This window comes from Geotrypetes seraphini, chromosome 8, assembly GCF_902459505.1.
Source record: "Geotrypetes seraphini chromosome 8, aGeoSer1.1, whole genome shotgun sequence".
Classification (NCBI taxonomy): Eukaryota; Metazoa; Chordata; class Amphibia; order Gymnophiona; family Dermophiidae; genus Geotrypetes; species Geotrypetes seraphini.
Window position 1 is genome coordinate 96,680,121 of NC_047091.1, and position 144,179 is coordinate 96,824,299.

The 144,179-nt window shown below is 42.7% G+C and overlaps 2 protein-coding genes across 2 annotated transcripts; both read left to right on the forward strand.

Moving 5' to 3' along the window:
• Positions 1-6,033: 6,033 nt before the first annotated feature.
• SIN3B (SIN3 transcription regulator family member B) lies at positions 6,034-97,397 on the forward strand. Its single transcript, XM_033956327.1, has 20 exons — positions 6,034-6,160; positions 19,707-20,115; positions 20,204-20,310; positions 35,703-35,856; positions 45,038-45,292; positions 51,600-51,743; positions 54,364-54,486; positions 58,639-58,728; positions 59,213-59,331; positions 60,656-60,866; positions 62,633-62,749; positions 66,297-66,535; positions 67,304-67,487; positions 73,237-73,855; positions 75,219-75,388; positions 77,590-77,763; positions 80,823-80,915; positions 84,896-84,990; positions 91,767-91,971; positions 93,215-97,397. The coding sequence occupies exons 2-20, from the start codon at positions 20,026-20,028 to the stop codon at positions 93,443-93,445; spliced, it is 3,420 nt and encodes a 1,139-aa protein (XP_033812218.1). The 5' UTR covers positions 6,034-6,160; positions 19,707-20,025; the 3' UTR covers positions 93,446-97,397.
• Positions 97,398-131,282: 33,885 nt separating this feature from the next.
• On the forward strand, positions 131,283-140,554 carry F2RL3 (F2R like thrombin or trypsin receptor 3). Its single transcript, XM_033955246.1, has 2 exons — positions 131,283-131,384; positions 139,310-140,554. The coding sequence occupies exons 1-2, from the start codon at positions 131,294-131,296 to the stop codon at positions 140,386-140,388; spliced, it is 1,170 nt and encodes a 389-aa protein (XP_033811137.1). The 5' UTR covers positions 131,283-131,293; the 3' UTR covers positions 140,389-140,554.
• Positions 140,555-144,179: the final 3,625 nt, after the last annotated feature.

A 144,179-nucleotide genomic window follows, 5' to 3' on the forward strand; every position in this document is an offset into this window, starting at 1 on the left:
GTAAGGAAGGAGAATGGAGAATCTCTCTAAATAGGATGAGAGTTGGATAGATATGATGGACTCTAGCATCTTGGTCAGGAGAGGAATATTTGCTATTGGGCGGTAGTTGGAAGGTGTGAAAGGGTCTAGGTCAGCTTTTTTCAGTAGTAATGATCTGATCCTTGTGTCATTACGATGTCCTTCTCTTTTATTATTATACTTTATTTGGTATATTTAAGTGAGCAATTTTTTGCAGTTTATATTTCATTTGACATTTGATATTACTTGGTTGAGTATTACCCCCACTTTTTTTTCTCATTTGTTAAGCTATTGTGGGTAACATTTTGTTTGAGACCTTTTTGCTTTAATTCTATTAGTTAGATAGCTTTGTAAAAGGAGCCAAAACCAATTATAGGAGTTACAAACCAAATGGCTACTAGTAAAATAACCCCTATGAGCATATAGCAAATATGAGCCTAAGTTGGAAGAAAAGACCTCAGAGACATTGTTTGTCAAAAACCAGTGGTTTGAAATGATTGACTTACTCAGGTGACATCTCCATCATTGGTCAAAAACTCCCTACAGTATATATTATCGGTGAAAAATTTTTAAGAATGCTTTGGAAGTATTTTTGAAGTGCTTATAGAAAATTAAATTGATGAGTTGTTAATGAGAACTGCCATCATGGGAAAATGTCACATTTAATTGTCAGCACTGAAGTTCAGATAAGTGCCTTAAAGTTCTAAGATGGCACTTCTCATTAACAACTTGTCAATTTTAATTTTCTATAAGCACTTCAAAAATACTTCCAAAGCATTCTTAAAAATTTTTCACTGATAATATATACTGTGGAGAGTTTCTGACCAATGATGGAGACGTCGCCTGAGTAAGTCAATCATTTCAAACCATTGGTTTTTGACAAACAAGATTTCTGAGGTCTTTTCTTCCAACTTAGGCTCATGCTTGCTATATGTTCATAGGGGTTCTTTTACTAGTAGCTTTGTAAAAGAAGCCCCCAGTAAAGGACAGTAAGGACCAGAGTCGTCCATCCAGTGTGTACCCACAAGGAGGCCAGAACCATACCAACCACTCCAGGGATTAAATACTGTTAATCAGACAGAGCAATTGGCAATTCACTGTTATTCCAGTAAGTGTGGGACTGTGTGGTGCAGTGGTTAGAGCTACAGCCTTGGCACCCTGAGGTTGTGGGTTTGAATCCCGCAATGCTTCTTGTGACCCTGGGCAAGTCACTTAATCCCCATTGCCCCAGGTACATTAGAAAGAGTGGGAGCCCACTGGGACAGTTAGGGAAAAATGCTTAAGTACCTGAATAATTTGTAATCCGCACAGAATTGTAGGATATGTAGAATATAAATTAATAAAATAAAATAAAAATAATAATACATGATGGAATCATTTTTATTTATTAGGCTTTGTTTACCACCTGTTTGAAGGAATTCACTCAGTGCAGTGTGCAGCAAGAATAAGTCACACATAAGCAACAGATAATTACAGCAGTAGAAATATTTAAATAACATATGCTACATTACAATGTCACCACAATACACACTAAAACATTTTAATAGACCTTGTAATCATGGAATACAATAAAAGCCAATAGTCTGATGTGTGGTTTTACTAAACTTTACTAATCCTTAAGTTTGTATACCGCATCATCTACATAAAGATAGAGCTCTGCATAGTTTACAGGTAATTCAATAAACGAGGGAAGGATATAATAAGAAATTAGAAGTTATGAAGAGGATAGTTAGCTTTACATTTTAAATAGATAGCTTTACCTTTTGGAGAAAAGGCAGGTTTTCAGATGCTTTTGGAATAATTGGAATGAGCCTAGGTTCCGCAGCGGGGCAGGGAGGTTATTCCAAAGCTCAGTGAATTTGAAGAAAAGGGATTTCTCTAATTTACTTGCATACATGACGCCTTTTAATGAGGGGAAAGATAGTTTGAGTATGTGGGCGAAACTGGTAGTGTCAGGTCTCGAAAAATTCCAGGATAGTGGCATTAGGGGAGGAAGAATGCCATGTAGGATCTTGAAAATTAGGCAGGTACATTTAAAGTGAATCCTGTTATGGCTACAGCATCTTGGTAAGGGTTGTTTGGAAATTCATAATTATGCCACAGGTTTCATGCTGAATGTGTAGCCCCCCAGGTCTTGGGGTACATGATTTAAGGATCTGGGTGCGGTTCTTAGGATAAAGACTAGCAAGGTTGCAAAGCCATTGGGCTTGGGCTCACTCACAGCACTAGTATTCCACTCTAAAGAAAAATAAGTATAGCACACTCCAGAGTTTGTTCTGAACCACTCAAAGTTTACTTAAAAAGAAAAACCAAACAGTGGAAAAATCAATACTGAACATTAAAAATACACTTTTCCCTTGGTATTAGCGGGGGATAGAGGCAGAGCCAGACTGCGAATTGAGAAAAACCTCGAATAATTTCTCGTCCAGCTCTGACCCACCCCCACCTCCCTCCCACCTTCCCCCCGGCATCCCGGCCTTACCTGGTGGTCTAGCGGGCTTTCGGGGCAGGAGCGATCTTCCTACGCTCCTGACACGTGCAGATTGCCAATAGGAAATGACTGCCATGAGTTCCCGTAGTCTCTCGAGACTACAACTGGAGCTCACGGCAGCCATTTCCTATTGGCGATCTACACGGGGCAGAAGCGTAGGAAGATCACTCCTGCCCGAAAGCCCGCTAGACCACCAGGTAAGGCCGGGATGCCAGGAGGAAGGCTGGAGGGAGGCGGGAATGTCCTAAACTATGGGGGGGGGGGGGGGGGATTGCCCCCACAAAAAAATTGTGAATATGTGAAACTGTGAATAGGGAGGGGGAAGTGTAGTCAGTTCTCCTCAAGCTCCACAATGGGGGATTTCTTCCTAAGTCAGGGTAATTCATGCTCCTTGTAACACTAGTCACATATCTCAGATTTATTGGCATCTGCATGTAGAATTTGGGTCACAGGCCTATCTTTTCAAGAACTCTGGCCCTCCTTGTCTCAGTTCCTGCTGCTGTCTTCCAATTCCCCATACTTTTTCCTCCAGGTCCAGAGTGATCCCTGCTCCTCCTCTGTTCAGAGGCCTCCTTCTGCCCCTTGCTCCAAGATAAAGATTACATTTATTTTCATACTTTGCCTTTATGATTTTATTGTTTTGATCTGATGCATGATAATATTAAACTTTTTTGTTATGATGATTGCAAATTTTACTTGTACTAACTAAAAACAAACAATTTTTAAGATTTGTTGTTACCTATGCTGGGTGGTTTGCTAGGATGGGGGCTGGACAAACAGCATGGAGGAAGGAAGGGAGAAGCATTATGGAAAGGAGAGAGTGCTGGAGAAAAAAGCATGGATTAAAGTAGTACTAGATGGGAGGGGAGATACAAGCAGCAGGAGAGGAGGTTGGAAAGAGAGAGAGGTGCACCCATGGGGGAGTTGGAAGGAGGGAGAAAGAAAGAAGCACCCACAGGAGAGGGGTGTTGGAAGAAAGAAAGGGCCACAAGGAAAGGGTGGTGGAAGGAGAGAGAGAAGCACCCATGGGGGAGGAGAGTTGGAGGAAAGGAGAGAAACATTAATAATAATAATTTATTTTGTATACCGCCATATCCAGAGAGTTCAAGGCGGTTCACAGCAGTTAAAAATTGAAATACAAACATTGTGATCATTGAAGTTAACAGGTTATAAGCATATGATATAAGAAAAGGGAAAGGAGGTAATTACAGGCCATAAGTGGATGATTAAAACAATTTTAATGGAAGTAGTAATGAGGAAAAGATAGTAAAGATAAAATGCATTAAGAATTCAATCTGTGGAATAATTGCGTTTTGAGCTGCTTTCTGAACTCAAGATAGGAAGAGGCCCCAAGCAGTGTTTGGGCGAGCCAAGAATTTAGTTGGCTAATAGGGTACAGAGGACGGAAAGCAGGACCAAGGAAATGGGTAGAGTGTAGGCATGGCTGTAGGAGGAGTCATATGTCCTTTTTTTTATCTTCACAAATATGGTAACTTTAGGCTATATTCACCCAAAGGGAAAAACCCTTCTTTTTCCAAAAGAAAAGTGGCAGGTTTCTTTAAAAAAATTCATCTCTTGTTCAGTTATTTAAGGCTCAGAGTCATTTTGCCTAGATTTATTAGGTAATAAAATGCACAACTATTCCATTTCAGGGACTTTGTCTACTACACATCACCCACTACTAAGAACATAAGAATAGCCTTACTGGATCAGACCAATGGTCCATCTAGCCCAGTATCCCATCTTCATGGAGGCCAATTCAGGCCACAAGTACCAGGCAAAAATCTAAATAGCAGCAGCATTCCATGCCACCAATCCAGGGCAAGCAGTGGCTTGTCCCATGTCTGTCTCAACAGCAGTTTATGGACTTGGAGCAGCTGTTAATAGGTCTCTAAAGGAGGGAAGAACAACCTTTACAGATTCAGGTAACTTTGGTAACAGATAGGACAACAGAGTAATAAAACGTGTCGGAATTAAATTGTACAACAGAGTGCTAATAAAAAAAAAATCATTCCACATTTCTATTTTATAAAGGCGAGTTAGGCATTTAACTACCTTTATACAATAGGCTCCTATAATAATCCCCAGCAGTGCACAAATGCACTCCTACAAAATTATATCCGATTAAAAGAAGGTGAAACTATAGGTCCTTTTTAGCGCATGCTAAACCCGTGCTATACGGCTAGAACTAACGCCAGCTCAATGTTGGCATTAGCATCTAGCGCGGCCAGCAGTTTAACACGTGCTATTATGTGCATTAAACCGCTAACATGGCTTCGTAAAAAGAGCCCTATGTGTATTTATTCTATTACAGGTTACATGTCTATTTCTTAAAATAAAATGCACACGTATGAAACGGCTCCACTCAAATACAAACCTCTTAAATGTATATATGTTCTTACAGGCGCATATACTTATACATGCCCCATACAATTTTTTTAATAAATCAATTTTCACATCATGCTTCCTAGTGGTTAAAAGGAAAAACTTCTTTTAAAAAGCACAACAGTAAATAAATGTACAAGCACAGAAAGGTCTTGGATCCACATGCGTGTAAACTTGAGAGCAATTGCTGGAATCTAGAAAGTGCTTTTTAGGCTCATATACAGTATCTTTTACTGGACACATGCAAGGCCTTTCACACACTGTGGCTCTGAACGAGACGGGAGCGCTCTCTTTAACCCTTTAATTGGCAAATGGTGAAACAGCTGCTTTACGGTGGCTTGATGTTGAAAAAGAGCAACAGTCAGTGGCTTAGCGAGGGTGAGTGGCGGCCGAGGCAGCAGCAGCAGCGCCCCTCCATCGTCCCCCAACCATGCGTGCGCACCCCTTCACTTCCCTTGTACCTTTTTAATTTTCCCAGCGCCGTGTTGGCTCTCTCTCTGACGTCATTTCCTAGGCACGGGATCTAGAAGTGACATCAGAGACAGCCGACACCGATGCGAGCACTCCTGCCGGGAAAATTAAAGACGTATGAAGGAAGGGGTGCACGTGTGTGGCGTGGGGAAGAGAGGAAGATGGGTGCCAGCTGGGGCAGACTGCCCACCCCCTTTGCTACACCACTAGCAACAGTGCCAAGTAAAAGGCATTTGGAGATGCAGATCTCCCATAAGAGCCATAGAAGACATATGCTGTTTCTGAGCAAAAATGCCAAATATAGGGCTCCGGATTTTTAAAGACGGGCCCTAGAAGTAGAGAAAGGCCAAATGGCCCATCCAGTCTGCCCTGCACCCTTCCTCCAGCCAGCTCCGAGAGAGCCCCAACGTAGGCACGTGACGTACGTCAACAAAGTCAAAGTCAAAGCCAACGCCGATGTATCAGCGTCGCCAAAAATGAAAGTACACGCTCCGTCCCACAGCATTTCTACTTCATTATCCATCCGAACCCGTTCCTACCTTCCAAACTACAGTATTGCAATTAAAACAGAATGCCAGCAGCAAACATCCCACAGCCTTCGTCCCCGCCCCCTCTGACGCGACTTCCTCCCCCACCCCCAGAGTTGCGTTCTCCCAGGCCAGCTGATTACACAGTTGACGCAACTTCCTGTTTCCGGTGGGGCGGGATGCTGTGTAGAGAGAAAGGTACTGGGGTCGCTGCAGCCTGTGCGAATTACTGCCGTCACTGCCGGGGATCTCAAAGAGAAGTTTGAAGGTAGGACCAGGAGATTTGAGAATGATGGAGAAATGGAAGAACGTGGGCGGGGGAGAAGAGGGGGGAGGGGGTATGCTGGAACGGGGGGAGTGGGTGTGATGCCAGACTGCAGGGTCCTCGGATGCATGTGAAGAGGGGTGATTTGGTGTTTGAGTGTGCGAGGGTAGCCAAATGAGTGCTTCTCGGAGTCTTTGTAGTGTAGGGGATGAAAAGAGGCACTGTTATGAAAGGGGGGAAGCGAGGTGCAGGAGAGGGATTTGTTAGGGGGAGGGGAGGATGAGAGGGTCTATTAGGAAGTTCTGGAAAGAAGATGAGATGACGGGCCTAGGAAGAGGAAGAAAGAGACTGTAAGGTAGAGGAGATAAAAGATGATAATCTCTCTTTTGCTCTTCTTGGGTTCATCTAGAGACCCAAGTCACAAGAACTGTCAGGAAGCCCTGGGAAAGGGGGGTGGGGGAGGTCGATAGACTCTCAGGTGAAGGAAAGGGATTGTTAGAGTGCCCTGGAGAAGGGGAAGCGAGGAGATGATATGAAGGGCTGGGAAGAGGAGGAGAAGTAGACTGTAAGGAGGCCCTGGGGAGGGAGAAGAGAGAAGATAGGGAGCCTGGAAATGAGGTGAGAGAACTTCAAGTAGAAAAAAAGGAAAGGAGATGTGGGTACCTGGAGAAGAAAAGAGGTAGAGTTAAGAGGCTCTGGAGGGGGAGGAGGAAGACTAAATAGTAACAGATGGCAAATAAAGGTTAGCATGGTTTATCTTACTAAGAAAATAGGAACTGATGAGAGGCCTAGGAAGAGAAGACCTGTCTAGTGTACAAAAGTAAAGGAGGAGAGGGACTGCCAGATGAAGGAGAGGAGAGGGGGATCAAGAGAGGGGAAGAAGAAAAGAGGGTTTGTAAAGTGGAAGAAGAGATGGGGAGCTTTCACAGGACTCTAGAAGAGGTCTAAAACTTTCAGAAGATGGGGGAGGGGGGTGGGGAAGAAAGAGGAGAGAGTCTGGTAGGAGGAGATGGGGGAAAGGCAGTCTTGGATTACCAGGGGATAGCAAGGGAAGGAGATGAATGGTCCACGGGAGGAAGAGAAGGAAGAATAAGTGTGGCTTTCAGTTGGGTGAGAGGGAATGGGGCTTTGGGGGGGAGGGGAAGAGGAGATGATGAAAGACTATTATAATGCTCTGAAGAGGAGAAGATAGGAGGAGTATGGCGAAGGGTTGTCTTTGTGGAGGAAGCAGAGCTTTGAGAGGAGTGGGAACAGATGGGGGAGGGGGGTTAATGATGTCATGGAAGGTGGGGGCATGACCAGAGTTGAGGTAGGGTTATTTTAGTAGATGGGTTAGAAAGGTGAAAGATGCTGCTTAACCTGTGCTTCTCATTGGTTTCATATCTGGGGCTCCCTAGATGTACAGAGAGGAACAATGTAGAAAGCTTCAGCAGTGTATGGTTAATGAGAGGTATGCATGCATGTTAGTGGGCAAATGATGCAGAAACAGGCCTAAAAAAGCATAAACTTGTGCTATAGATGTTAGCACACAGCATATTAAACTTAATGGTAAATAGGATATTAGCTATTCCACCCCAATGCAGAAAATTTTTAAAGAGAGCACACCATGAGAAAATTGTCACCTGGTCTGAGGCAGCAAAGAAGAGTTAGCTTGCCTTCTACATTCCAAACCGTGATTCTTTATCGTCCCTCCAGATGGCACAGAATCTGATAGGTAATAGCTCACCACGACCAACAGGTGGAGACTGAGACACAAAATTTTGGCTATAGTATAAGTGGGCTGTGCAGTTCCAAGTACAGTCTGCTCTCAGTCTCCAGTAGGTGGAGGTAGTAAGCCTGTGCAGTCTTTCTCTGGTTTAGTGTAGGGCTGTTAGATTTTGTTTAAATTAACCTTCTTGTTCCCGTTTGTGGTGCTGGATTGAGCTTGGGGGACCCTTTCGGGAGTCTTTCTGACCTCAGGGGTGCTGCACTCGACGGGTCGAGTCCCTTCCCCCACCTCCCCATCCAAATTTTTTTTTCTATAGAAGGTGCCTCAGCTGTAAGCCTTGCCACCGGCAAGGCATATAGCTTTGAGAGCTAGTGGGGTCTGTTCAATTATTCTTTAAAGTTGTATTAAAAAAAAAAAAAAGGCCTGAGACAGTACTGGTCTGAAGGGAAGCCTTCAATTAAGGCAGGAGTGTCCAACCTGCGGCCCAGTGAAGTATTTTGTGTGGCCCCGGTCGAGGGCGATGCAGTGTTTTCCTCTGCTGCCCCTGAGTGTTTACCGTCTTGCCGGCTCCCTCCTCTGTCTTGCTGCAGCAGGCCCCAGAAACATTTTTTGGGCCAATGCGGCCCAGGGAAGCCAAAAGGTTGGACACCCCTGAATTAAGGTAAATTGATTTTTATTGCTAATTGGCACTTGTATTTTTTTTCTTGTAGCGATTTTCGCAATGAGCACTTTTAAAGGGAAAAGTGCTTATTGCGATCCAGGCACAAGGTTGGCGTGTGCATGAAGTGCACCGGCCATCACAAAGGGGAATCCTTGCTGGCTTCGGGTATCAGTGAGCAGGGCTCCCCTTCGCGTGTGCACCGCAAGTCAGCAGCAGACTGTGGGGAAGCCTGGGCTTCCCTTACTGCCCACACAGGGATTTCCTTAGCTGCCGACAGTCAGAGAAATAGGGTTTCTCTTACGGCCGATAGTGCTGGGGACTCCCTTTTCACTGCTGCAGGCTTGCCTGCTTTGCCACTGCAGGCCTCAGGGGAGTCTTTTTCAGTGGGTTTTTCACCAGTTTTGGTGGGAACCTCCGCCAACTTGTCTGCAGCGTCAGGTGACCTTTCCCCCTATCTTAGATAGACAGGAGCAGGTTTCTGCTCGGTCTCCTGCCTTGGCAGTGAGTCCTGCTTTGCCGCCAAGGGGTTTTTCCCCGGATTTTATTTTAGCCTTGTGCAAGGCTTATTTGCATGCGGCTGGGGATTCCTATTTCTTCCCTGGGGGGAGGGGGGCTTTTACCTTCTGCTTGTACCCCCATTCGGCCCCCTTCCACATCGGCACTGGACCCATCCCCCACTCATCTTCATCCAAGTGGCCGTGGGTCTCGTGGGACGAGAATTTTTTATTTGGGGAGGCGTTTTCTCCTGATGAGGACTTGGACCCTTTGTTGAACCCCCAAAATCCTCTTGGGAGGATGGATGCTGCGGCATGTGTTTTTAGGAGCCACTGGCTGACGAGGATGCATCAGTGGTGCACATTTTCCAGCGGGAAGAGCTCCAGGAACTTATTCTTCAGGTTTCGTTGGTTTTGTGTTTTGAGGAAGATGCAAAGGAGCCTCCTCGTGTGGTGGACCCTTTCTTCGGGGGATCCGTTTAGCCTTCCATTCTTTTCCTGTGCATCAGGATATTCGGGACATAATGCTTGCGCAATGGAAGGTGCTGGAGATGCCTTTTCGTTTTGCACGGTCCATGATGCGGATGTGTTCCATCCCTGATGGGGATAGGCCCTGATGGGGATAGGGATACCTTGAAGTCTCCTGTGGTTGATGCGGTAATCTCGGTCATAAAGCATCAGCATACGGTGCCGGTTGAGGGTGGCTTGGCCTGGTGGGACTCTGAGGATCATCGGCTAGAGTCCCATCTTAAGCAAAGTTTGATGTGGTTGCCCTGGCAGTCTAGGCAGCAGTGTGTGGTGGTTTAGTGACCTGGGCTTGTTTTTGGTGTCCTTGACTGGGAGTCTGATGACTGGTCCTTGGTGGATCAGGAAGTGGCTTAGATTGAGCTGGGCGCTTATCTCTCGGATGCCATATATGATCTGCAGGCTTCGCCAAATCCATGGCTCTCAGCATGATGGCTCGCCGTATTCTGTGGTTCCGGGATTGGTTGGATGTGGCAGATGCGACGTCTAAGGCTAGGCTTACTAAATTTCCTTTTCAGGGTTCTTTCTTGTTTGGCGAAGATTTGGACAAGTTGGTTCAGGCCTTGACTGACTCTAAGGTGCCCCGTCTTCCTGAAGATTGTTCTTGCCCATCTGTGCGGGGTGGTTGCATGATTTTTGTCGATACCACCATGGTCAGGGGGCGACTTTTCCTTCCAGTTTTCCTTTGAGGGCCGTTTCTTTCAGCATGCAGTCCTATTGGGGTGCCCATCAGGGGGGGGGGGGCATTTATTTATTTGGATTTCTATCCCGTCCTCCCAGTAGCTCAGAACGGTCTACAAATGAACATACACAGTGGAGAGTAACTAGACATATAAGTAGTACAACAGGTTTAAGTGATTGGACTTATAGATTGTGGAGAGAAATAAATACAGGGAGAATACAGCAGAATGAGAGAAGAGGGGAAATACAGTAGTTTAGTTTGAGGAAAGTTATATGTGTTTAGGTACAATTTGTCAGTGGAGAGAGTAAGAGAGGATTATACTGGAGTTTGGGGAGGTGATAGGAGAGAGGAGGGGTGGGGCGTAAGGGGGGGAGAAGACAGAGGAGATCTTTAGTTGAAGAGGAGGGTCTTTACCGATTTACGGAATGTTAATAATGAGTTCTGTTGTCTGAGTTGGGGGGGGAGTTGGTTCCAGAGGTGTAGAATGAAGTGGCTGTAGGATCGTTTGTGGGCAGTTTCTGTGAGCAGGGATCTTCCGGGGGGGGGGGGGGGGTGCATAGGCGTATCTGATTTTGAGCGAAGGGTGCGAGTGGGGTTGTAGATGGGAAGCTTGGATTTTATGTAGGAGGGGGTGGTGGAATAGATTCTCTTGTGGGCAATTGCCAGGGCTTTGAAAGTACAGCGTTGGCTAATTGGGAGCCAGTGTTCAGCATGGAGTGCCGGGGAGATGGGATCGTGGTAGTTGAGGTTGTGTAGGAGGCGGATGGCTGCATTTTGGACCCGTTGGAGGCGTTTGATATTATTTTTGGTTAGTCCATTAAATAGGGAGTTACAATAATCCATTCTGGAGAGGACATATGCGTATAGGAGTTGGGCGAGGTCTGGTGTGGAGATGTAGGGTTTGATCCTTTTCAGTTGGCGAAGGTAGTAGAAGGAGGTGGAGACTACTTGGGATATGTGGGCAGATAGGGATAGGTGTCCGTCTAGGGTTACTCCCAGGCTGCGAACTTGATCTGCTGCCGTTAGTAGAGTGGAATCCCATGTTAGTGTAGGTCACAGGTATTTGGTGTTTTTGTTTCTGATCCATAGGAGTTCGGTTTTGGAGGTGTTAAGTTGAAGTTTGTTGTTTGACATCCAAGTTTTCATGTCAGTGAGGCAGAGTTCGAGGTTAGCAATTTGGGATGGCCGGTGTTCGCCTAAGGGGAGGAGCAGCTGGATGTCATCTGCATAAGAGTGGATTTTGATGTTATATTTTTGCGCTATATCGATGACGGGTTTGATGTAGAGGTTGAATAGGAGGGGGGATAGAAGGGCGCCTTGAGGAACACCATATTTGATAGGCTTAGGGTTAGATTTATGTGTCCCTAGTAGGACAGTTTGGGTCCTTTGGTGGAGGAAGGAGGTGATCCATTGGAGGGCTGTGTCTTTGATTCCGAGGTCGTGGAGTCTAGATGTGAGGAGGTGGTGGTCAACTGTGTCGAAGGCAGCGCTAAGGTCAAGTAGGACTAGTAGGGCGTCACTGCCTTTGTCGAGTATTGACCAGCTGTCGTCGATGATATCAAGGAGTACTGATTCTGTGCTGTGGCCTTTATGGAAGCCGGATTGGGCTGGGGATAGGGCAGCTTGTTCTTCAATGAAAGGGTGTAGACGGTGGAGCACAATTCGTTCAAGGAGTTTGGAGACAATTGGGAGGTTGGAGACTGGGCGATAGTTGCCAGGTTCGTTAGGATCAAGGGAGGGTTTTTTGAGAGTGGGCTTGATAATAGCTGATTTCCAGCTGAGGGGGACAGTTCCAGTAGTTAGAGAGGTGTTAATGATGGGGAGGATGGATTCTGCCATGGCGTCTCCGGCGGACAGCAGGAGGCTGGATGGGCAGGGGTCGAGGATGGTGTTGGAGGGTTTGAGTTCTCTCAGGGTTTCGAGGACCTCCGCATGAGTAGTTAGATGAAATTGGGAGAGAGTGGCGGAAGGGGGGGTATATGGAATTGGCTGGAGCTGAGTAGGAGTGGGTTTGGTGTTGGCGTCGAGGTTAGCTCGGATGTTTTGTACTTTGGACTGGAAGAAGTCCGAGAGAGTCTCGCTATCGAGTTCTGTTTGGTTGGTTTGGTTATTCCTTTGGGCGTTGGTGAAGAGATGGTTGGTGAGGGTGAACGGTTGTTTAGATCTAGAAGGGGCTTGTTGTAGGAGACGAGAGTAGTAGGTCTTTTTTGCTTCTAGAATGGCGGCTTTGTATGTGGTGGATATGCTTTTCCAGTGGGTTTTGGTTTCATTGCCCGGGTGTTTGGCCCAGATCCTTTCTGCTTTTCTCAGGGATCGTTTTATGGATCGGAGGTCATTAGTGTACCAGGGAGCAGGTGCTTTGTTGGTGATTATTTGGGTTGTTTTTGTCTGGACCAGGTTATTGTAGAGGGATTGGATGTTAGAGTGCCATGTGGTGGCTGCCAGGTCAATTGATAGGGGATGTTGGGTACAAGATTCATTTAGGGTGCGAATACCTGCGGCCATAGCTTGAGGGTTGACCGAATTGGGGAGTTGACGTAAGGTGGGGGTGGGTGGGATCTTTACGTGGGGTTAGGGTAGTATCGAGTGGGAGTTCGAATTCAATGAGGTGGTGGTCTGACCATGGGACAGGTGTGGTGGTGTAAGTTTGCTGGGGCTCTGCCGTTGGGTCTCTGAGGGTGAAGAGCAAGTCTAAGATGTTGCCTGCTGAGTGCGTGGGGGTGGTTATAGCTTGGTGGAATCCTAGGTCGGAGAGGGAGGAGAGGAAGTTGTCAATTTGTCCTGAGGTGTTGGGGTAGTCTGGGAAATTGAAATCTCCTAGGATTGTCATGTGTTTGTGTGAGATGGCTAGTTCAGTGATGAATTCGAGGAGGGTTTCTAGGGTATCTGCTGGGGAGTTGGGGGTTCTGTAGAGGAGTATGAGGGCGGTTTTTTGTTTGTGGCCTATGGTGAATGCAATAGCTTCTAGGGAGGGAATATTGATGGAGTTTATTAGTTTTGGTGTGGCGGAGGTTTTGATAATGGAAGTCACTCCACCTCCTTTCCCAGAGGTATGCGAGCAGGCTAGAGCCTGGTAGCCTGGAGGACATAGTCCGCCTAGCGTCATCCCATCGTTGTCTTGGAGCCAGGTTTCGGTGATCATGAGGGCGTCCCAAGTCTTGTCGCAGATGAGGTCATGTAGGAGGAAGGATTTATTGTTGACTGATCTTGCATTGATGAATGCCAATTTGAGTGTGTTGCGTGAGGGGGTTTGTGGAGAGGGAAGAATGGGGATGAGGTTGGCAGGGTTTCTGGAACGGCTTTTTTTAGGTTGGGGGGAGATATCACCGTATCTGCCTTGGCCTGTAATAATGGGGATGATGAAGTATAGTGTTGTAAGGAGTGTAGTGGGAGTGGGAATGGGCGGGAGGGTGGTTTGTAAAGTGATGGGAGGAGGGGCGGGGAGGGTGGTAGCCTGGAGAGTTGGAGGCATGGTAGGAAGGGGTTTGGGGCGTTAGGTCGGAGGGATTCAGGGGAGACTCACTAACAAGTCTCGGTTTAGTCCTATTGTTGAGTTAAAGTTTGGTGGGGTCAATTTTGATAAAAATTAGATCAGGAGCTTGGAGCTGAAGTGTTATTATTGGGGCAGCTGGAGGAGCAAGTAGAGAAAGAGAAAGCTAGGAGACAGAAAAGGAGGGAGCCAGAGAGCAACCAGTTAAGTTAAAGAGGATTGAGTAAATTACTGTTGGTAGTTATAGTAAGTTGTGTATGCTGTTATGTTAGTTAGAGAGCATGCAGCTTGTGTGAGGGATAACAAGTGGTCTTTAAACAAACAATAAATGTCGGCTTTCTTGTGTCGTGGGGGGGCGGAGCAGGGCTCCCACGCTCCTCTCTCGATGCAGGAGTCTGAAAAAGAGGACAGGCACCTCCGATGAAGTTTTTTCCAAAAGGTCTGCTTTCCTGTGTCGGGAGGGGGCGGAGCAGGGCTCCCACACTCCTCTCTTGATGCAGGGGGCTGAAAAAGAGGACAGGCACCTCCGATGAAGTTTTTTCTAAAAGGACACCTCTAGAGGCCCCTCCGCCGCCAACCCGGCCCAGTGACACCTTATGTGCCCTTCCCCTGGTTCCAGTGGGTGCCTGGTTGCGGGAGTTTTACCAGGGGTGTGCCAAGATCACGACGGACCAGTGGGTCCTGGAAGTGATTCTGGACAGATATGCTCTGGAGTTTGCCTGGCCATTGCCAGATTGTTTTCTCGCTTCTCCTTGTCAGGCGGCTTGGAAACAGCGGGCTTTTCGGCAGACGCTGCACAGGTTGCTCGACCTCAAAGCAATGGTCCCAGTGTCTCCTTGGGAGTTTCGCACCGGCAGGTATTCCATTTATTTCGTGGTTCCCAAGAAAGAGGGGCCTTTTTGGCCCATTTTGGATCTGAAAGGTGTTAACAGGACACTCCTGGTTCTGTCTTTTCGCATGGAGACCCTGAGATCTGTCATTATCCCAGGACAAGCAGGCAGCATATTCTCAACATGTGGGTGACATCATCCATGGAGCCCCGTAGCGGACATCTTTGCAAGCAGATTTGCTTGAAGAACTTTCAAAAAATTTGCAAGTGCTGCACCGCACCTGCGCGAGTGCCTTCCCGCAGAACGTAGGTTGTGCATCTTATCTGAGGTACCTTAGTTCTTGTTTTTCTGCGGAACCAAGAAGCACCTGTTTCTCAGCTCTGCCGTCTTCGAGTTCTGCCTTCTCGCACCGTGGCTTTCTTTTTCCTTCAAGTTGATCTTCAATCTGAGTCTAAGTATACTCCTGAATATTTGACTGAGATGGAATTGCCACATCCGCCAAAGGACACCATGAGACTTCCCATGAATCCAGTTATGAAGCAAATCTTTCTGAGGAATCTTGAGACTCCTTATTCAATTCCGGCTATTCCCTCAAAAATGGAATCTCGTTACCGTACGGTTCCTTGTAAAGAGTTTGAGAAATCGCAATTGTCTTACCAATCCTTGGTGGTAGAATCATCTCTCAACAAATCTAATCCCACCAAGGTTTATGCTGCAGTCCCTCCAGGCAGAGAAGGACGGACGATGGATAAATTTGGACGTCGTCTGAATCAAAATTCCATGAGGGCAAACAGGATTTTGAATTACAACTTCATGTTCATATCTAATCTGAAGTACTGCATAAAGACCATGCCCTACTTCTTTTCTGATTTACCTGAGCACCGGTTGCTGAGTTTCAACTTATGATGCATTTGAAATGTCATCTCGAGTCACTGCTTTTTCTGTGGCAATGCAACATCTGGCTTGGCTACGCATTGTGGACATGGATCCTAACTTGCAAGATCGTCTACCCAATATACCATGCCAAAGTAATGAGCTGTTTGACGACTCCTTAGAGGCTGCCACCAAGCGCCTGTCAGAGCATAAGCCTCTTTGATTCGATCTAAAGCTAAGCCTCCAGCTTCTAAGCCTTATAGGCCACCTCCACGTCTTTATCCACAGAAATCTACTCTGGCTTTCTCCAGGCCTCCACCTAGGAAACAACCACAGCAGCAGCGTCAGCAAAAACTCCAGACTCCTGCTGTAGCTAAGCCTGCACAGTCTTTTTGACAATCTAAATCTGAGCATAACGTCCATCTTCATCCATCAGTCTTCTCTCCTCCCCATAGGAGGTCGCCTCCATCACTTTTACCAACAGTGGGAGCAGATTGCATCAGACCTTTGGGTTCTCACCATCATCAGTGAGGGTTACTCGCTTCAATTTCTTCAAATTCCACCAGATCTCCCTCCAAAAGAGTTTCCTTTCAACATGTCGCAACTTCCCCTTCTTCAGGAGGCTCAGGCTCTTCTTCGCCTCCGTGCTGTCGAGGAGGTTCCTTTGACCCAACAGGACACAGGGTTTTATTCCCGTTATTTTCTGGTCCCAAAGAAGACAGGGGATTTGCAACCTATCCTGGACTTCAGAGCTCTCAACAAATTTCTTGTCAAAGAGAAGTTTCGGATGCTATCTTTTCCAACTCTGTATCCCCTGATGGATCAAGGAGATTGGTTATGCTCCCTAGATCTCAAAGAGGCTTTTACTCATAAGTCCCAGTTACGTCCCTCCCAAACTCTACAGTTTATTGGAGCCATCCTGGACATTGTTCAACTCAGAGCATTCCTGCCTCAATCACGTCAATCAATCTCATTCACCTTTGTCAACAAGTGTCTTCCCTCACGTAAGTCTCGGCAAGACACATGATGGTTCTTCTCAGTCACATGGCCTCTACAGCTCACAGGACTCTTTTTACCAGACTTCACCTCAGAATTCCTCAGTGGATCCTGGCATCTCAGTGGCAGCAAGCTTGCGACCCACTCTCTCAACACATTACAGTGACTCCTTCGTTGAGACAGTCTCTCCACTGGTGGATGCTCTCTTCCAATCTTTCCAGAGGTTTGCTATTTCACACGCCCCCTCATCAGAAGATTCTCATGACAGATTCCTCGACCTACGCTTGGGAGGCACACCTAGATAGTCTCCGTACTCAAGGTCACTGGTCCAACGTAGATCGTCGATATCATATCAATGTGTTGGAACTCAGAGCGATCTTCAATGCTCTCAAAGCTTTTCAGCATCTTCTCCACGACACAGTAGTCCTCATTTGAACGGACAATCAGGTCGCTATGTATTATGTGAACAAACAGGGAGGAACAGGATCTCTCCCTCTTTGCTAGGAAGCTCAGAAGGTTTGGAATTGAGCAATCCTTCACAACACCTTTCTGAAAGCAGTCTACATTCAAGGTGAGAAAAACTGTCTGGCGGACAAATTGAGTCGTCTTCTGCAACCTCACGAATGGACACTCAATTCCTTGCCTCTCCATCACGTTTTTTTCTCAGTGGGGGACTCTGCAGATAGACCTCTCTGCGTCTCCCCACAACAACAAACTGCCTCAATTCTGCTCCAGATTATATACTCTCCTCACCGCCTCGAGGCAAATGCTTTTCTTCTGGAATAAGCGAATCAGTTTCTCTATGCGTTCCCTCCATTCCCTCTGATTCTCGAGACTCTTGTCAAACTCAAGAAGGAGCTTGCCACCATGATTCTGATAGCTCCTCGGTGGCCCAGACAACCATGGTACTCCCTTCTACTTCACCTCAGCAGCAGGGAGCCTCCACTTTTACAAGTATTTCCCTCTCTGCTTACACAGAGTCAAAGGTCTCTGCTTCATCCCAACCTGCAGTCTTTACACCTAACAGCTTGGTACCTCTCAACCTAACTGCCACTATACAGTTCTCTCAATCTGTACAGGACATTCTAGAAGCTTCCAGGAAGCCGTCCACTAGGCAGTGTTACACCCAGAAATGGGGACTAGATTTTCTGCTTGGTGCACTATTTCTCACAAGGAGCCACAGTCTACCTCCTTGTCTTTGGTTTTGGATTACCTGCTGCACTCAATCTGGCCTCAAATCCACATCCATTAGAGTCCATTTCAGTGCAATTGCTGCTTTTCATCAGCCTATCGAAGGGGAACCCCTGTCTGCTCATCCTGTTGTTTCCAGATTTATGAAAGGACTTTTCAATGTCAAACCACCTCTCAAGCTGCCTCCAGTGGTTTGGGATTTCAGTGTTGTTCTTGCTCAATTGATGAAGCCTCTTTTCGAACCAATAGATTCGACTCATCTTAAATTTCTCACTAGGAAAGTGGTTTTTCTCACCTCTGCTAGACAAATCAATGAGCTACAAGCTCTAGTGGCAGATCCACCTTTCACAGTATTCCATCATGGCAAGGTGGTCCTCCGTACTCATCTTAAATTCTTACCTAAAGTGGTTTCAGAATTTCATCTCAACCAATCTATTGTTCTTCCAAAGCCTCATTCTCATCCTGGAGAAACAGCTCTTCATACTCTGGACTGTAAACATGCTTTGGCTTTCTACTTGCAACGCACTCAACCTCACAGAACTGCTTCTCAACTTTTCATCTCCTTCGATCCAAATAAGTTGGGGTATCCCGTTTCCAAACGAACCATCTCCAACTGGATGGCTGCTTGCATCTCTTTCTGCTATGCTCAGGCTGGTCTCCCTCTGCAGGGTCAAGTCATGGGCCATAAAGTAAGAGCTATGGCGGCATCTGTAGCTTTCCTCAGATCAACTTCTATTGAGGAAATCTGCAAGGTTGCCACTTGGTCCTCAGTTCATACATTCACCTCATTATTATCTGGATACTTTCTCCAGACAGGATGGCTATTTTGGCCAGGCAGTTTTACAACATTTATTCTCCTAATTTGCCAACATTCCCACCATCCCATTCTGGTTAGCTTGGAGGTCACCCACATGTTGAGAATATGCTGCCTGCTTGTCCTGGGATAAAGAACAGTTACTTACTGTAACAGTTGTTATCCAAGGACAGCAGGCAGATATTCTCACAACCCACCCACCTCTCCTGGTTGGCTTCTTAGCTAGCTATCTGAACTGAGGTACCTCAGAGGAGATGCACGACCTACGTTCGATAGGAAGGCACTCGCGCATGCATGGTGCAGCACTCGCAAACTTTTTGAAAGTTCTTCAAGCAAGTCTGCTTGCGAGGCTGTCCGCAACAGGGCTCCGTGGATGAGGTCACTCACATGTTGAGAATATCTGCCTGCTGTTCCTGGATAACAACTGTTACAGTAAGTAACTGTGCTTTCTGGTGGTCTAGCCTGGAGAGTTCCTGACTTCCCTCGATCTGCATGTTCTGATTCAGGCCTCCCATCAGCCTTTGCTTTGCGATTTTGGGAAAACACTATCAGTTTTGTACGTTTCATTTTGGTCTGGCCACAGCTCCGTGAACTTTCACCAAGATTATGGTGGTGATGGCAGTGGCCTTACGAAGGAGGGCATCCTGGTTCAGCCCTATCTCGACGACTGGTTGATTTGAGCAAAATCCTTTCAGGAGAGCTCCCGGGTTACAACTCGTGTGGTTGTGATACTGTAGAAGTCTGCTCAGAAACTTTGAGGCTAGATCCTGAGGTGAAATCTGATGGTGACCATTTCATTGTTCGATCAGTAGCTCTAGAGCAGTGGTCTCAAGCTCAAACCCTTTGCAGGGTCACATTTTGAATTTGTAGGTACTTGGAGGGCCTCAGAAAAAAATAGTTAATGTCTTATTAAAGAAATGACAATTTTGCATGAGGTAAAACTCTTTATAGTTTATAAATATTTCCTTTTGGATAAATAAGTCTTAATAATAATATTGTCATTTATAGCTAAAGAGACATATGACCAAGAAACTGTTTGATTTTACTTTTGTGGTTATGATAAACATATCAAGGGCCTCAAAATAGTACCTGGTAGTCCCCGGGCCACATATTTGAGACCACTGCTCTAAAGTGAATGCAAAACTAGTCTTCACTCTTGATGATGATGCCTGTAGGCTTTTCTTATTAATGTTTCTGCTGATTTTTAAAATGGACACAGTTTTGAAGAAAAATGTCATTGGATGAATGCTAACATGGTACTTGTTTTTCTGTGTCTCTTTTTCAGGTTCTCATCACCAATTAAACAGGAAGGAAATCTTTTAATGAATATACTGGCAGTACATCTATTTGGAGATCTCATTATATTGGTGGTTTCTTCTTGACTTTTTAGTTGCAGAATACTTCTTTCAGAATATTAACTATTGCACTGGTCAGATTAATACATTTCCAAATGACGTCTTATTTGATCTGGATCGGTCCCTGCTGAAACATGGAGCCCCATGGTTTTCACATGGTTGGACATTGGTGCCTTTAAGTTGGTGCGACTAGACTTGTTCTGTGGTAGACTACTTCAGATTTGGTGACAACCAGTGCCTGACAACAATATGGCAAGTAGTGGCGGAGGTGGTCCTGGTGGCAGCTGTAAATTCGGTACAAACAGCTGGAACAAGGCACAGGAAAAGCTGCCAGTACATGTATGTACTGAATTGCACAAAGTCTCTCTATTCTTTGGTGTCCAGGTGATGTTATGACATAGGGATTTGTTTTTTCCCTCCTTTCTAGGTTGAAGATGCTCTATCATATCTGGACCAGGTCAAGATTCGTTTTGGAAGTGACCCTGCAACTTACAATGGATTTCTGGAAATCATGAAAGAATTTAAATCACAAAGGTGAAGATCAGTGTCCAATAGTTCATGTATCTATAGTTCTGCTTTCTTCATCCAGTTTTTCTAGGACCACTGCCTTGGCTGAATATCTTCATAAAGGCGGTTAATTAAAATCCCAATAAATAAAATTATATATATGTATACTTTTTTTTTTTTTTTTACTTTCCATATTGGCCACATGTATTCCAGGAGGGGTTTAGTGTTCCTTCCCCATGCTATAGTTAAATTATTTTTATCTGACAAGTTTGTGTGCTTTTTGAAATTGGCTTTCAAAGTCACACATGCAGATGCCTCTGGCATCAATTCACTGATGAAGTAAAGAGGCAGGATAGAAATATATGAAATAAAAGCATATCCAAATTGACATTTAAAAAAAAAATTTTGTTTTCTGACCCAGTATTTTCTCTCATTCTGTTCTTTCAGGATGGTTTTTTTTTTCCAACTTAAGGTTTATTAGTATTGGAGAAAGAAAGGACTTTAAAAAAATCAGTTGTATCCCCAGCCCTCTTCCCCCTTCTAAAAGTACAGCAACACTTGGCCAAAGACATTAAGATTATCAAAGTATAGAAGTATTGTACAGTTTAGCATCAACAATAGTACAAGAAAATAACCCAGTATAATTAACAAAGTCTGATAAGGAAGCAAAGTTATAACACTTGTAAAGGAAAAGCGCACCATCAGTCGGTTCTAGATTGCTTGTACCACAATAGAAAAGGAGCCTAGATTTTGTCAAAGATCTCCAATGTGTCATATTTCTTAGCTGCCACCTTACTCGAATAGTACTCGTCCTTAAAAGGTTTATGCAGTAAGGAAAGGAAATAATAGGTAGCATAGGATTTTGTTTTCTTTAAGACTATGTAAATCTTTGCCAACCGAAAAGAATCCTTAGATCAATCTAAGATGTTAGATTTATATCAATTGAAGAAAATGTTTGATGCAAGTACAGTTGAAAAGGGCTCTGAACTTTGGACCCCTCTGCTCCTTTCACAACCATCTCACAATTCTGGTCAGATCATTTCCTGGACACCTCTTCTATTTCCTTTGAAACACTCTTTGCTATATCGGCACAACCTGCCTCTGCTCTAACAACCTCCCAATTTATTAGAAATCTTTCCAGACTTGACATTTTATTTATTTATTTATTTACATACCACTTATATCCTAAGTGGTTTTACATTCATACCACTTATATCCTAAGTGGTTTTATCATATTTCCCTATCTGTCCCGGCGGGCGCAAACTCTATCTAGTGTACCTGGGGCAATGGAGGGATTCAAAACACAGCGCTAAGACTTATCTATTCACTGAGGAAGCATGACCATATCACGGCGGCAGAAACTTGACCACTGTTCCAGTAGATGGAATAGCACCTGCAGTTGTTGTCAGCAGCTCAAATTGCAGGGGTCTCAAATGATAGGACAGACTTCCTCAGTAGGACAGACTTAGACCCAGTGGAGTAGGAGCTGTCTCAGCAGGCATTCCAGTATATCACATGGAACGCAATTCAAAAATGCCACGCTTCATCAGTCAGATAAGGCAGTCCAGCTCGGAAGTTCTGGATGCGCTCCTCTCCATGGCCGATGATTGGTCAGGACATTCACAGATTGTGCAACATCACAGGACAGTGGTGTTAGTAGTGCTGGACTGGCTGGACCATCCGTGATTTGCAGACTTCGTCCACATGCTGGTGGATGCTTCGTTTATTGTTTCCAGAATTGCTGGACATTCTGCATCAAGGTCCACTGCTGATGGACAATCCATCCCATTTTGGTCTTAAGGCTTGGCTCTTGAATGGTTACAGCTCAGGAAGAAGAGCTATTCGGATTTTGTGATTATGACCCTTTTGCAAGCCCAAGGTCTGTCAGTGGCTCATCCTAGAGTTGGGAGAATCTTTGAGGCTCAGCAAAGGTCAGAAGAAGAGGAAATGAGAGCCGGCATGGTTAAAAGATGATGTGAAAGGTTATTAGAGCCAAAAACATCCTTTAAAGACTAGAAAAAGGATCTGAATGACTAAATAAGAAGACACACAAGCACTGGCAAGTTAGATGCAAAGCATTGATAAAGAAAGCTAAGAGAGAATATGAAGAGAAACTTGCAAAAGAGGCAAAAACTCATAACAATTTTTTTTAGGTACATCAAAAGCAGAAAATCTGTGAAGGAATCTGTGGGACTGTTGGATGATCAAGGAGCAAACGGAGTGCTCGGGGAGGATAAGGCTGTAGCGGAGAGACTGAATGAATTCTTTGCTTCGATCTTTAAGGAAGAAGATGTAAGAGATCTACCTAAACTGGAAATGGTTTTCAAGGGTGGTGATTCGGAGGAACTGAAAGAAGTCTCAGTGACTTTGGAATACTCGGGCTTGCAGCAGGTAGCTGGGAGGGCTGAGCCGAGCACGTGGGAACCAGAGAGAGACCAGAGCAGAGAGGAGAAATATCAGGGAGTGCAGGGAGAGACCGGAGCAGAGAGGAGGAGTACAGGGGAGTGCTGAGAGAGACCGGAGAGGAGAGGAGGAGTACCGGGGAGTGCTGAGAGAGACCGGAGAGGAGAGGAGGAGTACCGGGGAGTGCAGAGAGAGATCGGAGGAGTGCAGAGACTGCTAGGACAAGGAGAAGAGAGGGGCTAAGGCGAAACGAGCAGAGCAGAGCCCAGGGGAAGAGGCGAGAGATAGCTCCGCCTACCCCCGACGTCATCAGCCGATCCCTCCCATAAAAGGGGAGGAGCCAATGGCGGGGATCTCACTGGAGCCGACACTCGGGCTTGTAGCAGGTAGCTGGGAGGGCTGAGCCGAGCACGTGGGAACCAGAGAGAGACCAGAGCAGAGAGGAGAAATATCGGGGAGTGCAGGGAGAGACCGGAGCAGAGAGGAGGAGTACAGGGGAGTGCTGAGAGAGACCGGAGAGGAGAGGAGGAGTACCGGGGAGTGCAGAGAGAGATCAGAGGAGTGCAGAGAAAGATCGGAGGAGTGCAGAGACTGCTAGGACAAGGAGAAGAGAGGGGCTAAGGCGAAACGGGCAGAGCAGAGCCCAAGGGAAGAGGCGAGAGATAGCTCCGCCTACCCCCGATGTCATCAGCCGATCCCTCCCATAAAAGGGGAGGAGCCAACGGCGTGCAGCCGTTCGGCGCGCGGCAAAGACGAGCGGCAAAGGCGCTCGCCTTAGCGAGAGCGCCTTTGCGAAGGAGCCTTGAGAAGGAGCCCAGGCAGCCCAGCAACAGCAAAAATCTAACTAAGCAGGAGCACACCAGCACTTCACGAGAGCGATGGAGGACCCAGGACCCCAGAGGTACTTTCCGGTATACTGCACAGAGTGCAATATGTACGACTACCTCCCCTTGGGAAGGCGGGAGTACATATGCAATCGGTGTCAGGAACTGGAAAGCCTAAGGACGGAGGTCGACAGATTGAGGGTCAGGGTCCAGGAACTGGAGGGACTGGAGGGACTGCGCACCACAGAGGAGACGAGCTGGTCAACCAAGGACACAGACGGAGCAGGCCCCATTGTGGATCAGGTGAGGGACTTCGAGAGATTCATCGAGGAGGCCTATAGGAAGGTGGAGGAACGGGACCAGCAGCTGCACAGACGGATGTTGGCAGACGAAACCCAGGATCCACAAGGCGACACCGGGGAAGGACCTAGCGGAGGAACCACGCAAGAGGAAGGGACCGTGACTCACCGGGACCCCGAGGGAGAGACACCGCATTACACCAAGGACACGGACCTGAGACAGAGGAGGTTGCTGAGGAAAGGGAAGTCTGCTATTGTGGTGGGAGACTCGATCTTGAGAGAGGTAGATAGTCACGTAGCTGGAGGAAGGGAGGACCGGCTAGTGACTTGTCTCCCAGGGGCCAAGACACGAGATATCATTGATAGGATCGAGAGGATCCTGGACGGAGCAGAGACAGAGGAGACTGCGGTGATAATCCACGTCGGAACGAATGATGTGAGCCGGAGGAACTTCAGCATGGCCACACTGATTGATCAGTTCAGGGTCCTGGGACGAAAGCTGAAGCGGAGTACCCGGAGGATAGCATTCTCAGAGATCCTGCCTGTACCGAGAGCAGATGCAAAGAGGCAGGCAGACCTCCAGGCTGTGAATGCATGGTTGAGGAGATGGTGCCAGGAGGAGGGCTTCCACTTTGTGAGGAACTGGACGTCCTTCTGGGGAAAGAGCAAGCTCTACCGGCGGGACGGCCTGCACCTAAGCACAGCGGGAACTAGACTACTGGCAGCCAATGTGAGGAAGGAGATCGAGAGGACTTTAAACTGAGGAGAGGGGGAAAGCCGACAGCTGATCTGATGTTGACGCTTCGGACAACAGTATCCAGAACAGATGCTGAACGGGCTGACTGCAAGGAGGAAGTAGATGGACCGGTGGATCTTATGATCAGACAGCGTGGGAAACATCAGGTAAAGGGAGCTTGCTGGGAGGAGACTAAGGGGCATGGAGACACAGAGGGACTGGGTGGCACGAGGGCGAAAGCTGAGGGCAATATAGGGGTGCCACAAGGCGAGGGGGATCAAACAGAGGCTCAAGGGATGATAGCCCAGGAGGGGGCCGGTAGGGCTAGAAAACCCAGAGGAAAAGCGGGGAGGTGGGGTGGCGGGAATGTGGGGAAGCCGAAAGCTACGAGGGTAAAGGCTGAGGGCAAAGCGGAAGCACAGGGAACAGGAGAACTGCCCGAAATTCAAGGGGAGGCGGCCCAGGTAAATGCAGAGGTGGAGGAAAAACGACGGGACCTGCGGTGCTTATACGCAAATGCAAGAAGCCTCATGGCCAAGATGGGTGAACTAGAAGTCGTGGCCAAGGGGGAGGACCTGGATATCATTGGAATTACAGAAACCTGGTGGACAGAGGAAAATCAATGGGATGTGGCACTGCCGGGGTACAAGCTCTACAGGAGGGACAGGACCCACAAGAAGGGGGGAGGCATAGCACTATATATAAAGGACTCTATCTACTCGGTCGGGATGGATATGGCAATGAAGGCAGAGGGGCTGGAATCGCTATGGGTCAAATTGCCGGGAAACAAGGGTGCAGACATAAAACTGGGGCTGTACTATCGCCCACCTGGTACGCCAGAAGGAGTCGGACACGACTTGGAAGCTGAACTGAGACAGGAATGCAGGACTGGAAGTGTAACAGTGATGGGGGACTTCAACTACCCGGGGATAGACTGGAGTACAGGTCACTCCAACTGCACTAGGGAAACAGGATTTGTAGAAACCGTGAGGGACTGCTTCATGGAGCAACTAGTCAGGGAACCGACGCGAGGGGGTGCTACTCTTGACCTCATCCTAAACGGATTAGGGGGGCCTGCAAGAGGGGTAGAAGTGGGAGGACCACTAGGCAACAGTGACCACAACGCGATCAGATTCACATTAGAAAGGGGGACACCCATAGTAAGGAGGACCGCAACAACTGCGCTCAACTTCAGGAAAGGGAACTATGTTGCTATGAGGGAAATGGTGGGGAGGAAGCTCAGAAACATCTTTAGGATGGAGACTGTAGGAAGCGCCTGGACCCTATTCAGGGACACTCTGCAGGAAGCACAAAGAATGTACGTCCCCAGTTTCAGGAAAGGCTGCAAGAACAAGCTGTCAAAGGACCCGGTTTGGATGTCAACTGAAGTAAAAAGGGCAATAAATGACTAAAAAGTATCCTTCCGGAGATGGAAAAAGGACCCAACGGAAGAAAATCACCAGGCGCACAGGAAATGCCAAAAGGAATGCCACCGAGAGGTTAGAAAAGCAAAAGGGGAATACGAAGAGGGGCTGGCCAGGGAGGTGAAAAACTTCAAGGCATTCTTCAGTTACGTAAAGGGGAAGCGACCAGCGAGAGAGGAGGTGGGGCCGTTGGACGATGGGGATAGGAAGGGAGTGATTAAAGAGGATAAAGAGGTAGCTGAGAGGTTGAACACGTTCTTCTCGTCGGTTTTCACGAGAGAAGACACATCTAATATACCGGACTCAGAGGAGCTCATGAGTGGGGAACAGGCCGAAAAATTGGAGCACATAGAGGTAAGTAAGGAGGATGTCCTCAAACAGATAGACAGGTTAAAATGCGGCAAATCATCGGGCCCGGACGGGATCCACCCAAGGGTTCTGAAGGAACTAAGACAAGAAATAGTGGGCACAATCCAGCATGTTTGCAACCTATCCTTGAAAACTGGAGAGGTACCAGAGGACTGGAAATTGGCGAATGTCACACCTATCTTCAAGAAGGGATCGAGGGGTGACCCCGGGAACTACAGGCCGGTGAGCCTGACTTCAATTATAGGGAAGATGGTGGAAGCTATGATCAAGGACGGCATTTGCGAGCACATCGAGAGAAATGGCCTACTGAGAACAAGCCAGCACGGATTCTGTAAGGGAAGGTCGTGCCTAACGAACCTTCTGTACTTCTTTGAGGGAATAAGCAGTCGGGTGGACAATGGGGAACCCATAGACATCATTTACCTCGATTTTCAAAAGGCTTTCGACAAGGTGCCACATGAAAGGCTGCTTAGGAAGCTGTGGAACCACGGGGTGGGAGGGGATGTGCACAGATGGATCAAGCACTGGTTGTCGGGTAGACTGCAGAGGGTTGGAGTAAAGGGCCAATATTCTGACTGGCGGGGAGTCACGAGCGGTGTGCCAAGGGATCGATGCTGGGGCCGTTACTCTTCAACATATTTATCAATGACCTGGAAAAGGAGGCAAAGTGCGAGGTTATAAAATTTGCAGACGATACCAAACTGTGCGGCAGAGTTAGGTCCAGGGAGGAGTGTGAGGACCTGCAAAGGGACCTGGACAAGCTGGAAGACTGGGCAAACAAATGGCAAATGCGCTTTAACGTGGAAAAATGCAAGGTCATGCATATAGGGAAAAAGAACCTGTTGTTCAACTACAAATTGGGGGGGGGGGCATTGTTGGGAGACAGCAGACTTGAAAGAGACTTGGGTGTGCTGGTGGATGCATCACTGAAGCCATCTGCTCAGTGCGCAGCAGCCTCGAAAAAAGCCAACAGGATGCTGGGCATCATAAAGAGGGGCATAACAACCAGGACGCGGGAAGTCATCATGCCATTGTATCGAGCGATGGTGCGTCCGCATCTGGAATACTGCGTTCAATATTGGTCGCCGTACCTCAGGAAGGACATGGCGGTACTTGAGAGAGTCCAAAGGAGAGCAACGAAACTGGTAAGAGGGCTGGAACACTGCCCATAAGCCGAGAGGTTGGATAGGCTGGGGCTCTTCTCTCTAGAAAAAAGGAGGCTCAGGGGAGATATGATAGAGACCTTCAAGATCATGAGGGGCATAGAGAGGGTGGATAGGGACAGATTCTTCAGATTGAAGGGGACAACAGGTACGAGGGGGCATTCGGAGAAACTGAAGGGAGATAGGTTCAAAACAAATGCAAGGAAGTTTTTTTTCACCCAAAGGGTCGTGGACACTTGGAATGCGCTACCGGAGGAAGTGATCAGGCAGAGTACGGTACAGGGATTGGACGGATTCCTGAGGGATAAAGGGATCGTGGGATACTGAGAGAGGTGCTGGGATGTAATACAAGTATAGAAACCCAACCAGGTAATAAGTATAGAAACCCAACCAGGTCGTGCATGTGCAAGACCGGAGGGTTAGGACTTCGATGGGAAGATAGGACTTCAATGGGAAACCAAGGTGGCAAGGGGGCCCCTTCTGGTGAGTCAGACAGGTCGTGACCTGTTTGGGCCGCTGCGAGAGCGGACTGCTGGGCAGGATGGACCTATGGTCTGACCCGGCGGAGGCACTGCTTATGTTCTTATGTACTAAGCCAAATTGATATGTTAAAAAGTGATAAATCACCTTGACCAGATGGTATACATTGCTGACCTGCTGTTAGTGATCTGTAACCTAATCTGATCTAATCCTTAGGTTTGTATACCGCATCATCTCCACGTTCGTAGAGCTCGACGTGGTTTACAGTAGGAGAAATAGGAAAGAACTACAACCTATCACTAAAATCATCTGTAGTACCTGAAACTTGGAGGGTGGCCAATGTTATGCCAATTTTTAAAAAGGGTTCCAGAAGAGATCTGGGAAATTACAGACCGGTAAGCCTGACTTCAGTGCCAGGTGGAAACAATTGTAAAAAAATAATTGTGGAACACATAGATAAACATGATTTAATGAAACCGCATCAGCATGGGTTCATCCAATTTGCTTGACTTCTTTGAAGGTGTGAATAAACATGCGGATAAAGGTGAGCCGGTTGATGTAGTATATCTAGATTTTCATAAAGTTTTGATAGTTCCTCATGAGAGGCTCCTGAGAAAATTAAAGAGTCATAGAATAATAATAATGACAACAGTTTATATACCGCAGGACCGTGAAGTTCTATGCGGTTTACAAAGATTAAAAGAAGGTACAAATAGATTGAATTTAACAGGGTGGAAGCTAGTGATTAACAGCTCAAGGGATCAGTTATTGAGGAGAAAGAGTTGTATGGGTCAGCTAACTAGATGTTTCAGGAACAGATATGTTTTTAGGCATTTCCTGAATTCCCCATAAGTGGTAGGTGTAAGCAATTGTTCTAGATCTTTACCCCATAGTGTTGCCTGATGTGAGAGAAAGTGTTGATGGTGTCTTTTGAGTTTACATCCTCTAACTGGAGGGGAAACGAAGATCAAATGTGAACTTCTCTTATGTTTGTTGGCTGAGAAGGAGAAAAGGTCAGTTATGTATTTAGGGGCTAGTCCATATAGTACTTTAAAGCAGAAGCAAGCGAACTTAAACTTTACGCGTGCCTCCATCAGAAGCCAATGCAGCTGTCAGTAGTAAGGTGTCACATGATCAAACTTCTTCAGCCCGAAAATCAGTCTGATCGCTGCATTTTGCATTAATTGTAATCGTCGCATATTCTTTTGGGAGATTGCTAGATAGGCTATGTTACAGTAATCGAGTTGACTCAGTATGAGGGATTGTACCAGGATTCTAAATGCTGGCCTATCAAAATATGCTCTAATGGATCGAAGTTTCCAGAAAGTGAAAAAACTCTTTTTGATTAAGGAGTCTACCTGGTCCTTCATGGTTAAGCATTGGTCTAGTGTTACACCCAGTACTTTCATAGTAGACTGAATAGGATAACTAAGGTTATTGATGCATAGCGGTGTTTTGGTGTTGAGCGGGTGTGGCGAAGCTACGAAAAATTTTGTTTTTTCTGAATTAAGTTTCAGTTTGAATTCTGATGCCTTGGGAGTAATTTCCGAGAGAGAGTTAGTAAATGGGATGATGATCGTAAAGTCATCTGCTTAGCTAAATAGTTTTATCCCCAGCTGGTCAATTGCACACCTAGTGAGGACATGTAGACATTGAAAAGCAATGGGGACAGTGGTGATCCTTGCGGTACGCCAGATGGATTGCTCCAGGTGTCGGAGAGATCGTGATTGAAATGTACTTAATAGGTAAGGGACATAAGGAAGCCTCGGAACCAGTCCAACACCTCTTCCCTAATGCCAATTGCATCTAGGCATTGTAGCATTTTCCCATGGTCAACTAGGTCAAAGGCAGAGCTCATATCAAATTGCATGATCAGGGCATTAAGGCCCTTACTGAACAAGAGACGCAGATTATCTAAGATAGCCGCAATTACTGTCTCAGTACAGAACAGAGGTCTAAAGCCAGATTGAATTTCATGCAAGAGAGAGAACTGATCTAGATATTCCATCAGTTGGGAGTGTACCAATCCTTCCATGATTTTTACGATGAATGGAATGGATGCTATTGGTCTATAGTTGGTTACCAGCGCTGATGATTCTTTATTATTTTTTGGAATTGGGATTAATATTATGTGACCATTATTAGTGAGGAATTTTCCATTTTTTAGGTTATGGGCTAAGTAGTTCAGCATAGATAGTTTTAATTCTAAAAGAGCCGCTTTCATAATTTCTGGGGAACATGTGTCCAGACTGCAGTATTATTTAGAGTATTTGTTATATAGTTTGATATAATTGTTCCATTCTAAATCTTAAAAGGAACTCCAGATCATGTCTGCTGGTATTTCATTTCCTTGTATGTTGGCTCTTTGATTACAGTTAGTGTCATTTGTCGAACAGTTGATTCTTAGGTTTTTAATTTTTGAATTGAAATGCCATGCTAAATCATTTGCTGAAGGTAGTTTAATATGGTGCACGAGTTGAGTGTGGTGTGTGGTGTCAAATAAATTAGTAACCAAGTTGAACAACTCTTTTGTATCGATTCCTTTTGAACTAGTGCTAGATAAATTGATTTTAGAAGAGTAGTATGCTTTACGTTTGTCTTTTATCAGTTTTTGTAGATTTTTATGTTAGATCTCCAGTTGTTACGGTGGCAAAGTTCAGTTGTGGATTAGGAATTGGTTATCGGATAGAAAACAGAGGGTAGAGTTAAATGGTAATTTTTCTCAGTGGAGGAGAGTAAAGAGTAGAGTGCTGCAGGGATCTGTACTGGGACTGGTGCTATTTAACTTATTTATAAATTATATGGAAATTGGAAACGAGTGAGGTGATTAAATTTGTAGTTGACGCTAAACTGTTCAAAGTTGTCAAAACACATGCAGATTATGAAAAATTGCAGGCGGACCTTAGGAAATTGGAAGACTGGACATCCAAGTGGCAGATGAAATTTAATGTGGACATATGCAAAGTGATGCACATTGGGAAGACTAGCCCGAATCACAGTTACCGGATGTTAGAGTCCACCTTGGGGGTTAGTGCTCAAGACAAGGATCTGAGTTTCATTGTAGACCAGAGGTCTCAAAGTCCCTCCTTGAGGGCCGCAATCCAGTCGGGTTTTCAGGATTTCCCCAATGAATATGCATGAGATCTATGTGCATGCACTGCTTTTAATGCATTTTCATTGGGGAATCCTGAAAACCCAACTGGATTGTGGCCCTCAAGGAGGGACTTTGAGATCCCTGTTGTAGACAATACGATGAAATCTTCCACCCAATGTATGGCGGCAACCAAAAAAGCAAACAGGATGCTAGGAATTATTTTTAAAAGGGATGGTTAACAAGATTAAGAATGTTATAATTCCTCTGTATTGCTCCATGGTGCGACCTCACCTGGACTATTGTGTTCAATTCTGGTCTTATCTCAAGAAAGATATTACGGCACTAGAAAAGGTTCAAAGAAGAGTTACCAAGGTGATAAAGGGGATGGAATTCATCTTTTATGAGGAAAGACTAAAAAGGTTATGGCTCTTCAGGTTGGAAAAGAGATGGCCGAGGGGAGAGATGATTGAAGTCTACAAAATCCTGAGTGGAGTAGAACGGGTACAATGGATTTTTCACTGTCAAAAATTACAAAGACTATGTTGCCTGGAGATCGGACTTCTCTCCATTATAACTGTAAACCTATGTGCTATTGTCTTGTTGAAGTGGGTGGGAAGGGGGGCAGGGAGCTTGGTGGGGAGGGGGGTGCCAGAAGCTCTTCAGATTATTGCCGCTTCCACCCTGTTGATGGCTGCTCCTCGACTGCCTGGCTTTGGGCTGTGTCCTTCGTGATGGGGCGAGGTCTATTTTTGGCCTCCAGTCTACTTTGAGCCGTCATGGCCCCTGTCTGTTTGGGCCTGATTGATGTACTGCAGCCCTGCGTGGTGGGAGGCGTGGCGACGGTGGCGAGAGATCGGTATGAGGATGGGAGATTGCTGTTGTTACCAGGTGCTGAGAATGAAACCTCTCCACTTTTTGTTTTTAAAGGCAGCGTCATTCCTGAATGAAACAAATAAAACTGAGAGTTGGAAGGCTACTCTACATAAACATTCTCTTAAAAGGGGGTATTCAGTCCTTTCACATTTAAAGATACAAATTTTAAGATCATTCTTCAGTTCCTAGGAACATTATACTTTGTACTTTGGATAGCTAGTTCCCAAGGTTGAAATTCATGCTGAATTGTGTTAGCACCCTATGAGAAGTGTGAAAAGAGAACTTTTATAATATACCTACCTTCCAATCCGTTTCTGATCCGTGTCCGAGTCATCCCAGCCGACCATTTCAGGAAACCTCAACATGCAAATTATCTCGATCGGTGGCACGCCCCCACAGTGACTGCACGGATCGCTGTAGAGCGATCCTGACACATGCGCAGACCATCTTCTTTGCCTGTAGATGGTCTGTGCATGTACTTGCTCTCCTGACTTCCCTCTGACAGCATGGAACAGAAGAAAAAAAAAAAAAATCAGCTGCAGAAAACACGGCCACATAGCAATCCAGTGCTGTTTGAATAAACCAGCCCCCCTCCAGCCTTGTAGCAGGAAGAAAGAAAACAACGGGGAAAAGTTACAAAAGCCCCCGAGAAGTCCTGCTTATAGCCCCATGGTATTAATATGTTTAATGAAGGTGCTTGGGCAAAGCTGAATGGAGAGAGTTTCAGTACAAGAAAGGTGGAGGGTGCTGCTGTATGAGAGTAATGCTGGCAAAAACTGAACATTTCTAAGTACTGGAACAGCAAGAGGCTGTAGAGCAAGGCAGGCCCAGGTGAGGCACCGGCTCAGTGCGCCAAAAGTCTGTCTCACTGACCCAGCATTCTAATTGGCGAAAGCATGTTTTGCTATAACCACTGTACTCTCTTCTCTACATGGCCACCGGCACAGGTTTAAACATGAAAACAGGTACTTTCTTTTCTTGTATTTAAACCAGCAGCAGTGCTGGATGTTGCTCAGGGAGGAGAGCACAGCAGCAAGAGCAAAACAACACGCTCCTGCCGCTGTTTAAAGGGCAGGGGGGAGGGCGACACAACTCCTTGAGCATGTACTGTGTGAATTTCGGTGGTCAGAAGTGCTGCAAGAAAGGCTTTGCACTGGGCTAACGGAGCAGGGCGGCAGAGAACTGGGGAAGCAGAGAGCAGGGTGCATTTGATTATTTTTTTTCAGGGTGGTAGAGAGCAGGGCAGTTGGAATCGTATCGGGTGGGGACAAGATCGGCCAGAAGGTTAGTGAATCGAACTGATCAGGACACGATTGGTCAGTTTAGTGAATCTGGCCCATAGTGTTTATACTAATATTTTTTCTAGCACGTTTTGTGTAATCTGGTGTTAATTATTGCAAATTTCAAATTTATTGAGATTTTGATTTAAACGCAATATCAAGTATTTTCAATGCGTATAACAATAATAATTTGGGGGGGACAAATAAAACGGTTTAAAACCATATACATACAATTTTATCCATAGTTACATTAAAGATACGTAAAGAATTAGAGGTTAAATTTCATTTGATTTAAAATAAACAATTAAAATAGAATAACAATTAGGGAAGAACAATTTGCAAGCTGCAAATACATACAGAAACAGTAGGGGGAGAGAGAGGAGAAAGAATTGACAAACTGCTTGAAAAGTGAAAAGGAGGAGAGATAAGACATTCTTTGCAACTATCTGGGAACTCATTATTTCAAGCCAGTATGAGAACATACTACTTCAGCACTACAGAATGCAGGCTTTGTTAAAATAACTGCTTGAAGGACATAAGCATGTAACTAAAGGACTGGGCACGTGAAGGAAGGAATGTGCATGTAGATAAATCATATATGGATGGAAGTAAATAGGGTTAGGGGCACTTAGAGGAGGGGCAGAGCAAGAGTAATGAGAGAAGTAAACAGAGGTGTGGAAAACGGAAGTACAGCAAGTCGCAGTTGATAGGTTGTCTGAAAATGTGAGCTACCCTCTACCCAGAACCAATGGGCACTTAGACAAGAATTAACTCTAAAATGCATAACCACAGTCAGCTTTGTTTGCCTACTCTGTATGTAAGACACCCTTTCTTGCAAAAGAATAAAATAAAATTAGTTTCTGCAAGTCCATCCTGAGGTTTTCCAGTGGAAGCTTTGTTTCTCACAACTCGTTACTCCTGCATTGGTTCCCATCCATCCATGTTAAGCAACAGAATTCTTCAACATAACCAAACCCACCCCTCCCCCCCACTTAGCGCCTTTAAGCACCGAAAACCCCTCTCCTCTCTTCCTTCCACTCTACCACCCACCCTCTACCCTCATTACCCATCTCTACTCTCCATGCTTGCCTCAATATCTTGAAAAAGAAACCCAAAGTGACATCCCTGTCCCCATCTCATCCACAAACTGTACTCTAAATATATGAAAAATAGATAAAAAGACATAACACTCACTTAACAAAGAAGAAAAAAAGTCAGTTTGGAGATAAAAAGCCTGTCATGCAGTCATCGGGTAACAGGAAATCATCTATGACCTCAAGCACATTGCAGGTCATAATGTTGTATTCTCAGCCATACCACAGGTCTTTTCAGTGATATCCCCAGAGGCACTTTTGGCTGAGTTTCAATGGTATAGCTGACCCCTGCCACTTGTTAACACACTACTATTTTGGTTGGTTCTTTATAGTTGAGATTGATGATTTTGATGGTCCTGAGAGGATTCTAGATCATTCTTCATTGGAAAGAACTGTAAAGCCTCCTCCTCCTCCTTCTGTGGTAAACAAAAGAGCAAAGGAAAATTGCCACCTAAATTGAATACTTTCTTCTCTTAGCTTTAAGGTTCAGTATAGTAGTTCACTTCTACATTTCAAAGTTGTTGCTGCTATGTCCTCCTATATAGAGATTTCATATGTATCCCAGATAACATTTGTGTGGCCTCTTGCTTTCTGAATGACTTCTTTTTTTAATTTTATAGCTTTGGAAACAGGCTATGATAACTTTAGGGATATTTGCATGTGCTTTATCTCTGCATATAATGAGCTCTCATAATTGCAGTAGATTTGGGGGCCCACTGTATCACTGTCTACCGATAACAATTTTTGAACCACAAGCTTAGTTTTGATATTCCAGTGTCCCTCAAAGCCACAGATTTCAGTGAATTATGGACTATAAAACAAAACCATAGCCACCCAGGCTGTAAGAGCAGGGCCCATTCTGTTTCCAGTATCTGAATTTACTTAAAATTGACCAGAGAACTTGTACACAGGGTACATTCAACTCTGGGGTTCTGCCAGCTAATTGGTACTGTTTGAGATATGCCAATGTTTGTTTGTTTTTCTGAATCATTTTATAAATGCTGTTTTCTATTCCTGTTTAATTCACTCATGTCTTCTTCAGTTTATTTTCCCGATAAAGTATTAATCCTCAATGAAAGTCATAACCAGTATAGTGTTCAAGTGTGTCTTTCCTCTATGTAGCATTGCTCATTAGCTCACACTCTCCTATGCTGTTGTGGATTATTATGCATAAAAATATAGTGGATATTGGGGAATGGGGTTGTATTACCTGTTTCTATTTCTGTGTTACAATCCATCTAATGCCATGAATTTTGTGTGATAAAGATAAATGGAAGTTAAGATATCTCTGGGTTGTGTCTGAGGAGAGGATTTGATATTCTCCCTCACAGCTGCTCTTTATGAGACTTGAAGCTTAATGAATCCATTGTTCCGTTTTAGCATCGATACCCCTGGAGTCATCCGACGTGTCTCGCAGCTCTTTCATGAACATCCAGACCTCATTCTAGGATTCAATGCTTTCCTTCCTGTGGGCTACAAAATTGAACTTCCAAAGAATGGCAGGGTAATTGTGCAAACAGCAGTACCTAATCAGGTGTGTTTTGAAATATCATTTTCAAGTTTCATTAAAATTTGATATAATCACCTATCAATTAATTTCTAGGCAAAGTACAGGTATATAAAAAATACAGATTAAAACAATAAGTACATAATACATAAACCTCAAATATGGGAAAACAAACAGGAACATGAAGGGAAAGTCGGGAAGAAATGCAATCGTTATAGGACAGTGAGACATGTTAACACAGCTAGGAACAGGTTGAGAAAGAGGAATGATCTCAAAAAAAGGGATAAAAATGTTTAAAAATTATATTGTTAAGATAGAAAAGCATCCTTAAATAAGTAACATTTTAGTTTGCCTTTAAATTGATTGAATATTTTTTCCTCTCTTAGACGTAAAGGTAATGCGTTCCACAGCTGAGGAACTATGACAGAAAAGATTTCTAGGCGTTTTGTACCAATTATCCTCAAAGAGGGAACAGATAATAGCTGTTGATCCGTGGATCTAAAAGCTCACTTGTACTTTAATGAAAATTCTGTCTTGCTGAGAATGGATAGCTTTCCAAATGTTAATAGGGCATACAGAAAACCTTCCTTGTGTTGCTAAACATTTTTTGCTGCTAGGTGTATGTGAAGTATTTCCACTGCACAGGGGCATTCTTTGTCTTCCCTCTTTTTGTAATATCTGTAGAAATGAATGACCATGTGCATTGAAGGATATGCATTATGGATAAATCTGAGCCAGTTGATATTATATATCTAAATGTTCAAAAAGACATTTGACAAAGTACCTCAGGAGAAACTTCTGAGGAAATTTAGAAAGTCACGGAATAGGCGATAATGTCCTGTTGTGGATTAAGAACTGGTTAAAAAGTAGAAAACGTAGCTTGTTTCTACATATATTGGACTAGTTGCACCTCAATTCACCAAGGGTGAGATGGGGGAAGGGAAGGAAGATGGTGGTGGTGGTTTGGTATGGCTCATTGTGCTTGATCTTGGGATTTGGGACAAGGTAGTGAGGGATGGGGGTGGGGAATTTAGATCCTAACGGGGGATGGAGATATATGTCACTGGGTGCTTGGGGTAGTGTTAATTGCATGATAGAGGAGAGGATCCGTGCAGACTCTTTGGCCTAGATTCACTAACTTCATTTTTTGGGGGTGATCTGAGTGCAATCTGTGGCCGAGTCTTGCTGGGCGACTGATTCACAACACTTCCTGCATTCAAATTATCTAGTCGGAAGCATGCCCACAAACATGCCCATGGATCGCTGTTGAGCGATCGGGACGCATGCGCCTTCCCTCTCTAGCCTTTTCCCATCACCCTGCACGCTGCAGGAGAGAGCCCAATGACTTGAAAGAGGATGGCGCTTTTTAAGCTCCTCTTACCGAGGCTACTGCCTCCATCCTAAATATACAGAAACTCGGGTTAGTTCTGACCTCGATGCTGCCTGCTTCTTTTTCTTTTTAGACTCTGGGCAAGACAAGTCTGCGCTTGCTAGTGGGGAAGATCAGGTGAAACGGCCAACGATGGCCGGGCTGGGAGCATGTACTGCCTCAGCCTACACCACAGCTTTTTCTTTTTCTTCCCCTCATAAAGGCATATGGCAGACAAATAAAAAATGACAAATAATAGCAAGTAAAGCAAACAGCAAATGAAACCATAAAACGTGCAATGGCAAGTCAAGAAAAAACTCAGAAGAGGTAAGCAAAAGGGAAGAGCTATGTGGCACATATTATAAAGGAAACATTGTAAAAACGAACCGTGCCACTGAACTGCATTGGCTTATTATGGTGGGGAATATCAGAGGAGTGTAACTCCGTGTGCAGGAGGAGGAAGGGAGAAGCCGCAGCACTGGGTGGAGAGGCAGACTTGCCGCTTGAACACACAGGCAGGATGGCAGAGAGCAGTTTTTTCAGGGCTGCAGGGCTGGGATTTCAGTGAGTGACTGGTCCTCAGCAGTCGCTTGGTTTTCGATCGGTCAGCCCAGTCGGTGTGCCTTAAATTGTTTAGTGAATCAAGGCCCTTCCTACTTTGCATGCCGTTTACCCTAATTTGCATGCAAAAATCAGATTGGGTGCGGAGTGGATGGGGAGTGAGATTAGTGAATCGGGTCGGAGGGAAATCGGGTGGCAAAGGGCTTGCAAACCGATCGGTTTGCTTAGTGAATCTAGCCCTTTATTCAATAAAGAGTCTTCATGGATAAAGTTTATTGGGTCAACGTATACCTCTGACTCTATCAGGTTGTTTTCACTTCCAACCATTAGATCTCAATTCAAAGGGGAGGAGGAACGTTTATTATTTTATTCTGAAACCATTGATGGCGTTTTGGAATATTTATTATTTCTTCTGGAAATATTCTGTTTGTCCATGTTGAAAGTTTTGTATTTATGTGTGAACTGAACTGTTGTCATCAATAAAAACTATTTCTTGCTAAAGAACTGGTTAAAAGATAGAAAACAGAGAGTAGGGTCAAAATGGCCAGTATTCTGAATGGAGAAGGGTAGGTAGTAGGGTTCCTCAGGGGTCTGTGCTGAGACTGTGGCTTTTTAACATTTATAAATGATCTAGAGATGGAAATAACTATTTATTTATTTAATTCGTTTTCCCCAAAGAGCTCAGAACGGGTTACAGGTTAACATACATAATATACAATTAACAGGTTACAATTTACCACAGTTACAGTACAAGTTTTTATCCTAACTCGATACATACCAGGGATCTAATACCAGTAAATGTAATATACAGTGAGGTAATTAAATTCGTTGATGACGCAAAGTTGTTAAATCGTAAGAGGACTGTAAAAAAATTGTGAGAGGACTTGGAAGACTGGGCATCAAAATAGTAGATGACGTTTAATGTGAGCATGAGAAAGAGGAACTCGCACTATAGCTACATGAGACAAGGTTCCACATGAGGAGTCGCTTTCCTGGAAAAGGATTTAGGCATCATCGTCGATATGTTGAAAACTTCTGCTTGGTGTGCAACAGTGGCTAAGAAAGCTAATAGAATGTTAGGAATGATCAGGAAAGGCATGGAAAACAGAAATGAGAATGTTATAATGCCTTCATATTGCTCTATGGTGTGACCACATCTCGTGTACAATTCTGGTCCCTACATCTCAAAAAAAGATATATCAATTTAAAAAAAGGTACAGAGAAGGGTGATGAAAGGGATGAAATGACTTCCCTAGGAGGAAAGACTAGGCTCTTCAGCTTGGAGATATGATAGAGATCTTCATTCAACGTGTAATTAAGCTCTGGAATTTGTTGCCAAAGAATGTGGTGAAAGCTGTTAGCAGGGTAAAAAAAAAAAAGGCTTAGATAATTTCCTAAATAAAAGTCAATAAGTCATTATTAAGATGGATTTGGGAAAATCTTCTTATTTCTAGGATAGGCACCATAAAATCTGTTGTACTCTTTTGGGATCTTGCCAGGTACTTGTGACCTAGATTGGCCACTGTTGGAAACAGGATACTGGGCTTTGATGGATCTTCAGTCTGTCCCAGTTAGGCAATACTTATGTTCTGACTGTACGCAACACTTATATTCTTATGTAAACAAATGCCCACTTCTAGTGCTTGTACAAGGGTATTAGGCGCCTAAGCAAGCTTTTGGTCTTGTGCCTCCCTCCTCAAATTAATTTTCAGGACCTTATCAAAATTTCAAGGGCCCACTAATTAAACTCAACAATCATGAACCCCTTCCAGTATAATCTAGATAAATGGACTATTTGAAAACAGTCCACTCTTCCTGCTATTGAATGTACTCCCTCCCAATCGATCATTTGAGTTTGTGTGGTATCGACACAACTGCTCTTCGGTGGTCTGGGAAGTTGGCACCCTGGGCAATTAGACCTGCCTAATAGCTAAGCTGTCCTTGCCTATAGCTACCTCCTATACAGAGAGGCAGGAGTAGCTGAAGAGAGACTAAAATCTTTTTACATGTTTCCTATTTCTTGATTGTGTGCAAAGCTATTTCCTAGGGCGGATAAATGGCACAGAGCAAAAGAGTGAGTTTATTTATTTATCGCCTGCCCTTATCCAGGGCGAGTTACATGTTGACATACAAAATAAGAACTAATAAAGTAAATTTCACTTAATATATAAACTTTCAACCTGAGAGGTGCTCAGAACCTTGAAAAACAAGGTGGAATAAATGCTAATTGCTAATTGCTATCAGGAAGTGATGTAATCACTGGTGACGAGGAAGGAAGAAGTTTTCACTCAGTTCCAGCTTGTTTGGCGGCTCTCTGAAGAAGCCTTGCGGCGAAACGCGTTAGAGCCCGCTGGAGTGAGACAGCTTCCTAAAGCACCCATGCAAGCTAAGTTCACATTTTTGAAAAAACGCTGAAGTTATTATTTTGTTCACATGATTGTTTTGGGACATTAACTCAATTTTTGGAAAAATTGGTTCACTATATTCTTTCTAACACGGGAGAGGATGCAATGATAGAACACTGAAATGTCTATAGGGGCTTGTCCCCATTAGCATTTATTCCACCTTGTTTTTCAAGGTTCTGAGCACCTCTCAGGTTGAAAGTTTATATATTAAGTGAAATTTACTTTATTAGTTCTTCCTTTCCAGTTTTGTTGTATGATTCTGCTCTTTTGGGAGACATAGTTTTAAGTTTGACCCAGTAGTTTTCATTGGACATACAAAATAAAACATCACATTTATCATACAAGTCACATCAAGAAAATACTATAACAACCTACATACATAGATATAAAAATCAAATTGCATATGACATACACATTGATACTAGGCTGTATTTTATTCTCTCCTTTGCTGAGTTGGCCATCCCTGTAGAAATGAAGGTTACTAGATGATGGCAGTGGGGTTCACCCTTGTGATTGATGAACCAGCTAGGAATCTATGCACAGGCTCAACCTCTGTATTTAAAAAAAATTTCTGTTTAGTTGATGAGCCTTTCTTAGTAAGATTTCATGCAGTAAATCAGTTTTTATTCTCAGTCATCTCATGTGCCTGGTCTGTTGACTTTTTTTTTAATTAATTAAATTATTTGTGTAATGTCTTTTGGTTGTGTGGCAATTGAAGATACACATAGAGGGGAAAAATACAACCTTTTAATTCCTTAAAGGAAGAGACTTGCTTTTGGTAGTGTCAAATTTTCTCTGGTTGTGCAAGCTGTCTGACTTGAGAGAGAAAAATTCTTGAAACAAAATTACAAAAGCTCATTTACCAGTTTAAAGACTCAGTTTATTAAGATGTGGTACTGCGATGAGGCAAACTGGTGGATATTGACACACATTTACTGCAGCACTCATATACAAAGGCCTGTTTACTAACACCATGCATGCATCCATGTGGTAGCACACGTTAATACAGTAAACCTTGCCCTAAATCTGCTTCAAATTAGTAGTGACCAAAAATTGTTAGCATATGAAAGTGTTTAGTGATGTGCGAGACGAGTTGATGGTCCCAGTAAGATAGACAAGCTTATATTCAGACCTTGGGAGATTGACGGTGATACCAGAAATTCAGTGCCAGTGCCTTATCCAGCCACCGGCATTGAATTTCCGGTCTATTTTTGGCCAGTTGAGACATAGCCGGCTATTCCAATTTTAGCGGCTAGCCAGCTAAGTCTCGATGGCCAGAGATATACAAGGTCGGACAATTAAGTTTGCAAACTTATGTTAGCAGCACTGTACAAACAACTTGATAAGGTTTCATAATCTTGGTATATCAGTGTCTCACAGTTGTGTTTGTGTCAACGTGTGGTGGTGTCTTTCTGAGTGGCATTCGTTCATTGTGTGCTTTTATGTGCCATCGCAAGAATGTTGGAGCTTGAATTAGAGCAATGAACAAACATTTACATTTCTTGTTAAACTTGGCAAGAGTGGAAGTGAAATCAGGGACATGTTAGACCAAATTTATGGGATAATGCCATGAAGAAAACAGCAGTGTACAAATGGATTAAACATTTTTTTGAGGGGAGAGAAAGTGTCACTGATGATGATAGATCAGGGCAGCCAGTAACGAGCAGAACTGATGAAAACATTGTAAAAAATTGTCAAATTGTGCATCAAAATCGTCAGCTGACTGTAAGAAGCATAGCAGACCAAGTAAACAGGAAAATCTTAACTGAAAATCTTGGCATGAGAAAGGTGTGTTCAAAAATGGTCCTGAAGGAGTTCACCAATGAACAAAAGCAAAGGAGATCGAAGTTTGCCATGACCTCTTGGAGAGGCAAGACAATTTTTTGGGGTGTACCATTACGACCTTGAAACAAAGCGTCAAAGTGCACAATGGAAGTTGGCCAATTCTCCACAACCCAAAACGTTCCGCCAGTCCAAATCAAGAGTCAAAACAATGTTGCTAATCTTTTTTCATATCGTAGGGATTGTTCATTATGAATTTGTACCAACTGGACAAACAGTTAACTAAGTTTACTATTTGGAAGTTCTGAAAAGGCTGTGTGAAAAAGTTAAGACGAAAACGACCTGAACCTTTTGCCAACAACTCATGGCTCTTGCATCACAACAATGCACTAGCTCACATGGCACTATCTGTGAGGGAGGTTTTATCCAGAAAGCAAATAACTGTATTGGAACACCCTCCCTATTCACCTGACCTGGCCTCCAATTGCTTTTTTTCTTTACCTGAAGATAAAAGAAATATTGAAAGGAAGACATTTTTGTGACATTCAGGACATCAACGGTAGTATGACGTCAGCTCTGATGGCCATTTCAGAAAAAGTTCCAAAATTGCTTTGAAGTGTGGACTAGGCACTGGCGTCGGTGCATAGCTTCCCAAGGGGAGTACTTCAAAGGTGACTGTAGTGATATTCAATATCACTTTTTCTAGGATGAGTTTGCAAAATTAATTGCCAGACCTCGTATACTACTACCCTTTTAAGCAGTTGTCTTTGGCTGCTGAACTTAGCTAGTGAGCTGCGGAATATTGATGGTGACCAGCTAGGAGACTGGGATATGCTCCGGAGACTGGAATATTCAGCGTGAGATAGCTGGCTATCCGCCGATATTCAACATGAGAGAGCATTCTATGTGCTATTTAGATAGTCGATAGCCGTTCCTGACTGTCTAAATAGCGCTGAATATTGGCCCAATATGTTTGAATCTTAAAGAATATTAAGTTGGGTTGCTTGATTTAGATATTCAGATTACTTGTTCAAGATATAAACATGTAAGGTACAGTAAGAATCAGAATGGCTGGATGACTTTTTTTTCTGAGCACATTTATGTATCCACATAAAAGTTTTAATTGGGGTACATAGGACTAGAGAATGATGTGGAGAAAAGATTTGTCCTCGACCCCGAGAGCTCCGTTCCTAGCATCCATACAAGCCTCAAACAGGTATGATTTTGTATATTTGTCTTTTTATTAAAATATAAAACGGAACAATATTCTGTACAGCTTTACAATCATGAAGCACCCAGCCTATACCAGCGCAACCTGTACTTTAACGGTTAAATTTTAACTGTTCTGATTTTTTAAATCCACGGATTAACAACAAATCATCCACAATCTCTGGATTTAGTCAAGCTCTCTTTCTTCCACAGTCCTTCCTGAAGATGTGCTGGTAGCTGGAATGCAGAGGATCCCCCCCATTCAACTTTTGCTAGTTTTAGCTAACTGTTGCTTATTTTTCTAAAATGTCAAAACATCATCATTGGCATCGAACATAAATAACCATCCACCTCATTAACAGCTGCCTTCCAAGGAGACTTTGTTCCATAAAAGACACTCGGAAAACTAACAGCTGCATCCATTTTCATTCTTTTGGAGAAGCCTGGCCCTGGGAGCTCTTCCACAGTGATGCTGTCTAGGAATGTGGAAGACTCTGATAACATTGAACTCGAGCCTTCCATTTTGAACTGTTGGTATAGCCTCCTCAAAGATTCGGTTGCCTGTGTTTGAATGTCTTCCAGAAAAATAATTGGATTATTTTTCAGACGTGAGTGTAAAAGTGAAGTAATGCTGTGTAATGACTAAACCGTTAACTTTTATACCATACATAGATTTGAGATACTCTACAAAAGGTAGAGATTTATTTATTTTCTCACCCTTGCCCCCCACCCCTCAACACATTTCAGTTCTACAGAATGTGTGAGGAAGGTTTTTTTAACCGCAGGAGCAAAGCTTTTTACCACTTCTGTGGGGTGGTGAAAAATTTTGCAAACAGCCTGAATTTTTCTTGTCCCTGTGGTTTTACCATGGAAACGAGTCCCCATGTCATTCTCTACTTAGGTCACCATGGAAGCGGGGCTAAATAAAATGCATCAAATGTTCAAATTGGTTTCACCTGGCAATATTAAAAGCCCTGCAGAGTACCACTTGCAAAATACATTTGGTATTATGTTTCAAGTATAGCCATTGCACTCCCCTTCCCTCGACACATTTTCACTGCATCTCCTTATTTCCTTCTTCCACTGCTCTGCCCAGCTCGCTACATAGCACAGGGCCCAGATCAATTGAGCAGCTACCACTGTCGAACATAGTACTCGGAGATAAAACGCGTTCTGTTCCTGCAGTGCTTCTCTGACTCTGTTTTACCGCAAACAAAAGTCTCCAAGAGACCATAGCTATGGTAAAGACAAGTGAGCGCTGATTTGCAATTTCATGCTCAGTGACAGGCTTCAGATGCTGCCCCTGATGGTGGCTACACCCCAGTAGGTCCAGTGCAGTCTGTCAAAACACAGATCAACTGAGTAGATTATGAGTAGGATTACCATTAAAACGTAAGAAAAACTATCCGGAGTTGGAGACAAGATGCTGAGCTTGATGGACCTTGGTCTGACAGTGGCCAGTCTGGGCTACAGATAACCAGCAGATCCCAAACAGTAGTAGATCAGTTTCTTATAACTCATTTCAAGGGATAAGTCATTTCCCAAGTCTACCTGGCTAATAATTCTTCTTGATCATATTCTTTGGTAACAGATACCACAGCTTAATTCTGCAATTGCATTTAAAGAGAAAATATTCTCTGATATATATATATATATTTTTTTCTTTTTCAAAATGGTATTTTGAAGTGTCCTCTTGATGATTTATGAAAGGTTAAACAACCACTCACTATTTACCTAATGACTCTATTTTCCTGCCCTAGAGAATGGTCTTGTAAAAGTATTATGTGGCTGTTTTGGGATATATTCACACGATTGATTACAATTACAGATGCTTTATCAATTTAACTTGCAACTCACTAGCTTCTGCCATTGTTGCAAACAGGTGTCTTCGAACTCTAGTCCAAGTGCCACGACGGGAAGCGGATCGACACTGCAGTACTCTCAGGAGAATTCCCACCAGAGCCCAGAGGACCTCAGACAGCAGCTGACTCACAAAGAGGAGAAACCGCAAGCATCGCCCGAGTCCGATTCCATCGAGTTCAACAATGCAATAAGTTATGTGAACAAAATTAAAACACGCTTCCTGGATAGGCCAGAGATCTACAGATCCTTTCTGGAAGTCTTGCACACATATCAGGTAAACTTGATGGAGCCAGGGTATAGGGTTCATAGAGGAGTCTAGAATGGTTTGTGATAAATTCTGGAAAATTTGGTTATGGTTCATGAACATAAGAATAGCCATACTAGGTCAGACCAATGGTCCATCTAGCCCGGTATCTTGTTTTCACAAGTGCCCAATCCAGGTCACAAGCATCTGGCAGAAATCCAAAGAGTAGCAACATTCTTTGCTACTGATCCCAGGGCAAGCAGTAGCTTCCCCATGTATGTCTCAATAGCAGACGATGGATCTTTCCTCCGGGAACTTGTCCCAAACCTTTTTTTAAACTCATCAACATTAACCACTGTTACCACTGTTCCAGAGCTTAACTATTCTTTGAGTGAAAAAATATTTTCTCCTATTTGTTTTACAAAGTATTTCCCTCTAAGTTCATTGAGTGACCCCCAAGTCTTTGTAATTTTTGATGGAGTAAAAAGTTGATCCACTTGTACCCGTTCTACACCACTCAGGATTTTGTAGACTTCAATCATATCTTCCCTCACCTTCCTCTAGACCCACTTCATGTCGTCTTAATATGAAAAAAACTAATAAGCATATATATGAATTTTTGTTTTTTATTATATGCAATATAGTTAAAGGTGCACAACAACCCCACAGAAATATAACGCATAATCTTAAGCTACCAGAGCTTAAAAAAAGGGGAGGAAAAAGCCTCGGAACCCTACTCCAGATTTGCTCACAGATCTCTGGATGCTTCCATGTGTATCTAAATTTTGTGATATAATCAAATTGAACCCCAGAAGAAGGTTACTCATAATCAAAACGTGGACCGTGTCGGGCCACACCACAATCCTTTACTGTGTGTTATATGGATTTGCTAATTTGTCTGCATCGCTTTTATTTGTGAAGACTTTTATTAAAAACTTTTACTTCAAGACCATCGTTTCCACAGTTTTGTTTGTACTTGGTTTTCCCTTTTCCCTGTCAAACATTTTGGTGTTTTTTTTTTTTGTTGTTGTTGTTTTTCCTCCAAAATGTGTAGAGTGCTATACTTTTATGGATAGTGATTCAGCTGACACGGCAGAACTGGAATGTAGTGTTATAGCAAGGCATTCTGACCAATTAGCTGCGAGTGATTTCATAGTGATTGACATCATAGATGGAAACTGTCAATTGTGTGCAGACCAAAATCACTTGAAACAGCATTACTAGCTATTTATAATCATGTGAAGATCTGTTTTTGTTCCCAGTTTAAGATACTTAATAAGTACTATGTAAATAGTAGTATTTATTCTCACTGTTTGTTTCTGAGAGGAAAGATGACTGTGTCATTCGTAAGCACTCATGGACAGCAAACATACAATCGGAGAAAATAAACCTTCCCTAACATCATCAGCAGATGAATCCAGATGTATGGCTTAAATCCATCCATCAGCAGGTAGAGATAGAGAGCACTGATTTGTTACTGATGATATAGGATGGCATGTCTCTTGGTCTCTCATTCTCCAACAGGTGGATGAATGGCTTCCATGCTTCTGGTTGAGTTTCTTGCTTAGCTCCTGTTTGTTTTTCTATCTCAGTTGAGCATGGGGATTAGGCTTCTGGGTGCATATTGTGGGTTACACCTGGTGGTGCCAGGTCCCTACCTTCCCCTGTTGCCCCCGGTTAGACTCTGATCCTTCTGCACTCCCTTTTTACCAGGCAACACCCCCCCAAACCCCCCCTCCCCACAAAACACCCCAAATCAAAAACCCAGGTTTGCTTATTCAGCCAAAAATAATCTCCCTTGAAACCAAGGTCTGCATTGAGGTAATGGGCACAGTCTTGAAGCCTGCCATGTGAAGTGAGTACCTGGCTCTCCTATCAGTGTGCAGCAACAGGGGGGTACCAGTCTGCCAGGGATGGAATTTGTCCTGCACAGATCAAGATTCTTAGGTGAGAATCATGACTCCTGTGGTAATTCAGTCCTTTGCCGTGGTTTGTGATGTGTCAGCATCATGACGACAGATTTAGTCAAGCGCTGCTCCCGCTATGGGAAGCAGAGAACAGTGTCTGGACAATACACTTTCTGCTCCAATTTATCTAGCGGGTTGGCGGATACAGGGATTTCCCCACATGGGAGATTTTCCCATGCACAGGTCTCCTGATGCAATTGCTGAGGCCATTGGTGGGCTTAGTGTTCAGGACCTGGTAAGATCCTCATATTAGGATTCCCTGTAAGAAGTGGCTGGGCAGCATGTTTCTGCCCTGGGATCATCTGCTACAGCTGCAGTAGACACGGGTCTCCAGGTGGGGCTGGCTAGTCAGCTTTTCACTCCCAGGTTTATATTGCTGTTGCATCAGGCCTGCCTTCTCGGGCAGGCCCACCCCTTCTCTAGGGACTCCAGCTGCTTCTGTTCTGTGGGATCTTCTGTCTCCCTCTCCTCCTTTGGGGGGGTCAGTCTGCTCCTGGACTCTCCCTTGGGGAGTCCACTTCGAAGCATAGATGACTGGAGAACCTGCACTGGGGGCTTTGGGCCCCCTCCTTCCCCAGGACCTTCATGGGCTGAGGGCTTGTTGATTTTGGCTGCTTTACCACCCCTCGAGGAGCTGGAGGAGGTAGAACTTGCTTCAGATTTGACTGATGACCCTACAGCAATCAGAGTATTCCGCAAGGATGAATTACCACTATCTATAATTCAAAGTTTAACGATCCTGGAATATTTCCTTTCTTGAGGTATCCATTTCGGTGACAGCTAACTCCAAAGATGGCTAGCACAAAAGCCCGCCGAAGACCTTCCTGCCTGGTTCACAATGCCATTCAAGAGTTGATTTCAGCTCAGTGGTCCACTCCTGATTCGGGGTTGAAAGTATATCACATGTTTATCTTCTTTCTGCTGAGGAGTTGGAGAAATTGAAATTGCTCAAGGTGGACTTTTGGTGGCTGTGGTCACTAAGATGATGGAGGGTGGTATTGCGCTTAGGAATGCCCAGAATCGCAAGCTGGAGTCTTCCTTGAAGCTGTCCTTTGATGCGACAGCCTTGTTCTTTTCAAGTGTCGCTCCGCAGTTCGTAATCTTTTGCAGTTTCTGAATCCTTGAGGCTCATGCAGCTACCTGATATGGAGACGGTGCTCACTTATCTGACACTTATCAGTCTTGGCCAGGGGATGTTATTGGCCTCCCCAGCATGGGTTGTTGTGGATATGGAAGCTGGTCTGTTGGGCTGGGGAGCCCATTGTCTTCACTGCAGTGCTCAAAACATGTAGAGCAAGATGGAGTCGAGGTGGTAGATAAACTGCCTGGAGCTGTGAGCTGTGTGCTTGGCTCTGGTGGCCTTTTGGGTCCTGCTAGAGGACATGTTGGTTTGCAAGCTCTTGGACAGTGTCAATGTGGTGGCTTATATAAACATACAGGGTAGCTTGTCTTCTGTGGGCAGATTACCATGTTCTGCTTCTGTCTGTGAATCACGTTGTGGGAGCAGCAGATGTACAAGCAGATTTCCTCAGCTGGACGACTTTGGATCTGGGAAAATGGGAAGTTGCAAACCACCAAACCAATTTCCTTACAGCAAACAAAATTATTCATAAACCTGGCAACCAATTGCTCTATGTTTTTAATAGTGGAGGAAAAGCCTCAGAACCCGTTGACGAGGAAACCCTCACCCAACTTGAGAGGGTAAATAGCTTCATGGGCTAAAAAACCTCCAGAACTGGCTGTTTGCTCTACCTTCACCGGGATAAAAATAAGTGTATCAGCTTAAAACAATTAAGAGACTGCACATTAGAATTGTTTATTTAAATAGCGTTTAACTGACTGGAGGCTTTTAAGCCGATGAAGTTATTTACCCTCTTAGGTTGGGTGAGGGTTTCCTTTCCAACAGGGTTCTTAGGCTTTTCCTCCATTGTAAGCCCTCTGTTTGCCATAAAAAGACATACAGCAATTGGTTGCCAGGTTTATGAAATGGGAAGTTGCACCTGTCAGTCTTTGGTTGGTGACCCCAGAGATGGGGTCTTTTGGCTCTGGACCTGATAGGGTCATGCACCAATGCCAAGATCAACAGGTTTTTCAACAGGAGGAAGGAGTTAGGTTCAGAGGGTATAGACACCCTTCTTCAATCCTGGCCGAGGACAGACCGACAGACCTCCTTTATGTTTTCCCTCCTTGGCTGCTGATAGGCAAGGTGCTTCACAGGATTGGTTGTTATCTGGGACATGTGATTTTCATTGCTCTGGAGTGGCTCTGGGAGGCCGTGGTATGTGGATTTGGTTCACTTGCTCATTGACAATCCCCTGTAGGTGCCTCTGGTGCGGGACCTTTTTTGCCAGAGCCCAGTTCACTTAGACAACCTGTCCCGCCTTGGCCTTATGGCTTTGTTCTTCAGCAGGCATGTTAAAAGAAGAGAGGATAGTCAGATTCGGTGATTACTATCTTGTTATAAGCCCCTGTGAAAGGCTATGTTGAAAGATCTCACTTTAAAGGCAGCATTTCTAGTTGCCATCACTTCTGTACACCATATTTCCAAGCTCCAGGCTCTTTCATATTGTGATCCTTTCCTTTATTTTTCAGAGGCAGGTTTTATAGTTCGTACAGTTTTGTCCTTTCTGCCTAAGGTGGTCTCCACCTTCCATTTGACCCAGCCCGTGTTTCTCCCATCCTTTTTGGAAGAGGATCATCCGGAGCAGTTCCGGCAGCTTCATTTATTGGATGACTACAGGGTGTTGTTGCATTATTTGCAAGGTCATGAATGAGTTTCATTGCTTGAATCACCTCTTTGTTCTGTAGAGGGGCCTTTCTCGGGGTGTGGCAGCCTTTAAGGCAGTGATTGCTCTGTGGATTAGGGAGGCCATATCTTCGACATATGTCTTGGTGGGGAAGGTCTTGCCATTGTCCTTTCAGGCCCACACGACTTGAGCATTGTCTACATCTTGGGCTGAGCCGCGGACGTTTTCTTTATAATACATTTGTAGGTTGGCCACATAGTCCTCTTTGCTTATATTTTCCAGATATTTGCCGAGTGGATGTGGTGGTGCAGATGGATGCCTCCTTTGTGGCATTGTTTCTTTCCACAGTGCTGTCAGATTCTCACCTGAGTTGAGGACTGCTTTGCTACAACCCATATGTCTGGATTTGTTTGCTGACGATGACAGGGAAGGTAAAATTATGTCTTACCTGATAATTTTTTTCCTTTTGTCTCGGCTGATAAATCCAGAGCCCCGCCCTTATAGTGGAGTGCTGTCTATTCTGTCTTTCTCTGTTTCCTTTTGTAGTTGGAGCTGTACTGGTTTATATGCAAAGATTTTCTGGTTCATACAGTTTTGTTGGTGTGGAGGGTTCTGTTGTTTTGCTGGGTTCTCTTTGCTATGGCTCACTCCTTTTGCTTTGTTAATGAATATGAGAGGCCAAGGGGCATGCCATCCTGTATCATTGGTCACAATTCAGTGCTCTCTATATCCGTTTGCTGTAAGATGGACTTAACCCATATGTTTAGATTCATCTGCTGAGACTAAGGGAAAGAAAATTATCAGGTAAGATGTAATGCAGTAGAACAGTCTAGTGGGGAGTGTGTGGCGCAGTGGTTAAAGCTACAGCCTCAGCACCCTGGGGTTGTGGGTTCAAACCCACGCTGCTCTTTGCGACCCTGGGCAAGTCACTTAATCCCCCCATTGCCCCAGGTACATTAGGTAGATTGTGAGCCTGCCGGGACAGACAGGGGAAAAAATGCTTGAGTACCTGAATAAATTCATGTAAACCGTTTTGAACTCCCCTGGGAGAACGGTATAGAAAAATTGAAAATTGAATATATATATCATATAGATGCTAAAATTATATTATTTTACATCTTCCAACCCTTTAATTGATTTGAAAGTTATCCTTTTTTGAAAGAATGTTACTGACTATATTGGTCTTAAAAATAAGCCCCTCCCTCACCACCCCACAATTTCAAAACCTACTTACAAAGTGTGTGTGTGTGTGTGTGGGGGGGTGTTTGTTTTTCAATTGAAGTTTCTTTTTATACTTGGGTTACTTGTGTGATTAGGAGTTAAATAGTGGCTCCTGGGATGTGTGGTCGTTTTATTCAAGTTTGACTTTTCCTAGAAATTTCAGGAATTTGTTGAAGAACTGTCTGAGAACTTAGGGAAATACCATGCAAGAGGCTGCATAGCTTCACTGTTTAACCTAATACATCGGGACAAAGACATTTGAAGTTACCACATTTAAAATGCTATTATGAAAAATTTTCATTTAACTTCTAGAAATGCAAGCAGATGCTGTCAGCCTTCCTTTACTATTAAATTTGTAAGAGATTTTTTTTTATCCTCTCTTTCTACTCCGTCCACTGACAGAAAGAACAATTGAATCCAAAGGGCCGACCATTCCGGGGCATGTCAGAAGAAGAAGTTTTCACTGAAGTAGCAAATCTCTTTCGAGGCCAAGAGGATCTACTCTCTGAATTTGGGCAGTTCCTTCCTGAAGCCAAAAGATCTCTGGTAATGTCTTGGTGACTAAGAAGGAAAAATACTGTTGGTGTTTGGTTGATAATTTCTTCTCATTCAGGGAAAGAGTTTATCATTCATTTTCTCAAATACAGTGTAGATAAGACTTCCATTGCATGCATACTACATTTTGAAAGCAACAATTTCTGTAGCATAGTCAATCATCTCCAACTTTCTGATTTCCCTAGAACTATAAGTGAAATGCACATTAGGTATGTGTGGTCAATTGGACTGTTTCTTGAGTAGAGAAATAAAGTTGACTTGTTTTATATGCTTCCATGGCTCTGTGGTAGACCTCCTAATGTTGTTGTTTTTGTAGATTGATATAGTTCCTTCTCTTGTTAATTTATATTTTAATAGGTCTGTTTCTTTAATTGCATTCGTACTTGACACTTTTGAGGGACCAGCTTCCTTTTTTGATTTTGAATCCCCCCCCCCCTTACAACATAGATGACATTTTACAATCCAGTTTTTTTCTGTGCATCAATTTTAATTAGAAAACTGAACATCTAGGATTCTCTTGAATTATTGAGGATGGAGTCAGAATCAGGTTATGACAGTGGCCTCACACTCACGGCCCAAGGGCTGCATATGGCCCACCAGGTACTATTTTGAGGCCTTCAGTATTATAAAGAATAATTCTTTATGGAAAACCTGTGCCTTAAGTGATTGGCAGTCGCATTCTGGAACTTTGCCTTCCACACTGCTGTAACCTCACGCAAGCGCTTTCCTGCATCTGTAAGTGATTTTTCCTCTCCACTCCACCTCACAATCACGTACAGACACAGGAGGAAAGTGAGGTTACAACAGTGAGGCAGGCAATGTTTCAGAACGTGGCCGCCGGACACGACCGCCAGACATTTAAGGCACAAGTTTTCCATCATTCTTTATAATACTGAGGGCCTCAAAATAGTACTTGCTACCCTCCAAGTACCTACAAATCCAAAATGTGGCCCTGCAAAGGGTTTGAGTTTGAGACCACTGGGTTATGAGGATGCAGAATGAATAAGTGCAGGAGGTGTGATCTTGGCAAGGCAGTTCATGTGCGACAATAAAGCACAAAGATGTAACCTGGAATTCAAACAACCTCCATCACAAATATATAAGAACATAAGAAGTGCTCTGCTGGGTCAGACCAGAGGTCCATCATGCCCAGCAGTCCGCTCACACGGCGGCCCATCAGGTCCAGGACCTGTATAGTAATCCTCTATCTATACCCTTCTATCCCCTTTTCCTTCAGAAAATCATCCAATCCCTTCTTGAACCCCGATACCGTACTCTGTCCTATCACACCCTTTGGAAGCACATTCCAGGTGTCCACCACCCTTTGTGTGAAGAACTTCTTAGCATTGGTTCTGAATCTGTCCCCTCTTAATTTTTCCGAATGCCCTCTTGTTCTTGTAGTCTTCAAAAGTTTGAAGAATCTGTCCCTCTCCACTTTCTCTATGCCCTTCATGATAAGAACATAAGAAGTTGCCTCCGCTGGGTCAGACCAGAGGTCCATCGTGCCCAGCAGTCCGCACCCGCGGCGGCCCATCAGGTCCATGGCTTGTTAGGTGGTCCCTGACTTTTCCTATAACCTATCTCTACTTCTATCTGATGATCTTTTAAGTCTCTATCATATCCCCTCTAAGTCTCCGCCTTTCTTGGTGAAAAGAGCCCCAGTTTCTCTAATCTTTCAGCATATGAAAAGTTTCCATACCTTTTATTAGTCGCGTCGCTCTTTTCTGAACCCTCTCGAGTAACGCCATATCCTTCTTAAGGTATGGTGACCAATATTGGACGCAGTACTCCAGATGCGGGTGCAACATTGCCTGATACAACGGCAGGATAACTTCTTTCGTTCTGGCTGTAATACCTTTCTTGATAATACCTAGCATTCTATTCGCCTTCTTAGAGGCCGCTGCGCACTGTGCCGATGGCTTCATTGTCTTGTCCACCATTACCCCCAAGTCCTTTTCTAGGGTACTTTTACTCATTACCAGCCCTCCCATCATATAGCTGTACTTCGGGTTTCTGTTTCCTACATGCAAGACTTTACATTTCTCTACATTAAACTTCATCTGCCATCTCACTGCCCATTCTTCTAGTTTGTTCAAGTCCTTTTGTAAGTCCTCACAGTCCTCTTTTGTCCCTACTCTAAATAGTTTGATGTCGTCTGAGAATTTTATTACTTCGCACTTTGTCCCTGTTTCTAGATCGTTTATAAATACATTGAACAGCAGTGGTCCGAGTACCGACCCCTGCGGAACACCACTCGTGACCCTCCTCCAGTCTGAGTAATGGCCTTTCACTCCTACCCTTTGTTTTCTACCCGCCAACCAATTTTTGATCCATCTATGTACGTCTCCTTCCACCCCATGGTTCTTCAATTTCCATAGTAGGCATTCATGGGGTACTTTAATCTCCTGGTTTGTATTTCAACTTGGAACGGTTAGTTTTATCAAGGCAGTGACATTACACTTTCTGAATATTTTAGTTCATTCTTCTTGTTGATAATCTGATCTTGGTAACTTATGTCACAGGTGTAGTGTTGGAATGGTTGTCTAAAACAAATTGACTTGATGAATTGAAAAGTTAACGGCTTTCTGTATTTTTTTTTTCTTTTCTTCAGTTTACAGGCAATGGGCCCTGTGAAATTAGTGCTGTACAGAAAACTGAAATTGAGAAGAGAATGGAACACAATAAAAAGCAATCCAGATCCTTGCTGCTACGGCCAGTAACTTGCCCGGCAAAGGTACTTGGGAGGGAAAACTGGTTAAGAGGAAAATAATCCTAACTGAAAAGTTGAGCATGTGGGATAGGCTGTGGTATGTCTGGGTCATCACTATTTGCCATGGTTACTTCAATCTGTATCAGTGCTAGACTTTGGGTCTTGTCCAATATGGTGCTGGCCAGGCTGGCTGTGGAGACACCACAGTAACTTAGTTGTTTTTGTCATAAAGCACATGACTTATAGACCTCAATATGTATACTCTGGAAGAAAGGTGGGGGAGAGGGGATATGATAGAGACATTTAAATATCTTTGTGGCATTAATGTACAGGAGGTGAGCTTTTTTCAAATAAAGGAAAACTGTGGAATGAGAGGGTGTAGGATGAAGTTAAGAGGTAATGGACTCAGGTGTAATCTAAGGAAATTCTTTTTTACAGAATGGGTGGTAGATGCATGGAATAGTCTCCCGATAAAGGTGTTGGAGACAAAGAAGGTGTCTGAATTCAAGAAAGCGTGGGGCAGGCATGTGGGATCTCTTAGGAGAAGAGGAAATAGTGAATACTGCGGATGGGTAGACTGGGTGGGCCATTTGGCCTTTTATCTGCCGTCATGTTCTAGTAACTGACTGTGTGTACATCCATACTAGGTTCTAGTCGGAATGGAGGATTGTTACTGTGGAGGCTGGGTTATGTTAAAGCAGGAGTTTTAAAACCCAGTCCTCGGGTCACACCTAGACAGTCAGGTTTTCAGGATACCCACAATGAATATGCATGAGTGAGATGTGCATGGAAAGGAGGTAGCATATGCAAATGTGTCCCGAGGACTGGGTTGAGAACCTATGCATGGTTGAATATTTGGAGGGAGGGAGTTCAGATTGAGCAGGGAACCTGAAGCAACTCGAGGAAACTGCCAGATAAAAAGTGAATGTCTGCTCATTTCAAAAAGACTTTAAGGTCCCCTTCCAATTTTCCCTGGGAGCAGCCAAATTATGCAACACACTAGAATTTGTGTGTATGGGAAACTGATGGCTTTGTTACCATTGTATTTGTGTGTAATGTGAGATAACAAAAATCTTCAGTTATCAGTGAAAAGAGAGCATAAAATAGCCTTACTGGTCAGACCAATGATCCATGTAGCCCATTAACCCGTCTTCACAATGGCCAATCCAGCTCACTAGTACCTAGGGAGAACCAAAATAATAGCATCATTCCAGTGGCTTCTATCATGTCTGTCTCAATAACAAATTAAGGACTTTTCCTCCAGGAAATTGTCCAAACATTTTTAAACCAGCTATGTTAACCATTCTTACCACAATTTCTGGCAAAGTGTTCCAGAGCTTAACTATTCTCTGAGTGAAAAAATATTTCCTTCTATTGGTTTTAAAAGTATTTCCCCTGTAACTTGGAGTGTCCCCTAGTCTTTATCATTTTTGACGGCGTAAAAAATCGATCCACTTGTACCCATTCTACTCTACTCAGGATTTTGTAGACGTCAATCATATTTCCTCTCAGCCGTCTCTTTTCCAAGCTGAAGAGTCCTAACCTTTTTAGTCTTTCCTCATACGAAAGGAGTTCATCCCTTTTTTCATCTTGATTGCTCTTCTTTGAACCTTGTCTAGTTCCACTATATCTTTCTTGAGATAAGGCGACCAGAATTGAACGCAGTACTCCAGGTAAGGTCGCACCATGAAGCGATACAGGGGCATTATAACATTCTTAATCTTGTTAACCATCCCTTTTGTAATAATTCCTAGCATCTTGTTTGCTTTTTTGGCCGCTGCCGCTCATTAGGTGGAAAGTTTCATTGTATTATCCACAATGACACCCAGACCTTATTTTTGGGTGCTAACCCCCCCTCAAGGTGGACCTGAGCATCTGGTAACTATGATTTGGATTATTCTTCCTAATGTGCATCACCTTTGCATTTGTCCACATTAAGTTTCATCTGCCATTTGGATGCTCATTCTTCCAATTTCCTAAGGTTCCTTTCAATTTTTCACAATCTGCATGTGTTTTAACAACTTTGAACAGTTTGGTGTCATCTGCAAATTTAATCACCAGTTTCTAGATCATTTATAAATAAGTTAAATAACACCATTTCCAGTATAGATCCCTGCAACACTCCACTATTTACCCTCCTCCACTGAGAAAAATGGCCATTTAATCCTACCCTCAGGTTTGCAAATATTGAAGCCCATCTAGAAGTTTTGTGGTTAAGATTGGTCTTTTGAACATAGTATTGATAACTGTACCAATCTCCGTCCCTTTGCTGGTGCAAGAGCTGAATAGCCTCCTAACTCAAATAAAACCTCCCCTTTTGTTCCATTGCCCAGGCAGGGTAAAATGGTGAAAAAAGTACAAATCTATAATAATAAAACCCTAGAGCGCGCATGCGCTCTTGAAACTCCGTGATTCCTGGTGCCGTGAGGTGTGCCTCCATGCCGAATTCGATTTTCGAACACGGAGGCAGGCCAGAACACGGGAGTAACTCCTCCCTCGCTGTCACTCACCGCCAAAGGAGGTGGATCCTCTGCGAACTCCAGCCATCTCCCTCTTGAGCGCTCGGTCCTGTGAGCGCTGCGGCCCCGCTCGCGCTTCTCTCCTCCTCCCGCCTCTCGATTCTGGAACACCATGACGGCGTGGCTGCAGGCGCTGGGCCGGCAGCGGCAGCCACCTTCACTCACTGAGAGAGCTGGGACATGGGGAGCCATGACAGGGGGGGGGAAGGGAGGAGGAGGAGGGAGGCACCCATTGGTCAGGCCAAAGGAACCGGGCGTCGGGCAGCAACTTCCAGCGGCCGCAGCACTCTAAACACGCTGCTTCGCGACCTTCTACTGCCCTGATTTGCTCTGCCCGACACAGCAGAGCAAATTAGGGCAGTAGAAGGCCGCGAAGCAGCGTGTTTAGAGTGCTGCAGCCGCTGCTAGAGTCTGCACGTTTGTCGGGACCGCGGGAGATGAAGGGGGTGGGGGGGGGTGGCAAGGGACTAATGACAGTCAGGGAGGAACTGGAGAGGGAAAGGAGGCTGCTTTAGGGAAGGGGTGTGTTGGGAGGCAGACAACTTGGCTTGGGGGGGAGACAGAATGGAGGCCACGGAGAGACAGGGAGGAACTGGAGGGGGAGAGGGAAAGGAGGCTGCTTTGGGGGGAGGGGTGTGCTGGGAGGCCGACAGCTTGGCTTGGGGGGGGAAGACAAAAGGGGGGCCACGGAGAGATGGTCAGAGAGGAACTGGAGGGGAAGAGGGAAAGGGGCCTGCTGTGGGGGAGGGGTGTGCTGAGAGCCAGACAGCTTTGCTTGGGGGGGGGAAGACAAAAGGGGGGCCACGGAGAGAGACAGTCAGGGAGGAACTGGAGGGGGAGAGGGAAAGGGGCCTGCTGTGGGGGAGGGGTGTGCTGAGAGCCAGACAGCTTTGCTTGGGGGGGGAAGACAGAAGGGGGGCCACAGAGAGACAGTCAGGGAGGAACTGGAGAGGGAAAGGAGGCTGCTTTGGGGGAGGGGTGTGTTGGGAGGCAGACTGCTTTGCTTGTGGGAGGGGAGACAGAAGGGGGCCACGGAGAGAGAGTCCGGGAGGAACTGGAGGGGGAGAGGGATAGGGGGCTGCTTTCTAGCACCCGTTAATGTAACGGGCTTAAACACTAGTAACAAATAAAGGCTTTAGTGCCACCTAATGAGAGCAAATAAATGGACCTTTTGATTTTAGACTTAAACCGTCAGAGTAAAACCATCAAAGAGATTGTTTATATAAACAGTGCTCTACAGAGACACAATATATAGGAGATCTGTTTCTTGACTGAATTGAATACATTTTTGACTAGCTGTTGATATTCTTTGGGTCAGGGTGGAGTGACCTGCAGGTGAGAATATGACACCCTATAGGTACATTGTAGTTGTATTTTGCTTTCAAAATTGTGAAAAGAAAGGGATAGCCTAGGATGGATGTGCTTTGGGGGTCATCTCTGCGTTTCTCTGTTTCCTTATGAGAGAGAAAAGGGGAAAGAGCTTCAAGACAAACAAATTTGGTGGATCCAAGGTGATAGAGGAGATACTTTTAAGGTTACTGAAGGGCTTTGGTACTTCCTTTGCAAGAGTGACTTTGCAGCTGAGCAAAGAGAATTGTACTTGTATGATATAAAGCTGGCATAGGTTAATTTGTAACCTAAAGTCTCTCTTCCCCAGAAAAAAATGAAACTTCGAGGCATGAAGGACCAGTCAGTAGCTGGAGTCGGGAAATACGGGACCCTGCAGGAGTTTTCATTCTTTGACAAGGTCAGAGTCACTGTGTTGACTTATGTACAGTTGTTCCAGACACAGCTTCTTTCTGTTTGTTAGGTGGCTGAGAGTACAGTGTGTGTGTGTGTGTGTGTAGAGAAACAATTTGATATAATGCATCAGTGTTGCTTTGGTTTACATTCAGCAGTGCCTTTTTTAATTAATTATTTTGTTTTAGTTCTATGGTTAATTATGGAGTTTAAAAGCCAAGAGGGCTTTGGCTCAGCAGTATTATAATACTTGTTTGTCTTTAAATTATTTGTGTAGCATGCATACAGTAGCTTTTGAAGGAAAGCCAGATGGAGTAATAATAATAACAGTTTATATACCGCAGTACCGTGAAGTTCTATGCAGTTTACAAAAGATTCAAAGAAGGATACAAATTGATTGATCTTGTAAGTCACACATGCCAAGCTGGTTATACAAGTATTGGGTCTCTTCTGTGATTGTTAACCAGCTGCATGCTGTCCTTGTTTTCAAGGTACGCAGGGTACTAAAGAGTCAGGAAGTATATGAGAATTTTCTCCGCTGTATTGCTCTCTTCAATCAAGAGCTTGTATCTGGGTCAGAGCTTGTGCAACTGGTTACACCATTTTTAGGGTAAGTTTAGTGATACTTTGGAGACTGTTTATAGGCAAATGAGTTCAGGTGTCGTCACCCCCCCACACACACACACACTCCTCACCCCCCACCAGCTCAATGGTCTTTGTATGCTAGAAGCTGACCAAGTTTCGGTTATGGTGCCAAAACCAGCCCCAAATAATTTTTCTGCCCAGTTTTGGTTTTGGCTAAAAGAGTTATTTTACATTTTGGCTATTTTATGCTTTGTCCTGTTTGTCCCTCTCCTCCCCCAGGCTTAACGTACATTTGCAGACCACCAGAGATTGTGTTGAGGACAGGAACAATCCCCAGTTAATGCTGCCCATTCCATTTCTGCTCTCAAAATGGCTGCCATGATTGTCGCATTATTCCTGTTTGAGTACACCACTAAACTACCAGGGATTGTAAGATAGTTCTGGTTTTTGGGAGGATGTTCTTTTTTGTACTGTGTTTGCAAGTGATGCAGTTATGATCTTGCCTGATAATTTATATGGCAAATAAAATTTTTTGCAGGCGTTTAGGTCTTTAAATTTGGGATCATAAACTCTCTAGGAATAACTCTCTCTGGAGCTATGACATCATCTGTCACTCCGAGTGTGGTGTAAAGTCAGCCACTATAAAAGCACTGTGGCTTTTAATTTCAGTTTTATTAGCTGCAGTCCATGTATGTGCATGCTATTTTGCTTGGAGGTAAAATACAGTCTTTCATTATTTAAATTATATTCGGACTGGGAGACTGGGTTTAGCAGAGGACTGCAGACTGCAAGCTCTGACAAACTCCAGCAGCCCTTGCTGATCCACATTCCCACAACCATACTTGAGTTTTCAGCTTTGGCTGAAATCAGGTAGTGATTTTCAGCTACAGTTTTGGTTTCAGCTGAAAGCTTTCAGACAGTTTCAGTGGTCATTTCGGTTTTGGCTGTCACCAGAAAAATCAGTGTCAGTTGGCCGTTATTGTACTTGGTAAACTGAAATGACATGCTTGGTCAAGAGATTTTATGCTGGTTCTTGTGCTGTTGTTGTTTTTTTGTTTTATTTTTTTAATTGTAAACCGCTTACATTTGCCTTCTGATTTTATATTTGCGGTATATTAAATAAATTGAACTTGAACTAGATTTGTGAGAAAGGAGAGGCCTAATCCAGCCTTTTCTGGGGTGTTGCATAAACAGTACTGTGAAAAGGAAGGCTGCCTTGTTTTGTTCATGGCAGACATTTGGATATTGTCTTTTGTGCTAATCTGGATTAAAATTTAATTGAAATTTTATATTTATTAACTGAGAGTGACTGCAGTACTGACATTTGTGTTTCAATATGTTATTTAAAGGAAGTTTCCAGAGCTGTTTGCACAGTTCAAATCATTCCTGGGAGTGAAGGAATTATCTTTTGCGTCACCACTGACAAGCGATAGGTCGGGTGATGGGATTGGCCGAGAAATCGATTATGCATCTTGCAAACGGATCGGGTCAAGTTATCGAGCACTTCCAAAAACATACCAACAACCCAAATGCAGTGGGAGGACAGCTGTTTGTAAAGAGGTATTTCAGTATACACACAGCAAAATGCCTTTTACAGCTGCTTTAAAAATGATGTGGGCATAAAGTGCAAATTGGCCTCAGCCTTTATTTATAATAATAATAATAATAACTTTATTCTTCTATACAGCCATAACCAAAAGTTCTAGGCGTTTTACACTAAAAAGTGCTGGACAATCAATGAAATACAATAATACAGTAAAAAATACAAATATTTGTAAAATAGAATTTCAATAATATATACTCACTAAGTAATAAACTTATCAAACAAAGTGGTCTTAATTAATTTCTGAAAACTGCAATAGGATAACATAGCTCGCTGAATACATTTACCTAACCAAGATTGTTGCCTACCAGCTTGAAATGCTAGGGTCCTATCTAAGAAGGTCTTATATCTACACCCATTCATTTTTGGATAAGCAAATAAGTAGAAGTTTCTAGTTTCTCTTGATGGTCTATGCAACACAAAATGAGGAAAAAGGTAAGCTGGAGACAATCCCGATATCAGCTTAAAGCAGATACAGGAAAATTTGAATAATACTCTTGCCTCCAAAGGCAGCCAATAAAGTAAACGATAATATGGACTAATATGGTCATTCTTTTTTAAACCAAAAATCAATCGAACAGCTGTATTCTGAATTATCCTTAGAATTTTTTTGGGTGCTCCTAAATAGATGATGTGACAATATCTAAAATAGATAAAACTAATGCCTGCACCAATAGTCTGAATGATAAAGGATCAAAATTTATGGTTCTTATATTTCCACAATGTAAAAAAGCATTTTTGTTCCACTAAGGGTTCCTTTTATCAAGCTGCGGTAGGGGTTTAACGTGCGTAATACTGCACGTTAAACCGCCTGCCGCGTTAGTTTTTTAGCCAGCCGCAGGGGTTAGTGTGTGATGAAATGTCCGATGCGCTAACCCCGCTAGCGCGGCTTGATAAAAGGACCCCTAAGTTCGTGTGATCTGCTCTATGCAATTCCTATAAGGTTTTTTGTTTTTGTTGGGGGGGGGGGGGGGAACGAAGCAATAGCTGGTAGTTCTTCTTTTCTATCCTAGCACCATGAGCCTTTACTAGCAAGTCCATGGATATCGGTCCCTCTTTTAATAGACTTGCCCTCTCCAGTGCCTCTAGGCTGTTTATTGCAACTATGGTCCTGAGACTGGGAGCCAAGCACTGTTTAGTTATAAAGTACGTTTTTTAGTTGTTCTCTGGTGCTGGTGGTACATTGTTAATTTATACCCAGTCAGCACTGAAGATTCTGGAAAATGTGATAGGCAAAAAGTCCATGCTGAGGACCAAGAGACCCACTCCAGAAGGATATTTCAGTAGATGGTTGAATTTTTCTCTGTGACGTAAAGAACAAGAGCTAAATTTTTATGCTTTTTGTATGTCCCATTACTAACAAGGCAGCATAGTTTGAGTCTGCATGATCTTCAGTTATGTACTTCTCACATAAAGTGTGGTTGTTATCATTTGTCCATGTAGAATTTGTGCTAAGGTACAGCTATGAACTTTACAAAGAGCAGTACTAGCTTAAGGTATGTCTAACAAGACAGAAAAAAATGGAAAACAAGCTTTAAGCTGAATCATGTTGGAGACCAAAGTGTCCTGTCTATTTGACCGAGTTGTCACTAGAGCAGAGCTTCTCTGGTGGTACTAGAGACCCACCCAACAGGTGCATTGTTGAATATCCACAGTGAAAGACTTCTGCAGAATATATACATCATGGTAATATATTGTTGTGACTTTGTATCTCTTACCAAAGGTGCTGAATGATACTTGGGTCTCATTCCCATCCTGGTCCGAAGACTCGACCTTTGTCAGCTCAAAGAAGACCCCATATGAAGAACAGCTTCATCGTTGTGAAGATGAGCGCTTTGAGGTGAGTTATTTGATGTGGACGAGAGGACCGGGGCCCTTCAGTGTCATTAATTGGGGCCTATTTTATGGTGGTGGAGGAAGAGGAAAGATGATGCTTTAAAATAATTAAAGGAAAGCTTTGTATATCCACTCTGTTATGCTCAGTGTTTCAGAGAATGGTATGGTTATTCCATGTTTCCTGCATCAGTTAATATTGAACTTTAATATTCTTCAAGCAGCTTTCTTGCAAATTAACTTTTTTTAGGATCAATGTCATAGGTTGTCTTGTACACTGTAAACCTGGTTGGTCCTTATCTCTGGTATAGCCAGATAATAGAGTGATCCATAAGACTATGGTAAAAATTCAACCTCCATAGAATATGTTCTAACTCGTGTAGATAAAATATGGTTAAAATTGGAATTAGTTGGGGGTAAATTTAGAGGTCGCTCATGTTCCAACAATAACCTCATAATGCAGCTGGCTAGGCTATTCATAACAATGTAGTAAGGTGGTCAGAAACTGTTACTTACTTTATATTGGTTCAATACTAAATAGCCATTCTTTGAAGCTGTTATTGATGTTTTTATTGTTATATGAATAATATCTTAATACTTGTACTGCTGCAAAGCAAAAAGTTTAGTGATAAATAGGTAGTTGAAAACCGAGTTGATGTCGCATTTTAGGATAAAGACTAGAAGCAGTGCTGAAGTATGGCTGCTAGGGAAGGGCACTGATGAACTGTCCAGTTCACATCTTCCAACTAATGGGGATGTTCTTCGGTTGATTATGTACTTATATACACACTGACAAAAAGGCTGCTTTGAAAGAGGCAGCTCATCTGGCCCTGTTCAAGGTCTTAGAAATTTGGCAGCATGCAAGAATATCACATCAGCAAATAGACTCAAGGATTTGCATGTTGATGAAGCTTTACGATGAATATGAGAAACTAAAAAAGATCTGGCACAGATACATTGAATGTGATCTGGAGAATCAAGGAGCCTTCAAAGAAAGTCTTGTCCATCTTTTTGATGTTGCTACCAGTGACGAACTAATAATGAAAATCGAAGCCGACAATTTCTAATCGTGCAGAGGCAAGATGTTTCGTTAGCATTGACACTGTCCTTACAAAGGAGGAGGATAGAAAGAGAGCGCAAGAAGAACAATTTAATAAGTTTATCCCTGTCCCTGCCCCATCCCTGCAAGCTCTGACCTCATCTGCACAAACCTCGAACACTTGTGATTTTAAAGATGGGACAGGGACAGAACTCGAAGCGACAGGCCAGAGATGGAGATGGATTTCGCGGGGATGGGGACAAATTTTTCCCCCCGTGTCATTCTCTAGTTTGCAGCCAAAGTAGAGGCAGAAAATGCCATTGTCAGTAGTTCTACGCTGCCAACTGCTACTTCTCTCCCTCTGAATATTGCTGAAGTTGACTCTGACAGTTGTTCATATTCAGATGCTGATTTTGAAGTCAATAGAAACCCTTGTTCCAGTTCTCGGTCAAAATAGCCAAAGGTGAACTTTTTTGCACAGCCTGAAGTTGCTGGAGCATTAGATTGTATTAATTTGCCAGACAGGAGTGCCAGGTTTACACTTGGCCATAATGTAAATGACATGATTTTGTTAAGAAGCTTACTCCAACGTTCACAGTGCAAGAACTGTGAAGAGGCAGCCACTTTGAAGGATGAATTCCTTGATGAAACAACAGAAACTTCATTATGGCTACAATGGGATGGAAAACTCCTGGACATAACTAGAAGTAAAGCAATGGTTGACAGAATTGCAGTACTTGGCCCTGGCAACAGAGGAGAGAGGTTACTCAGAGTTCCAAAAATTGGCCATGGAACTGGCAAACAGCAGTACTGGATAAGTAGAGTCTTCGGAGATGAGTCCAGGGACTGGTGTTTGAGATCACTGCGAAAAAAGAAGGACCCAAGCCTCGGGGTAAACTAGAGCATCAAAAGAAGAGGCACAGGAGATGTCGATACCAACCTTCAGTTACAAATGTTTTATTAAGGGTTTTCCAAATGTTCAAAAACAAGTCCTTTAAATGTTATACGAATATAATCCTGACTAGGATCCAAGTTTCGGCAACTATGTCGCCTTCCTCGGGGGACAAAAAAGAACTTGTGATACTCTGCTAATCTTGCTTGCGCTTCGGCATCTCTACTTAGAAAAGGAGTGCTTGGTATCGAAGGCACGCCAGCCTTTGGTGAGCTTAGGTGGGCCAACGCGCCTCCCTAGGCTCCCAGAGGCGCCTACATTGTAGGCGGCCTGCCTCGGTTGTTTGTTTTTTGTGGGTTTTTTAAAATGTGCATCCCGATTGTGTAGTTGGCTGCCTACAATCGGGATGCTGTTAATAGAATTTGGCCCTTAATACCTGCTTTTTAACAGTTGTACATGTCAGTGCCCTTATTCAAAGCAAATTCTGCTATAAATGCTATGATTTTATAAAAATATATAAGTACCTATGTATCTATAAAATAACACCTAATTAAACACATTTTTAGCCTCTTAACCTAGATACTTTATTGTGAAATTAGCCTCTAAATATCTCTATGGGCTCCTTTTACTAAGCCGCGTTAGGGCTTTAATGCGCGGAATAGCGCGTGCTGAATTGGCACGCATGCTAGACCTTAACGCCAGCATTAAGCTGACATTAGTTCTAGAAACGTAGCACGCGGTAATTTCCTGCTTGCGCTAAAAACGCTAGCGCACCTTAGTAAAAGGAGCCCTATATGTAGTCACATATAGACAGTTTCAGTAGATTAAAAATAGATTCAGATATCCACAATTTCTGCCTAAATCTTCCCTCCATCCCAGAGATCAACCATGTTTGAAAAATTCAGATTCCATTACAGGTTTTCAGCGGAACCAGATTGCTTCCTGCTGCATTAAGTTATCATAAGGGCTGTTTTCAAAAGATTTTACCCAAATAAAACTGATTTACAACATACACTTCACACTGCAAAAATAATTTCCTTTTAAACGTTTGCTTATACGTCCACAGGTAAACCTGTGAGCCCACATAAATGTTACAAATTGCCCTACATGGCACTATATATATGTACTTTAAAAGACTGTGACACCATATTTGATATTGACAAATCTGATTTGGTGTACAAGTTGCTATTTGTGACTCCCTTTCAGATGTGCTGGGGAAACAGCTTAAGGCGCCCCCCCCCCTTTTTTTTTTTAAGATTTCTTGCTAGAGCTTGTAATGAGTGAGTATACAGTGGTGTTGTGGTTTTTAGAAGTACCTTGTTTTAAAATGTGCTTCTTGTGTCTAGAGGCACAGTACACACTGTACAATAATCTTCCTTAAAATAATAATCCATTTTTATATGCTTCCTGTGGTTATTACAGTCCGCCAATGGAAAAATGATGCAGGGAAGTGTGCCAATGCACCATGGTTAAGTATCCTCTCACTGCAGCAGGTTTTCTGCTTTCTCTGTGTTTTTCTCCCTTTTTTCCCCACTGCACCCTGGGACATTTTGGGACAGAGCGACTCTTCAGATTCCTTAATCGTTCTATATATTTACCACCTTTTCTGTATTTTATGGGCAGCTGGATGTTGTCTTAGAGACCAACCTGGCCACTATCCGTGTGCTGGAGAGTGTCCAGAAGAAACTGTCTCGTATGTCCGCAGAAGATCAGGAGAAGTTTCGATTGGATGACTGTCTGGGTGGAACCTCAGAAGTGATCCAGCGCAGAGCCATTTATCGCATTTATGGAGACAAAGCACAGGACATCATTGAAAGCCTCAAGAAGAACCCCGTGACAGCTGTTCCTGTTGTGTTGAAGAGGTATGGCTTACATTTTCAGCTTGGTTCTGCTTAATCCTTCTGATTTTTGGTTTTTTGTAATGCTGTAGGCTAAAAGAACATGAAATGAAATCTCAGGAAGAAGCACTTGCTCAGACCGAGAACTGAGAAGGCATATTAAGATAGGGAGGGGCTGCTTATAGGAGAGCAGGCATGCAGTTTTAGTATCAGTACTGATCCTAGTGAAAACTGAATTCTTTTACCCCTTTTGTTGGCCTTTTACTGAACCAGCCTCAAAATTATCCCCAAAATAATATATGCAAGGCATTTAGTATGTTTCAAGAGGGGATTTATGTGCTTTTAAGACCTTGCGTAGATCATCATCAGTGGTCAGTTTTGATTCTGAATCTATAAAAAGTGTCAAGCTATAAAACGTTTAGCTTGAATGTTTAAATGAGGTGTTAATGATTATATCATTGGCAATAAGCAAAAACTCAACAGTTTAATGTTAAGGAAGCCATTTTAGAGTTTGCCTGGCAAGTATTGCGATAAGGAAGCAGCATTCCAGGCTCCTACTAGGGGGTGGGGTGGAGGGGAGGTGGAGTGTATTTGCAACTGTGGCTGGAACTGGGGTTTCTGACCGTAGTGACTAGCTGAGCTTGGGTGGGGGAGAGAGGGCAGAAAATAAACATAAGTGGAAATATCCAGGTACTGAATTCTGACTGGTTCTGACTGAATTGATATAAAGGGACCTGTAAGAACTATCAAGCCAAATACACAGCTCCACACATACTGTTTTGAATTTTACAGGTTGAAAGCCAAGGAGGAGGAATGGAGAGAAGCTCAGCAAGGTTTTAACAAGATTTGGCGAGAGCAGTATGAAAAAGCATACTTAAAGTCACTGGACCACCAGGCTGTAAATTTTAAGCAGAATGACACCAAAGCCCTGCGCTCAAAGAGTTTGTTGAATGAAATAGAGAGCGTGTATGATGAGGTGAGACCATTGCTTGCAGGGTGGGACACATGGCCTCTTAGTACAACATGTCATGATTCAGTTTTTTCTTTTCAAATCACTGTATTACTGTATATATTCAGATATAAGCCAAGATTTTGGAGCCCAAAAATGGGGGTCTTGGCTTATATTTGGGTCAGCACCCACCCACCCCCCCTTCTGGAGCTGTTGCAGGCCTTCGCTGGACCTGCCATAAGACCCGGTGGTCCAGCGGTGAGCTGGAACAGGAGGGATCCCTGATGATGATGAAGTTAAAGAAGCGGTGCTCACCTGGCTTCGTGAGCAGCTGAAAAACTTCTTCTCTGCAGGAATGCAGAAGCTGGTTGAATGATACAACAAATGCATTGTCTTGCATCATGATTATGTGGAAAAGTGATTTGTTCAGTTGCTCACAGTTATTTTTATGAAAGTCGTTAAATGTATTTTTCCTTTATTTTTTTCCTTTACCCTCATAGAACCAGAATACAGAAACCAAAGTTGTCCTTCCCTTCACAACTTACCTCATGTATAGTCAGGTCTAATAAATGATCAAATTTTTATCCCAGAATAAGCAGGCAACCTATTCTCAACCTGTGAGTAACGTCATCCACGGAGCCCGGATGCGGACAGCCTCGCAAGCAGACTTGGTTAAGAACTTTAGAAAGTTTGCGACTGCTGTACCGCGCATGCGCAAGTGCCTCCCCCGCCCAGGCAAAGGCGCGCATCTCCTCAGTTTTCCACAGAGCCGAGAAGACGTGTTTTGACACTCTGCGCTAGACTCAGTTCTACTTCATGCCTTCTCTCACTGCGGCTCGTATTTTATTTTTTTTCAGAGTCGCTGTTTTCTTGCGCGTTTTATTTAAAAAAAAAAAAAAGACTAATTTTTTTTGGTGTAACAACGTTGGGTCTACCATGATCTCAGCCTGTTGGCTCGATTGCATTGTGCCTCTTTCTAGTCTGGTGCTCCATCCTGCTTTTTCTCTGGATGTCAACTTTAGGTACAGCAACTTGAGTGGTGTGACTAGGCCTTTCCATAAGGCCCTTACCCTGACTTCAATCGTGGTCTTGACTGGTCAGGTCTCCTGTGGAGATTCCTTCCTCTACCTCGTCCTCGAGTTTACTTCAACTTTTCTCGACGTCCGACTACTATGTCTTTTTCTGAGTCTCCCTCAGATCTAATAGCTCAGCAGCCTAATCCAACCATGCCACCATTAGAGCAGGTGGCTTCAATGCTGCCTGTCTTTGACTTGTAGCCACTTTACTCCTGCCTCGACTCTACTTCCTGCCATCCAGCCTGGGCAATCAGCAGCATCACAACTAGAGTCCTCAGGGCTGCCGTGAGAGTCAAGTCCTTGAGAGTGCCTCGACCTGGACCTTCACACTCTACACAAGGAATTGAGTCATTCAGAGTGCCTCGAGATCGCTCTACACACTCTATACAAGGAGTCGTTTTTGAGAGTACCTTGAACTCAATCCCTACATTGTAAGAATGGAGTCGAGTCCTTCAGAGTGCCTCGAGATCACTCTACACAAGGAGTCGAGTCCTTCAAAGTGCCTCAAGATCGCTCTACACACTCTATACAAGGAGTCGAGTCCTTGAGAGTGCCTCGATCTCAATCCTTACACTCTAAGAAAGGAGTCGAGTCCTTCAGAGTGCGTTGACCTGGAGCTTCACTCTCTGGACAAGGAGTCGAGTCCTTCAAAGTGCCTCGATCTCAATCTATACACTCTATGCACGGACCTCAATCCTGCAGAGTGATTCGAGACACCTTGTCGCAAGGAGCTGAATCCTTTTTGGTGTCACGTCCTCGTCCTCCAATTGTTAGCCCTTCTTCCTCATATAAGGCGTTGCCCTTTTCGAGGCATAGGGCGAGGTCTCCTCGACATTCATCTTCCCAGTGTGCCCTCCCTCGATCATGAGACTGCTTTCTGAGTTTTCTGTTGAGGTACACATCGAGTTCCAGGTCCTCCTCTTGAGACAGGTCTCGATTCTCCAGGCATCGAGGCTCTTCGAGGCCTCCACCCTCTTTGTCGAGGGTACCTGTTGTGCCTGCAAGGCATTCTGCACCTTCTTTTCTTGGTTCAGAGTATCAGTACTCCATGGAGGCTTCCTCCTCACTTTTAGCAAGGCACAACGGCACGAAGTCACAAGCTCCTCTTTCTTCGGACCGGGGCCCTATTCCTCAGCATCTGGACATCTTGTTGCAGTCTGATTCCAAACACTCCAAAGTGTATTCGGACGACTGTGGTATGTCTCCTTCTCTCGAGGAGTCTTTCATATTGTCCATGGCTGGTCTTCTTCCTCACGGGCTTTTTGAGTCACCATCTTCCCTTCCTCCTGGGCTGGCGCATTCGGAATCTCAATCCAAGATAGTCTACTGTCATGCCTTTGGGAAATCTTTTTCTGTGGCCTCTTCTTTGCTCAGATCCAGTCCGGCTGATGTTTTTGCCACAGCCCTTCCTGGCAGCGGGGGCAAGCTCTTTGACAAGCGTGACCATCGTCTGCATCACAACTTACTGATGTCACGCCACAATTTGCCCGCTTTTCTTTGCACTTTTTATCATAAGTTGCATATTATGCCTTGCCTCTCTCCTCTCGAGTCATTGCCTTCTCAGTGGCAATGTGGTGTCTTGCTGGCCTCCGCTTTTTAGTCATGAACCGGCTCCTACCAAAACATCTGGTCTCATTTCATTGCCACAGCAATAAATTCTTCTCTATTTTCTCACAGCAGCTACCTCTGCTTATTTGAGCATGAGCAATAGCTTCCTTCTACCTGGTCTAAGCCTTCCACGGCCTTCAGACCTCCCAGACGTTTTTTCTTTTTCCTCAGAAGGTGCCTCCTTCTCATCTCTCTCTCTTTTTCATCACCAGAGCAACACCTTCATTGGTTTCGCTCTGTCCTTTCCTCTCCCTTAGGGAGTCGTTTTCATTGTTTCTGACCATTGGGTGTTCTTTCTATGAGATCTCTGGGTCACCTCTCTGCTCACTGCAGATTATTATCTACATTTCATTCAGGGCCACCAGTCCTTTCTTCAGGAGAGTATCCTTCCAAACCGTTGCATTGCCTCCGTCCATCAAGCATGTTCCTTTGGCATATTTAAGCATATCAATTTTCCCCCATCCTTCTATATTCTGAAGGAATCGGGGAATATGTGATCTCTTTTGGATCCAATTATTTTTTCAGACTTCGTTCTGCTTTCTGGATCTCATGAGGCTTACATTTCCCCAGCCTCTCGCAGTTCCTTAGATTTAGGTGAGATCAGAGTGCTCTCTTCGGCCTGGCCTCATCTCTAGAGCATTCATCAGGTGCCTAGTTGTAGTTGCTGCAACTCTGCAAACTCATAGTTTTCAGGTGTCCCTTACCTGGATGACTGCCTCATCAGATTTTCTTTTCTCAGGCGGTTTTTTATACTCCAACAGATTTCTTGGTATCACAATTCTGTGTCTTGCAGCCTACTTTCCGAAGTCCCAGTTACGCCCCTATCAGACTCTGCAGTTCCTCGGAGCTCTCCTTGGCACTGTGCCTCTCAGAGCCTTCCCTCTTCATCAACTAGTCACATGATGGTTCTTCCACGTTGCATGGCTTCGGCCGTTCATATGACTCTTTTTGCCAGATTTCACCTCAGAATTCCTCGGTGAGCCCTGGCGTCTCAGTGGGCTCAGTTTTCGACCCACTCTCTCAATATATTACTATGATTTCTGCGTTGAATCAGTCCCTTCGCTAGTGGATATTTTCTCCCACTTCTCCAGGGGCTTTCTGTTTTCAACTGCCCCCTCATTGCCTAGTCTTCACGACAGACTTTTAAATTCTGCTTAGAGGGCTCATCTTGCCAGTCTCCGTCCTCAAGGTATTTGGTCCACACGGATCGTTCATGTCACTTCAATCAGTTGACACTCAGAGCGTTCTTCAATGCTCTCTCTCTTTGCCTAGCAATTCTTTAGATTTGGAATTGGGCAGTCCTTCACGACATCTTCCTGACAGCTGTCTACAGTCAAGCAGTGCGGCATTGTCTGGCAGGTCCTTTACTTGTCTCTTCTTCATGTTTTTCTCAGTGGGAGACTATTCTGATGGATCTCTTTGCGTCTTTCCACTACCATTGCCTCAGTTCTGCTCCGAAATTACTCTCCTCACCAACTGTACTCAGTAACTTTCTTGTGGAAATGGATGCTTCAGTTCCTCTTTGCGTGTCTCCATTCCTTCTTATACAATTGCTCACATTCAACCAGGCACCTGCCATCCTCCTTTTCATAACTCCTCGGTGGCCAGCGAACCTTTGGTTCTCCCTTCTACTTCAAATCAGCAGCAGGGAGCCTCTACTTCTACCAGTTTTTTTCCCTCACTGCTTACATAGAGTCAGGGGTCTCTACTTCATCCAACCTGCAGTCTCTACACCTGACATCTTGGTACTTCTTGACTTAATTACCACTTTACAGTTTTCTCAATCTGTACAGGATATTTTAGAGGCTTCTAGAAAGCCTGCCACTAGACATTGCTACAATCAGAAATGGGCTAGATTTTCTGCTTGAAGCATCATTCATCACAAGGAGCCTTAATCTTCCTCCTTGTCTTTAATTAGGATTACCTGTTCCACTTATCACAATCAGGCCTCAAATCTACATCCATTCGAGTCCATCTCAGTGCAATTGCTATTTTTCATCAGCCTATTGAAGGGAAACCCCTTTCTGCTCTTCCTGTGGTTTCCAGATTCTGAAATACCTTTTCAATGTCACATCGCCTCTCAAACCTCCTCCAGTGGTTTGGGATCTCAATGTTGTCCTTGCTCAATTGATGAAGCCTCCTTTTGAACCAATGGATATGGCTCATCTTCACTATCTCACTTGGACAGTGCTTTTTCTCATTGCTCTCATGTCTGCTCACAGGGTCAGCGAGCTACACGCTTTAGTTGCAGACCCACCTGTCACAGTATTCCATCATGGCAAGGTGGTCCTTCGTACTCATTTAGGATGACCTAAATGAGTACGACCTAAAGAGGTCTCAGAATTTCATCTCAACCAATCTATTGTACTTCCAGTGTTTTTCCAAAGCCTCATTCTCATCCTGGAGAAACAGCTTCATATTCTGGACTGTAAGCGTGCTTTGGCTTTCTACTTGCAACACACAAAACCACATAGATTTTCACCTCAACCATTTGTCTCCTTCAATCCAAACAAGTTGGGACATCTGATTTCCAAGCGCACCATCTGTTGATCTGCACCTGTATTCTCAAATACTGTTAAGAGGTCTAATCTGATCTGTTTATTATATGCCTCAAATTTTTAGAAAAGCCATCTTTACCATATTTGATATCTGAGCATAAAAATCATAGCAGAATCATTAGTCATGAACCAAAAAATATTCTATCCATTTATGATTGAATATAAAGAAATATTAGTAACCCAATTGCCAAGCCATAAGTTTTGAGGGTTTTTTTCCCATTTAATTTAAGATGTTGGTCCCTCATCTAACTAACCATTTCCTAATGAATATCCTTTATCCAGTATTACATAAATCTGTTTTAAAGATAGATTTTCAGTGAAGCTGTGGACCAGGAATAGAGACAGAATTATCTTGATAAAATGGATTGAAAGTTACCCTGGAAGTGACTCTAGTGTCCAGTACTAGGTGGGCAAGAGCCCAGAAACTAAGAAAAGCCTGTTGCTCCCTAGGCAGATGCTATTAATGGAAGAATTATTGAATACAAATTTTTTTCTACTAACTTCTTGTTTTTCTTCTCTTTAAATCCCATCAAGCATCAAGAGCAACACACAGAAGGCCGCAATACTACAGTAAGCGAGCCTCACCTTATCTTTGTCTATGAAGATAAACAGATCCTGGATGATGCGGCCTCCCTCATCAGCTACTATGTGAAGCGGCAGCCAGCCATCCAGAAGGAAGACAAGGACACCATCAAGCAAATCATTCATCACTTCATCCCAGATCTCTTTTTCTTCCATCAGCCACGCCTACGAAAGGTCTCTGAAGAGTCATCTGATGATGACCAGGAGCCCAGCATGGAGTGTGAGCCAGAGGCAGCCGAGCACAGGAAAAAAACTATAACATCTCCTCAGACTAGTGTACCAGAGAATCAGGTTGAGCCCTGTGTGGTGGCAGCAGCAGCAGCTTCTGCGGCACCGACTGAGCATCATGGGAACATGGAGGATGTCTATAGTCTCTTCTTCGCTAACAACAACTGGTATTTCTTTCTCCGCCTCCACCAGACTTTGTGTGCCAGGCTGTTAAAGATTTATCGTCAGGCTCAAAAGCAGCTTTTAGAGTATCGAAATGAGAAAGATAGGGAGAATCTGCTCTGCGAGGGAAGGAAAGAAAAGGCAAATGATCCTGCGATGGAGCTCAGGCTGAAGCAACCAAGTAAGCCTAGAATGTTAATATTCATGAAAACAGAGGGAAACACTTTTTTATGGGTGGGCATGTATTTTAGGTAACCGGTGAATGTTCGCTTTTGCTTTACAAAATTATCTGAAAATTGTAAGGCTAATTGTGGAAACTGAACATGCTCCAGCCCGATTCATTGCATTGGCTTTTTTCTTTTAATGGTTTCATAATTATTAAATGAATTGCAAAGCTATTCTAGAAACATATGCCTTGCTATCAGTAACTAATTCACTAGCACACCTTCCTTTTGGCTGAGATTAAGCAGTATTTAAAAGCTTTAGTTCAGTGTAACATGGACTGTGATTTTGAGCTTTGTATGGTAAAGGAAAACCCTATCCTGGTTGGGTGATGTGCCTCTTTTGTTCATCATCTTCTTTTTTGTGGCTTTATGAAACTTCCCATGTTATTTAATTTAAAATGGCCATTTATATTTTGCTTACCTTTCCAATTCTAGGCGGATTACAGTAACATTCATTCATTCAAACAGTTCATCTTAAGATAATTAAAAAATCATCCTCAGAGTACATCAAGGTTAAAAGAGAAATACACATCAAATTCAATTTCTATAAAACAACTATTTATCATGAATGTCAATAATATAAGAAATAATGCGTCCAAAAACTTCATTTAGACAGATTGTTAGATATTTTTGAAAAAGCATGTTTTCAGTAGTCATCTAAACTTCATGTAATTGCTAATCATTCTGATATCTATAGGTAATGAACTCCACAATTCTGGGCCTTTTCCTACTAAAATTCTATTACTTCTCACAACTTTCTTTGATGGTATAACCAACTTTATCTCAGAATATGAATTTTTAAAAATGTTATAATGTCATTAACATAGTTTAGGCCTAGACCATATACAGTATTGTTTTTTAAATGCCAATGTGAGAATCTTAAATTTGACTCTGACTCCTACTGGCAGCTAGTATAATTGAACTAAATATGGAGTTGCATGATCATACCCCTCCCCCCAATAAAATTAGCTGCTGCATTTTGTATAACTTGAAGCTTATGTAAAAGTTTATCAGGCAGACCTATAAGAACAGCATTACAGTAGTCCACCTGTGCTAAGATGATCAATTGAATAACGTGAAAATGTGTTATAACCTGTGTCACCCTCAGAGGTCAGCATACATCAGAATTGAAGAAGGTCAAAATGTGTCCTTTCACTTTGTGAATGTCTGGCTTGGAATAAATTCTAGCTAAAAGAGGAATTTGACAGACTGGGTCATAGGCTATGAATACTAACGTACTGTAAAATATAAAGCGACTGCTCATATTCTATCTTATTGAATATTTTGAGAAGATGAGTATTTTAAGACTTCTGCTTTCAGGTGAAGTGGAATTAGAAGAATACTACCCAGCATTTTTAGATATGGTAAGAAACCTGCTCATTGGAAATATTGATGCAACCCAGTATGAGGACACCCTGAGGGAAATGTTCACAATCCACGCATATATTGGCTTCACCATGGACAAACTTATCCAGAATATTGTACGACAGGTGAGATCTTAACCTCTGAATATTCATTTTCTGCTGTTCAAAGGAACCCATTGAAGTTTTTCTTTATTTCCATAATATTCTTTTTCCAAGAAACTTGGTTACTTGCAAATGATTTGTGGGATTTAATACGAGACTGAATATGGCATTGGTGAAGTGAAACTCCTGCTTTGTGTGCCATTGAAATCTTTTTGGCCACGTGTAATTCCATGGTACAAGTAGTGGCACTTCATGTGAACTAATCAAAGTAATGAGATGGATGGGAGGCCAGTCATCCTATGTCCAGTGGTAAATTGAAAAATTAAGTTGGTCACCTCTTTTCATTGGTTTGTACCCATTTGATTTCTTACTCTGAGAAGGGGGCTTGGAAAGAGGGCAGGGGAGATAAATAAATAATGGTGACATTTGATATTAATTCCCTGATCCAGTTTAACCCTAGTGAGTATGGTGTCATAGGATGTAGGTATAAGGAGATGGATGGGAAAAGGTGGTGGATGTATGAAGCAGCTTCCTTACGGAGATAGGGACAATATTGGAATTCAAGAAAGCATGGGATAGAATAGCAGAGATGTTAAAACTGCAATTACCCCTTGCGATGGATTCGCCTACAAAGAGTAGAATGAAGTCAGAAAATCAAGTGAAATTGATGACTGTGGAAGGGGTTTGGGACATTTATTGCTCGTTAGGAACCACCATACGTGTATAGTGCCATTTTAGATCATGAGTGGAACTGACATGAAAGTGAAGGCCATCAAATAATGTGACATTTCACAAGAGCAGGTATGCATGTTTAGCTCCCAGGAAGAACCATTTAAGTGAGTTGGGAAATGGTATAGGCTAAGGTGCTATCCACACAGAGAGGGGAGGAGCTATTTTAGTACCTTAAACATCTAAGACATAGAGGAGGACAACACTAGGGTTTAAACGTTTTTGCTGCCAGTTACGCGTATAGGTGGCAGAATAACAGCCAAGTGGCATCACAAATACATGTATGGCTACCATTTTGCAAAACTACACTTGTATTGTCCCTGATATCAGACCCGTCTCCCAGCAACATGCCTCCACCCTCCACTAGACCAGTTGAAAAATTCCTTTCATCCAATTCTGAGGATTACTCGGTGGGGGTACCCTGGTGGTCTAGGGTGTGGAGATTAGGAGTCAAACTTCCATATAAGGGCATCTGTCCAAACTGACACCTTTTCATAACTTGTTCATGGGTCAGACCAAGTGTAAATCCTGATATCAAGGTGTTAAGGCATACACATTCATTCCTCTTTTGAAATAGGGGATAAACGTGTATCTTGTGGGCATGCCCTAGTCCCACCCAAAATATGCCCAGATCACACCTCCTTGCCATTAGCACACACTCCTGTTTGAGACATGCATGTCCTTTCTAGCGTGGAAACATAGACTTTTATGCTAGAAAAATGTTTTACATGTTGGGTTATGCGTGTCTTGAAATATGAATAGCCCTTCTAAAATGACCACCATTAGCTTTTCTCCTGTAAATTATGTGCAGGGCTGTGAAACCCACAACCTTCATCACTACTTTGACCCTCTACACTTTCATTGCCTTTTTCCAGTCTGAGCTGAGTATATGTTCCATTTCTACCAGTCAGTTCATGGCATTTCCCTTTCTGGTCCTGTGGTTTGTAAAAGAAGCACATGTGACAGATACTGCTCTCAGGCAGCTAATTATCTTTAGAAAATAAGTATATAAAGGTTTACTGACTTAAGTTAACTGGCTTTCCACCGGTCCTTTTTACTAAATGGATGCTAGGCTCATAGAAAAGACAAGCTGAAAATACCTGTCTTTCTTGTCTGCCAATTAATTATACTGTTAGGATTATTACACCAGAATGATTGTAATATCAGTGATGTCATTGAAACAGAATAATGGTCATGTAACCTATAGCAACAAGGAAACTTGACTTGACCACTAATTTTTATCACTGGTTAGGTAAATTGGCAGTTGGTCACTGAAGGATTTTTGAATGACTAAAAGCTTTGTGGTAAGACATTGCGTGTTAAAAGGGAAGAAGTGGGGTTGGTTTTTTTTTTTTTTTTTCAATCATGCAAAAAAAAAAAAAAAGCTTCAATTTGCACAAGCTTGTGTGTTAGACTCCATGAGCTCTGTTTAACTGCCATTATAGACTCTTTCCCTCTTCCTCATCTTCTTTCATCACCCTTGTTTTGGGGTTCAGCTGCATCATCTGGTGAGTGACGATGTCTGCTTGAAGGTGGTGGAGCTGTATCTGAGTGAGAAGAAGCAGGGAGCTGCTGGGGGGAACCTTTCTTCACAATGTGTGCGAGCGGCCAAGGAGACTAGCTACCAGTGGAAAGCTGAACACTACATGACTGATGAAAACTGTTTCAAGGTAAGAAGGGAGTGATGCACCAGAAATGGGGATTGTGGATGTACGTATGTATAGTTACAGATGCGTCCTGTAGTCAGTCTGCTTGTCTTCAGAAATACATTTCTGTTTTAAATTCTTTATTCATTTTTGCATGTTACAACAAGTGTAGCAGTTAAACTCGTATGAACTTAAAGATACACATATATGCTTTAAGTATAACATTTCATAACAAATTAATATTCTGTAATATTTTAAAAATTATGTAAGAAATCTAATATTTAAATTATTCTTATTGAATAGAATAACCTCCCCTCCCCTCCCTCCCTACTCAATAATACATAAAAGTATCATTACTGTAAAACTATTCAAATAGTCCTGTATTATGAAATAACAACAAGTAAAGCCCACCCATTTCCCCCCTAATCAAATATCTTATCATGAGAAAAGTTAATCATTCATTACAAAAATCAGTTAATGGTCCCCAGATTTTCTGAAATTTACTAAAATAACCTTTTTGCGTTGCTATAGTGAGTTCCATTTTGTATATATGACATACAGAATTCCACCAGAAATTGTAATTTAACCTGTCATACTTTTTCCAATTGTATGTTATTTGCTGTATTGCTACTCCAGTCAAAATAAATAAAAGTTTGTTGTTATTTGACGAGATTTGACTCCTTGCTCTCATAGTTGTTCCAAATAAAATAGTATCATATGTCAAGGCTACCGGATTTTCTAACATCCTATTAATTTGAGGCCAAATTGATTTCCAAAATGATAAAATATATGGACAATAGAATAAAAGATGATCTAATGTCCCAACTTCAAGATGACAATGCCAACATCTATTAGACTTAGAGCTATCTATTTTTTGCAAACGAACAGGGGTTCAAAAAGCTCTATGCAAAAACCAAGTTTGTCTCATAGATGCTGACACCGTACATCTTAACCTCCAAGACCAAAGTCGTGGCCATTGAGATGCATTAATTTGATGCTTAATCTCAATGCTCCAAATGTCTCTAAGACCATTTTTTGGCTTTTTATTTACTAATCCAGATATTAATTTATACCACTGTGCGGCTCTATGATCCATAGAATCCATCTGAAAGCATAAGAATTCCAGACTATGATAATTAATAAGATTTTTCCAGTCAGGGAACCCTACCTGAATGGCCTGCTTCAATTGCAACCATCTAAAATATTGTGACTTATTAAGACTACATTTCTTGTTAATGTGTCCATTTCCTTCTTGGATAATGTTCTGCTTGGTTTTAAATTCCTCTATGGATTTGTTCACTAGGGATGTAAAATGCAACACAGTTAATTCAGGATTCAATCTTGTGGATTAGTTCTTTTTATCCATTTAATATTAGCTATTGGGACAAGTGAGCGTGAGTCAGGTTGTGGCTGAGCTTACTTCAATAATTATGGCTGGCTGCATGGCTCCTGTGCCTGCCCTCACTTTTGACCAAGGGAATGCATTGTGTGGAGGGGCTGGGTTGGATTCATGTAGCTGTCTTCACCTTTAGTGTTTTTTATTCACTCTAAAAATTCAGTGTTGTAACTACCCAGAGCTCTGTGGTGATGTTACAGAGTTATTAATACTGGCATGGTTATGCCAATAATTCATCATCCTATTTATATGCACATGTTTATACCAAATCAGTTGTCCTATTGCCACTAAATACCCTATATACATTTACATACCTCTTAAGGAGGTTGGCCATTTCAGCTAAATGAACTGCCGTATTTTTCGCTCCATAAGACGTACTTTTTCCACCCCCCAAAAGGAGGCGGAAATATGGAGCTGAATACCTCCCCACCCCATTACCTTTTTTTTCATTCTGGTGCCCTCCCTCACTGGACACAGTTGTCTGCCTGGTCTCCGTGAGCAGTGACTGCTGACGCAGCTGCCTCCAAGTCCTGTTCTTTTCCCTTGCGGCAGAGCGTCGCACAAGGCTGCCTGCCCGGAGAGAGTGGGAGCCAGAAGGCCTTGAGCATGCGCAGATGCTCAAGGCCCAGCCCAGCAGGGATCAGCGGCAAAAGGCAGGCTCTTCCGGCACTGGCACGTCTTGTGGGTTGGTGCTGCATGCCAGTGCCAGATTGCGGCAAGGGTTTGGATGGGCAGGTGATGCCAGTTGTCGGGGGTGGGGGCGGGCAAATCAAGTCAGTGCTCGGTTTGCGAGGCACAATTTGCAAGAGTGTTTTGCTCGTCTTGCAAAACACTCGCAAACCGCGTTACTCGTAAACCGAGGTTTGACTTTACTTATCAATGATCTAGAGATAAGTAAATTTGCTGATGACATAAGTTGTTAAATCGCAAGAGGATTGGAAAAATTGCAAGAGGACCTTGTGAGACTTGGCATCAAAATGTTCTGAATTGGTCTGATGGAACTAAGGAAAGAAATTAGCAAGTAAGCCCTAATTTCTACCTATATAAATCTGGTAATTGACTCATAAATTTGTAGCCGAGAAAAACATGTTTTATATCTTGTCTAGAAGAGAAGACAGTAGAAAGGTGAAATCTTCCAGTGTTACAGAGAGGACAGTTCAGACAATTGACTTTTTGTGGTTTAGTTTGATTCAGTCATGAACCTGGGCTTAAAATAAAGCATCCATCACTCTTGCTGACATTTTCAAAGCAATACATTCCTGGTTAGCCTCAATAAGCATGTTGCACTGTTTGTGTGATGGTAGAACCAAGGGAATCAATTCGGATTTAACTCCCAACTACTTCTGTGGTATTTGCACCCTAGAATGATCTGTAGAAGAGCTGTATCAGCTAAACCAATCAAAATATAAAGCCTAAATGTCATAGGTGCACAGTGTGGTTGCCTGGTTAATTGTCTTTAAGATAATAGATATAAAACAAAAGAAAGGAAAATAAGATTTTGATTTTTTTTTTATTAGTAAATAGGGTAGTTAGATAAACTTTTCTTCACAATCCCAAATACCTATGAGGTCTCCCATTTTTGATTATACAGCACAGTAAAGAGTGCAGCACTGACTTTAATTAGTGGAAATTTTGCAGATTATTTTTCTCAAGGTTTTTGTTTTTTTTTTGTGCTGTGGCCTTTTAGGTAATGTTCTTGCAGAGGAAAGGGCAGATAATAATGACCATAGAGTTACTGGATACGGAAGAAGTTCAAACAGAAGACCCTGTAGAAGTTCAGGTAAGAATCGGATGGGGAATCTGAAGGTTTATATATCATGTTGATGGCTTTTCTGATATGCCAGCCAATTTTTGACCCATCTGTGCACGTCCCCTTCCGCCCCGTGGCTCCACAGCTTCTTTAGTAGGCGCTCGTGGGGTACCTTGTCAAAAGCTTTTTGGAAATCCAGCTATACGATGTCTATAGGGTCACCTTTGTCCAGTTGTTTGCTTATCCCCTCAAAGAAATACAGTAGGTATCTTCCCATTGAAAGGCAGCTGCTTAGTCCTTCAGTGTTGCTCCCGGCTATGGGAATGACCCAGACAAGATGTGCACTGTATTTCCAAATCAGACAACACATTTATTTGTAATCAGAGTATATAAAATGTAACAGCAGAAGCGCACCAGTGACAAGCTGTACTATCAGATAGGAAATGCAATGGAGAGAGAGAGAGAGTATACAAACTGAAGCCGGCAGTGTCTGAATGTATGGGGGTCTCTAAGGAAAAAGCAGGAAGGGAAGCCCAATATATAGGCTTTATGTTGGTCTACACCCCTATATCCTGTGCCACCCCAGGATTATTTCAGTTGGTGCAAAATTGCTTCTGTACTGCCCTTTCCCTCATTGCCCCCCTTGTTCCTGTGCCCATATCTGGAGAGTTGCTTCTTGCTCTCTGTGGTTTTCCTGCAGACAGGTCCTTTGTCCAGATGTGCAGTGGCAGTTGGTGATGGCCATTGGGTCACAAGATGTGCTGACAGTTGACCATTGTCACCTGATTTTTCTGTAAGGCTTGGCCCTCTCCTTGAGAAACGAAACTTTTCTGACCACAGGTTCATCTTAGCCACAGTAGAAAATGTTCAATAGAAACGTCTTTTAATTTGCACTTGTAGATAGTGGCAGCATTTCATAGGGCCCACTGGCCAAACACCCCTCATCATGGGGTCACTGCCCAGGCATCCCTCTTCACCATCTAGTAATAATTGTCAATTAAGATGGAATATACCCTTAGCATCCCTTTGAGGTGACGCCTGTTTTCAAAGTCAATGTACACATGTGCTTTCTCCTTAAATAGTCTAAGGATAAAGTAACTGCAGAAATAATGCAGCTTTTTTTTTTTGTGCATGTTTTCTTTGACCAAAACAGTGTGGGTAGTTCTGACAATACTGGGAATGCCTCTGCTCAATATAGGTAAAGATTTGCATACTACTTCTTAGCAGTGGCTTCTCTAAACTAGACAGCTGCATGGGAACAGGATTAGTGGGGATCCTGCAGGGATGGAAGTAGTTCCTGTGGGAGTCTCATGGGAGTGTACCTGCCCAGGTAGACTGAAGATGGAAGGGAACAGAAGAATGGGTGAGAGAAGATGGAAATTTGATAGACAAGGGAGAAAGATTGAATTTTGAGAGTGGACTGAGGTAGAAAAGAAAAAAGGGGAGAAGTGCTAAATGGAAAGGTCAGTATGTCAGAGGCAGTTGTAGTGCTGAAATGGAACAAGACAGGAGAGAGGAAAAAAGACAAATGGGAATGAGCAGCTTGAAAAAGAATTTGCAGAAGGCAGGAAAGCAAAAAAGAGAAACTGGAACTAACTTGATGAAAAAATAAATATCAAGACAACAAAGGTAAAAAAAAAAATTTGAATTTATTAACTTAAATTTATTGCTGTAGCTGGTGGGGATCCCCAATCACTGCCAGCTAAGGACCTCCTCCAAAGGTGACTGAAACTCCCTTCTACCAAGTGCGGCAGAATCCTTGAGCCACTGAGGTGCCAGAATTTGTGGCTCAGGGACATTGCTTCTTTCTGCCAAGCTTAGTAAAAGGAAGTTTTGACCATCTTTGGAGGAAGTTTTCAGCTGACAGAGCTCGGCGATCCTCATCAACTAGAGCATTTATATTTTATATTTAATTCACCAATGTACCACATATTGTCAGCAATACATAACATATCATACCCATCATAGTCACCATATCTTAAAAAAGATATAGTGGAATTAGAAAAGACAGAGAAGGGCGATGAAAATGATAAAAAAGGATAGGACGAGGAAAGGCTAAAGTGACTAGGGCTTTTCAGCTTGGAGAAGAAACAGCTCAGGCGTAATATGATGGAGGTCTATAAAATATTGAGTGGAGTAGAAAGGGTAGATGTGAATTGCTTGTTTACTCTTTTCCAAAAATAGTAGGACTAGGGGGCTTGCAGAGAAACTGCTAAGGGCTAGATGCACTTAAAGATACTGGCTGATTCTGTGGCTGATTCTCCAGCAGTGATCGATGCGCTATCAAGTTTGCATGCAAATGATTTGCATGGAGATGGATTTATTAGGGCCTGATTCTCTAACCATGCATCCAAATTTTAGGCGTCGGTAGGCGTCCTAGTGCTGTCTGGCAGCCAGTTGGGTCGCACATTTTCTAAAAAAAAACTCAGGCAAGGAAGGACGTCTACATTGTAGGCATCTGTCGCAGGTCTACAGAAATACATAGGGACACTTAAGGACACCCATGGCAGGGCATGGGTGTGGTTTTTCCCAGATGTTGCCCTGGGCGTGTTTAAGTGTCCCCATACATCTATGTAGACCTACAACAAACGCCTAAAATGTAGACTTGCAAAATGCTGGCCTACATTTCCCAATCATAAAAATAGCCACTGCAGCTGGTTGAGCTGTTCACAGCATGGGAATCTCTGATCAGCTGAGCTGGTAGGACTCCCTGAAACTGTGGCTTCGAAGAGTCCTGACGGCTCAGCTGATCGGGGAAAATTCCCCTGCTGGGATCAGCTCGGCCGGCTGTGATGGGCAGAGGACCCCTGACACCTACTCCCGAGATCGGCAGGAGGGTGTTTGGGGTGGGGTGTTGGGAGTTTGAGGGGGCTCAGCAGTAGGAGGGAGTGGGCATCCCTCCTGCCAGTGTTGGAGGGGGGGATTTGGCAAGAGGGATGCCCACTCTTTCCTGCCTATCTTGGGGGTGGGTGTCGGGAGGGGGGAAAGTCCTCTACCCTCCACAGCCAGTTCAGCTGATAGTGGCAAGGGAATTTCCTCCCGATCAGCTGAGTCGGCAGGACTCTTCTGAAGACACAGTTTGCAAGCTCAGCTGATCAGGGATTTCTGTGCGGCGATCAGCTGATGGCAAGGGATCCCTCGTCAAAGATAGGTGGCTGAGCCACCTGTCTTTGTGATCAGGCAGGCGCGATTCTCTAACCTGCATCAGTTGACATAGGTGACGCTTAGAGAATGGGAGGGTAAGGTGTCTTTTTTAAAGGTAGATATGATTCTACCCTTTCTACACATGACACATGATTCTCAGCTGCTTCTTAGGCAGCTGCCAAGACTGGCGTCCTGTACAGAATCAGGCCCTTAATGCCTACTGATGCCTGAGATCAGTTAGGTGCCGTTAGGCACGATTCTATAAACAGCGCCTAGCGGCTGATTGACATTTCTGCTCAATGGCGTCTTAACAGTTAGGTGTCATTTATAGAATCAGAGCCTCAGTCTTTTAATACTTTTCACAGCACTAATGTCACTAGCATATTAAAGGAAAAATAGCCCCTTGCTTTTCTTTAATCCATGCATAAATATGTTCAGGATGGATTGCATGCTTGCAGCATTTGCACCTCAGATGGCTTATAATTCAATATGATTTTTGGATTTCTCTCTTTTGTGCATTCAAGAGCAAAACTTGTAAAACCTTTGTGTTTTTGCAAAATTATATTTTTTTAAAATAATTTTTGAGACTAGTACAGAAATGAATTGCCATTTAGGTTTCTGTTTCAGGTAGTTCTTATTGTGTTTGAAGTGAAAGGTTTACTAGTTCAACACAGGCTGGGTTCATACTCCTATTTATTTTATTAACAGAAAATTCGGAAGTCTGGTTAATGACCCTTGTTTCTTCTAATGTGAACTTACCAACTTCTGTTCAATTCAGAGCTTGGAAACTTACTTCCCTGTATGTTACAAAAGCAAAAGCCAGAAATGAAACCTTTGTATTTTTTCCTGTTTCAATTTTTCTTAAGCACTTGGCCAATTACATGGAACAGTATGTTGGAGTGGAAGGGTCACAGAGCAGTCACAATGATGGATTCTTACTGAAGCCTGTGTTTTTGCAACGGTAAGCGGTGATGTTTGCAGTACACCTTTTGTTCATTACAGTGGTTGACCAGGCTCTATTGTATATTTTCTGATCCAGGGTATACAGAGGGTAATTTTATGGGTCCCAGGAAACAAACAGATAAATGGTCTGCAAGATCCAAACTGGCAAAAAGGTGAGCAGACCAAAGAGATACTGAAGTATTCTAAAGTACCGTATTTTTCACTCCATAAGACGCACTTTTTTCCCACCCAAAAGTGGGTGGAAATCTCGGTGTGTCTTATGTAGCGAAGATACAAAAAAAAATGTACCCCCCCCCTTACCATTTAAAAACACCCCTCCAACTTACTGTACCCACCTATACACCACAACATGTGTCATCTTTATGTAGGTTCAGTGGGTTTTGGAGGGCACCATACAATATAAGCAGGTTATATATAGTGACTTGTACATGGGACTTTTTAATGTGACATTCACTGTAGTACTCTTTGGAGTACCCCTCTGAACTGTGTCTGTTTGGCCCATTTGAAGCTGTTTTCAGGATTTCCTCAATGAATATGCATGAGATCTATTTTGCATGCACTGCTTTCAATGCATATTCATTGGGGAAATCCTGAAAACCCGATTGGATTCTGGCCCTCGAGGACCGGAGTTCCACACCCCTAGGCTAGAATGTACTATTTCTTTCACATCTTTGGGTGGTGGGAGGGGGTCGGTAACTACTGGAAGAGTAAGAGGGGGGTCATGCCTTAATTCCTCTAGAGATCATCTGATCAGTTCGGGCACCTTTATGACCCTTATTCGTTTTTAGAAACAGGTCTACCCCAAATGTCTAAAGCAGGGGTGTCCAATGTCGGTCCTCGAGGGCCGCAGTCCAGTCGGGTTTTCAGGATTTCCCCAATGAATATGCATTGAAAGCACTGCATGCAAATAGATATCATGCATATTCATTGAGGAAATCCTGAAAACCCGACTGGACTGCGGCCCTCGAGGACCGACATTGGACACCCCTGGTCTAAAGGGTACCCTGGACATTTTGTTAAAAGGTGGATTATTCCTGCAGAACATACAAGTCCTAAGCCCGCCCAAAATGTGCCTCTAACACGCCCATTAAGACTTAGACACACTGGAGACAAAACAACCAGAAAGATGTCTAGAAAGTCAAGTTTTGAAAATGGCCACTTAGATGTTTTGACTAGTAAGACGTCCAAGTGCTGGTTTATGCCATCTTTTGGACATCTGTCTTTTTTTAAAAAATGAGCCCCATAATGTTTTTTTAATCAACTTTTAGCATTCTAAATGTCCAAAAATTGGACATTAGTTTTTACCCCTCCGGTAATGTTGCTGATATAATTTGCTTTGGACTACTTTAGAAAACTAAAGTCTGATTTTGGTCTGCTCACCTTTTTGTTAAGAAGAACATTTTTAAAAAATAAATTACTCGTATGTTAAACAGCTTTTATAAAATTATACAACTGAAAAGCACTTCTTAGTGCCTGCAGTCTGGCACAAAGGATAATATGAGCATTATGAATAATAATAATAATTTTATTCTTATATACCGCCAAAGCCATGAAGTTCAAGGCAGTTTACAACAAAGAAGCGCTGGACAATCAGCGAAGAGGTCACAATTCAGAGTCATCAATACAATCTTATATAATGAAAGAAGTGGAAAGCTATATAGTTCTTAAGGTTACTGGTTGGAATAGCAGAGCTATAAAAATTCTTGGTTTACAAATCGATTGAATAAACTCGTTTTGGCCAATTTTCTGAAATTGAAGTAGGTTGAAGAGAGCGTGATAACGTTACTCAGCCAATCATTCCATTTGCCTGCCTGGAAGGCAAGGGTTCTGTCCAGGAATCTTTTGTAGTGGCAGGTCTTTATTGTCGGATAGGTGAATGGATGCATTCTTTGTGTGGGCCTAATAGAACTTGCCAGGTTAAATTGGGAAACTAGATAAGTGGGGGCCAGACCAAATATTGATTTATAACACAGACAGGAGAACTTAAACAGAATTTGCGCCTCCAGGGGCAGCCAATGGAGTTTTTGATAATAGAGGCTTATGTGTTCCCATTTCTTCAGCCCAAAAATCAGTCGAACTGCCGAATTTTGAATGACTCTGAGTCTTAGAATGGTTTTTTTGAAGGATCCAGAGTAAATAATGTTGCAATAATCGAGCATGCTTAAGATGGAAGATTGAACCAGTAAGCGGAAAGATGCTGCATCAAAGTATTTTCTGATGGTTCTAAGTTTCCATAGTAACGAGAAGCATTTTTTAACCAATAAATCTGTGTGAGCATTTAGGGTACTTTGGATAGGGTTATGATGTATGCATGTACTTTATAAGATACACAGGTATATGTGTAAGAGGCAGTTCTCTAAAGGGTGCCATGATGCAGCATACTGACTGGTAATTTTATAATGGCGTCTGGACACCCAGATTGCATTATAGAAGTTTAGCTTTTAGCATATAGGCATGGCCACTCACAGTATTTATAAATTTCTTCCCTGCTTAATGCCTAAGCGGGTTACAATAAAAACATACACATTCAAAATATACTCAGACATATAATAAGACTGTACAATCCTCAAAACCACTGGAAGGGCCTGCTGTAACAACTGCAGACCCAAAAACAGAGGCAATAGACCAGGCACATCTTCCTTTCCTGTTATTCCAAAATCCTGGAAGCAGATTCAATAAAACTAGCATAACGCTATGTCAATAGCAAGCATAAACATGCACACCCGAAGGTGGCAACTTAGTGCATAACTTACAGAATTCTATATGTCACATGCTTCAATACTAGGACACACCCAGGGCTTCCTCCTCTGCACATGTATTTATGCACTAAGCACTATGTTGCATGCTAATTATATATTGTGTAGTGCCCAGCTAGCACCAATGCACACTCAAGGGCTAGTATTCTATAATCTTATTGCACAGGTGCACTTAGATTTAGATGCTAAAGTGGTAGAATGAGGAAAGTAGAGTGCATGCATACACTTATACCTTGCAGGAGAGAGAGGTTCGTGCGTGAGAATTTGCTCACTGTAGGGGATAGTCCTAGGTATGAATTTTATAATGGTACAAAGACACCTGTATAACCTTTCATTCTCAGGCAGCTGCCTCTTCTGCAGATGTGAGCAACTCGGGTAAAATTAAACCATTACAGTCTGATCATGATCAGAATATGATAATCTTGTGGCATGATCAAAACTTGGATCGACTATTATTGGGCATACTAGGCCTGATTCTATAAACAACGCCTAACTCAGTAGGCACCGAGGAAAACAGCACCTACTGCACATCAATCAAATTTAGGCACCGTTTGTAGAGTCGCGCCTACTCATCGATACGCTGTCCTCGCTTGGGGTTCAGGGCTCTATTATCTAATGGTTTTCTTCTCATCTCTCCTCCTCTGCCACCATTCCGCTAGGGTAGGTGTACATCAGGGCTCTTTCCTGGGACCTCTTTTCTCCATCTATACTTCTTTCCTTGGTGCTCTAATCTCTTCCCACAGCTTCCAGTATCACCTCTATGCTGATGACTCGCAGATCTACCTTTCCATGCCTGAAATTTCTATGGCAATCCAGGCCCGAGTCTCAGCCTCCCATCTGACATTGCAATCTGGATGTCTTGGCACCATTTGCCACCATTTAAAATCTTTTAAGAAAAGATGGGATTGACATCTGGGATCTCTTCATGGAAGAAGTTAGGGGGTGAGTCATTGGTGTGGGCAGACTAGATGGGCCGTGGCCCTTTTCTGCCGTCATTTTCTATGTTTCTATGGCCAAGTCTGAACTCCTTATCTTTCCTCCTAAACCCGAATCTCCTCTGCCTCCATTCTCCATATCTGTGGATAGCACTCAAATCCTCCCTGTCTCGTCAGCTCGCAATCTTGGAATCATCTTTTGACTCATCTCTTTCCATATCCAACAGATCGCCAAAACCTGCCATATCTTCTTCTAAAACATCGCTAAAATCCAGCCTTTTCTTTCTGAGCACACTGCTAAGACTCTCGCTCTCGTCCCCTCTTACCTAGAATGCAACTTACCTCTCATAGGTCTTCCACTAAACCATCTCCCTCCCCTTGAATCTGTTCAGAATGCTGCTGCACGCCTTATATTCCAACAGTGTCGTTAAGCTCATGCTACCCCTCTCCTCAAACCACTTCGCTGACTTCCTGTCTGTTTCTGCATACAGTTCAAACTTCTCTTATTGACCTACAAGTGTATTCACTCTGCAGCTTCCCAGTACCTCTCCTCTCATTTTTCCCTATACTCCTTCCTGGGCTCTCGTTCATCTACTGCCAACTTTGTTTTGCTGTATTTCTGGAACGAACTGCCTGACTCAAAACGTCAGGCTCCATCTCTGGTGGTATTCAAATCCATTCTGAAAGCCCACTTTTTTTTGAAGCTGGCTAAGTCCTAACTCCAACCCACTTGTAAGGCACCCATTTTGTTTGTCTTTTCCCTCTATATTTCCCTACTCTTTCTCCTCATCACTCTTTTTGTAATTTCCTACTTCAGCAGCAAGTATAGATTCACCCTTGTCCTGTTTGTCCGTCATAACTAGATGGTAAGATCTTGCGTGTTTAATTCTGTAGCGTCTGGTAGCGCTACAGAATTAATAAATAATAGTATTAGTCTCCAGCGTATGCACAATTTGATAACTTTATATAGCATATATAAATCTTTATAGCTTGTATAATTCTTTGTAACATGTTTAACTGTATACAGAATTCTATGTAGTAATATGCTGCTTGTAGGAATAAGGAAGTATTGATGCCCCTGTATAAAACTCTGGTGAGACCTCATTTAGAATATTGTGTTCAATTCTGGAAGCCGCAGCTGTAAAAAGATATAAACAGAATGGAGTCAGTCCAGAGGAAGGCTAAAATGGTGCGTGGTCTTAGTCATAAGGTGTATGAGGACAGTCTTAAAAATCTCAATATGCATACTTTAGAGCAGGGGTAGGGAACTCCGATCCTCGAGAGCCGTATTCCAGTTAGGTTTTCAGGATTTCTCCAATGAACATGTATGAGATCTATCAATGTATATTCATTGGGGAAATCCTGAAAACCTGACTGGAATACGGTTCTCGAGGACCGGAGTTCCCTACCCCTGCTTTAGAGGAAAGGCAGGAGAGGGGAAATATGATAGAGACATTTAAGTACCTATGTGACGTTAATTCACATGAGTCGAGTCTCTCATTTGAAAGGAAGCTCTGGAATGAGAGGATATAGAATGAAGTTAAGAGGTGATAGGTTCAGGAGTAATCTAAGAAAATACTATTTTACAGAAAGGGTGGTAGATGCATGGAACAGTCTCCCAGAAGAGGTGGTGGAGACAGAGACTGTGTCTGAATTCGAAAGGGACTGGGATAGGCACATGGGATCTCTCGGAGAGAGAAAGAGATAATGGTTACTGCGAATGGGCAGACTAAATGGGCCATTTGGCCTTTATTTGCCATCATGTTTCTATATAAGGCCAGGGTTTTTTTGGCCTAAATTACCAGCGCCTAAAAATCCATACCTATACTCTGCCCCAAATCTGCCCCTAACCATGCCTACTTGCCAGTAGGCACCTTGGTGTAGACTCCTACAGTACACTGAAGCTGTAGATGTAATTTTTTTAATTGGTTTGTAATGGTGTTTTTCAATTAACAGCACCGACTGAACCAATTTAAAAAAATTAAGCTAAGTGCCTAACTGTTGGCACTTTTTATAGAATCAGCCTCTGATAGGTTTAATCTCGAGCTGAAGAGAAGGTCTGGAGTCATGGTGAAAAAGCCGAGTCCAGATCCTGGCTGAGACAACCACTCTTTCAGATTCTTCTTTATTGAATTGTCAGTGCTAAATGTTAAAATTAACCTTTCCTATCGTAATAAATTTTATTTTACGCTGGTTCCAATCATAATTATTTTAGCAAAGTTTTGTATTATTCACCGTTATCATTTACAGCTATTGTAAACACAATGGCCCAATATCATACAGCATCACAAGCCATTGCTTTTTGTGATCCAGTATTTTATGCATAGTTCTAAGACAAAACCTAAAAAAAATTGATCCATAGAGGAAAGCAAAAGATTGAGCAGCCCCTGTCATTTATTTATTTTAAAAAATTATAACTCACTATATCTACCGGTTCTGCATGAGGTACAATAAAACATACACAATTAAACCACACAATAACATAAAAATAACTGACACAAAAAAGACAATTTTAAATTTACGCTCTTAAAACTTGTTCTACTTCTTTCACCTAATGGAAGAAAGAGGAGATGGTAGTGCCAAATTTATGCATACTTTTTATAAGAAGCAATTGCAGTGATTTCTTGAATTTAGTCAATAATTCTAAGTAATATGGAGAATTTCCAGAGCCTCACTTGTCTTCTCTGAAATGTATTAATAGAGCCTGTAACTTATAAAGAAATCAAATGGTTAAAGTCGCATTCAAGAACATCATTAAGCGGCGGTTCAGCCCTTTGCCAAAAATCTTCAAGCAGGGTACACCTTAATAAATGATCTTCTCTGCTGATATATTCAGCACCAGTCATGGATCTCAGGCTGCTGTCCTTTTAGGTCAGCTGCAGAGATATTAGTCACAAGGGGTCAAAGGTATTGTGGAGTAGAGAAGCGACAGTCGGTGAAGCATGACCTTACTCTTAAAAAGAGATGGCTTAGGTGTAAGGAGAGGGGCCTTGCATGATGGGTTCCTGATAGCATCTGGATTGGGAGAATATTTTTGAAACATATTCTCATTTTCAGTAATTGATTGTTTTTTTAAATTAAAGAAACATTCAGAAATTCCGCAGATGGCAGTGTAAACAAGTGAAGGCAATGAAGAATGAAGTAAAGAGTTCATGGAAAAGGCTGATTGGTGTGGAGAGCACCTGTAACATGGACTGCCGGTTCAAACTTAACACACACAAAATGATGTTCATCATGAACTCGGAGGATTACATGTACAGATGTGGGGCGCTCCCTCGGGCCAAGCAGGTATGACTGTTCATCCTGTCTTCTTTTTTACTATTTCCAGGTATTCTTTTTTAATTATAAAAGAAATTAAACAAAAAAATAAGGTAAGATGATACCTCTTTTAAACATTTAATACATTTTTGACTAGCAATACCTTCTTCTTTGGGTCAGAAATTAATAAATAATGACAAATATAAGAATATATAAGCGAAACAAAAACATTCCAATGACACTCTTTCAGGGAAAGCTGGGGGTGAGAAACAGGGAGGGTAGGATGGGTGATGAGGTTGACAAAACAATATAATTTTATGACTTATAATTTTATGAAACCTAAATCTTTAAGGGTTAGATTCACTAAAGTCAGCGATCGTCACTACCCGACCCGATTCACTAAACGGCCTACCGTGTGTTCTTCCTTTCGATCGCCAATTTTTCGATCCAATCTGATCTAACCCATGCAAATTAGTAAAACTCCATGCAAAATAGCCAAGCGATTAATTCACTTACATTGCTTGTCTATTTAGCATTGGGTTTTACTGATCCTAAAACCCGATTGTTTTTTCTCTTTTTTTCAATGGCACAGATATTTGCATATATTACACACACAAAATATCTGTCCCATAAAAAAGAAAAAAAAACATCCCCTACTGCTGCCGTCAGCCCTCCCCCAACGACCCCCGACAAACGCGGTGACCCACCCACCTACACTCAGTTTTTTTTCCCTCAAATGTTTGCTCTGCTTTTAAGTGTCTTTTTTTTTTTTATTAACAAGTTCTCTGACCATATGACCCTTGAGCTTTTAAAATCAACTTGTTCTTGTGCAGTAAGGAATCTAGTGAATGCTGTTACTTTTTTAGGGAAAATTATGGGTTGAATGGTGCAGATGGTTTGTATTCCCTTAAGTTCAAATGTAGCATTACAGTCATCCAAAGTTAAGGGTCCTATTCCATTTTTCTGTGTTTCACTGGCCCGACCCCTGAAGAAGGCTTTTCTACAGAAGCCAAAACACGGACCGTGTTGGGTCCATTAAATCAACAAGACTTGGACTTTACATAAGGCTTGGCTTTACATATATGATATGTTTTAAACCTATTTTCATTTACAGTAAAATTACATTTGTTCCTTAGGTTGATGTGTTGATTGATGTGTAGGTTGGTTTTCCTTGTTTATCTGTGAGGTTTCTTCCTTCCGTTTGGTTTGTTTGGACACAAATCTCAGACATTCCCCAAACATGCTCACTGATCTGTTTTAATATTCACCTTAGGTACAGCCCGTTGTCTTATTGAAACACCACCAACAGTTTGAAGCTTGGCACAACCGCTGGTTGGAAGGAAACGTAACCAACGAGGAGGCAGAAGTGGTCCAGGACTGGCTGCTTGGTGAAGAGGATGAGGACATGGTGCCATGCAAAACCATCTGTGAAACTGTGAATGTGCATGGGATGACTGTGAACAAGTACAAAGTGCAGTATAATCGGCGTCCAGCTTCTCCCTAGCAGGGGTGGTGAGCCATAAGTACAGCTCACCCATAACATATTGGGTGTGCTTGGTGGCCTGTTGCCTCCTTGTAACTCGCACATGGGGTAACAGAATAGATGCAGTGTGCATTGTTGCCATCAGGAGGCCTTTCAGCACTGCGCATGGTGTTAACCAGTGAACTGCTTCCTGGCAGGACATGTCTGGTGCACTTGTGAACCATGAGGGTGCAGCATGATTGCTGGCAAACTGCCAGAAGCTTGTAAGAAAACATGAATGGCAAGGTTTACTGATCAAGTATCTTTACTTTGCAATGTAATGATGGGAATGCAGTTATATATATTGATATTTATTGGAGCCATCTTTTTTTTTTTTTTTTTTTATATCGGACACAGTTGTCTCCTTGTATTACAGCTGTTTGCTCAAGATCAGATTTTCTTTTCATACTAGCAGCTCTGTTTAATACATTATTAGATGTCAAAGGGAACCTTCATCTAACTAAGAAAATTCAGTGTTGCATACAAGGAGGTAGGTAAAGAGTTGAGTGTTAATACACAGATAAGAGTCGTGCTACAATATATGTGAGAGAGGTTTCAATTTAAAACATAGGAACTGATTTTTCAAAATCAAGGGTGCTAAACCCAACAGAAATTACCTCTCCCTAGACTCAGAGAGCTAAATCTTCAGCGCTATTTAGACAGCTGGAAATGGCTCCTGGCCATCTAAATAGCACATAGCCAGCTATCCGCCGATATTCAGCAGAGGGATAGCCAGCTATCTCACACTGAATATCCCAGTCTCTGGATTGGCCAGCAACTAGCTATGTTGCATAACCTAGCTGTTCACTTCCAATATTCAGCAGCTTGCCAGCTAAGTTCAGTAGCCAAAGATATACATCTAAAGGGTGGGGGGGTTTTTGGCTGTTGAGACTTACCTGGCTAGCTGCTGAATATTGGCCTAGCTGACTGTGTCTCAGCCAGCCAAAATTAGACTGGAATGTCAATGCCAGTGGCCAGATATGGCGCCGGCATTGAGTTTTCAGTATCGCTGCCGACCATGAGAGATCATGGGAGCTGATCTCCTATGGTTCAAGGTCAGTGTTGGGAATGTACATGTCTACTGCTTGAATCAGGCAGATGATTACAATGTAGTGATAAAAAGAATGCAGCGAGTCCTAGGCTAGGCATATTGCTATTTCCTTTGTGGGATACCAAAGTATTATATGTGATCCAAATGCACAGGTGATCTCAAACATGCCCTACCTCTCCAGGAATGAGTTTGGGATGAATGAGATTTGGATGCTGTTACCTTCTGCCATTATTCTGTGCCAAGCTCAGCCCTCCTACAAGCCTGCCATCTCCCCTCTGCTCATTTCCAGGCTTTCAAGATCTATCGTTGCTGATCCACTGGTTCTTAATCCGTCAACATTCCGTATGTGCATCATTTGCTCTAAATCATCTTGAGAAATGAATCCATTTGACTGAATGATAGTTTTCTAGTTGTAGAACAATATTGAAATTGTGCAGGCATGACACAAGCCTCTTCATTTTGATTCTAGCTGGTTGCTTTGAAAATATTAACTATTGGTGAATTCAGAAACTTCTCTGAGTGAAATCTCTAAGCACACTGGCTCATTGTGTAACCAGCAGCTTGCCACAGGCTAGAAATACTTCTGCTCTTTATTTCTTCCTAAGCTGTAACATTCCTTGGCTTCATAGCTGCCATCATAATTTGAAGCACATTAGTAAGGACACATTGGACCAGATGAGTCAGTTGGGCTTTTTTTTTTTCTGCTGTCCATGTCATCCTAGTAGAGTCAAATTATAGTTTTGACTGTAGCCAGCTTGAAGTTGCAGTAGCCATTTTAACTGTGGAGCCAGCCTGGATAGGAGCAACTGGGAATTGCTCCTGTCCCGACAAGGCCACTAGACCACCAGGATTTGTAAAATAAGCATAGGGGATGGGGCTGGTGTGGGGCCCACTTTTGTTTTTCGGGGGGAATGAGGGCATGATGGAACTGTCTTCAGCTTCGGTTGAAACCATTTGTCAAATTTTGGCTGCAGATTTGGTTTCAGTTGTAGCAGTGGGAGGGAGGGGACAGTTTTGGTCACCCTCTACATCTTAGCTCCAGAATGTTGCACACTTCCTGAGTGCTGAGCCAAGACTTGCTGCAGGTCAGCAAGCAGTCACAGCCTTCAGGATCATATTTGACAGACAAGTTGTAGGTAATATTTATTTTTTATTTATTTATTTAAGTGTCTTATATCTCGCTTAGAACCTAATCGGGTTATAATAATACATACATAAAATTAACATAAAAAACAATCATAAACATAATAAAAAATCAAACATCTTTCATCTGCTATTCATTATTAAACAGTACCTCATAGCTATAAAAAAAAAAATAGCTTCCACAAATAGGAATGTTTCAGAAGTTTCTTAAAATATATTTATTTGGCTAATTTAACACACTTTTTCCAAGCTTTTGAAACTTATCCTTCATCAAGTTGATACAGAATAAGCCCTTTACGCATAATAATCAAAATTTTGAATACCCTGGTAGATGTGATCGCAAGTCTACCACATAAGGCAAAGGTTTTTAGATTTCAGGATGGAGCTAGGATGTAGATGTACCATTTGGACTGTAGAATTGAGTAGGAAGGCTCCCGGGAAGGAAACTGAAGACCTTCCCTGCAACTGATGGCTTTATCTTCATGCATCTCAGTTGAATCAGCAGTGATTAGTAATGCTCTTTCTCTTGCCATCCTAGAAGTGGTGTAGGTTTCTGAAGTACTGAGCTGTTTTTACTGTTGAGTCACAAAATCGTATACTGATAATCTAAGGCCCTCTCGTGCTCTGCTGCAGTTTATAAGAAGGTTTAAGGTTTATTCACTTGTATTCTTCTTATACCTAAGCAGAGTACAAAAACATACATCAGCTTTCAAATATACAGTGTTTAAAACCTAATCAAACTTACTTTAAAAATGTAAAAGTGGATAGGATTTGATATACTGTTTTTCTGTGGTTACAATCAAAACGGTGTCGTATACCTGGGGCAATGGAGGGTTAAGTGATTTGCCCAGAGTGACTAGGTACTGCAGCAGGAGTCAAATGTAGTTCCATAAATCAGTACATATAAACAAATACAAAAGTGTCTTCATTGCCACACTGAGATCTGGATCAAGGTTCATTGGTTCAAGCTGTGAAGCAGGAGAGCTTAATATTTTTTTTTTTTTAACAGATTACTTTATTGAAAAATCTATTTAGACATAATAGGTACCTGGGTTTTTGCCACCTTAGGTACACTGTGCTACTGCTTTCCATCTTTGCTTTAGGAAGGTCAAGCATGGCACCATGTGACCTTCAGAACTTTAGCACCATAAGCATAGGCCACTGAGGTCTGGAAAGGTACCAGGATTTACATTATAGGAGCCCTTTTTGTAGCTTAGTACAACGCATGTTTACAGCTCAGAGAAAAGATTACCAGCCTCTCGATGGATTAGAGTTACACGATGACATAACATTTTGATTAATATTGGCCCTTTGGCCCTTCAGCATTACAGTGCAGGTACCATATTATAACTTTATTGATTTAAACCTAACCAGAGATGTAAGTAGTGAAAACTTAATGATTGTGGTTAAGAAGTCATCACATGACCCTTCATAGCCAATCAGCACTCAGCAAAAGCTTATAAGGGTTGAGCAGTAAGCATTTAATTAGTGAAAGTCCATCTGAAGCAAAAGATGGCACTAAATCAACATATTTGTATGCACTAGGAAACTAAAAAGATGAATAGTGCAGAGCATTCTGTAAATTTTAAAATTGTGCCCCCTTTATATATATATTTTTAAATTGTCCACAGTGGGACAGACACTGTGGGGCTCATAATTGAAACAGAAATACATCTAAAATCCTGCCCAAATTGGCACTTGGATGACCTTAAAGACAAGTCATCCAAGTGCCGATAATCAAAATGGGTTTTTAGACGTATCTTAAAAACAGCTTAGGCCTTTTCAGTGCTGCTGTACACCCAGAGCTGAAAGGGGTGTTTTAGGAGGAGTGGTGAGGGCAGGACATGGGCTGACCTAGACTTAGTCGTACTGCAAGTATATCCGAAAGTTTAACGAGACTACCTAGACGGAACTTATATGTAGTAATTTAGGCAATTTAAAAACAGGTTTAAGTGGCCAGAAGGTATCCAGAGTGACCTGATAACCACTGCAGACACAAAGTACAGACCCCCACACGCCATAAAAATCGGAATAAAAGCCTACATACCTGCCTCCAGAACATCAGCACCTGGCATAGGAAAGCCTAGTAGAGCTGCACAGAGGTGACTTAAGTAGTTTGGGGGGTGGGTTAGTGAACGATAAAGAGAAGTAACCAGGCCTATAAGCCACTCTAACCACTGCATTCATGATAGAAAATGTGAGTCCACCAAACCCCCTAAAACCATATTGTACTGCCATATAGGTGGCACCTGCAGCTATAAGGGCTATCCGGGTTGTAGACAAGTGGATATAATAGGTTTTGGGGGACTCACCATGACCTGCAAAGTAGTTGCGATGAGATGGTTAAGTGGCACTTGGTTTTGTGAAGTTCACAGCAGTACCTTGTAAGGTGTCCCACTACTCTGTTGCTATGTCTGAGTGGCCATGTTGCTGGCCCCTCCCACGTCCTAAAGGTTTTTGTTCTAGGTGTTTTTGACTTGAATGAATTTTGGGACAAGAATGGGGTATAAAGTTAGATGATTTAGAAGTCTGGACAATCAAACGGCTCGACGTACAAGTAGACGATTCTCAAAAAAAATATTTTGGACGTATTTTTTGAGAATGGACTTTGGACATGTCTGACTTCGGGTGACTAGTGACTTAGGCCCAAAACGGACTTAGAAGTATTTTTTGGTTATGCCCCTCTTTGAGACTTGCAGGCTAAATTCAAAGTATGCAGTAACTTGCATCTGATTTATCTACAGGTAGAACTCAATGGGAAAATGCCATCAACACATGTATATTTTTTATTTTAAATTTAAACTGCCTTTCTGGTCCCAGGCTCAAGATAAGTTACATTCAGGTACAATAGTTATTTTCCTGCTCAAGGGGATTTACTATCTTGAGCAAATAGATCTGTGCTGTGTTGAATTATGCCAAGGGCCATCGCGAAAGTGTCTTTTTTTTTCTCTGACAGTGACAAGTCCAAGTCTCAAGTATCCGGTAGATCCCCAAAAGTGGATCATTTTCTCATAGCTTATTCCAAGGGATAAGCCATAGTTTTCCCAAATATATCTGGCTAATGTGTGTGTGTGTGTATATATGTGTGTATATCTATATATATATATATATATATATATATATCTACACATATATAGTCACAACTTATCCAGACCTTTTTTGCATCCTGCTACACAAGTTGCCTTGACTACATCTTCTGATAATAGATTCCACAATTAATTATACTTTGCCTGAAAAATATTTTCTATGATTTCTTTTCAGTCTTCTGGTTGTAACTGTCATGGAGTGTCTTCCAATTCTAGCATTTGAAAGGTTAAACTACTGTTCCTTCTTTGCCAATTCCACTCTATTCGTGATCTTTTCAACTTAACTCATCTTTCCTCTCAGCCATCTTTTTACAAGCTGAAAAGCCCTAACCTGTTTAACCTCTCTTCATCCCATCTTGCTATTTTTGTAACCATCCTTTGAACTTTTTCTAGTTCTGCTATATCCTTTCTGAGATGTGGTAACCAGAACTACACTCTATTCAATATGTGGGCACACCATGGACCTATATAGAGAGGTAACGGTATTCTCAGTTTTGTCCTCCATTACATTTTTCAAAAAAAATTTTCAAAAAAATTTTTTAAAAAATTATTTATCATTTTTCAAAATTTAACAAACATTTTGAACATCTTGTACAGAAAAGATTACATAAATTGAATAAACTTTACAAAAGGAATCAATAAATGCACCAGACATAATAATCTCTACTCCACAAGTCATGATCCAAGATTTTCAATGAGAGGATATATATCAAAAATAGAAGAAATAAGAAATCATTAAACAAGGAGTCAAATTAAATTGTTGTAGTTCCCTCTTTCTCTAGGCGCTTCAAGGTTAAGAATTTGGTAAGGTGTGAGGGATCAAAAAAATATATACTTATTAGTTCCATATCTAACTATACACTTTTTCAGTAACTTTAACATTATTTTATCTTTCTTAGCAGCTCCAGCACATTGGGTTGAAAATTTTCAATATATGATCCATAACGACTCCAAAATCTTTTCTTGGATAGTGACTCAGAACTCGGCATTTTCTACTTGGAATTGGGGTTATTTTTCTCTTTGTGAATCTCTTTACACTTGTGTGCCTGAAATTTTATCTAGCATTTAGATGGACAATCTCTAGTCTCATGAAATCCTGCTGCAAATATTTACGTTTTAATGTCTCAGAAAATTTTTATGTCATCAGCAAATTTGATCACCTCATTTATATCACTTCTGTTTCCAGATAAGAATATAAGTGCATAACCATCTCCATACTGAGACAGACCAAAGGTCCATGAAGCCCAGTGTCCTGTTTCCAATAGTGGTCAATCCAGCTCACAAATACATGGGAAGATCCCAAAAGAATATCCCAGACATAAGCAGTGAATTTTCCCAAGTCCATCTTAAATGTTCTATGGACTTTTAGGAACTTGCCCAAACCTTTTTTTATACCCTGCTAAGTTAACTGCTTTTACCATAGTCTCTGGCAACAAATTCCAGAGTTTAATTGCATGTTGAGTGAAGAAATATTTTCTCTAATTTGTTTTAATTTAGTAGCTGTATTGTGTAACTGCCCCCCCCCCCCCCAAAAAAAAAAATAAATAAATAAATAAAAATCCTTGTATTTATGAAAAGGGCAAATGAGTGATTCACATCTACCCATTCCACTCCATTCAGATCATTTTTGAATAAGTTAAAAACAGCAAGATCCTAATACAGACCCTTTGGGCATGCCACTAGTAATCCTTTTCCATGGGTATCGGAGGGAGAATTTACTTGCCAAGGTTTTCATCGCATTGTTCTAATCACTAGGTTATTACACTGTTCCTTTTCTTTTACTAACTTCTGATATCTCTTGAGTGCTTCTTCATAATGTGATGTATTTTCAAATGCTTAACTGTATAAATCATTTTGAAATTGTATTTGTCGATTTGGTACATCTCAGCTATCAGTGCAATTGGCTCCTACCAGACTAGCTCCTTATATCAAAGATCCCTGAATTCCACTGTGTTGAACATTTGAAAGAACTGGTGTGGATAATGAATTTTTCCCCCCAGCTCAGGTGTTCCTTGTGTGCCTATTCCTGCAGTGGAGATACAATGATCCTTAACAAGATGCCTTCTCTTCCTTGTGTTATACCCCCCCTTGCTCTCCCCCCCCCCCCCAATGTTCTACCTTTTTGCTATGAGTGTTTGTTATTGTATGCAATAGTTTAGAGGCTCCAACTCTACTGTTCCTGTGAGAATTGGATGGGTTCAGCTGTTGACATGCCAATGCTGTTTTCAGCACCTTGCCATTCTAGTCCTTAGCTTACGCTTTTGTGTAAAGGACCAGTTGTGCCAAACTTAAGCTACTGTTTTTACGGTCCAGATAAATATTTAGCAAATCAGCCTTCCAGTGCTCCTGGAGGTAACCTCCATGTGCACAAGACTAGCATACTGAGCTTCTCCTTATTGTTTGCTTAGGCTTACATCAGGTAGTTTTTGATGGTTATCATTCTAATGAAAAATAAATAAAAGAAACTACCTTTATAAATGACCCATCAGTAGATTTTGCACACCAGTAATAAGAGAACTTAGTCCAATGAAACTGGGCTTTAACAGTTTTCATGGTCCATACAAATATTGTGTGGTACGATAAGGGTCAGTCTGTCCATTTAAAGATGACCTACAGTAACAGGGCCAACTGTGGTGAGGCCTCCTGAAAGTGTTGCTTTGAGAAATATGTTTTTGTTTCAACACCAGAGCATTGTAGGACTTCATCCATGGGCCTCTTACTCATATTTGACCTTTGTATACTGTATCTGTCTCCAGCATGATTTTGAAGTCGATGGTTTTCTTTCAAATTTAGAACTCTTCCCTTCTTCTCAGCTTGTAATTGTTTAGCTAGTGCTGTGAATATAGGAATTTTTAAATATATATTTATTTGCACACTGAAGCAAAATAAAATATCAAATGAAAACTACTCTTGTAGTGATTCATTGTTTAAAAAAAAAAGTAAAAAAATATGGGTAGACTAGATGGACTATATTAGTTTTTATCTGCTATTAGGTCTTCCTCTGCCCCCCACCCCCCCACACACTTCTTCCCTTACTATACAGCTATATTGAAGTTTAGGGCACAGAGCTGGATCTTTTGTGACCTAAGGTAGCTTTCATTTGCTACAAAAGTCACCACCTGGCACTTTATACTTGAAGGTGATAGGCTCAGGAGTAATCTAAGGAAATCTTTTTTTACAGAAAGGCTTGTAGATGCGTGGAACAGTCTCCCAGTAGAGGTGGTGGAGACACAGACTGTCTGATTTCAAGAAAGCCTGGGATAGTCACGTGCGATCTCTTAGAGAGAGGAAGAGATAATGGTTAGACTGGATGGGCCATTTGGCCTTTATCTGCCATCATATTTCTATGTTTCTAAGTAACTCAAATGTGAAAAACACAAAGCTACTTCTGTAGGTTCCTCCATTTCAAAATAATACCTTTCAGTAGCCCAGCATAAGAATTATCCTAAAATGCTAGGCCCTTCTTCGGGTATGTTTATTTGAAGGTGAGGTGGTATGGTGTGGTACATAAGAATAGCCTTACTGGGTCAGACTAATGGTCCATCAAGCTCAGTAGCCTGTTCTCACGGTGGCCAATCCAGGTCACTAGTACCTGGCCAAAATCTAAGGAGTAGCAATATTCCATGCTACCGATCCAGAGCAAGCAATGACTTCCCCCGTGATCTACATATATGGATAATGTTGGAACTCGACCTCTCAGAATCCAGAGTTAGATTGATCACATAGCCTAGTGGACAGAGCACAGAACTACAAATCCTACAAAAGATATGTCAAGATGGAGCAGCAGTTCTCAATAAGTCTGTTTAAACTACATCAAATATGATTTCCATGATTGAAAATGTTGTCTCAAGTATGATATGGTTCAAACCAGGTTCTACAGTAGTAATACAGGCATTTATTGCACCCCAACTTCGTTACTAGTGCTAAAGGCATGGATAATGAGAGGCAAGTTAGGGGTTACCTCAAAAGTGTTCCAAGACATTATTGTCGAATCCAAGAAAGTATTTTCTTTAGAATCTACTGGTAGAATTAACCCTGAATATTCAGTGCCAGGCTATGTTCAGGCACTGGCAGAAAATAGGCAGGGTTAATTTTTTATATGTGGCTTCCAGATGATATTCCACCCAGAAGACAAAGGAAGATGAAGATAACCCTCTTCCCAACCTTTGATGAGATAAGATAGCCTCTCAGGTCTATATGCATTCCAAACCCCTCCCTCATACTCAGCCTACCTACTACTATTTATTATTTCTATAGCACTACTAGATATACACATGCTGCACATTAAACATGTAAAAGACAGAACCTGCTTGGAAGAGCTTACAATCTAAGGCAGGCAGATAGGACAAAAAGGGTGATTCTATTGAAGTAAAGGCTGCTTTGTTTACCTCATTGGAATAACTACAAGACGGCATTGTATCTTCCAAAACAGACAATATTTGTTTATTGTTAGTATAAAAACTTACAAAATTACAGCAGCAAAGGCATAGCAGAAAAATATATTGTCAGTTCAGAATATGCAATGGAGAGAAGAACTTACACCCATATGCCTAGCAGGGGGCTAGCATGTCCCTGCTGGCATACCCAAGTGAATTTCTCTCTGGCTCTATCTGTGATGCACGTGTTTTTTATACAGAGAAATTCTTCCTTTGTTCCAAAAAGCCCATCCCCGAATTCTGGTCATGTAACTCCCTATTGGTACAAAATACCTAACTATTCCTCCTCTCAGTCCACGCCTCACTCACTTCCCCTCCCCCCAGTAGGGGGGCCCTTGCAGAAACAGAGAATTCTTGGTGAACTTTCTTCCTCCAGCTCTGAGATCCTTATCACTTGCAGATGCTAATTAGTGGTTTTACAATTCTGTGCATCTTCAGGATGGCATCCTTGTATGCTGAAAGTTGCCAGGGTGACCTTTCAACAATCCAGCTGCTTGGTTCCCATAACTCGGTTCAGAGACAGGGAGCAAATGTTTTGGTACCAAGTTCTCTCATCTCGATACACCCACATCGTCCTGCAGGGATCCTTGCTCATTATAAATGTTTTATGACTTTCCAGGGTGCCTGGCATATGAAGTCATACAGCACTGATAACAGTTCAGCAGAACCTTGGAGAAATATCCTCCCAGCAGGGAATGGAGACAGGATCTTTGCAGCACAAAGGCCAGCTGGGTTAGCATTTCAAAGGATACTTGTGTTCACAGACAGCAAGGTACAGACCGGGCCTGGCTATGGGAAAATATAGGTATGTAGTGTCCAGCATAAACAAGTGAGGCCTGTATATCCAGTTGATCCATCTGTATGTCCAGGTTATTCATTTCACTATACATATTGCTCAGGTAGGGAATTACACAGGGAATAATGAGGTAGATTGGGTAGGGGACCATAGCAGGAATGACAAACAGCTATGGGTGCTTAACAAGCAAGTTGGGTTAGGATTGAAACACAGCTTCAAAAAAGTGGATTTTCAGCATGGATTTGAATGCTGCCAGCAACGGAGCCCAACATACCACGTCAGGTAGGTTGTTCTAGGCATATGGCACAGCAAGGTACAAGGAACAGAGCAAACTCTACTCACTCTTGTCCCTAGTGGCTGCCTTATGACAATGGCTCCTGAAATACTACAAAGCTGCTGTTAGAGGATGTAGCAGCCATTTTTGTGAGGCAGTCACTAGAGGCAGGAGCGAGTGGAGTTTGCTCCGGCTCCCTTCACCTCCACTGGACCACCAGGGAGTTTAGATAAGCCTGGGGTGGAGGAGTGCATAAGGGGAGATCTTGTCTCATTGGGAGGAAAGAAGGGAGATGGTATCACCTGGGTCAGGACCTGATAATTAACTGGGCTCCAGCCAATATCTTTCCGCATAAAGTTAGGCCAGTCTTTTTGCTAATTTGCCCTAGTTCTTCCCTTGGACTTCCCACAAACTAGCCAGTTTTTGGCATGGGTGGTTAGAGGTGATATTGAGTAGCAGTGGTTGGTTAAATATTGCAGAATATCCCTGTATAGTCCTGTACAAGCCAGGAGCTCTCCTGGCCATTTAAATTGTTTTAAATAGCAATCCCTGTAATTTTAAGTGGGTGAGGTTCTCTTTTGTGTGCTTGACTTTAATCAGAACTCCTTAGTGCCAGCTAGAGCTTGTCATGCAATATCTCCAATTCAGATCTCTTAAAGTTAATTTTAAGTGCCACAACAGTCTATGAATTTGGTCAGTCCCAGGATCATTATAGCCACTTGTTTCCAGGCTAATGGAAGGTATAATGTCTATACTAGGACTGTGCATTCAGTTCCTATGGGTACCTAATAATGAAAATCCTCACAAATTCCTTGTATACCTAAAAACTAATATGTGTATGGTTAATGTAGGCATACAGTAACTCTTTGCATGCACAGAATGTGTGCAAAAACACCAAAAAAATGCATGAAAATCATAAGACTTTGTTTAAAATGAAAACTAACCAGACTTTTTTTTGACCATGCACACTTTTCTAATATAAGTGATTTCCTCTGAGAAATCAACCAAGACTGTGAGTTTTAAATGCAGTGCTTTTTTTTTTTTTAATTGTCCCATAGTCTCTACTCTTTTAAAACTTGTTTCAAGGAAAACTCATGTCTTAAGTCAATAAGAAGGAGACAATTGAACTTTATACCTGTTTTCAGGTTGTGCCTAATTCCAGGCTTCTCATAGAGATGAGCATGGAAGGAATCATACAATCCACATGGTGGCGGTGTAATCTCATGCTAAGCCATTAGTATTAAGTGATAATATTAAGGGCTTGCAGTGAAATGTTTCATTCCAGATGCGAGTGAGCTGTGCTGTTTCTTCAAAGAGCTTTAGTATTAAGGGACCGGCGATATTAAGCCTTCAAGATCAAATGAATTAAATGAAAACATCTGGCTGAGAAGAGATGATACCTCTATTAAGATAAATGTGTGAATTCAACCTTTTAGGTGTATTTTACTACTAATCATTTCTATAGCACTACTGGACATATGCAACGTTGTAAAAACACAGAAGAGACAGTCCCTGCTCAAAAGAGCTTACAGTCTAGTCAAGACAGACCATTTCGATCACACATATGTAAACAACTTTCTTAGATCTGTCAGATATGAAATTCATGTCTGGAATTTCCTGCTCTATAGTATTTGTAGCTGTGCAGTCTATTCTGGTTACCAAAGGACTTTGTCACAGGACAGGACTGATAGGAGGGGGCAAATAGGGCAGCTGCCCTGGACCCCATAGCTCCAGGGGGCCTCCATGGGCTAGGATGTCCTTCCCTTCTCTCCACTCTGCTCCAAGGCCCCCTCACCATTGTGATTCTCTAGTGCTGCTCGTGGCCTCCTCAGTGCTGTTCCCATGGCACAGTCCACTCAAGCAGAAAGAGGAGATTGTGTCAGAAAGGGTGGACTATGGCAGGATTTTCATCTTTGTTTTCCATTCCTTTCCTGATAATTCCTAATATTCTACGTGCTTTCTTAACCACCGCCACACATTGAGCTGAGGGTATCAACGTATCCTGGTACAAATGTGGCCCTTGAGAACTGGACTTCGGAGGACCTCTACTGAAGGGATTGAAGAGGAATATAAGGGAGAAAAATAGCATGGGATGCAGGAGAAAAAGAAGCATGTGGGAGTGCTAAATTAATGTGTAGTTGTAAGGGAGTGGAGGGGGGTAGTTTTAATTTGGTGAGGAGGAAGTCAAGTGAATATCTGATGTAGAGAAGAGATAGAAGTAGTAGATGAATCACAGATAAATGGGTTTTGTGGTACACTAGAGTCTCAATTATCTGCCATAAATAGAACCGACAGATTGTATATAGCATATGTGGATAAAGGATAAAATAGAAGTACGTATATTGAATCCATGTGTCCAAAAGAGGAAGCAGTAAAAAAAAAAAAAAATTTTAAAACAATTACCTAGCATTGCTGTCTTTTAATTAAACTTGATGCCAGCAAAGTGAAGTATAAACTGATACATCTCAGTGACAATGCAGTGACATCACAGAGGTATATCAGATAATCCAGAATGTTGAATACGTGAGACTCTACTGTACTTAGAAATAAAAATCCATTCTGCATTTGTCTGACATGGGAGGGGACTGGAAGGGTTCGATGCAAGGGATGCACAATTTGATATATTTTTTTCCTTCCTCTGGATTACCATGTACTAAGAACGATTATGGGACAGACTTAAAGATATACATATGAATACCCTAGAGAAAAGGAAGGATAAAAGAGATATGAAAAAGACCTTTAAATACCTACATGATATACGAGGTGTGATTACAAAAAAAAGGTAAATGCTGATGTCAAGCGCCATCCAATAGAAAGGCAGGGATCTTCAATATGGGAAGCGGCACATCAAGCTTAGTAACAACGTGTGACAAGTTTCAACTTGTTCAGTGCAGTCAGTCGGTTGTGAGCTATGATTGAGAGAAGGTGTGTTTTAAAGTGTACTGTAAATCATGGATCACGAACAACACATTAAATTCGCGGACAATACGAAGTTATTCAGAGTAGTGAAGACACAGGGGGATTGCGAAGATCTGCAATGTGACATAATCAGGCTCAAGGAATGGGCATCAACGTGGTAGATGAGGTTCAACGTGGATAAGTGTAAAGTGATGCATGTATGTAACAAAAATCTCATGCACGAATACAGGATGTCCAGGACGGTACTTGGAGAGACCTCCCAGGAAAGAGACTTGGGAGTTATGATCGACAAGTCGATGAAGCCATCCACGCAATGTGCGGCGGTGGCAAAAAGGGTGAACAGAATGCTAGGAATGATAAAGAAGGGGATCACGAACAGATCGGAAAAGGTTATCATGCCGCTGTACAGGGCCATGGTGCGCCCTCCCCTGGAGTACTGCATCCAGCACTGGTCGCTGTACATGAAGAAGGACACGGTACTACTCGAAAAGGTCCAGAGAAGAGCAACTAAGATGGTTAAGGGGCTGGAGGAATTGCCGTACAGTGAAATATTAGAGAAACTGGGCCTTTTCTCCCTCGAACAGAGCAGATTGAGAGGGGACATGATTGAAACATTCAAGGTACTGAAGGGAATAGACTTAGTAGATAAACACAGGTTGTTCACCCTCTCCAAGATAGGGAGAACGAGAGGGCACTCTCTAAAATTGAAAGGGGATAGATTCTGTACGAATGTAAGGAAGTTCTTCACTCAGAAAGAGGTAGAAAATTGGAACGCTCTTCCGGAGTCTGTCGTAGGGGAAAACACCCTCCAGGGATTCAAGACAAAGTTAGACAAGTTCCTGCTGAACCAGAACGTTTTGAATTGATTCAGGACATCGAGGTAGCCACAATAGCGCAACCAAAGACATGAAAGAGGACATCCAGAACTGCTTCAGAAAGTGGCAAAAATGATGGGATAAGTGTGTTCGAAGCATGGGGCAGTATTTTGAGGGGGGATTAATGACAATATGTCTTTTATTCTAATAAATGTTTTTCTTATTTAAACATTCACCGTATTTTTTTAATCACACCTCATACATGCAGAGGAGACAGGCCTCTTTAAATAGAAAAGAAGTTCTGTAACAAGGGGCTTGTGGAATGAAGGTATTGAGGAGTAGGGTCAGTAGTAATCTAAGGACATATTTCTTTATAGAAAGGGCAGTGGAAGCGATCAACAACCTCCCAGTGGAGGTGGTGAAGATAGCCAAATCTAAATTAAAAGAAGCATGGGACAAGCAGGGGATCTCTGAGAGAGAGGAAGGAATTGCAGAGCTGAAGTTAGGGTTTAGAGATCATATACTACTTCTGCCAATTAAATCCTCACATTATGGCAATGCTTGTTACAGCTACTGCTGGGGGAAACCACTTTAATTCCTGATTTTCGTTGGCCATGGTAGACTTAATCTTTCCCAATTTGTCAAAATACTATAGGTAGGCCAAAAGTGTGAAATTACACACCTTCCATCTCACAAGCCTATCAGATTTTTTTGTTACTATAAAGCAGTGTCAGGATGCCACGGCACATTAACCATACCATACCAACTCTTGTATCCCGCAAATGTCAGCTAGGAATTGTTGTGGCTTCACAATATTAGAATTGCTACAGAGACATAGATATTATATAGAAATTGCATGGAAGATATCATGCAGGGACTACATGGGAATGGGTCAATGTATTGAGGAAAAAACGTGAGTTTTCAGTGCTTTCCAGAATTGGAAGTATGCGGGTGTTTGTCGAAGACTGCCCGGGAGGTTGTTCCAGATTCTACACTGTGCCTGATGAATGCGATCTATCCCTTGACACTCTCTGCCATCTGAAGGTGATCTCAAAGAGAGCCTTCCTTTTAACATAGCGAGGGAAGGGGGGTGGTAGTTTCCATCATTGGATTGTCCTTGAGTTGTGGAAGGATTGTGTGATTTGGATGGCAGATGTGAGATCAGCTGAGTTTTCGCTGCTTCTGACTGGTAACCAGTGTAATTACTTAAGGAGAGGTGTTACCCTCTCATATTTGGTTTTGTGTAAGATTAGTCTCACCGCTGTACTTTGGAACAATTGAAGTCTCTTAAGGTCTTTCTCAGCAATGCAGCAGTAGAGTAGGGGAGGTAAGGAATCAAGGTAGGAGAAAAGAGCAGCAGTAGAGTCAAGGTAGGGGAGGAGAACCGCTTGGGCCACCATCCTGAAGTTTGTCAGGCTGAAGGCTGATCTAATGGTTCTGAGCTGTCGTAGGCAGAAGAAGAACTTCTTGACCAGTGAGCTGATCTGGTCTCTCATGGATAGGTCTGAGTCAAGGATAACTCCAAGGACTTTAGATGATCTGCTTATGGCTATCTTATCTCCCAAGGCAAGGATAAATTCTTGGTGTGGGAAAGTGTTTTGATTACCAAATCATAGGCCCTTTGTCTTCTATTTAGTTTGAGGAAGCATTGGTGGGACCATGTGCTCAGGTCATAGAAACATAGAAATAGACGGCAGATAAGGGCCACGGCCTCTATTAGTGTGGAGATGTACTGAATCATATCTGAGAAAGTATCTTTTGCTATGCAAAGGTGGAAAATGTCATCTGCATAAGAGTAGGTATGGACATGGGGTCCAAGGTTTAACCTGCCAAGGGCACTCATGTATATGTTGAATAGTGATGGTGAGAGGGGAGAGCCTTGAGGGATACCACATGTCACTTTCCATGGTTGAGATTTCCCTTGGCTTTTCCTAACTTCAAAAGTTCTCTTGGTCAGGAATTCATTGAACCATTTTTTCACTTGCCCACCTACCCCAAGCTCCTTCAAGCATAGGAGCAGTAGAGAATGATCCACAGCATCAAAGTCAGCGGACACATCAAATTACAGTAGAACTATTTGCTGGCCCTTGCTCAGATAGTGTTTTGCCTTGGAGGTGAGTTCAAGAAGGAGCAATTCAATGCTGTGTCAGACTCTGAAGCCATGCTGGGAGTCATGGAAGCCATCTATCTTATCAAGGAAGTCTGATAGCTGTGCATAGACACAGAATTCCAACAGCTTGGCTGGCCACAGGATGCCTGCTATTGGCCTGTAGTTTTCTGCTTTGGTGGGGTAAGTCCTGTTGCTTTGAGAGATGGCAGAGAGTGTCAAGGGATAGAACCCATTCATCAGTCCAGGTTGATTAGATCAGTCAACCAGTGTATGAAGTCGGAAGGTGCCTGGTCTAGTAGGTTTGCTGGACATAGGTCAAGATGGCAATTCTTCTTCACAAGTTGCTTTAGTATGTTAGAAATCTCAGTTGGTTTGGTTTAGTTGTGGCGAATGCTGACCAGGTTCTGTCTGCAGGAATTCTTGCTATGTGTTTCAACGGTCTTGTGTATGAAGTTACGCAGTCCTCTAAGGTAAGAGAGAAAGTTTCTGATGAACTTCAGGCCCAGGCGAGAAGGAGGCAGAGGTGATTCCCTGTATGCGCCTTGACTACAACCACTAGACACTCTGCTTGGCTGAGGTTTGTCAGTGCATTTGATCCCTATCCACATTTGCCTATTTGAGTCCCATATCTTAGAACTGCTGAGGAAGACAATTTAGTTGAAACACAGCCCGTGTCGGGTCCGTACATGCAAGTCTATGTGGATTTTTGAGAGTGTATATGAACTTACATCTAAATATTAACACAATAAATCTTGGCATTACAAACATCAGCTCCGCAGCTTTTTCTTCTGTACCTTCACTATACAGTACACTTTCTTCACCACAGTATTTCACCACTTGTGTCAATCACATATGAAAATGGTCTTGAGAGCTCAGGTATGGTGCCATCTCTAGGTAAACTGTGTAGGTGTTAACATTCTTGGGTAGGTCCTATAAAACAGGATATAGTTTTATCCAAGACCTATTAAGATGCTAGGAAAAAGCCCTAATGTGGTATGGCTCTGTTTTTTCTCCATCCACCCTGAGTTTAAATAGAGAACACAATAACAGAAGAAGAAACGTATTGCAGCTATGAAAGTAAAGTTCCATAATTCATTGGAAAATGTGATGATCTATGATTGTTATTTGAAAGCTTAAGTTGCCATGGTAGATGGTAACTATTTTTTCCTGTTTATGATCACCTCACAAGCAAACAATGTCTTCCCCTCCACCCCCATCCCCACACACTCTTAACATTTGAGAGTAAGGCGTATGTTACTGTATCTGGAAATCTTTGACATAATGGTACAGCCCTCCAAGGAGGCCATGTATGCATTTTGCAATGAATGAAATCTTGGAAGTCTTGGCAAGGAAAATGTCCTTCTGGGTGTTGAAAGATGAAGTAACATTTTATAGAAGAGGTTGTGAATTTGGAAGGTTCAGAGCTCTGATATACTGTAAGTCTCGAAGCACATGAATGTTTTGTGTCAAAATGCCATGTGCTGTCTTGTGGCTTGCTTGGCAGAAGTACTCACAATGGCTTATACCTAACCTCCTGCCATCGAGAATATGCTTAAACAAAACTGGTGACTAGATATCAAGTCCCCCTTTGATTGCTTGTGTGCAAAAGCAGGATTTGAGCATGTCATCTTAAAAGCAAGTACAGTATATCCCTCCTGCAAAAGTGTTAATAGGAAAATCAGGAGATGGAGTGAAGAGGCTAGGGCAGGATTACAGCTAGGGCAATAAAATTGGAAAGACTTGGTGCTAAAAGATCAAAGTGTAATGTGTAGTTACTTACACCAGAGGCATAGCCAGATGCACAAATGGGGGTGGGGGGCACAACTCCACTCCCCCTGACCCCACCTCCTCATACTTTTTAAAGCCTTTAGGTATTCACTGGCAGCAAATAGCAACTCATTACCCAATTGCATCTATTTTTAGCCAACTAGATGTCACCCTGGGAGACCAGCTGATTAGCCAGAGCAACAACTGCTACCTCTACAGATCCTTCATACAGCTGCTCCTCAATTATGGTGAGGGAGCCCTCAAATCACAGTTTACAAGCAGTCTGTTTTGTAAAGATACAGCCAGACATCATGAAGTGAGAGATATAGGAGCTTGAAATGTTGGTGTTACTAAAAAGGCCCATTTTACAACATCTAGTCACAAGGTGGAGCTGTTGAGACATTTACAGAGTGATCTACTTTTTCAATAAAAGCTGCTGATTAATGGCATGGATCTCAAAATTAAATTGACTTGTAACAAAAACTTCTTCTGTTTAATGAGTGGCGATGCCAACCAAAATTATAAACTCCCTATCCTAAACGCAGCCCTCTTTGTAAAGAGAGTTAAAGTGTCCCCCTGAGTGCGCTTGGGACATGCTGAAGCTTTACTGAAAGCTAACGCCAAGTAAGCGATAGACCGTGTGGGGTTGAAAGTATTTAGCATACCAATTGGAGTATGTGTGACTAACCAGGAAAATCTCTTTTTGGTTTTTGCGGTTAATGATGCTTTCAGCAGTAATTATGCTAAAACCCTTTCAATTTTAAACATTTTGATATTAATTTCACTGCTCTGTTTGTGGCTGGTGAACAAGTACCCAGGAAACTTATTCAACCCAGCTTTGAAAACAGAATTATATGCAATTTGTGCAAGCAACCGATAAAGATCTGAAAGACAATGCGTTGCTGATTGATCATCAGGGTGGGGTATGGGTGTGGTCTAAACAGGAAGTGAATGCTGATTGGCTGATCCTTATCTTATCTCACCTGTCAATCAGTATGACATATAGTGTATCAATTATACTACTTAGCATTCATGATTAAACACTGTGGCAGTTCACCATCATGCCAACCACAGTTACATATGATGCAATCTTGGGACACATATATGTTATAATAGCAAAACTTTTGGTTAACTCACTAATTTCAACATTAAGATGTCTTCCCCTCCCCTATAAGATGTTCAGTACCCTTGTTCATAGTGTAAAGTAATATACAATACACAGACTTGATCTACATCTGACTTTTGCCACTTGTGGGACACAGTTCATAGAAGTCTGTCTGGCATTGGCTTTACTTCTCAGATTCTCTTGCCCAACATAATGCCTCAGTAGTCAAGTATTGTTTCCATCCAGTGGCGTACCAAAGGGGGCGGGAGGGGGGTTCGGTATGCCCTGGGTGCACGCCCCAAGGGGGTGCATAGCCGGCCACCCTCCCTATTCTGCCACTGCATCCCGGCACCGGCTCCCCCGCAGAGTCATTCCTTAACCCAGCAGGCAACATGACTTCAATCCATCGTGCGGCCTCACTGGTGGGCGAGCGAGCTGTCTCCTCTCATTGGTTGCCTTTGCCGGCCCACTGCGTGGTAGGTGGAGGCAAATGGTGAGGCATGCTGGTGGGCGGGGAAAAAGTGCAGGGCCCACAAGACTTCACCTCCGGCGTCAATTCTAACATCGGAGAGGAAGTTCTGGGCCAGCCAATCACTGTCTGGCTGGCCTGGAACTTCCTCCCTGTTAGAACTGACGCCGGAGGTGAAGTCTTGTGGGCCCAGCACTTGTACGCGCCAGGCCTGGCTCAGGGAAGGAGCAGGGAGAAATCGGCTGCTGGCTTAGGGGTGGGGGTAGGGAAAGAATCAGGGAAGTGGAAAAATCAGCACCAGGGCTTTGTGGGGGCTAGGCAGAGAGAGAAAGAAAGGCAGAAAGAAAGAAGGGGACTGGGGGGGAGAGAGAAAGAAAGGCAGAAATAAAGAGGGGGACCAGGGGGAGAGAGAAAGAAAGGCAGAAAGAAAGAGGGGGACCTGGGGGGAGAGAGAAAGAAATGCAGAAAGAAAGAGGGGGACCTGGGGGGGGAGAGAAAGAAAGGCAGCAATAAAGAGGGGGGCCAGGGGGAGAGAGAAAGAAAGGCAGAAATAAAGGGGGGCAGGAGGAGAAAGAAAGGCAGTAAGAAAGAAATATTGGCTTTACAGAAGAAGGACCAGAGCCTCATGAAATCACCAGACAAAAAGGGAAGGGGGGAGAAATGCTACTGCTGCACAGGGAAGGGGGTGAGAGAAATGCTGCTGCTGCAGCACCCAATTAGGGAGAGAGAGGGAAGGAGGGAGAAGGAAGACAAGGGAGAGGAACCAGAGATGCCAACTCCATGGGAGGGAGGTAAAGGAATAAAGGAAAGGAGATACCAGACCATGGAGGGGGAGAAATAGATGCCATGGCATGGGGGGAGGGAAGGGAAGGAGATAGAGCTACCACACCATGGTGTGGAGTGGGAAGGAAGGAAGGAAAGGAGAAGAGAAAGAGAGAGATGGTGTGGAGTGGGAAGGAAGGAAGGAAAGGAGAAGAGAAAGAGAGAGATGCAAAGCATAGGGGTGGGAGTGGAGACAGAAAAATGGATAGGGGTTGAAGCTGAAATGAATCACGTGCAAAGGAGAGAAGGGACCCCGGATATACAGTTTATTGAAGGGACATAGAAAGAGGGAAGATGCCATATGGAAGAGAGAGAGAGAGGGTGGACAGTAGATGGAAGGGGCAGAGAGAGTGTGGGAAGTAGATGGAAGGGGTAAAGAGAGAGGGCAGAAGCTGGATGGAAGGGGCAAAGAGAGGGCAGATGTTGCATGAAAGGGAGAGAGGACAAACGCTGTATAGAAAGAAGAGAGCAAAGAGAAGATGATTAAAGCAGAAACGACAAAAGGTAGAAAGATTTTTTTGTTGCTTTACTTAGAATCAAGTAGTATTGTAACTGTATTGATAAAAGTTTATAAATAGGAAATGGAAATAAGGCAATTTTTTGGACTAAACCTCTTTCCTCAGGACAGGATAGCATAACAGCAGTATACTGTACTATTCTGAAGAAAGATTGGCCTCTGAAAGCTAATTTAAAAATGGATTAGTCCAATAAAATGGTATTTTCTTATTTCTCATTATTTGTTTTATTTTTATTTGTTAATTTGTAAATTGGTGATTGTTATGTATCAGTTTTTTCAAATTTACATCTACTGTCTTTATATTTTGCACAGTATTAGGGGACGTGTGTCACTGTTTTTGTGGTGTTGAGGTGTTGCATTGTATGCAGAGTCTGGTTTCTTGGCGGTTCAATTTAACTTTTGTCTACATATTTCTATTTTTAGTTTGTGATTATTCCATATTGGGTGAGGGTGTATCTCTGTTGTATTTACTCCATTAATATTTTGCTGATTGTCCAGTTTCTCTTGTGTAAACCACCTAGAATTAATTGATTGTGGCAGTATAGAAGAATAAAGTTATGTTATGTTTTGTTATGTTCTGTGTGTATGAAAAGGATATAGTTTTCAGTTGGCATAGACTGCAGGATCAATTGACTGTGCGGGATCTGGCTTGTTTAGTTTTACAATGTATGTGTTGGTGTTCTAGTGATCACTGCATTATTTAAGATGCTGCCTTTTCCTAGGTACACTCTTGTTGTGCGATATGTGGATTGTTACTAAAAATCATATTTTTCATATAGATGGGGGGTGTCAAAAAAATGATGGGCCCCGGGTGTCACATATGCTAGGTACGCCACTGTTTCCATCCTCTTTTTATTTAGGCATTCCATCCCCATTTTTGACTCTTAACGCCTCTCCTAGAAAGATGTTCCAGACATCCTCTACTCTCTCTGTGAAAAAGTATTTCCTGATGTAACTCCTAAGACTAACACCCTGCAACCTCAGTTCATGTCATTTAGTTCTACTACTTTTGTGTCTCAGGATGAGGTTTGTTTGCATATTAATACCTTTCACTGTATCATATCTCCTTTCCTCTAGAGCAGTGTCTCGCAAAGTTTGCAAGCCATGGCACATTAAACTGGCGGCTGTGGCTTGAGGGCACCTGGAAGTGCATGGATATTGATGCGATGACATCATGTCGATGTCCATGCATGCGTAGAGGCCTTCCAAATGGGGCCCTGAGCCACCAGTGGGGGGGGGGGGGGTTCTAAAAAAAGAGGTGCGTAGAAGAGGAGAGATGATGACACCGGCGGCTGACTGCCTACAGGATGTGCCTCTTGCCACTAGAAGCACGTCCTATAGGCAGTTAGCTGGTGCTGGCGCCTCTCCTCCTCCCTGGCATCTTGCAGCACATCTGAAATCTTGTGTGGCACACAGTTTGCGATACACTGCTCTAGAGTACAGTACTCCCCAAAAATTCACGAGGGTTCCGTTCCAGGAGCACCCGCAAATTTTGAAATACCGCAAATGCGGTTTAGGAACGAATTGGAGGCAGAAGAGGGCTGCAGGGGTGGCAGCAGGTGCTAAAAATTGGGTGCGGGCTCATTCTTAGTATTTTCTGACCGCCTCTTCTGGGAACTAAAGTCAGGCTACGCCAATCAGGAGCTGCTTTGACACGCTATCTGGCGCATCAAATCAGCTCCTAATTGGTGTAGCCTGACTTTAGTTCCTGGAAGAGGCGGTCAGAAAATACCACGAAAGACTGAGTCCGTGATTCGCGAACCACGAATTCGCGGGGACATACTGTATACATATTCAGGTCTTCCAGTCTCGTGTATGTCTTTTGACAGAAGCCCCATACCATTTTTGTTACTTTCCTCTGGATCACTTTGTCTTTCACATCCTTAGCCAGATATAGCCTCCAAAACTGAACACAGTACTCCAGTTGGGTCCTCACCAACAACTTGTACAGGGGTCTCAATACCTCTCTTCTTCTGGTGGTTATGTCTTCTGGCTATAGCTACTGCCGTGTGACATTATTTTGCCACCTTGAGATCCTCAAACACTATCATCCCAGGTCTCTTTCCTGATCTGTGCACATCAGTCTCCTACCCCCTAATTCATACTACTCTTTTGGATTTCTACACCCCAAGGACATCATTTTACACTTCTTTGCATCAAATTTTAACTGCTGAACATTAACCATTCTTCTTTTGTAGATCTCTTCTCTTGTCCATTTACTCTAGGGTATCTGTTCTGTTGCAAATCTTAGTGTCATCTTTTATCCCTTCAGCAATGTCGCTCATGTATGTTGAATAGAATCAGCCCCAGCATGGAGTTGCCATATTTAAAAAAAAGAAAACCCTGGACACATGGCCCCGCTCCATTCTGCCTCCAGCTCTGCCCCATTCTGCCTCTAGTCCCTCCCACAGAAAGCCTCCTTTCTTTGCGATGAGCTCCAGCCATGTCTAGAGGGCCTGGAGCATGCGCGGATGCGTGTGACGTCATCCATACATGCTCAGAGGCGCTCCAGATGCGGCTGAAGCTTGTAGGAGCTTTCCAAAACCTGGACAAATGCTGGATTTTGGAAAGTCCGGGAACCTGGACAGTCCTCTACAAAGAGGGCATATCCAGGTTTTCCTGGATGTCTGGTAGCCCTACCTCAGTACCAATCCCTGAGGCACTCCACTACTTGCCTTTCTATTCTTTGAGCAAATCCTATTTACCACCACTCTCTACTCTTTTGCCAGCCAACCAGTTTGTAATGATATTTATTTGATATCTTTAAAATTGTAGACTCATGCTGTGACAGTGTGTGTAGGAAGATGCTAGTCCCTCTTAAGCACACTCCCTCAAGAGGTCACCTTAAGAGGCTTAGGCCTCAGAAGCTTAGGGTGTGGTTCAGCCAGGCTAGGGAATATAAAAGTCCAGGGCTAAAGAAAGACAGGAAGACCCTGAGCAGGAAGAAGCAGATTTACAGAGTACTCTTAAAACATACATTTTGGAGGACCAGAAGAATACCCTTGAAGAATGAAAAGTCGTGCATTTTGCAAGCTCTGTGTACATTGTGAGTTTTCAGTGATCTGTTAGTGGTCTGTTTCAGTGGTTTGTTTGCTTGCTGTTGAATTTCAAGCTACTTTTTACATATTCCTGAGCTAACAGCCTGCAAGCGGAACAGGTTTCACTATGTTTTTCCTTTTGAACCACCCAATTAGAGGTTTTTTGTTTACTTTTAAACTGTGGTCTGGCCCTGTTTATGAAGGCTCCTCACCCTACACCCGCTCACACTATCATACATGTCGTTTTGGATTTGTGTCCTGAAAATAGGTTTCTGTGAATATATAAGAACATAAGAGCATTACTAGGTCAGACCAAAGGTCCGTTAAGCCCAGTAGTCCATTCTCACGGTGGCCACTCCAGGTCACTAGTACCTGGCCAAAACCCAAAGAGTAGCAACATTCTATGCTGCAAATCCAGGCCAAGCAGTGGCTTCCCCCATCTCTTTCTCAATAACAGACTATAGAAGCACCCAAGTGTAGCTAGTTAGTCTCAGATCTGGTCCCTCTTCCTTTGATCTCACATGAGACTAGTTTAATTTGAAGACATTTTCTTTGTGTTCCGGTAAGCTTTCAGCTTTCTAGATGTTTTCCTTATGCTGTTTGGCTGTAGACCAGATAACTCCACCACAAACTTTGAGTGGCTACCCTGGTATCAATAGTTAGAATATCCTTCAAATTCTGTTTAAAGAGATCATATGAGAATTTATTGCCTACGTGATGGCTCGTGCCCGTGATATGGTATAAATATCGCACTGAATTGGGTTTTTTTCATGACACAGTCAGAAGTTGTTCTGGGCCATAATGCATGTTTCTGCTGTTGACAATATATTTCAACACTAAGAAAAGTGACTCATTGCTCACAAAGAACTGTCAGCACTGTGCTCATATGTAAGGAAAAATTGGTTGGAGTTAAGGTCCTGCACTTTGCTGAATTAAACCCAGGTGCTCTGCAAAGCAGGGCTCAGCCTGCTAATTATGCACACTGATTGGCAATGATTAAAAATAATACCTGTGTTCAGTGATCTCAAAATTATTTCAAGACAATATCCCTCTAACTCTTCAATTTGTTGTACAAGGGATTAACCGTGCAATGATTAGACAGTCGGCACAGATTCTTGAAGTAGGCTGTCCTGAGTTTAAGATACATTTCTTGCAGATCACACAATACAGTCTCAAAGTACTCTCTGTGCCGTTGACCCGAGAGAGCCCTAAAGCATTAGCTCAACCGCCTTATGTGCCTGCTATCTGAAGCAGATTGTATGTGACCTTTTGCTTGCACTCGGAGCATGAAGAGAGGATGCTGGTTGAGGCATGGAAAATATTTGGCCACATGAGTCATATTTGTAATGGTTCATGAATCCCAAGAGAGTCACAAAAAGAAGAAAACATCTGAATTTGCATCTTTTGAAAGGAAAACTGCCAGCCTGAGGGGCCTCCACCTACACTGCACAACAATTTTTTGGTTAAGTCTTGATTCCTGAAAAGTTTTTGGTGATTATGACAGGTACCAACTTGGTATGCTCAAATATGGTTTTGGTTTTACTGCATCACGTAAGAACTATGAGAAATAGACATTTTTATGTTTACTGACAATAAAATATATAGTCAAGTTTACGTTTCGCACAAGCGACTAAATGAAACAGAATTAAAAGTGTTTTGCTCCCGAGTTTCTTTTATATTCAGTGTCTGGTGCATCACGTTGTAGCATCCAACAATACTCGGCAAGCATTGACGGATTCCAATTGCCCTGGTATCGTTTCTCCATCGTAGCTATGTCTTGATGAAACCTTTCACCGTGCTCGTCACTCACAGCACCGAGATTTGCGGGGAAGAAGTCCAAGTGTGAATGGAGGAAATGAATCTTGAGTGACATATTGCACTTCATTCTCTTGTATGCTTTGAGAAGTTTGTCTACCAGCTGAATGTAGTTTGGGGCTCTGTAATTGCCCAGAAAATTGTCAACAACGTCTTTCAAGGCTTTCCAGCCAATTTTTTCCGGCCCAACTAACAGATCTTCAAATCGCTTGTCACTCATAACATGTCTGATCTGGGGGCCAACAAAAATACCCTCTTTGATCTTGGCATCAGTTATTCTTGGGAACATCTGTCTTAAATAACGAAAACCTTCCCCTTCCTTGTTCATTGCTTTCACAAAATTCTTCATGAGTCCCAGTTTAATGTGAAGAGGAGGCAAAAATATCTTTGTCGGGTCAACAAGCGATTCATGTGCTACATTTTTCTGTCCTGGAACTAACTTTTTACGGAGTGGCCAGTTCTTTCTAGAATAGTGCGACTCTCTGTCTCGGCTGTCCCATTCGCAGATGAAACAGCAGTACTTTGTATAGCCAAGCTGCAGTCCTAGTAACAGAGCAACGACTTTGAGGTCTCCACAGATATTCCAGTTATACCTGGTATACTGGACATACTTTAGTAACATTTCCATATTCTCATATGTTTCTTTCATATGTGCTGCATAGCCAACAGGTACTGAAGGATAAACGTTGCCATTGTGCAACAGAACAGCTTTCAGGCTTAACATTGACGAATCAATGAAAAGACGCCACTCTTCCGGGTTGTGATCACAACCAAAGACCGAGAACAATCCTTCAATGTCACAACAGAAACAGAGACTGTCGACTTGTGCAAAAAATTTGGTTATATCATGATGCCGGTCTCGAAACACAGAAATTTTCGTACCTGGTGATAGCAAACACCATTCCTGCAGTCTCGAACCTAGCAGCTCAGCTTTTGCTTTTGACAGACCCAAATCTCTGACCAAATCGTTCAATTCGGACTGTGTTATCAGATGTGGATCGCCTGATGAGGATGGTTCAAAATCCGGGTCAATGTCACTGTTAGAACCCTGCACTGCAGTTTCTTCATCTGGTTCGTCTAAGGTCCAATCCTCTGGTGGTTTCGGAACTGGAAGACTGTCATCATGTGGCATGGGTCTCATTGCTGAAGGCAGATTAGGATATTCAATTGACTTCTTGTTTTTGGCAGAGAAACCAGACACATTAGTCAAACAGAAATAACAGTCCGTCACATGGTCTTTCTGTTCTCGCCATATCATCGGAACAGCAAATGGCATCGTCTTTCGAGTACCTCTGAGCCAGGCTCTCAGACTAACAGCACATGTCGCACAGCAAATGTGAGGCGCCCATTGCTTGTCTTGATCACCTATTTTGCAGCCAAAATACAGATGATAGGCTTTCTTTACAAGGGCAGTCATCGAACGTCTCTGAGGCGTAAGTGTATATTCCCCACAGATATAGCAGAATGTGTCGCGGCTGTTACGACACCGACGAGACATATTGCCCGACACCAAAACGTCTATAGCATCAAGCTTACTTACTGTTATATTGCTACAGCTACTATACTACTATACTTTACTATACTGATACTATATACACACACGGACTATCTATATTAACCAAATGAGCAGGATCGGTGTATGGAAGCCACCATTATAGCATGGTGAGACAGCGCAAGCTCGTTCAGACCTGCCCAGACATGCCCAGGATGTCATCTTCCATAAAACAGCTTCCAACCTGGCTAGATTTTATGCATGGACATACCCAGGCGGCACAAACCATTGTTGATAAGACACTTATGGGAGAAAAAATTGTTTGCATCCAAATATAAGAAAAAATCACGACAAAATTGAAGATTTCTCTGAAATGGTACGTGATGGGTAATTTTTGATGTAATATTCATGATCAGCACCCAAAATTCTATAAGAAACACCCAGCAGTGTTCAGGAAGCAAAAACTTTGTTGTGCAGTGCTATCAGAGCTTTGAAAGCCTGGTGGAAAAATTCACATAAGGATCCAGGCTTATAGCAGAAGCAAAGGCAACGGGATCATTTGTCTCAATCTGAAGGTACACCTAATCTGATTTTATTAGCTTTTGCATTGAAAAAGAAGCTTCCTTCAGGAAAATCTGGTAACCCTACTGATGGTAAAAAGCTCTACCGTGGTTTAGTAAAAGCCAGCGTATGTTTAAGCATATAAAATTTGCTATGGCGAAGAAGTAAGAATACAGAATATCCATCCAAAGGAAATTATTATTATTATTTTTTTACAATTATAACATACCATCCAATACTTCATTAATCCACAACTTTAAAGAGGTCTGTTTCACAACACAAATAAAGAAAAATGTACTACAAGAGCAATCTTTTCTTATAGTTAGGAAAAAGATGAAGGCTCGGCTATTTAGCCAAGGGAGATGATCCAATTGAGGTTGGTTGGAAATACGAGTGAGGGGCCGCTGAAAAGTTCTCAGCCCATCCAAGAAGAGAATGATGTGGAACCATGAAATTTACAAGTTATTTCACACTTTTCTTGACACTTCTTGTTTCATTTCATATCCTTGAACTGAAAAGTGTGGAATAAATTGTTTCATGGCTTCATATCATTCTCTTCTTAGATGGGCTGAGAACTTTTCAGTGACTTGGGGGTCTTAATGGACCAATCAATGAAGTCGGGAGCACAATGCGCAGCGGCTTCAAAGAAGGCAAACAGAATGTTGGGCATTATTAAAAAAGGAATCACTACCAGAACCAAAGAAGTTATCCTGCCGCTATATCGGGCGATGGTACGCCCGCATCTGGAATACTGCGTTCAATACTGGTTGCCGTACCATAAGAAGAATATGGCAACACTTGAGAGGGTCCAGAGAAGAGCAACAAAAATGATAAAGGGCATGGAAGACCTTTCATACGCTGAGAGGCTGGAGAAACTGGGGCTCTTTTCCCTGGAAAAACAGAGACTTAGAGGGGACATGATAGAAACTTACAAGATCATAAAGGGTATAGAGAAGGTAGAGAGGGGCAGATTCTTCAGACTGGCGGAGGGAACAAAAACAAGAGGGCACTCAAGAAAATTGAAGGGAGACAGATTCAGAACAAATGCTAGGAAGTTCTTCTTCACTCAGAGGGTGGTGGATACCTGGAATGCGCTTCCGGAGGAGGTGTAGAGCAGAGTACGATTTTGGGTTTCAAAAAGGGGTTGGATAAGTTCCTGAAGGAAAAGGGGATTGAGGGGTATAGTTAGAGGGGTACTATGTAGGATAAAATGTCTTAAGTAAAGGATCACTTACAGGTCATGGACCTGGGGGGCCGCCGCGGGTGCGGACTGCTGGGCACAATGGACCTATGGTCTGACTCGGCAGAGGCGATGCTTATGTTCTTATATTCTTATGACACCCTCCCCCCCGGTATGTATTTTACATAAGACCATAAGCGTTGCCATACTGGGACAGACCAAAAGCCCATTAAGACCAGTATCCTGTTTTGAACAGGTCCCAGGTCCCAAGTATCTAGCTAGAATCTATTTCAGGTCCCAAGTATCTAGCTAGATCCTAAGTAGTGAAATAGATTTATGCTGCTTATCCTAGGAATAAGAAGTGGATTTCCTCAGGCCATCTCAATAATAGCCTATGGACTTCTCTTTTAGGAAAAGTCCAAACCTTTTTGTTAATATTCTTCAAATGTGATAGTGGTGCATATATGTATTAAATATTGGAAGATTACTGTGCGCTATGGGATAAATTTCTGCTGTCCTGTACCGCATCTTCGTCTTAGTTGTTGCATCTATTTTCCTTTGTTCCTTTTGTTTTATTGCGCAGCTTGTTATGCTCCTGTATACCCAGAGTTGGTTCTTCTGGCGTTTGGCCCTATCTTCTGGCACCTCGAATAGTGATATGTCTGTAGGGTATGTGTGGGGTGGGGTGGGGGGTGGGAGAGCGATTGTTGTTGGTTGCGTGGTGTTGGGTGACTGTGGGTATGAATGAGGGCTGTGTGTTTAGGTTTTTCTCCTTGGGTTTTTCCCTTCCCAGCGTAAAGGATGCTTCGACTCCCTTCCAAATAGGCATTTTGGGTGACGGCATTACGACTTTTCTTGTTTCCCTTTTCTTGTGCAATGTATTGTTTTAGCCTTTTCCTCTGCTATGTATCTATGATGTTTAGCACCTTACTTGCTATTGTTATTGCACGTTGACTCATTTTGCTCAATAAACATGATTATACAAAAAAATAATAAATATTGGAATATAAATATGTAAGTACACAATGAATTTTATTAATTTAAATACACAAGTGGATCAAGAAATAAAAACTGCCATATTGGGTCAAACCAAAGGTCCATCATTCCCAGTATCCTGTTTCCAACAGTGGCCAATCCAGGTGACATGTACCTGGTAGAGTTCCAAAAAGTAGCAAGATTCAATGCTTCTTATTCTCAGGGATAAGCAATGGTTTTCTCCAAGTCTACCTTAATCAACCATAAATTCCTCCAGGAATTTGTCCAACTTTTTTTTTTAACCCAGCAATGCTACCTGCAACCACTTCCAGAACTGAATTGTGTTGAGTGGAAAAAATATTTTCTCCTATTAGTTAAATGTACCACTGAATAATTTAATGGCATTCTTCCCCTAGTTCAGGGGTAGGCAATTCTGGTCCTCGAGAGCAGGAGCCAGGTCAGGTTTTCAGGATATCCACAATAAATATGCATGAGATAGATTTGCATCTCAAGGAGGCAGTGCATACAAATCCATCTCATACATATTCAATGTGGATATCCTGAAAACCTGACCTGGCTCCAGCTCTCGAGGACCGGAATTGCCTACCTCTGCCCTAGCCCTTGTACTTTTTTAAAAGCATAAAGCAACTGAAGTGCATTTACCTGTTCCATTTACTCATGATTCTATAAACCTTATGCAGCTACTGTATCTCTTTTTTTCAAGCCTTAACCTCTTTAGCCTTTCCTTATATTCTTTGCTCACATACCTGATATATTGCAATTCATAGACATATCAAAAGCGGTTTATAGCATTAAAAAAAAATAGAAGTAGAGAGGAAGGGAAAGGAAACTTGTATACCATCTTTTTGTTGCTTTGGCATTTCAAAGCGATTCACTAAAGCTTCCGATCCTGTCCCAATGATCGCAAAACCAGTTCCCCGACCCGTTTCACTAAACTGCTGCCCGATCCGATCCACCCAAGCAAATAAGGGGAAGTGGCATGCATGAGTAGGAAGCCGTCGATTCACTAAGCAGAAGAAGAAACACCGATTGAAGCGATTGCTGAGGACCAGTCGCTTACAGTCCTTGTCGACTCTCCTGCTCTCTTCTGCCCTGAAATCTCAGTGTCGAGGTTACAACCCCCATATAAAATAACCATCAAAATAAAAAATAAAACTGTAAAATATCTTTACATGTGCATACGAATTCCCTTTTTATATATTCTGCAAAAAGCGCAGTGCGAGCCTGTGGTTTTAACACGCGGGTTTAAAGCGTGTTCGGTTCCCTAATCTGGCTGCACAAAAATTGAAATCATTCCTTTTAAAATGCCCATTCGTAGGGCCAGCAAGTAAACTGCAGCCACACCTCCCCCTTTATTCTGAGCTCGTTTGTGCGAAGAGCAAGCGCATACGCAAATTGCATCTACAACCAACAAGGATAATCTGCGCACGTGTCTTGATCGCTCCGTAGTGTGGGATTGCTGTAGGGCGTGCGTCTGATCAGATCATTTGCATGCGGAATCTGTTGTGAATTGGTCGCTTGGCAAAATTCGGCCAAGAATCGCCCAACGACGATCCGGATCGGCGAGTTTAGTGAATCTAGGCCTAAATGACTTGCCCAGGGTCCCAAGGAGCAGCACTGGAATTTGATCTTGCAACCTCTGGATGCAGAGGCAGCAGCCCAACCAGTGAGCCATCTTAAGCCCTTTAGTGTTGGGGTTGCCCTTCTCTGTACCTTTTGTAATTCCACTATATCTTTTTTGCGATACAGTGACAAGAATCACATATAGTACTCAAGAAGCAATATAGAGGCATTACGGAATTCTTTGTCAATGATAAAGCCTGCATTAAAAAAATAGTTCATTTTATAGGTATTTAAAACCAGTTTAATTCTAGTGAGTCATTTTCAGTATTTTAAAGCCACTGCTTTATTTAGTCTTTCATGAAAAGCTTGTGCTTGCTTGTACAGTCACAAAGCATAATCCCAGGAAAACGGGGGCAAAGGGAAGTTAGCACTTCTGATTACAATACAAGGGTGAACGTGGGTTGCCATCTACAAGTTTAGCTGCCTTTTCAATACTCTTTTCTATGAATGCCAAAGACCTGCCTTCACACACAGGAAATGACAAACAAGAAGTGACTGTGTAGTAGATAAAAATGAAAGATCAGATATCAAGCAGCCATGTGTTTTGGGGCAGGCTGATTGACAAAAACCAGCAGATGCCAAGGCTCTCCGAGACAGATCTGGTTATCAGAGTAACTGTGCTGTCTATAGCTTTTACTGGACAATTTACAGTGTCACTATATAGTCTTTTCTAATAGATTTCCTCAGGTTTTGTAAGGACTCCTCTGAATGGCCAAGCACTGTTAAACTTGCTCTTGGTTTTATCAGCTAGGGGTGTCAAAGTCCCTCCTCGAACTCCACAGTCTAGTCGTGTTTTCAGGATTTCCCCAATGAATATGCATGAGATCTATGTGCATGCACTGCTTTCAATGCATATTCATTGGGGAAATCCTGAAAACCCGACTAGACTGTGGAGTTCTTGAACAACTTTCTTTAATAACATGAACTAAAGAATAGAGAATGACATGGGGACAAAATTGTCCTCATCTCCACAGGAAATCAATTTCCCCATCCCGTCCCATCCCTGTGAATTTTGTCGCTGTCCCATTCCTGTAAGCTCTGCCGTAACTGCACAAGTCTTGAACACTTATGATTTTAAAGTGTATGAGGACAGAGCTTGCAGGAATGGGGCAGGGACAGGAAAAGAACTCATGGGGACAGGATGGGAAAATGAGTTCCCGCGGGGACGAGGAAAAATTTGTCCCCGTGTCATTCTCCAAAGAATAAACACTTAGGGCTCCTTTTACAAAGGTGCGCGCTAGCCAAAAATCTACCGCCTGCTCAAAAGGAGACGGTAGCGGCTAGCACGCACGGCAATTTAGCACGCGCTATTCTGCACGTTAAGGCCCTAGCGCGGCTTTGTAAAAGGAGCCCTTAGAATTGATGATTTCAAGGCAGTTCAACTTTCACAGAACCTTTTCACCCTACCAGCTCATCCTTTTCAAGGGGAAGCTGGGAGTGTGTCCTCACACTTTGTGGAAAATAACACTGTGCTCCAGCCTTAGAACCTAAGCTGTGTTAGATTAGCGGAAATAAATGGGGGGGAAAAAACCTGGTGGGAGGACAATGCTAGACTCAGGTTCACCTGCAGCCATGTGGTCTTACAAATATGGCAACTGTTCTCTCTCAAACTGAAGAAGGGTGGGCTTAAGTTCTGTGGGCTTAAGGGTGCGGGCTTAAGGGTGGGCTTAAGTTCTGTAGTTTTCTGTGAAAAGCAAAGCTTTCTGGGGATTTAAGTACACAGAGTACACTTTTCTTATACAAGAAATTGAGCAAATGCCCCCATAAAATGGGGGGCAGAACAGTAACCAAGTTTTTTTGAAATCAGCTTTGTTCTTCATGTGCCTCCATGTACAAATCCATCTTGTGACTATGCATTGTGGCTACAATGAAAACTCACACATACCCTATCTGCAGCCCTCACTGAGAATCCCTGTAAGTGACGTGCTATGTGGTAATCCTGTAGGAAGATGATTAGAGTGTTTAAACAGTGCAGGAAGTTAATATTTGACATGGCCAGTGATGTGAGACAGCTTTAGAGACAGAGGAACTACTGTCATCATAAAAATATCAATGATATAATTAGGGCCCTTGATTGTAGTTTTAGACAATCAACACCCCTGATGCTTAAAAAAATGTAAAAGAGGTGTTTGCTGACTGAACACTGGAAAATCTTCACTCTAATATTCTCTTACCCCTCTCCTGTCTTGTCTTGAACCTTTCTTTCACTCAGGTTTTGAGCCTTTTCTGTGAATCAGCTCCCAAGTGGCATAAAATGTACGTATTTGATCTCACTAAAAAATATACATACTACCAGTACGTGTGGCATGAAAATGCCAAAAAGCACCATTTTTTTTGTACCTCCAAAGAATTCCTAATTATTTGGAAACAAACACCTAAGAATAGAAGCCCCAGATACATTATCATTTTGTGATCTAAGACCATTAGGATTTAGAATTAACACAGATTTTGCTATGTGTTAAGCAGCAAATCTAATGTTTTTCTTTTTGAAAGAATGTTTTAAGTAGGTCATGTGATTCCAATCAAAATAAAAAGATCATTTTGGGTTATAAGGTGGAACAATATGAAAGTGTATTATTGGGTGATCTTTTCATTTTGATTGGAATATTTTGGACTTTTGATTCGCCCTTGGGTGTGAAATGTGTTCCAGTTATATTTTTCGGGGTCATGTGGTTTAAGATTTGTTTATTTATAATCCGCCTTTTTCAAGGCGAAGTACAACAGCATACACATAATAGTACTCCACAGACATTTCAGACATCTTACAAAAAAACAACATCATATTCAGCTCTTTTCTATGGGCTAATGTCATCATTAGTTCATGTTAACTGCTAGGATTTAATGCAGGAACACTTGGTGATTCCTATGAAGAAGGCACTAAATGATCCAGCATTAACTCAGCTGTTAGCCCATCAGTGCACATTACCTAGGACAGGGGTGCCCACACTTTTTGGGCTTGCGAGCTACTTTTAAAATGACCAAGTCAAAATGATCTAATAACAATAAAATTTAAAAAAACCACAAAGCGGGTTTTCAAAGAGGTCAAGGCAGATGACTTTATGCAATGTCACCTCAGGAACAACTATACAAAAATAGACAAATATACCCCTCCCTTTTTACTAAACCGCGATAGTGTTTTTTAGCAGAGGGAGATGCCCTGAATGCCTTGCACTGCTCTCAATGCTCATAGGCTCCCTGCGCTAAAAACCGCTATTGCGGTTTAGTAAAAGGGGGCCATAGTGCAAAATATAGACAGCAGATATAAATTCTCAAAATGGACACATTTTGATCACTAAATTGAAAATAAAATCATTTTTCCTAATTTTATTGTCTGGTGATTTCATGTGTCTCTGGTTGCACTTTATTCTTCTGACTGTGCATCCAGTATTGTATGCTTCCAGACCTCATTCCCTCTGCCAACTTTTTCTTCCTCTCTCCCTACCTCCTCCCCTTTCTTTTTCCTGTCTTTCTTTCTTTCTATCACCCTGCCCCCCTTTCTTTCTGTCTTCCTGTCCCCCCTTTCTTTCTTTCTTTTTCCCTTCTTTCTTTCTGTTTTCCTGCTCCCCCCTTCTTTCTGTCTCCCTGCCTGCTTCTAGGCCACTGCCGCCACCATCGGGGAACAGGCCTCCAATCCACCGCTACCCCAAGCTTTCCCTGTTTCCCCACACAGAAGCGTCGAGCCAACCAGATTTCCTCTCCCCGACGTTATTTCTGAACTCAGAGAGGAAGTTCCGGGCCAGAATTGACGTCGGGTGGGGGAAGTTGGTCGGCTTGGCGTTTCTGAGTCAGGAAGCAAATAGAACGCGAAGGCAACGCAATCGACTCATGTTGCCTTTGCGATCGACCTTTTTGGGCACCCCTGACCTAGGACATGCTCACTGTTCCCTTTATCTGAGTGGGAGTCCTCCAACCCTATTGCTGCCAGTAGGGGGTGGTGCTTCAATATTGTGTTTTCAATCAGTAAGAACAGGCAGGTTCCCTGGAGTCCTGCAGATCTTTCCTGTCCCTCACAATTGAAAATGCACAGTGAAATATCACCTCCCCATTGGCAGGACTGTAGGTGGAGGTGCTCAACAGTGGATATGCATAAAGGATAATATTTCTGTGCCTGTGCCAAACCGTCTCCTAAAAAAAATTCCCTAACGTGCACTCAAATAGGTATTTTATTGCAGAACACCTTAATGTGGTCATGCGGTACACCTTTTAGTGTGGATTAAGGGCTTAACGCCCTTTAGTAAACATACTGCATAATCAGTAAAATGCATTCATTATAACATATATACTCCCCCTCCCCCTTTTAAGAAGCCGCATCAGTGTTTTTTTATCGCCAGCTGCAGCGGTAAAAGCTCCGCTGCTCATAGAATTCCTATGAATATCTTAACTTTTACCACTGAGACCAGCGATAAAAAACGCTAACGCAGCTTCATAAAGAGGGGGAAGGGGGAATAGCATTGTTCTTTGATTTGGTCTTGGTACAAGTGCTATACATGGAAAACTGGAAGTAGAGAAACATTAAAACTGAATTGACATGACTGAGCGTGAATTTTTTTTTTCCTTGCATATTTCTGATTTAGAGATTGAAACACCATTTTGTTCTTGAGACAGAATTAGTAATTTTAGGTTACTAGAAATGATTTCTCCTAATTCCTCTTCTTTAGGTTTTGATGCCAGATCTTCATGTTTACACATCCTGGTGTTAGAACCACTTCATAAAACAGAATATCACTCAGGCATGAACAGGAGAAGGCTTGATCTTACAGGCATCATCTTATCAACCTTTGACCTTGTAGGTTCAGGTGCATCATGGTTTCAGGATAATTTCTATGCTGATTCGATAACAGATCTTGCAGCCTGCAAATCTGGTGATCTTACTGGAAGATATCCCTTGAAGATGAGTCACATGGTTTGATGAAAAAGCAGATGGCCAAATGATATTTTGTTTGCAAACTGAGCATAAATGTATACAATGCAGTTGCATAGTAAAGGAAGGTGGTGGAAGGCGGAAGGGGTTGGAGGTCCGCCCCAGGTTGGTGGGGGCGCTGGCACCCACTCTCTTCACCCCCACTCCTTCCCCACTACTGTGCACACGCCCCTTTCCTCTAACCATTTTAACGTTCATGGTGTGAGCAGCAACTCCAACCTGCTGCTCGCGCCAGTGCTTCCTCTGACATCACTTCCTGGACCCATGCCCAGGAAGTGATGTCGGAGGAAGAGCCCACACTGGTGCGAGCAGCAGGTTGGGGTTGCTGCTCACACCATAAATGTTGAAGAGGTACGGGGGAGGGAAAGGGCACACGTGCGGCAGGAGGGGGCAGGGAAGGAGCGGATGGGGGTGGGAGGCAGAGAAGAGGACAGGGAAGGGACACCACCACCCCAGGTGCCTCTCACCCTCACTACTCCACTGATACAATGCACAACTGCTTTGAGCAAAACTGAGCCAAGATCTGGAAATACTCCAAAAGAGAAGCCGAGCGAAGGAGGACGCAATGCGGTGAATTTTTAATCTTCTTTTAATAGGGCATTAGAAACGATGAGAGAGATTTTCTGAGCAAATAATAAAAATAAAAATCTCTCTCATGGGTTGTTTATGTCCAATATAACACTTACATACACGGGGGCGGGAACAAGAGGGAAGACATGCAGTGCTGCTGGTATACAGATGTCCTTGTCAACCCTCAAAGAAGAACAGGAAAAGGCCTTCGGCCAAGTGTTTAGTCCAGTTAAGCGCATGGAGCAGGAAATGGGTAATCAGTAGTATAAATAATACGTTCCTTCCCATGTTTGCTACAAATGATAATGCAGCAGTCTTCCCAACATGGATCTTTCTAACTCTGGCCAATGGTCTTGTACATTTCTACTTTTATTTGTGATTCTTGGACTTTCCTTTGGAACTGAAGACTATGATGGTAAGTTACTGATCTGTATTTTGTGTATGTGTGTATGCACACAAAAATCTTAGATTATAAGCCCACCAGGGACTGGGAAATAATTTGTGTTCCTGTCTGTAACTTGCCTTGTGTTTCTACCAAATATAGGGTTACCATATGGCTCCAGAAAAAGGAGGATGAATTGAGACATCCGAGATTTACTTCCACTGAAAGCAAAGGAATTAAGGAGAACAGATAGAGACGTCTGGGTTAAGCAATGGAAGTAAAACCCGGATGTCTCAATCCGTTCTCCTTATTCTGGATCCCTAGCCAAATAGGTGTGAGCTGAATTCAAATTATTTAATTTATATCTATTTTATTAGGTCATCAATCAACACTTACAGCTTTGGAGTTAAACAATAGGCTAAGAAAAGCAAAACGTATCAATACATCAACATAAGATGACACAGTCATTTACATGGCATCCCCTTCACTATGGACCCTCCCCCACCCTTTATGTAAAGTTGTAAACTCTATATTAGCAAGGAACTTATGCACTAAAAACAAGAACCCATCATTATTTAATCAACCATAACAACATTATCTTCAATTTCCCAATTTTATATCACTAATTCCCCTGTAAGTGGCACATTGGGTGCCCAAATCCAAATTATTTAAAAGAAAACATTGGTGTGAGAGACAGAAGGCAGGATTGAATCTGCAAGCGTTTAAAAGGTGGAAATTTCTCTTCTAACTTTGCTGTGAAGAGCCATTTGGCAAATTAAGCAAGAGACTAATACTCAAATGGGTCATTTTCCAGTTAGTTACGATCCAACATTTCTTTGCCCAGCAAGAGAGAGCAAATCAGGAAGTGCAGCTCAGCTGTGCTCCTATTTTCAAATACTGATTAAGCCTTGGTATTTAGCTTTTGCATTGTTTTCTAACTCAGTAGATTTGATTTTTATGAAGTACTGCCTGTAGGGTGCAGAGAGAAGATTGGGAAAGTTTCAAGTTTATTTAAAATTTCTTATATCGCCTAATCAAGCCTTCTAGGCGGTGTACAAAAAACGCCAAAACAATGTGCCAATTAAAATACAATATAAACAAAGACAAACCAGGGGAAATGACAATTTATAAAGACATCGATGAACCGGAACAAAAGGGAAGAAGAGTTGGAACTACAATTGATAGAAAGAAAGAGAACATTAAAGGGGAAGAACAAAAGGAGGCCTAGATTCACTAAACTTACCGATCTGGATCGTTGTTGGGCGATTCTTGGCTGAGTTTTGCCGAGCGACCGATTCACTACAGATTTTACATGCAAATGATCGGATCGGACGCATGCCCTATAGCAATCCCACTGATCGCTGTAAGAGCGATCGAAACGCATGCGCAGAGTATCCTTGTTGTTTACTGACGCAATTTACGCATGCGCTAGCTCTTCGTCCTTACTACGTAGTTAGTGGGTGGGGTTTATTCCCGCACGTCATTGGCGGCAAAGCACAAGCGAGCTCAAAAGAAAGGGGGAGGGGTGGCTGCAGTTTACTTTTGCTGGCCCTACGAGTTGGACATTTTTAAAAAGGAATAATTTGTGACTGACGCAGTGAATTATTTTGTGTAGCCAGATTATTGAACAGAACACGCTTTAAAGCCGCGGGTTAAAACCACAGGCTCGCAATGCGCTTTTTACAGAATATATAAAAAAGGATTTCTTATGCATATGTAAAGATATTTTACAGTTTTATGTTTCATTTTGATAGTTGTTTTATATGGGGTTGTAACCTCGATACTGATATTTCAGGGCGGAAGAGGGCAGGAGAGTAAGTGACTGGTCCTCAGCTGTCACTTCATTTTGGATTGGCAAATCCAATCGGTGTTTCTTCTTCTGCTTAGTGAATTGATCTGTTCCTACTTTTGCATGCCATTTCCCCTCATTTGCATGGGTGGATTGGATCGGATCTGAGATTGATCGGGTCGGGGTCAGGGAACAATCTGGTTTTGCGATCGTCGGGGCAGGATCGGAAGTTTTAGTGAATCTAGCCCTTGGTAGCGAGGGGGAGTAACCTACTTGTTAGCACATCCTGCTGAAAACTAGGCTAAGTAGAGTTTAAATCCCATTGATGCTTCCTGTGACCTTGTGAAAGTCAGTTCCCCCTCCACTGCCTCTGGTACAGCAAAACCTTTGACACAGTTCCACATAGATAGCATAAATAAACTGAGTGCCCTCGGTATGGCCCCTAAAGCAACAGGATAATAGTACATGGAGTTCACTCTGAGAAGAGAGGTTCTAGTGGTGTGCCACAAGGTTTGGGCCAATTCTTTTTTAAAATTTCTGCAAGCGATGTTGCTGAAGGGCTGTCTGGTAAGTTTTGCCTCTTTGTGGATGACACTAAAATCTGCAATAGGGTAGACACCCCTGACTAGGGTTACCATAGGGCTCTGAAAAAGGGAGGATGGATTGAAACATCCGGGTTTTACTTCCATTCATTTGAAGCCCAGGTACTGCTGTGACCATCTATTTATAACAAGGCAGCAGGATGCCACTTCCAACATAACTACTTCTGATGCCCCCTAGTGTTCTCATGTAAGAGGGAGCAGTCCTGAGATCTGTAAGGAGTTCACGCTTTTATTAAAGATGAGCATAGTAGCTATAGCATGATTTGGTGGTTAAGCTAAAACTTGAATTCATAAGCTAAGGATATATATATATTTTTTTTTTGGGGGGGGGCAGGGGAACAGGACTAGTAGCCACCTCCTTGTACTGTAATGCAAAAGATATCTTGGATAGGGTTACCAGATTTTCCAAAAGGAAAATCCGGACCCATGGCCCTGCCCCCAGGCCCACCCTGCCCGCGCCAGGCCCCACCCCCTCGACCTGCATGAACAACGAGTGACATCAGGACGGCATGCAAATGACATCACCACGTTGCATCCCTGCATGCGCACAAGCTGTCCCGACGTCATTCGTTGCTAGAAGCTTTTCAAAACCCGGACAAAGAGCCGGGTTTTGAAAAGACGTCTGGATCCCCGTACATGTCTTCAAAAGGAGGACGTGCCCAGCGAAATCCAGACGTCTCGTAACCCTAATCGTGGACCTCAACTGAGTGATCATGGTCAAGTCATGTTGGCTCCCCACGCCTCTGCTACTCAGGTGAATCGATGCCAAGCATCTGACTTTCCTACTTGCTCTATGAATTGCTTTACTGGATCCCAATACAAGACTTTACAGAAACAAACTTGAGAATTCAAAAAGAGAAATGAGGCTCCCCCAGAGGTGTTGTTTTATTTGGCAAAATAGTTTTCTGCACCAGCTGGAATTGGAAACTAAAAGCCTTCCTTTTAAAAGAGTCTAAACTCAATACCACGTGTTTTACTGGATAAAATTATGCCCGGCCTAAACAATTATGTGAAGTATTTTTGGATTCTTTTTTAAGAGCACACTATGAACAGTAGTGTGTGGTAAAGACATACCTTGAAAAGATATTTTATAAAGCTAAATAATGCAGCCATGTTACTTCTGTGCTAATTAAACTCATCTATAAGATAGAAAAATATAATCATATTACTCCTCTTCTGCTACCCATACCACATCGTATCACAAATAAAATTGTACTGCTGGCCTTCAAAATCAAACTTACACGCTTACCATCTTTCCTTGATAAACTTATCATTCCCTGTTGTTCTTCACGGACCCTTAGATCAGCTGACCAGAACTTATTGACCATTCCTCCTATCAAAGGATTTTATTACACTAGAAATACTAATTTTTCTGTTACAGCTCCAACTCTATGGAATGCCATGCCACCTCAACTCCACCAGAAAATTCACTCGATAAATTCAAGACTAAACTAAAAACTTTCTTATTCATAGCATTTAACAATTTCCTTTTCTAACAGTATAGTAGTATATAAAATGAACCGCTTTTAAGAAGCGATCCCCCTCCCTGGTAGGGGGGGGGGGGTTTCCGCCCCCCCCTTTCCCTTCACTTAGTTTTAATTTCTTTTAACAATGTAATTATAAACTCCCCCCCTCTCTCTTCACCCTCAAACTCATGTTCGTAACTGTATTTTGTCTATTTAATGTTCACTTTTCCTTTCCCTACCCCTATTCTAAAATTTATTTTAATATTTTTAGCTATGTAAACTGGCCAGATACACATTGATGGTCGGTATATTAAAATGCAAATAAACTTGAAACTTGACCACCACGGACATCCTAAATATCGGTTTAATCTATTCATACTCTATCAACCTTAAATAACTTTGCGTTCTTTAGACTCCTGATTGCTCCGGCTCCAAGAAAACGGGAGTTTGAATCTTCACACTCATTTGCTTTTGGTTGTGTGGCTCCATTTCCCTGGAATCAACTCCCTATTACTTTGCGGCCTGGCCCCTCTTATACTCGATTTAAATCTGCATTAAAGACTGGATTGTTTAAAAAGACCGTTGTAGTATAATTAACTCTGTTATTCATCCTTTTCTGGTTTCTTTATAAACTAAACTAAACTAAACCTTGGGTTTGTATACCGCATCATCTCTACTTTCGCAAAGCTCGACACGGTTAACAAGGGTTAGGGTAGAAAGGAACTCCAGTGAAAGGAAAAGACAAAATGAAGAGAAAATTTAGGACAGAGTAACCAGAGAGAGGAAGAGTTACATTTTTGAAAATATATAAGCATCTTTGTCTTAGATAAATTATTCTTGTGTTAGACATCATTCCATTCCTAATGTGTTTTGGGCTATTATTTTTGATTACGATGTGTGGTTTGTTCTGTTTTATATTACAGATGATTGTAAACCACATTGTGATTATTGTAAACCAGATTTGTGACCTTGGGATATAGCAAGCAAACAGACAAATTAATTCATTAAAGGCTCCTTTTACTAAGCCGTGCGAGCGTTTTTAATGCACGCTAAGCGGAAAATACTAACGCCAGCTCTATGGAGGCGTTAACCTTCAGCGCACACGGCAACATAGCGTGCGCTAAAACCACTAGCACAGCTTAGTAAAAGGAACCTTAAGGGCTCCTTTAATGAAGCTGTGGTAGGGCATTAACGTGCGGAATAGTGCGCGCTTAACGCTACCGCCGGCATTGAGCTGGCGTTAGTTCTAGCCACATAGCGCTTGGTGTAGTGCGCGGTAATATCCTGCATGCGCTAAAAACGCTAGCGCACCTTAGTAAAAGGAGCCCTAAGTCTCAGGATGTAAGAGCCAATCTTATATTTGTGTTCTCTGTTACTATTGTGGCCTAGTGTGGTGGTTAGCTAAAGTATATTCTGCACTGTCCCTGTTTGACATTTGTCCTGTCAATGTTCAGCCAACGGCATCAGCATTTTAAGCGCCGTCACCAGCTAAATTAGACTTGGATATTCAATGCCAGGCCTTGTCCAGGTGTTGGCACTGATTAGCTGGATATGTCCTAGCTACTGAGAATGACACGGGGACAAATTTGTCCCTGTCCCCACGTGATCTCAATATACTTGTCCTGTCCCTGTCCCTGTCCCATTCCTGCAAGCTCTGCCTTAAACGCACAAGCCTTGAACACTTATGATTTCAAAGTGTTCAAGACTTGTGCAGATGAGGACAGAGCTTGTAGGAGTGGAGCAGAGACAGGGACAGAGATTGCGGGGACAGAATGGGGATAGAGAGATCCCATAGGGACGAGGAAAATTTGTCCCTGTGTCATTCTCTACAGCAGTGTCTCTCAAACATTTTTAGCTCTGGCACACTAAATAGAGCAAATGGATGTGCTTTTTGTTGAGTGCACATTAACTCAAAATGTGGCTCGATAGTCGACAAGCACACACATTTCATCATCTACCAACTGCAGTCTCTTTAGTTTTTAAATAATTTCTGTCAGAACTGAAATCCCAAGTTCACAAAGATAAGAAAATCCAGATAGTAATATAGCCTTGATTGCTTTGTTGCTCAAGTTAGGATAACTACTGCATATAAAATTAAAATAAAATTACTAGTGGACTGAAATAACAGAACAAAGAAGGAATATTTGGCATATTTAATTTCTAATTGTATAAAATTATTATTTTTGTTTCTATATAAACTGAATGATTTTGTGATCATGGAAAATTGAAACTTCAATAAAAATAAAATTAAATAAATAAATAAATAAAATTACTTGCCATTAGTTTTCAAGGACCAATCATGTCAAAGAATGATGCTTGTCTGGTCGGTTGTATCCTTACACACACAGACACTCATAACATTGACAGACTCTTGTGTACACGGCATAGGTGTCATCTATTCTAGTGTATACTTATGAAGGGAATTTTTAAAATTAAAGTAAAATTCTGGAATCTCTTCGGGGCACACAGTCTGAGAGACACTGCTCTAAAGGCAGACCCAAACCAAAATTCAACCAGGACCCACATGAGACACTTATGCAGGTTCTAGCTGAATATTGGACAGAACCTGCCTGAGGTGATTTTTAAGGTTTCCTTAACTTCTCCCACTTGCTAGTCCTGAACTCTCCAAACAAAACCACCCCCCAACCGGACCTCCAACAGTAGCAGCCCTCTCCAGACACACCCCTCCACCTGTAACCCCACCTAGCCTACCTTAGATAGCTGGTGGTCTAAGGGGTAGAGTGGGAAGGAAAGATCCCCCATCTCCCTTGTCCATGCTGGCTCCAGCCTGAAAATGACTACCATAACCTATAGCTGTGGACCTGTGCTACCACCAAGGATGAGACTAGGTTCTTACCTCGATAACCTTCTTTCTAGTAGAAACATAGAAACATGATGGCAGATAAAGGCCAAATGGTCCATCTAGTCTGCCCATCCGCAGTAACCATGTGCCTATCCCAGGCCCTCTTGAATTCTGGGTTTTAAAAAAGCCATGCGGACCCCCAAACATGTCCTCGAAAAGGAGGACATGTCCAGGGAAATCCAGCCATCTGGTAACCCTAGGTTAGGTTAGGAAGAGGGATTATTGAGGACTGGCTGGGATGGAAAGAATATGGGTTATATAGATGGGTCCAGGTGGACTGGAAGGCCTAGCATAAGTGTGGTGTATATGGATTTGGGAGTAGGATGATACACTGAGATGCTGAGTTGGGGGTTGGGAAGGAAGAGAGACTGGTGGGACTTCCTTGCAGTGCTACCCAGAGCATTTCTTGTAACCACAAGTCCTCCCTGTGTGGCATCACCTGCTATGCTCTTCATTTAAAGACAGCCTGACCAGCTGTGTTGACAACCCACCATGCTTTAATTTCTTTTATGTGGTCTTGATCATTTGTGGTGAGTCGAGCACCCCCATTCATTTTGAAAAGTTGGCTCCTATGCTAGTAACTACATACATAGTAACATAACATAGTAAATGACGGCAGATAAAGACCCGAATGGTCCATCCAGTCTGCCCAACCTTATTCAATTTAAATTTTTTAAATTTTTTCTTCTTAGCTATTTCTGGGCAAGAATCCAAAGCTATACCCGGTACTGTGCTTGGGTTCCAACTGCTGAAATCTCCATGAAAACCTACTCTAGCCCATCTACACCCTCCCAGCCATTGAAGCCCTCTCCAGCCCATCCTCCCCCAAACAGCCATATACAGAGCATGCAAGTCTGCCCAGTACTGGCCTTAGTTCAATATTTAATATTATTTTCTGATTCTAGATCCTCTTTGTTCATCCCACGCTTCTTTGAACTCATTCACCGTTTTCCTCTCCACCACCTCGTTCCTCATTGATTTTACCCCTAGACTGCCCCTGGGCCAGCCACTTTTGGTTTAAATGGTTAGCACCAATGTTCACTGATCAATGCAGTTTAAGTGTCTATGGAACATCTCCTGCCTGCTTAAACCATTTGGAATATCAACCCCTATATCTCTAGTACAGAATTAAGAAAATACAATAGAAAGATGGAACGTATCCACCCTCATACTAAAAGCATCACCTAAGTTAAGTCTGTCTCAGTCTGATAATCTGTCCATTTCTATCTTGTCAACAGATTATTCTCAAGAAAGCACAGAAGAGCAGATAACCACTTCGAAAAATACCCTTTGTCCTCGAGCAATACCTGGAGAGATGATGGCAAAAGGGAACACAACCTTTATCACCATCCCTGCATCCACACGTGCCCATCTGAGCAGTGCCATCACTATGGTACTCATCCCTTCCCTCTATACCTTGGTCTTTGTCTTAGGCTTACCTTCCAACGGACTGGCCCTTTGGATTTTGGCTACTAAAATTAAAAAGATGACCTCTACCATCTTCCTGATCAACCTTGCCCTAGCAGACTTGCTCCTTATTTTAATACTACCTTTCAAAATTTCATACTACTTCCTGGGTAATAACTGGTTGTTTGGAGAGGTGGCCTGCCGCATCCTTACTGCCTTCTTCTATGGAAACATGCACTGCTCTGTTCTTCTGTTGATGAGTATTAGCATTGACAGGTACCTGGCCGTTGTCCATCCCTTCTTCTCCAGATCATTCCGGAACAAAACATTTGCCATATGCATGTGCTCAGCCGTCTGGTTCCTTACAATCATATCTACTGTGCCATTGATGGCCTACCAGCAAGCCTATCCTCTCTATGGCTCCGACATCACCCTATGCCATGATGTTTTACCAAGGCATGAGCAATCCGAGTTCTTCTTCTATTACTTTGTGTGCCTGATCGTTTTCGGCTTCCTTATACCGCTGGTGGTCATTATTTTCTGCTATGTGTCTGTGCTTCGAGCTCTGATCAGCAACGGAGAGAAATACAGTTATGCCATTAAGCTCACAGCGCTGGTCCTGGTAATCATCCTTGCTCTTCTCACTCCCAGTAATCTTGTTCTTTTGATTCACTATTCAGAGCACTGTTTCAATTATAATGCAGACTTGTACGTGGTGTACATGGTCTGTCTGGCTCTGAGTACATTCAATAACTGCATTGATCCCTTTGTTTACTACTATGTGTCTGAAGAATTTAGAGAGAAAATCAAAGGAAAATGTCTTTACCACCATAAGACCACTAGCACATTTCTAATTACCTCAAAGGAGACAGTGCCCATCTCTGTCTCTCATTCTCAGGCTGTGCTATAAACAAAGTTAACAAGGATTAGTGGGGCTTGACTAGTTTGACAGAGCCAGTTGCAGATAGAAGAAGCAGAGAATGACATGGGGGGCAAATTTTTCCCTGTCCTCGCAGGAACTCGATTTCCCATCCCGTCCCCACGAGTTTTGTCACTGTCCCTTTCTCATTTCTGTAAGCTCTGCCTTAACCGCACAAGCTTCAAACAAACACTTATGATTTTAAAGTGTTTGAGGCTTGTGCAGATGAGGACGGGAAAATGAGATCCCGTGGGGACGGCGAAAAATTTGTCCCTGTGTTATTCTCTAATCTAAATCTTCATCTTCCAAAAGCTGGAGTGCTTTGGTCTTCAATATTCAGCTTTACTGGCATGTTGCTTCTTCTTAGAGAATGACACGGGGGGGGGGGGGGGACAAATTTTTCCCCGTCCCCAAAGGAACTCATTTTCCCGTCCCTGCCCCATTCCTGCAAACTCCGTCCTCATCTGCACAAGCCTCAAACACTTTAAAATCATAAGTGTTTGAGGCTTGTGCAGTTAAGGCACAGTTTTCAGGAATAAGACAGGGACAGGGACAAAACTCGCGGAGACAGGGAAAAATTTGTCCCCCCTGTCATTCTCTAATTCAGATTTCATGCCTCACCTTTCTTGAACACAAGCTGTGTTACCATTTAGATTGTATCAGGGTGAAGTGACTTGCCTGTAGCTCTCTTAGCTATTGTTCAACACTATCCCTCCCAAGAAGAAACTGAACTGCTGGAACTGGATCCTCTCTACACTATTGTGGAAATAATTTGCACGGAAAGGACTGCATGCGGCTCTTTGCATAGCCGCCTAGAGCACAGTAATGAGACTAGTGGCAGGTGGGAAGGTCTAGAGAAGGCTGGAAGTAGTTGCTTTAAGTTCTTTTATAGGCTCTTTATGAATTGTCCGTGGACTGATTTCGTACTGGAGGGTAAATCCGATAACATCCGAGGATGACCTGTATGATGGCCCAGTAAAGGCATCGTCCAGAAAATATGTAATATTGTCTAAGGCACAACTCATTTCATAGTACCATGAAACATCAATCAGCTCTTCCTATTAGATAGGGTTACCATATGGCTCCAGAAAAAGGAGGACGGATTAAGACATTCAATAGAAGTAAAGCCCAGATGTCTCAATCCATCCTTCTTTTTCTGGAGCCATATGGTAACCTTAATTATTAGAACCTCCAGAAACAGTGTTAAGTGTGGTACCTTCATATTGAAAAATTAAAAGCAATCAGAAAATTCTTGAACTCTCAAAACTGTTTCCTCCCCATAACCCAAAATGAGCCGAGAAACGCATGTACCCAGTTAACCAGAACAGTATTGCATGATGAAAAGACCTCAGAAATCTTAAGGCATCTTTAAAAGCTGTGTCTATTTCCAGCTGAAAAAGCAAAAAGTGAAAATCACACAGAATCACACCCGACATGAAGTAAGGTAAAAGTAAGCAGGCTGCAGCTGCAATCTGAATGAAGCCATAGGAAGAAACTGATGGCCTCCATCAGATTCACATAAGCGGCGTTTTTCTTTTTAAACTGGTTAGAAATAGGGAAAAAAAGAAGGCCGATAAAGACCTATCCAGTCTGCCCATCCATGCCATCAACTCTCCCTTTCACTTCCTTAGAGATCCTATGTACTTGTCTATCGCTTTATGATCAACATTTAGTTGCAGTTCTGACAGATCATGAAATTTGGAGTTAAAAGGACTATGCATTTGAATTATACAAAATATATACAAATCAGTCTACAAAAAGTTGGCAAAATATTTTTTTTTAATGGGTTTTTCACTAATGAATGAAATTTGGGGTTGGAAATAGACCCAGCTGTTAGACATAGACATAGTAGATGACGACAGATAAAGACCCGAATGTTAAGAGTGTCTTAAAGTTTCTGAGGTCTTTTCCTCCACAAGTACTGTTGCGATGAACTTTGTAGTAACACATTGCTGGGGCATTCATGAAACACCAAGCACAAAAAAAGTGCTGATGCTGAAACGTATCAATCATGCAAGAATTATGAAAGGATACCAGAGAAATCCCTATTTTATTTTTAGGAATATAACTGTAAAACCACCTTTGGCATCATTTACTACATTGGGCTGGGATTTTGGAAATTACTTAGCTATAAAATACAGTGAGAGTGAAAAATTAAAATTGCTCTTTTAAAATAAAATAAAAATATACATAACTCTGCTGCCTATGCCAAATTTCAAGTCTCCTACACACTGGTTTTCTGATGTACAGTGTCTGCCATGAATGCCACGCTTGCACAGTTCTTGCAGGATCTTGCACTGGAACTATGTCAAATTTATCCTGTAAACTGTGTATTATATATATTGGTATTAGATCCCTAGTATGTGTCATGTTAAAATAAGACTTGTATTGAAAAACCTTGCATTGGAACTATGGCAAATTAAGCTATAAATTGTATACTATGGGGCTCATAATCGAAAGAGAAAAAGGTACTTGGACGATCAGCAGTCAAAAGTGACGATAATAAAACCGGGTTTTGGATGTATTTAAAAACGACCTAGGCCTTCACGGTGCCGCTGAACGACCAAAGCTAAATGGTGCGTTTCAGGAGGAGTGTTGAGGGCGGGATTTGGGCGGTACGTGGGAAGGCTTAGACTTAGTCGTACTGTATGTATGACCGAAAGTTATACAGCACAGCATAGATGGAACTTGGCTGTTGTGACTTAGACCATTTAAAACATGATCTAAGTCACAAAAACCCACCTAAAGCCACCAGATAAGCACTGCAGACACAAACTACAGACACACACTACCCCAGTGATCACTGACCCCCCCCTAAAAATATTAATCAGAACTTGAAAATTGTGCCTCCAGAACATCATCACCTGGCAGCCTGGCATAGGAAAGCCTAGTAGTGCTGCACAGAGGCATCTTAAACCATCTTGGGGGTGGGTTAGGGACCCATGGAGAGGAGGCCCCATGCCCATAAGCCCCTGTAATCACTGCATTGATACTTAAACATGTGCACTCCCCAAAACCCTTTGTACTGGCTCCTGCAGCCATAAGGGCTATTGGGGTGGTAGATAAGTGGGTCTAGGGAATTCTGGAGGTGGTTTGGGGGGCTCAGCATGACCTAAACGGGAGCTGTAGTGAAATGATGACATGGCACCTATTTTGTGAAGTTCACAGCAGTGCCCTGTAAGGTACCCCACTATTTAGGTGCCATGTCTGGGTGTTCAGTCTATCACTTTGCAGACCCTTCCCACATCCAACAGGGCTTGTTCTAGGCATTTTTGACTTGGACGAGAAGTTGGACGAAAATGTGATATAAAGATGGACGATTTAGCAGCTTGGATGATCAGATCGGCAGAACATATACTTAGATGATTTTCGAAAATGTGTCCTAAGCTGTTTTTTTACTTTGGACGACTTGGACGAAAATGGTCTTAGACGTTCCTTTCGATTATGCCCCTCCACGTATATTAGTGTTAGATCCCTAGTATGTGTCAAATTAGGATAAAACTTGTATTTTTTTTTAAAAAAACAACCTTCTACTGTAACTATGGCAAACTGTAACCTGTTGACTGTATATTATGTATGTCAACCTGTAACTTGTTCTGAGCTCCTTGGGGAAAACAGGATAGAAAACAAAATAAATAAATAAAAATTTCATACATTAAAATTGAAAGCTTTAATCCCTTCTTTAAGGTGTCCAGGTAAAGGTGAATCAGTTGCCTCATTAACAGCTAACAATTAATGTATGAGCCATGCTAACAGTTAATGAGGCACCTTAGTTATTAAGT

Excerpts from the sequence above, each read along its gene's own strand:
- SIN3B (XM_033956327.1), top strand. The coding sequence starts at position 20,026 with ATGGCAAGTAGTGGCGGAGGTGGTCCTGGTGGCAGCTGTAAATTCGGT. Across the intron at positions 59,332-60,655 it reads CTGGTTACACCATTTTTAGG|GAAGTTTCCAGAGCTGTTTG; the intron begins GTAAGTTTAGTG and ends TGTTATTTAAAG. Across the intron at positions 67,488-73,236 it reads TAGAGAGCGTGTATGATGAG|CATCAAGAGCAACACACAGA; the intron begins GTGAGACCATTG and ends AATCCCATCAAG.
- F2RL3 (XM_033955246.1), top strand. The coding sequence starts at position 131,294 with ATGGATCTTTCTAACTCTGGCCAATGGTCTTGTACATTTCTACTTTTA. Across the intron at positions 131,385-139,309 it reads TGGAACTGAAGACTATGATG|ATTATTCTCAAGAAAGCACA; the intron begins GTAAGTTACTGA and ends TCTTGTCAACAG.